Source organism: Rhea pennata, chromosome 1 (genome assembly GCF_028389875.1).
Source record: "Rhea pennata isolate bPtePen1 chromosome 1, bPtePen1.pri, whole genome shotgun sequence".
Classification (NCBI taxonomy): Eukaryota; Metazoa; Chordata; class Aves; order Rheiformes; family Rheidae; genus Rhea; species Rhea pennata.
In genome coordinates this window covers 95,643,345-95,764,448 of record NC_084663.1, presented here as the reverse complement: position 1 = coordinate 95,764,448, position 121,104 = coordinate 95,643,345, and the positions used below count along the sequence as shown (strand labels likewise).

General features: G+C 38.9%; 8 protein-coding genes and 1 long non-coding RNA gene across 16 annotated transcripts; 4 read left to right on the top strand and 5 right to left on the bottom strand.

The window, feature by feature from the left end:
- Positions 1-8,045: 8,045 nt before the first annotated feature.
- CEP97 (centrosomal protein 97) lies at positions 8,046-22,974 on the bottom strand. Its single transcript, XM_062596457.1, has 11 exons — positions 22,777-22,974; positions 20,381-20,523; positions 18,061-18,219; positions 17,512-17,613; positions 16,855-16,968; positions 15,827-15,993; positions 14,301-14,465; positions 12,469-12,602; positions 11,237-11,996; positions 10,472-10,547; positions 8,046-9,754 (listed from the first exon to the last, which is right to left on the bottom strand). The coding sequence occupies exons 1-11, from the start codon at positions 22,838-22,840 to the stop codon at positions 9,038-9,040; spliced, it is 2,601 nt and encodes an 866-aa protein (XP_062452441.1). The 5' UTR covers positions 22,841-22,974; the 3' UTR covers positions 8,046-9,037.
- A 127-nt stretch (positions 22,975-23,101) lies between these two features.
- On the top strand, positions 23,102-26,796 carry RPL24 (ribosomal protein L24). The gene is made up of 6 exons (XM_062596513.1): positions 23,102-23,193; positions 23,332-23,407; positions 24,374-24,484; positions 25,515-25,651; positions 26,032-26,095; positions 26,669-26,796. Exons 1-6 carry the CDS (start codon positions 23,189-23,191, stop codon positions 26,747-26,749), a joined length of 474 nt encoding a protein of 157 aa, XP_062452497.1. The 5' UTR covers positions 23,102-23,188; the 3' UTR covers positions 26,750-26,796.
- A 1,147-nt stretch (positions 26,797-27,943) lies between these two features.
- Positions 27,944-30,782, bottom strand: LOC134151728 (uncharacterized). Its single transcript, XR_009960898.1, has 3 exons — positions 30,545-30,782; positions 29,516-29,694; positions 27,944-29,382 (listed from the first exon to the last, which is right to left on the bottom strand). It is a non-coding gene; the product is annotated as an uncharacterized LOC134151728 (long non-coding RNA).
- On the top strand, positions 29,912-48,659 carry ZBTB11 (zinc finger and BTB domain containing 11). 2 transcript variants are annotated; one of them, XM_062596437.1, is made up of 11 exons: positions 29,912-30,833; positions 33,185-33,420; positions 34,080-34,311; positions 35,458-36,284; positions 38,659-38,838; positions 39,326-39,562; positions 39,979-40,123; positions 41,575-41,692; positions 44,150-44,308; positions 44,827-45,002; positions 46,389-48,659. In XM_062596437.1, the coding sequence occupies exons 1-11, from the start codon at positions 30,524-30,526 to the stop codon at positions 46,913-46,915; spliced, it is 3,147 nt and encodes a 1,048-aa protein (XP_062452421.1). In that variant the 5' UTR covers positions 29,912-30,523; the 3' UTR covers positions 46,916-48,659. The 2 variants fall into 2 exon arrangements, with proteins under 2 accessions (XP_062452421.1, XP_062452432.1); XM_062596448.1 differs by lacking the exon at positions 29,912-30,833 and adding an exon at positions 32,278-32,379 and having other exon boundaries at positions 46,389-48,657.
- Positions 48,660-54,510: 5,851 nt separating this feature from the next.
- Positions 54,511-64,118, bottom strand: PCNP (PEST proteolytic signal containing nuclear protein). 2 transcript variants are annotated; one of them, XM_062596491.1, is made up of 5 exons: positions 63,891-64,118; positions 60,126-60,294; positions 57,985-58,059; positions 57,273-57,328; positions 54,511-56,455 (listed from the first exon to the last, which is right to left on the bottom strand). In XM_062596491.1, the coding sequence occupies exons 1-5, from the start codon at positions 64,025-64,027 to the stop codon at positions 56,326-56,328; spliced, it is 567 nt and encodes a 188-aa protein (XP_062452475.1). In that variant the 5' UTR covers positions 64,028-64,118; the 3' UTR covers positions 54,511-56,325. The 2 variants fall into 2 exon arrangements, with proteins under 2 accessions (XP_062452475.1, XP_062452483.1); XM_062596499.1 differs by having other exon boundaries at positions 60,126-60,346; positions 63,891-63,986.
- Positions 64,119-66,104: 1,986 nt separating this feature from the next.
- Positions 66,105-69,683, bottom strand: TRMT10C (tRNA methyltransferase 10C, mitochondrial RNase P subunit). Of its 2 annotated transcripts, none has more exons than XM_062596481.1 (3): positions 69,603-69,683; positions 69,195-69,292; positions 66,105-67,650 (listed from the first exon to the last, which is right to left on the bottom strand). In XM_062596481.1, exon 3 carries the CDS (start codon positions 67,616-67,618, stop codon positions 66,374-66,376), a length of 1,245 nt encoding a protein of 414 aa, XP_062452465.1. In that variant the 5' UTR covers positions 67,619-67,650; positions 69,195-69,292; positions 69,603-69,683; the 3' UTR covers positions 66,105-66,373. The 2 variants fall into 2 exon arrangements, with proteins under 2 accessions (XP_062452465.1, XP_062452456.1); XM_062596472.1 differs by having other exon boundaries at positions 69,195-69,300; positions 69,603-69,672.
- An 87-nt stretch (positions 69,684-69,770) lies between these two features.
- TXNL4B (thioredoxin like 4B) lies at positions 69,771-74,349 on the top strand. Of its 3 annotated transcripts, XR_009960895.1 has the most exons (6): positions 69,772-69,956; positions 70,187-70,336; positions 70,670-70,821; positions 71,308-71,487; positions 73,358-73,448; positions 73,562-74,349. XR_009960895.1 is itself a non-coding variant. In XM_062596539.1 (5 exons), the coding sequence occupies exons 2-4, from the start codon at positions 70,205-70,207 to the stop codon at positions 71,471-71,473; spliced, it is 450 nt and encodes a 149-aa protein (XP_062452523.1). In that variant the 5' UTR covers positions 69,771-69,956; positions 70,187-70,204; the 3' UTR covers positions 71,474-71,487; positions 73,562-74,349. The 3 variants fall into 3 exon arrangements, 2 of the variants coding, with proteins under 2 accessions (XP_062452523.1, XP_062452509.1); XM_062596539.1 differs by lacking the exon at positions 73,358-73,448 and having other exon boundaries at positions 69,771-69,956; XM_062596525.1 differs by lacking the exon at positions 73,562-74,349 and having other exon boundaries at positions 73,358-73,546.
- On the bottom strand, positions 72,842-74,047 carry LOC134139249 (putative protein FAM172B). Its single transcript, XM_062573702.1, has one exon. It carries the CDS (start codon positions 74,045-74,047, stop codon positions 72,995-72,997), a length of 1,053 nt encoding a protein of 350 aa, XP_062429686.1. The 3' UTR covers positions 72,842-72,994.
- Positions 74,350-75,245: 896 nt separating the features above from the next.
- On the top strand, positions 75,246-120,736 carry SENP7 (SUMO specific peptidase 7). Of its 3 annotated transcripts, XM_062596409.1 has the most exons (24): positions 75,246-75,270; positions 76,635-76,681; positions 84,274-84,381; positions 86,777-86,871; positions 94,347-94,544; positions 96,234-96,431; positions 100,609-100,727; positions 101,556-101,713; positions 102,662-103,016; positions 103,616-103,773; positions 104,731-104,877; positions 105,229-105,262; positions 106,087-106,260; positions 107,394-107,656; positions 108,799-108,932; positions 110,222-110,338; positions 112,037-112,156; positions 114,380-114,472; positions 115,389-115,603; positions 115,929-115,972; positions 116,312-116,349; positions 116,604-116,672; positions 118,300-118,450; positions 120,021-120,736. In XM_062596409.1, the coding sequence occupies exons 2-24, from the start codon at positions 76,643-76,645 to the stop codon at positions 120,156-120,158; spliced, it is 3,165 nt and encodes a 1,054-aa protein (XP_062452393.1). In that variant the 5' UTR covers positions 75,246-75,270; positions 76,635-76,642; the 3' UTR covers positions 120,159-120,736. The 3 variants fall into 3 exon arrangements, with proteins under 3 accessions (XP_062452393.1, XP_062452401.1, XP_062452410.1); XM_062596417.1 differs by lacking the exon at positions 84,274-84,381; XM_062596426.1 differs by lacking the exon at positions 106,087-106,260.
- The last annotated feature ends 368 nt before the right edge of the window (positions 120,737-121,104 follow it).

Below are 121,104 nucleotides of genomic sequence, written 5' to 3'. Positions count from 1 at the left end.
GGAAACACGGCACTGATGACAAAAGTAGTGCTTTTTTTTTTTTTTTTTTTTTTTTCTCCCAGAGGAAAACTCTACCATCCTTCAGGGATGAGAAGGGAATCACGTTCCCCACACTCGCTTCATAAATTCTCAGGAAATTATCGCAGTCTTGATGAAGTTCTACTAAAAAAGCCTAACGTGTTTTCGTAATCTCTAACGTGGCAAGTTCCTGTGTATAAAGAATCCATAAACAAAGTGTTTGAACACCTGCCCCCCACAGAAGATAAAAGAAGGCTCAGAAATGTTGCACAGCCTCATCTGCCACACAGAGCGGAGTGACGGGCTGCAGATAACCTAGCGCTTTGTGGCAACTTCTCCTCTGTGCCTGTCTTAAATCAGCAATGCAGGGGCCTTGCTCCCCTAAACCCCCATCCTGCCATCCGTGGGAGAGCAGCGCTCCTGGGTGCCAGCTCTGCTCAGGGCCTCTGTGTCAGGAGCTCCCCAATGCAGCCCTAAACCCCAGCCCAGCCTCGCTGTCATTTCATCACATCCATCAAAGTGCAGTGACCTGGGGAAAGGCTACTTGTTTTTAATTTATTCGAACATCAATGGCTCTGGTGAGGTGCACATGACATGCCACACCTCGACTACATTCCAATTCAAAGCCAACAGAGAAGCTACCTTTTGGCACCGAACAGCCTTTGTACTTCCCTTCTGTACCAGCAAATCTACTGCTGATCCTCCCTCAGTCAACCACTCCCTATTTTCTGTTCCAGGAACATGCGGAAACACAGCTTCCCATTGCCCCAGGCAGTTTTGCTCCCCCTTGGGACTAACACAAGTCCTTCTCAGCCCTTCTCCACCACACAAGGGGTTTGGCCACAACCATTTCAGCCAAAGGCTGCCCAAGCATATACACAGAACTTAGCATCAACATTGCTAAACCAAAGAAGGGAGAGCATCAGGTAACTATGAATCTTGAATAGCAAGCAAGAAAGATACCTTATGTCCTGCTAGCAAAATGATAGCTACTTCAGATGCTTAAGACTCAGTGCATGTGAGTAAAGCTAGAGAAGCAAGGACCAAAGGGACAGCAATCTGCTGCAGAAATTGTGGAAATCAGGAACAAGCAGGCTGCAATGATGAGAAGACAAGTGAACAAACTCTACCCTGAAGCACTCAGCACTACAAGACAGCTGAGGATTGGATCTTGAAATACTCTGTCTCTGCTCTGACAGCACACACATTTGCATTAACTTCAAACTAAAGAGGCTGTAGGAACTAGTGATGGAAGAAGAGACAGTTCAGTCTGTAGAAGGTTCTCAGTATCTCCTGTTTTTCCTCAGGTCCCACAGTCTCTTCACACTCAAGAAGCAGATAACATCCTCAGCTCATTTTCCATACACTTCCTATACCAGAAAATATACTTCATGTTCTCAAGGAAAGGGAGAACTTCAGCTAGTATAACAAAAATGGACAAGAAAAGACATCAGGACGACTGCTACATCCCTCACAGTTAGACTACCATTCTCCACAACCTTACACTGTATCAGAATTGTTCTCCTGTAAATAGCTGTAGGTTCTTGTAATGGTGTATTATTTTCAATCCATTTGGAGGAGAATTTCAGCACAACACACAGAGATTTTAGTTGTTCCAGGGCATCACTTGGACTTCCCATTTTTCACAGACAAATCAAGGAGTTGTGGAAGTCTAAGCCTGTGACCCTTGTTTCACTTGGACATTCTGTACATTTTTTTTTGCCCTTTCCTTGGTCATTGTCATCTTGCATGTAAAGAAAGAGCTGGAAAATATGATCTTGGCAAGGCAGAAGGGGACAGACTTGAGCAGTGTCAAAGCCCTCATATTCACACATTTTGCCAGAAATAACAAAGGCTATACCTAAAACAACATCTAGCAACATTCAAGGAGTGTCCAGCTGGAACATGAGGCATAGTCATCCAGGGTGGCATGTTAACTCTGTTGGTCTTGACGCTCCTAGGCTAAGGAACACGTGAGATTGCTTGCAAGAGTTACAGGAGTCATCCACCTTGCCAGACCCAGCAGGAAGTGGTGACAAAGTATCCTCAGGGTCATGACTGAAAATACCTTGCATATAGGCAAAAACTGTGTCTAGCTATGGATAGAGAATAAGACTTTCATCACTGACACTGATAAAGTTAAGCAAGTCCGTATAGCAAGATCGGTTAAGATCTCTAAGTGCTGTCCTTCACAGGCCAAAGTAGTATTTCTTTCTACCTATACCCAAAGTGAATGCACTGCATCACAGCACATCCTTCATAAATGCAGTATTATGGCTTGAAATGTACTGAAGCAAAATATAGTTAGACATAGTGTTTTTCACTGTTAAAGCCATGTCAATAGCGAAATTAGTTCTCACACCGTAAGACCTGAGTGAAGGGAGGAAAAAAATACCTACTATCTGGTCATAAGTTCATACAGGATTAATAGGAATTTATCAAACCACACTGTCATAAACAAAGAAGAAAACTCAGCTTCTAGCAAGCATAAGTAATTTAGTTCATTAAATTCAGAGTAACTATATCCACTTGATCAAAATCGGGTCTGCTCACCACAGATATTTAACCGTGTATTTTCCAACTCTAGCTGAAGATTTGAATGTCAGATCCTACTACAAACATGAATCTAAAAGCAAGGACAAGAGTGACTTTCAGCTTGAGCACTTTAAGCATTAAGCATACTCTCCCTGTTACACATTTAAACATTTAAATTCAATAACGCAGCTTTAAAGTGTTAACTCTACTCCCAGAGAAAACAGCATTACTTGAATCTTGAAGAGAAGTGACTGTCCATTTCCATCTTTCACAGTATTTTTATAGAAATCTTGCTTGAAATTCCCAGCTAATTTCTTTGTTGTAATGAAGTAGAAAAACATAGCAAAGAATAAAAATCCCTGCTAATCTCTGTGTGAAGTAAGAGTTGAGCAAAAAAAGTTATTTTTGTTTTTTACCTTTGGGATGACTGTCTTGTAGTAGTAAAACATGATTTTTATACCTGACTGAGCAGCTAGACTGAACTGATTTGTCTGGTAAAATCCGAAAGAAGATTAAGTAATCTTTATTTAATCACATAGCAGGTATCTGACCACACGTAAGTACTAGAAAAGGGAAAAATGTAGTTTGCAATTCTATTTCTCTTGATAAGCCCATAGCCTTAATTCTTTTTCTACAAAGCTCTGTATGGAATGCTGCCACATCTTCTATTTTAAACATAACAGGGAAGTAACAACATGAAAAAGAGGGCCAGTGCCTGAAACAAAATGCTATCAGTCAAGAATCTCAATTCCAGGGTGTTACACTAATAAATTGGTGCATAACTTTAGAGTATCCTACTCAATCCGTCTCTAGCACTGAAAGAATGGGCCATCAGGTGCCTCAGCTGTACAAAGTCACAAATGTTAATCCTTACCTTCCATCGTTGTTTTGTATTTATAAACTGCATGTCTCCAAAAGAGTCTTCCAATTGTAAAACAATGACTATTAGCTAAGAGTCAGGATCAAGTACAAACTATCATTTTCAATAAATGTACAAATAATTTATTTAAAATTCAAAACTCAGAAGTACAAACAAAATAAACAATAAATTCAGAAGTGTAAACAATCATAGGAAATACATGAACTGTACCAGTTTAACCACCCACCATTCTTCAAAGAAAACAGAAGTAGAAAGACAAATCAAGGCCTAATTGTTCTTTTTTCAGATTCTAGTTTAGAGGTAGAATACTACTGTCAAAAACTCGATAAAATTTAGTTCAGTAGAATTTCACTACAAGTGAATTTGGCCCATGTATTTATAAATGTAATGAAGTTGTAAAAGAAGTTTCTTATCAAGAGCTCTTAATTTATACAATAAAATCTGACATGGCACTTTCCAAGAGGTAAAGCATCTTTCCTGATAAATACTGTTCTATGGTTTTCCAAGTAAAGGATCCTGTGCTTTTCTATTATCAGAACAAAGAGAGCATTTAAAAATAGACCCAAAAAGTCCTGACTATCAAGGCAGGCATCTAGAAAAAAGTGACTTTTTTTGCAATAACTTGTCCTGGAAAGCCACACTGGGAAAATAACCTGTAACTACAAAATAAGACTTTTTGAAATATTTTAGCAGAGCTTGATGTTCATTTATTTGGGTGGCACAGTCCTCAAGAAAAAAAAAAAAAAAAAAAAAAAAAAAAAAAAAAAAAGAAACCAAAAAAGTTACTATAACAAGGAAAAAAAAAGAGTCTTTTCCACTAGTTAAAAATAGGAAAACTGACCATTTTTACATTTTGTTGTCATTCAGCGAGTCTCCACTAAATGCTATGATTCTATCCTCTCAGGAAAAACCGTCATTCGTGAGAGACACACTATAACTTCAAGTCCAGTAAAATATACCCAAGTAGTCTCAGAGGAATGTATCTTTCATTTTTGCTCCTCAAACAACCTGCTACAATTAGAAATAAAACTTGGAATTCTTCAGACAATATATACAAATTCATAAAAATCAGGAACAACTTGCAAGCTCAATGACATACAACATTATTTCAGGGGGAAAAAACCCTCAAAACACAACCTGTTTTTTTTTTAATATATATAGACAGACTGGTTTGTAAGTGCATTATTTAAGTTGTTGCATGCATGCAGTAGAGTTTGGGGTTGTTTATTTAAGGAACTTAACTATAAATAAAACTCTTAGACTTCCACAGTTTAGTTTAACAAGGACTTCCACAAATATTTGCAGAAAGCTATTTGATTTTAGAAGCAACAAAATCAAATTTGCAGTCTTAATGCCTTCTTGGTCTGTGATAATAAGAACTCTTTTGAAGATGTAAATATGATAAAATCTCAATTTATACAGTCAGTTCATAAGCACACAACTAGGATCTGCTTCCTTTAAGGAAACAAAAGCAGACTTAGGCCAATGTTCTGTACCTTTTATAAATCCCGTCCTTCCAACACATGCTTACTTTGTTTATAAAATAGCACCATATGGCATAGTCACCATGGTAATATGTTAGGTTTGCTGCATCCATTGAGCAGCTAAATCTCCCAATCATTTAAATGACAGTTTTAGGCAGGAAGAATAGAGTTGTGACCATTGAACACACTTCATGGAAGAAAGCAGAAAAATAAATGTACCTATTTGCATTAATGAGGCATTTTCTTGGTTTTTTTTTCTTTTGAAAGGTTATCTAACATACAGAGGACTCACTGTCCTCCTCGTACCTTAAAAAAACAAAAAAAAAAAAAAAAAAAAAAAAAAGAAATTGAAATATAAAATGTTAACAGGCTTTCTTGCATGATAGTCTTCTATTTTTTTTTTCAAACTATTATCTCCACAATGTCTATCAAATTCTACATACAGAGAAACACGTAGAAAAACTGCATGCTTGATTACATGGAAGAGTGAGACATCTGTAAACCATAACACAATTGTGAGAAAAAAAAAAAAAGAACTACTAATCATAACAGAGTTGATATTATCATCAATAAAGGCTAAACCTAAAAGCAACAACAAAAAAAACGTAAATGCATCTCTCTCTTCCCCTTTGTCTCCTCCTTCAGAACGTATCAGAGCCATTTCTGCCACACACTAGCTCACAAAGCTCTGTGTGCGTGTGTGTGCGCACGCGCGTGCGTGTGTGTGCATGCCCACTATTTCACTCTGGACAAAAACCAGTTGTGCTGGCTTATCAGTTTAGATAGCCTGATCTCTCTATTTAAGCTTGACTAATTTTACTGAAGCAAATAAGGAAGCACTTAACTGTACTCATGGCAGAGCTGACAACTGTCTGACAAATAACCATAAACAGTAAGCACTTTCTTCTGTTGAATATAAAGCTCTGCAGAAGGGAAGTACTGAAGATGTATTTTGTAACAGGAAAGCTACAGGCATAGATTTTCATATATTAGGCCTTCTGATTCCTTTATGAAATTTCCAAAAGGAGTTGTGTATACACATCCAAGGAAAAACATTACCTACTTCAAGTCCTATTCAGACAAGCAAGAATAAACATTAAACCATAAATTAAACTATGATACTTCCATAAAGTGATTCTTTGAGAGTTCAGTGTGGACTGAAAGAAGTCATATTTTAAGCACACATCAAATTTAACTCTGTGTTTTTCTAATGTATACCCTCATTATCCCTTTCCCTGTATTTATTTTTAATGATTGAGACAAAAATATTTTGTGTATGTACAAACTAATTACTTTTAACCTTGTAAAAACTAATCCAAAACTTTCTGTATCATTTCTATATGCTATATTTAGGCAACTGATCTTCTACACATGCAAGATATATTTCACAACATCAGAAAATGATCTTTTGTATTTCAAAGCTTCCCAAAAGGTGATAGGATAAAGCTGAGTATATGTTGGCACACTTTTTTCTGTATCTTCACAAAATCAATTTTGGATATACCAAACTGCAAGTCAGAAAAGCCAACAGCTGATCCAGGCATTATTTAAAACAAGTCTTCATGCATTTATTTTTTTAAGCCCTATGAACAGAGAAAATGTCAAGAAGCTTCTCAGGCTTCCTTGAAAAATTACTTTTATCAAATTATCATCCTTTGACACTTCCAACATTGAAACTGTTTCTCCTCTAATTTTGCAGCAAAAGAGGTACAATGTAAAATAACAAAATATTTGTAGTGTCTCAGCATTTTCAGTAAGTGATAGTTTTTATCCAGATAGCAGTCCAATTTTTCCTAGTCTTACACATGCTAATCCAGCACTCTGCCACTAGAGAGAGAACTCATTGTTCCTTCTGCCCAACCGCTGCCTCCAGAGCCTGATTCAACAACTGTTGCAGACAGAAATAATTTCTCTCTCAAAAAAACAAAGAAAGGCTCTTTAAGGTGCTACATGAGATTATAATAGATAGACAGTCAAAGAGCCAAATCCTGTAAATTGCAGAGATTTCCAAGAGTGGCAAACTTAAATGAAAGTTGAGAACTTTGATCTCCTTCAGAGGACAACGGCACATCCACGAAGCCTACACACTTCTCAACACACGGTGTGGTGTGATTATATGGTGTGAAACCTTAATGCAACTGTACCATTTCCAATATCCAAGCTAATTTGGGTATCTACAGAGCACAACAAAATCAAACCCTAAGATGTAATTATGAATACTGTTATGCCACAAATACACTGTAAAGTAGGCTGGGTTTGAACGACAGCACATTAAAAATCTATCACCTTGGAGTTTTTTTTTTTTTTTTAATGCTCTTATCTGTGGTAACAACACTCAAATGCCAGCTTGACTACAGTAACAACTCTCCTGCAAAGTTAATCTCCTTGAACTTTCAGAGGAAATAAAGAAAAAGAGGATGACTACTGTATCTACAAAGGTAAGCTTATTCTTTCAAGGTGAACTTCACCACTGGGCAGAGAGAGAGCTGGTAGAAGTCCAATAGACCACTTACATTTTCAATGAAGTCTATTTCTGAGAATTTGTTATGCTGGCCTCATGCCAAACTCTTGAGTAGGGGTAAATTTCAGCTCAGAACCCAAAACAGACAGTAACCAAGGCTTTTACAAAAATTAAACAATTTTATATTGTAATATGGTCAGAAGAGTTGCTTTAAAAAAATACTAGTTGATTTCAATGACACAGTAGCACCAAAAGTTAAAATCTGTGGATTCAGAGACTTAGGATATGATCCTTCATATTTGCATTTCTATGAATTACACTCTTGACCTCAGAGCAACTAACACAAGCAAACTGTTGAGGCACTGATCTTTCATACCACAAAAATACAGCACTGAGGTTGTTACTTCTGTAGGTCAGCTGATTTTTGTTTTACTAATGTCCATCACCAATTCCCTTGTCACTTTTGTGGCATACTAAGACAACTGATCATTTTTAATTAAAAGAATATAGCAATGGCTAAGCAAAATACAAACCCTATTACTTGCCTAGAGCTTAAGTGGAAAGCATTGCCTGGGTAACTTGCACATTCACCAAAGGACAAGAAACACTGCTTTTTATCTGCATCTAATTAGAACATCAACTAGTGAACATATGGAAAAAAAAAACAATAAACCCAGCAGAAATGACAAGGAATAGTTTTAACTCATGACATTTAGTATTTATACCTGAAGACAGAAGGAGTTGTGATCCATCAAACACACTGATGTCTTAGAAGTCATGCAGATCCCAGTCCCAAGATGAGAGTGGCATCCTTCTGGAGGCCAATTACATGTCACCAAGTCTGCTAGTGTAACCCAGCACTGCAGTCCTGAAAAGCATGTTCCCAGCTCACAAGCTCTTTTGAAACTCTTTATTAAATAAAGTCTGTTACTGGTTCCACTTTGTGTCTTACCTGAGAAAGAACAAGAAAATTAAACCCCAGGGAAAACAAAGGCCAAAATTTGTTTGAAGTTCCTCAGGCTAGACTCCTTTAAGTCTGTTTCTGTGCCTCTAACTAACCTAATTGCTTGGCAGCAACCTGAGCTAAAGGACAAGTAGAAGTCACTGATTTGGAACACTGCCTTGAGAAAACCCATCTTTGAAACACTGACAAAATTACTCCTGTTAAAGTCAACAAAAGGTCTGAAAGAACTACTTTCATCTTTCTTCTCAGGTTGTATCCATACAAACACAGACTGTCTACACTGGCTCAGTTTCTTCCCACATTGTTTCCTTCTTTTCACAGCGTAAGAACTCAAGCCTGCTTTTTAGAAAAAAATTCAAAGATTCACTAACACAATCATTGAACTGAGTTTACAGCAAATATCCCCAAGATCTTCAGAATTTATTTCATGGAACCCAGTTATTAAGGTATCATTCAGATATGCAAAAATAAAGTGCATCATGACCACCACAAAGAGCTTTGCTGATTTGAGGTTAGCATAGTTAGTGTCAGTCTTCAGCAAGATCAGAAAACGCTAATTAAAACATAAATCGGTAACAAAAGTCTAAAATCCAAAACAGCACACACAAAAAAATGTAAATTTTGTATAAATGAGGAAACAAAAAGAAAAAAAAAGAATGAAATGGAATCCCTTGTCCTTCATAGGACTGCATTTATTATACAGCTATGCCAACATGCAGCATCTGAAATGAAGAATCACAGTCTGTTTGCTTCCCTTCTACTATTTCTGAATTCAGTTTGTAGCTTTCTGATGTCTGACCAATTTCACCTTGTGCAGGGGAAGGTGTACCCTGAGGGACATCTACAGAGACAGTATCATAAGAAAAATCTTGGTTTTCTGTTGAAATAGCAATCTGTTGGTCACTACCCTCTGTTCCACCATCACAATTTGTTCCATCATCAGCCTCTTCCAGCTGCTGAACAGATTTCAAATATTGTTGTAGAAGACTGTTGTCCTGCTCACTAGTAGAGCAATCTTTACTTTCCCCGTGTTCCCCCTGGCCATCCTCTACATCGGAAGGATAATCTGAAACAGAACTGCCACACTGTTTGACTGTTTCCATAGAAAGAGAACTTTCAGCTCTTTCTGTAAAACTCTTTTCAGAGCTACACAAGTCACTTGCAAGAGTTTGATCAGCTACAGATGAATGAAAACCAGAATCTGGGAACTGCAGTACAGATTTTTCCTGAGGAGCATCACTAGCTGGAATTAACCAAGCAGAACTAACATCTGTCGAGGTTTCTTGCTGAAGTGTGGATGATCGAAGAGATGGTTCAGAAGGACAAAAAGTATTGGCTGAAGGGACTCCAGGTTGCAAAGTAGCACCTAAATTTTGGGTCACTGAAAGCTGCCATTGTTGAAGGGATTTAACCTGTAAAGGACAGAGAGGATATCATTATATAACACAATATGAAAAGTACTTTGATTTCTGAAGGATTTTTTGTAATCAGCAACAAAGTTCTGGTATAAAATTTAAGATTAAGTGAACAATCAGAAAGTCTGTAATACCTTAAAGAAAGGAAAATACACTCTTCCCACTGTTAAATAACAGGTTTTAAAACAAATTAGGTGCCCAACAATGACACAAGTCTTCCAGTTCAAGTACATGAAGAAAAAAAGGAATCTGCTCTAAAAAAGGAAAAGATGCAGCATGTTTATGGAATAATCCTTGTTTAAGAAAGCAATCTGCCTGGGTTTTGGAAGAAGAGCTTGTTAAAAGATGTATTAATAACTTTTCTGCTTTAGAACCGAGTTGTCCACAGACAACACAGCTTGGCACTTTGTGGGCATCTAGCAATCATATTATTCCTCACAGATCTACTATGCTTATTTAGCTTTCCTTGCATTTTGTCCTTCTCATTCCAAGCTACATTTTAGCATTTAGCAACACCAACAGTTTATTGTGTTTACTGCTCTTTTTCTCCAGAATACTAATAAAGCAAACAATATGGCAGTTACATCCTAATAAGCTACCGAGGTTATCACTGAAAGGACAAACCATATTCATTGTCACCTCAGTATCTGCAGAATGAAATGTTTTCTGAATTCATCTGTAAGTACAAAAATTAAGAGGACTAAAGTTATTTACCTGGTTCCAAAGAAATCTGACTGCCTCCTCCTGTACAAGCCTTTGAATCTTGTCTTCCTCTCTTTCTTTTCTTAGTCTACAAAAACACATGTCCAAAGATATGCAGCTTAAGTAAGCAACATTTGGGTAATGAGACCAACAAGTCTACATAAAGAATACCTGCTCACATACAGCTCATTGATAGCGCAGAGCCAAACATTTCGCCACTACTGTAATTTGTCTTGTCATCAACATCCAATATTAACTAAATCCTCAACTGATATCTTATCAAGTTTCTCAATTTATAATGATCTCCAAATATGGATACATACGATCAAAAAACAGAACCAAGAATAGAATCACATTTTAAAATTGTATCATGCATGGCAGAGAGAATCCCTCTCATCAGAGACAGTAGAATAACTCTTAAAACTGAAATTTAATTTACAGGCTCTCTAATTTCCAGAAGACAAGTCAAAAAAAAAATAAGTTAAAAAGTCACACTTTACAACTGTTATTTTGATTACGCACTGAAATACCCAAGTCCTGGAACTAGAAGAATAGAAATATTTCTTCTAACTCAACTCATTCATAAAGGACACACTGAGAAGATGAGAAGTTATGTGCATGTTCATGCATATCTTACAGGAACTGATGCTCTGCTGTAACCACATTTTCATATTCCTAGTACTAGGAGCTACTGTGTGCAAGACCAGTTTAGACCTATTCTGAAAGACTGGTTATATTCATTTAGAGTTGAAAATACACAGCAAAACCTCAACTTACTTTTTTATTTCATCAGTTAAGCAAACGATGTGTTCCTGCATTCTGCTTAGTCGAATTTCATACCGTACTTCCTTGGCTCGAGGATGGTAGTTCCTTGTGTAGAATCCTCTCCAGCAGGCTTGCAGCTTTGTAGCTGCTTTAGTCATTCGTTGCAGCTCAGCTGCACCTTCATTAACACCAGCTAACAAATCAGAATTTTTTTCTGCCATCTGGTCAGAACAAAGAGTTCTAACTATTGACTCAGCATGTAGTGATGTGCTGGGGTGGTTACACAGAATGTGATCTTCACAGGATGCTGAACTGCTGCACCTATTAGCAGTCAGGTTAGCTGTTACCGGACCAGGAGACGACAACAACTTACTCTCTTTAATAGTCTCTTCAGTTTCCATACTTTCCGCTGTTTTGTTGAAGTGCTCTCGTGTAACCCAAAAAGCTTCTTCTTGCTTGTGAGTTTGTTCTTCTCTATTAATATCTTTCACAGATTCAATTACTGTATTGCCATCTTCCTCTAGGTCCAAACTGATTCCATGTAGTTTCAGGTCTCTAGTAGGGGACAGTGGAGACAATCCTGAAGCAACCGGCATAAACGTAGACTCTGAGGATAGAAGGCTGCTGTTTAGTTTATCCTCATCAGTCTGTATATCTTCAAGGCACAGCTCCTTGCGACAACTTCTTTCAAGAGGAAAAGTGTTCTTTACTGCATAGGAATGATCATCATTTGCACTTGGTCCAACCCAAGAATTCTTCTGAATGACAGGTTCTAGACAGGCAGGAAGCCATATTAAAAAAAATGGCATGGTATTTCAATAACATACCCTATTTTAATACACAGAGATTCATACTTGTTTTAAATAAGACTTAAAAAGCTAATAATTAGAATCTATGTAACAGTAGGGATAATAATTATTTATCACAGCCTTTCCAGAGAAATTACACTTTAATCAGATGCAACAGTCAAAGTAGCAACTTACTAGCTTACTGGCTTTCATTTATTGCCTAATGAATAATCTTGTTAGCATTTCAAGATATGAATAAGTGATATATTGTTAGAAAACAAAGTATTCCTTCAGTTCAAAATCTCCCCAAACTAATAACTAACTTTAAATAAATAAATATTAATAATAATTAATAAAGAGCTTTGTTTTGGAATTCTCTCCACAAGGTTAACTATCTTCAAAAAATATTTTGTTTACTTCCCCAAGTTAGAAAACAGGTCAATATTTGCATCTTACCACTTTCAAGAACTATCTGTGGTGGCTGGGCCGGAGTGCTGTGTTCACATGTAACTGTCAGTGCTTTGTTGGGAGCGGAAGATGTAGGCGGTCCTTCGTTTTGGTTTTGATGCATCAACTGCCTCTGGTGGAGCCTAAGCACAGAGTTCCAATAGATTTTGTATTTCTTTTAAACTTTTTTGACACAGAAGGCATCTAAAAGATACTACTTTTATTTGATCAAATCATTCCAAGAGGCTAGTTAGAGAGATCTCTACACCTACGACATACTAACAGGACCACTTACAAAATAGGGACTTGCATAACTTGGCTTCTTGCCACAGTTCTCAGGCATTTTAGGTTGCTCCTGTTCCCCTTCTTCTTGCTCCTTTCTCCTTCTTACAAGTACATGCATCAGAAAAGAAGAAGAATCTGGCATGCAATTCTGACTATAGACTGATAACTATAAAGTAGTTGTATGCACAAGCAAGGTATGCAGATATTTTAAGTGTCTGTTGTAGGATACACTATGCTTGTATGTATAGACGAGTTTGAGTAATGGAGGGAGAGTATTCTATATTTGAAAATAACTGAATCAAGGAAAGGGTGTCCCTGTTACTTGGGGGACAAAATTCTAATACTAATTGACAAAGAGAATATTACTGCAAGCATACAATCATCCTCTATAATCTGACAAAACATGGAGACAGTTTCAACTCAGATAAACTGAAAAATCACGCGGTAGATGTCAGAAAACCCAACTGCCTTAACAACGATAACTTTTTAAAAAGTCATAACTTGCAAGCCAACTTTCTGAATTCTTCCCAGGAGCATGATGTCAATGTCACAGCACTTAGTATAATAAGAACATAAACAGATGATAAAATTTCCATCTTTCTCCTTGAAATTGTCCCAACACTTTTTACAACTTCCCCCTAGATATCCACCCATGCTGACAATGCACGCAGCAACTTCCTCTTCTTCTAGATGCTCCCAAGGCCAGTCCTCTTGGATGAGATGCCAGTCTGCTGTAACCCCAACACTTCCATTGCCAAACTTTCTACCCAGACTATGCCACCTGTCTAGCTTGCTCCCTTGAGTTGAGTCTCCTGCCCTGACCTTTCTGCACAAAAGGTTGTCAATAGCGCTCCTGGAGAAAAAGGGTGCCTTTTAAGCATCTGTTTTTCAATCTCAATTAGTTCATCTTTTAATGGGAAGACAGTGCAGCACTATAACTCCCTTAATTTACTTGAGCAGACCTTAGCCAAACAGCCACTGCTGCCAGAACCAGTAGGCTCCACAGTGGCCTCTGCTAACAGAGGCCAGACATTTGGGACTTGTATAGAGCCTGCCAAGTGCATCATCAAGAACAGTATCTCTCAAAGGACAATCTTAACCGAAAACAAACAAAAGAACACACTAACACCACAAAAGTGGCTATTCATGCAGCATACCACAATGGTCTTAATTTACAGTAAGAACATAAGTTAATTTCAGGTATTTTTTTCAAGTTTTCCTCACTTTTTTTTGCATGGTATAAGTCTCAGTATGTTAGGTATTTTATTTTAAACATAGCCCTACCACAAATCCCTTTTCCTCTGATAGAGCACAGATTGAAAAATAAAGAATTTGCCTCTAGATGGCCCAGTAAGCAGCAAAATGTTCTCCGATGCTGTCTTGTTTCTCAGTCACCACCAGGCTACATCTTGTGACCTTGCTCTTTTCCCCATCTCCAGCCCTCAATGTTGCTTTAAATATTTAACAGGAAATGCTATTTTATCCAACACAAAATGATACATATAATTATGTTTCCAAGTAAGCTTTCTAACAATGGAGAAACAAAAAGTTCTCACCTTTGCTTACTCAAAATTTTTTCCAGTTTGGCATCCTCTTCAGTCTGAAGACCATATGTAGATATAAGAGGACAAACAGTAGCTAAGTACTGGACTAGCTGAACATGCTGTCCAGGCCGATATGATCTTCCTTTACCTTGACTGTAGAGCCATTCTGCCTTCAAACTGGCAAGGAGAAAAAGGATCATCATTAATACCTCTCACAAAAATCCTAACTTTCCTTTGATTACTCTTCTTCTCGTTGGCACCTAACAGCTAATCTACAACTCTAACCTAAACTTGGAACACGAGCAGTACCAAGAGGGTCTGTGATTTTCATTACCAGCACAGTGAGTAAAGGATTCTTCACACAAAGAGAGTTAAAAAAGAAAAGACCTCCGAGAAACACTGAGCAGCCTCTGCTTTATCTACATGTGTCTTTGAGCACTGAATACACATTTGTGTGAATGAATGTACCACAAAAACATTCACAGAAATGGAAAAGTTCATATATACATGCAGAACAGCCATAGAGAGCAAATCTTATACTGAGAGTATTCAATAACTAAAACCTGATTCTAAGTGAAATATTCTTCAGCTTGGGAACATTTAATATAACCCATCCGTAACTTAAGTGTTCAAAATGTGACCTAATACAGAAAACCCCAGAGAGAGAGCTATTTTTATATCTTGCTATTGAACTAATCAGAGAGCATTGGTCATAAACATTTTTTGTAGGTATCTTACAGGCAGGTGAGTTGTGAACTTTGTTAGATGGTGAAATAGAAACAGGAATTCTTTGTATTTAACCAAAAAGTTAAGTCTTTAATTTAACTTCTATTAATTGGGAAAATAGGGCAGTACATCTTGGACTCTGTTCATGTGTTGGACTAGAACGTGTTTATGCTGGATAATGTGGATATTTTCTGGAAAAATTTATATAGTTGGACTGTTTTAATGTCAAGAATTTTAAGACGACATCTGTACTGACATACATACACTGTAGTATATGTATGTCAGTACATACATATCACTGTAGTGATATAATGCTTTAGTAAGAAGTCATGTAAGCCAAATGAAATTTAACTAATTGATAAAGGACATCCCAGATCTAAAAACAGGCAAGCAAGTCAGATACTTTATCAGAGAGTACGTTTGAGCCTTCCCCAAAACAGTACTTTTAATATCTGCTGATTTTCCTCAATCTGAAGAGTCAGAGAGGTTGTAAGCTTGGAAGGGATAACAGACTGCTGATAACTTGATACCAATTTGTTAAAGTATTTCTTTGAGTCTAGTAATAAAATATCCTTTAACTTTATATTTCTGCTTAAACAAACTTGTATTTTTACAGAATAATTCCAGTGTAACAGATGAAAAAATCTCACAAAAGCAATAATGTTAATTGGGCTATATCTCATATGGGTATTAGCAAGACAAATACTATTTCATGTCATTTGCACGTTTCCATTTTTTATTATATAAAAACAGAACTTCAGTTTAGCCAAACTGCATTCAATACTTTTAAGGATTTAAAAACATAATGTTACCTTTCCTTCTGAGATATCACATATCCATCAAGAACTTTAAGGTTCAGACACCAGCTGACAATATATGGCCGATAGTCAAAGCCAGGGATCGAAGGTGTGGCCATCACACAAGGATTGTTCATAACAGACAATTGTTCCAATTGAGGAAGAGAAGCCAGGAAAGAAACCTGTAGAAAATGTAGTATCTTTGTTAACTGAAGAGAATGACTGAATGCTTACAGAACGTACCACATTTCTGCTGCTTATGGCTAAACATCCCACACAAAATAATATAATTACAAATACACTGAAAATCCCATTTGCCTGTTGAACATGAGTATTTTTAAAGGCGCAACTATCAACTATTGCTATTTTCCTATTAATTCTCCTGTAACTGCTACAGCCCTTGGAAAGTATTAGCTTCTCTTAAAATGTAGGTGTTGGCATGATGTATAGAAAACTGTAACATTTCTACTACTTCATACACTCACTACAGCAGGCATGGAGATGTTGACAAAACAAATGCACACCAAAAAGCTGAGAAACACTGCTCTATTCTAAAGAGAAAAATCTATCATAAAAATAAGATGTTCTTCCAGCATGCAAGCCTGACAATTTTGGCTACTACTTATTTAAAACACTAGCACCACTGCTTCCCAAAACCACAGCCAGAATATATGTTTCTCTTACGTGTTCTTGGTAAAGAGATAAAACAAGACATGAGCCCCAAAAGTTCAGCTGCAACAAGTGTATTTTAAACCTTTGTTCTAAGCAGATTAGCTGCTGCAGGGGCTGCCTGCAGCTTATCAGCTCAGTTTTCAGTCTCTAGGCAATCATGAAAAGTATTCTATGAATTTAATTTTCAGATTGTATTTCTGACATCTCTGAAGAATAATAAAAAAGAGTTCATTTCAAGGATAAGCATGGGTTATTTCAAAGAAGAAAGCCCATTTTACTTACACCCTTGCCACTTTTTACATTAAAAGAATTATCCAACTGTCTCCCTTCAGTCTACCTAAAGACAAGGCAACATATCTTCTACGCCTTACCTCATTTAAGTCTCTGATTTCATTTTCTGCCAAAGAAAAAACAGTCAGATTCTGAGGTAGGCAAACAGGGGCAGTACGAAGTGAGGTTATAATATTTCCATGCAGCAATAGAGTCTATAAAATAAGAATTTAATGATGAAATGTATGCCTGTTTGATTAATGTGCAGAATATACACCAAACAGAAGAATCATGGTGTCATCAAAACATTTTTTCTGCTTATTCCAGTGAGGAAAAATTCATTTTTATATTTTAAAGAAAAATTTTATTATCATAACATGTAGAATTAAAGTACATACAAAGTTACAAAACATAGATTTAGAAATATTTTTTCTATATGAATTAATGGTGAAAGAGTTATCATCATACGCTTTCTCTTGTCCTAAGTCATGGATCAGGACAACTGACAGCTAGGAATAAGATCTCACAATCTATATTGGTCAAAATCATAGTGACCACACATGAATCACTTTATCAGTTTCTGCATCTTGAAAACATAGGAAGGAATTCTTAATTCTTCCATGCAGAAGTTATGGTGATTAACTGAAAGTGCTTTAAGTGCTGGCATTTGAATAATTAATGCTTTTCCATGCAGCAATTTTCCAAGTAAATTTATTTTTGTAAAGAGTGCCACAAAAACAGATATAAATAGTATCTACCTTTAGAGATATAAGCTTGGAGAGATCTCCTAACTGAGATATGTTGTTGTCTGATAAATCAAGATGCTGAAGAGATAGACAGCAATTGATTTGTTCAATGGCCTATTTAAGAAAAAAGAGAGTCGATTACAGTAACTCTTGCTTAGTCATTAAACAGAAATAGGTATCAACATTTAGAAATCATTATAGAAGCTAAAAATACTGGACAAGTAATTCAAAAAACAAATGAATTTAACTGTATTTCTACATCGTTTGCTTTTAAAGAGACGACTTCTCTTCTATTTTGGGACAATTTTCCAATTCTCATTACATTTTGACATTAAATCACTTTTTTTTCCACCCTAGACAATTCTTGTCCTATACTTGTCCTATATTTCCTATACTAGCAGACACAAAGCTTTAATTTTTGTTCCCATTAGAAACAGAAAAAACCCTCAGATTTATTTGAAGTGGAACAGAATAAAACCTTGTAAAAATATTCTTCCCAGCATTCTCCAAATTTCCACCACGATATATTCTGGAAAAATGTAAAAAGGCTAAATACTTTACCTTCAGGTTATTTCCTGCCAAGTTCAGCCATTCCAGGTGCACCAGATCCTTCAGCCCTTCCACATACCCAATACTGTTATGAGGCAAATTTAACACCCGGAGCTTAGTCAGTTTTGCTACACCCATCATTCGTACCAAACGATTGTTGGCTACAGATAGCTGCAGATTGACACACAAACAAAAGAAACAGTTTCAACTATTAAGCTCTACAGACACAATGGTCCAGCTTCTATTTTTAGTGGCTAAAAATCCCCTCCAACAGAAATAGTTTCCATCTGTATTTTCAAATTTCATGCAAATAGTAACCGAGGCACAAGAAATGGCAAGAGCCAGGAAATGAGTTACTAATCAATGAAAGTTGTCTTCACAATTCATGCTGCAAACTTAGAGGAATCCTCCTAGCATTAGCTGACAAAAGAAAGAAAATTTATGAGGAATTGTTTCATATTAAGTAAGTTTTTTAATCGAATTGCCAAGTCATTTCTCAAATTGTTGTGTCATTTGTGAAGTCATACTTACTGTCAACCTGCCAGCATGGCAGAAGATGAAATACATTTTACATCAATCTCAGAAAACCAGTTAGCAGAACTCATTTTTTGCTAAGCGGTAACAGAATTGTAAAACACAAACTAGTTAAGGATGAACCTATAAGTCCTGACTTAGCAGACATTAGCACTAGCAATCAAGAATTCAGAAGAGGAAGTCTACAATAAATATACTGCTAGACATTAAACATGCAAACACTACACAATAAAATTATTATAACTGCTTTGTTTCAATCAATCCTGTGTATCAGTTATGCAAGTTTAAGCTTTTCCATTTATTTAATGTTATTTAAGAACATCTTCAGATTCATTCTATTGAACTTACTTGGAACTGCAAATGCACAGTAAGTCTAATAAAATTGATGGTGTATTTCAAATGCAGAACAGAGAACCTCAGAATTACTTTTTTGATGGCTAAACAAAAGTATAAACTAAAATTTAATAAGCTCCTACATTAACAGAATTATCAGGTTGCCCAGGGTGAAAAGAGAGAGGAGGGCTGGGTGGAAATTGCTACAAAACTCACTTCTCCTACCTCAGTTTAGCCTGGCTCTAGAAACTATTCAGGTAACTTCTTCATGTCTACCTAGAGGCACTTTCAGTGACAACTATTTGGATTTGTACAGCTTTGTCTCTGCTGGACTATACTCCGATTTTTGCAAGCATCATGAATATGCTTAATACTGCTACCATTACCAGCCTCATGAATTTCAATGGACTGTTGCTAGTATTGTCATTAAGTATAAGCACTAGCAACACGAGGGCTTTTATATTCAACAGGTTAACACAACGACACAGAACCCTCCTATTTCACATTTTTGTATCTGCTATTTGTATTTCATCCTATTCCAAAGGGCTTCTTTCCACCACTTTCTGTCAATTAAAATTAACATGCACCACATTCCAAGAGTTATCAAAAGGTACATTCTAGTAAGTGTGCATTTTTAAGTCTTTATGCTTATACACACACACATATACAGATATGTGCATACATTTACTTGATCATGGATTACATTGCCCAGATCTATCCTAAATCTAACATTTTAGGAATAACCTGAAAGTGGTATGAGAAAGCTTTTACAATGGCTTTTATAAAAAAGAATTTATTTCTTTTTTATAAACAGACAACAAAAACTTATTTGGAAAAACAGTAAAACAAAACCAAATTACATAGGAAGAGAAGAGGAAATTGAAGAGGATTAAGTTGCAAAGCATGCGAACACAGGAGGAAGCCAGACCCTGGTGAGAGGATACAGCACCACAGGTGGAGGTCCTCTTTCTAGAGTGACACTTTATGAAACATTTTAAGTCACTTAAACATTTGCAATTTGTCTTTCTGCAAATTACAGCTACTAATCCTCCTCTGTGAAGATTCAGAAACCCAAAGAGTATGTATCCACGTCTGCATATTTAGACTTAAACAAAGATGAAATTATGTCTAGCATTATAAAAATCAAGTATTCAAAAGCAAACAAGTGTCTGAATGAGGACTGTCAGTGGCTTTTTTAAGTATTCCTCTTCTCCCAACCCAGTAAGGATTTATTGAGCGTACTTTCGGTTACCTAGGTAACCAGGGAAACAACTTACACTACTGTCAACTGTAGGGATACACAGAAAACACAGCTTTCTATTTTAGTTAGCATTATTTATTTTTCTATGAAGACAGTAACTGCTAACTAATTTAAAAATACAAAATGCAGCCTTAAAGCAGAAACATTTTAATTGGCATCACAGTTGCATTATTTCATATCAAATTCAAGTCAAGTAACACTGACCTGCATCAGGTTCCTGCATTTTTCCAGGTGTTCCAATTTAATTATCTGGTTTTTATCCAGAATCAGAGTATGAGTATCAGGATCACAGGGTAAGGTTGGACCCAGTTTTTGCAACCCTTGACCCGACCAATTAACTACCAAGCCTTGGAAGAAAAAAAACAAAACAAAAAATCCTCAGCACTTCATATATGAGAACATGCATTGAAAATGCAAAGTAAGATAAAAAGATTTGTTTTAGAATGCCTACAGATAATTTATGTAGAAAGAAGTTCATTTGTATTAGTAAAACTGAAACAAATTCATTATTTCAGACCAAATATATAAGAATAACTGATAGAATTACTGAGTGATGTAGATTCCAGTCCCTGTTCCACTAAAGAAATCCAGTACAGCCTTGGCACATAAATAACAGCCAGAGTCTCTGAAGTGGGAAGAAGACCAAAATTTAAACATCTAAAGTGAAAGCTTCATAGACACCTAATTTTTTTTAATTTCTCAAAGTTTTCATGTTTTGAGCAGTTTGACCTCTATGTATCTGAATAGAGGCACTCTATCTCAATTCCTGCTCTGAGTAGGCAAAGTCAGAACATGCCCCGTACACATCTGTAAGATCACACTCCATGCACAATAGCAACCATATCTGTTAAAAAAAAAAAAAAAAAAGAGAGAGAAAGAGAGAGAGAGAGAAGGAGAAGGAGGTCTGGAAAAAGAGAGGAGGTCTGGAAAAGGAGCAGGTAGCATCCACTCCTTGGTTAGTTAGAACATGGGAAACCTGATGAGGATGCACACCTACAAATTTCACTTTCCTAGAGAGTGCCATTAAATGCTCTACCAAAACATTCAAAGATTAGGGCATTTAACTTGGAAATGTGAAATATCCATGTGACAGCTTGAAGAAAAACCTGAACATTAGCCTCCATATCATGAATGATAAAGAATATCATTCTGAATAAAAGCCTACAATTTCCTTTTTCCCTTTTCTCTGTCTCAGAGAAAAAAAAAAATATTACTTTGCTCCAGTTTTGACAGTGCCATCTAGGCAAGCTCAAATAGAAGGTTTCAGATCAAGTCTGACACATCTCTGTTACCACAATGTAGATGATTTAAGTTCATTTCTTATGTTGAATTTAAGTTTTGAATTCAAGTTCAACACACTCTCTTTAAAATTTTCTGCCAGCTATTTTAAGGCATGTCTCCTTTTAGCAGTTTGGCTGCTGCAAATCCTTATCTGATATATATAACTATTTTATTATGTAGAGAATGCATCTAATTCTGAGCCAGTGACTCCACTCCAAGACTTCAATGTCCAAATCCTTCAGTGCATATAGCCTCAGGATTTTGGTGCTTGTCTCTCCCAATTCCACTGGCAGGCTAAATGCTACATATTGCAGCAACATAGCTAGTGAGAAGTCAGAACAAAGAATCCATTCATACAGCCATGCTACAGCACAGGTAATGTTTGGGTGGAAGCAAATTATAAATATGCCTGCATATCTTTTAATCAGTGGAACAGACAGTAAAATGTTCCAGCCAAGAACTGTTAATATAGAGAGTTAAAAGAGTTGCCATCTATAGGGAACTTCAACCACTGGGTGCATATGATAATGCTATCTGAGAATAATTATTTCCGTTAAGTCTACCCTCTGCTCTGTATTTTGCACCCTTTCCCCGTAAACCATTCTCGTGTTTGTTTATTCCTTACTATCTGCTCAGTAGTCCTGCCTGCCTTTTAGAGCAGCCTATTTTAAGAACACTGATCTTGTACCCAGCACGGGTACTATATAGGAAGATTCTTACGGTGTGCATGTGTTGTTTAGTTATGCTAAGCATGGAGAGACGCATTTTTGGCACACCAATTTGTCAGGTTGGGATTACACTTTTTTCAAAAAGCATCTCTGGTGACCCGTTACATTTCATTGCTTCTCGAGTTCCCAACAACCCACCGAGCTCTGAAGGGCAGCACCGCCTAGGGAGCAGTACGAGCAGCAGCCACCACACTTCGCCTTTGCACGTTCAGGGAAAAAGTACCGCATGTTTCTCGCTTAAGAACAAAGCGTTCGGCTGCGGCCCCGGCTTCTCCCGGAGCCTTGGGGGCTTCGCAGCGAGCCCCTCGCTACCGCCGCCTCCCCGCCCTGCCCCGCCAGGGGAAGAGGTGCCCGCGGTCGACGCCCGCCGCAGGGGCTCTCGGGACTCGTAGTCCGAGCGCCGCGCTCCCCGCGCGCCCCGCCGCGAGCCGCCGCCCGCCCGCCGCACTACAGCTCCCAGAGTGCGCCGCGCGCCCCGCTCGCACAACGGCGCGCACCGGCCACCCGAGCAAAGCCCCTCCGCGCGCCCCGCGCCCGCTCCGTGGCGGCTGCCCAGCCCCGGCGAACCTCGCGCCTCCGCGCCTCCCTTACCCCCCGCATCTGGCGAGAGAGCCTCGGCCCTCGCTGCCGCCGCCGCTGCTCCTGGCGCCGCCATACTTCCCGCTTAGCGGCAACGACGCCAGGCAACCGGGCGCTGGACGCCGATTGGCTGCCTTGACCCGCGAGTAGAAAATTTTCTTTTTTTTTTTTTTTTAAGATGAGCGACGCGGCATGCGGGGCCGCCCGGCGCCGTCCCGGACAATTTTAGGCGAATATCACAGAAAAAGGAGAGGCGCCGAGCGTCCCTCGCCGGCGGCCCCGCCCCGCGGGAAGGAGGCGGCCGCGTGACGCGGGCGCGGCGGGCGCCTCCCGGCATGCCGCGCGCGCGCTTTAGAACGCCTTTTCCCATGATGCTCTCTTCCTCTTCGCCTCGGCTGCCGCCCGCCTCGTAGCTGCTGCCATCATGAAGTAAGGGCCGGGGCGGCTGCGTCCTGCCGCCGCCGCCGGGGCATCCGCCGCCATCGGCCGCGGGGGATGGACCCGGGGGGGCGGCGCCCTTTCCCGGGGCTGACCCGCGGTCCCCGCTAACCCTTCTTTCCCGCGCAGGGTCGAGCTGTGCAGCTTCAGCGGGTACAAGATCTACCCGGGCCACGGGCGCCGCTACGCCCGCACCGACGGCAAGGTGAGGGGCGCGGGGGGGGGTGGGTGCCGTGCCGTGCCGTGCCGGTCGGGCCTCTGCGTCGCTCCGCCTCAGTCGGCGGGCGGGCAGGCGCCACGGCCGTCCTGGGAGCCGGCCCGGCCCGGCCCGTGCGGGGCGCGAGGGGGCGCCGCGGAGAGGTAGCGCGGCTAGTGCCGGAACCGCGGGGGCGAGCAGCGACCCGCTGCGGTTTGCTGGATGCGGGTCCCTGGGATAAAGCAGTGAGCAGAGCCCTTCCGGGCCGCCCGGGTACTATATTGATAGCTGTGAAGACCTGATATTTCGATATCCAGTAGAGTCGTCTTGATGCAGAGACTATCCTGCAGACTGAGGGCTAAGTGGACTAACTGAAATTTCAGATGCTCTCCTGGGAACGTGTTTAAACTTTGATTTGAACTGTATAGCTTATAATAAATTGTTCTGCTTAGTGTTATTCTTAAACTGTAACAGTAACTAACAGGCTGAATTCCAAGGAGGACTTGGGTGCAGTATTGGTCTTCAGATGTTCCTTATTTGATTCAGTTACATATACAAGAACTGCACAGTTTAAGAACAGACACTTGATAAACATGATGTTAGATATGACTGTTCACAGTACCAGGACTACCGTGCACAATTGGAGGCAAGTAGTAATTTGAGCTTTTTCTCAAAAAAAAAAAAAAAAAAAAAAAAAGTTTCACTGTGCTGTGAAAAAATGACACATCAGGTATCATTTATTCTTTTCATTATAAAATGAAATGGCTTAATATTTCTGCACTTTCCATTAAAATGAATACTTCATTAAAATGAATGCTTTAAAATACAGAGTTGGCTGGGAAGAGTGCTGTGTGCTATAAAGAAATAAAAAAGTCAGTGATGAAGAACAATGAGTTAGTTACTTGATATGTGAATTTAAATTCTACAAATGCTTTTCATAAAAACAAAGCTTATATAAAATATTTCCTTTCTCAGGTTTTTCAGTTCTTGAATGCAAAATGTGAGTCTGCATTCCTTTCCAAGAGAAACCCCCGTCAAATTAATTGGACTGTTCTGTATAGGCGTAAACACAAGAAAGGACAGTCAGTAAGTATGCAGCAACCAACACTGCTCTAAAATATTCCCACTGAAAAATGTAGTCACTGGTCTGATTGGAATAGAGGTAACTTCAAGGTTTGCATGATCTATATTACTGACCAGTGTTCATTCTGGTTATGTTGCAAATGTGAGTGCCTTTATATGAGTCTATATGGTTACAGCCATATAGACTAAATATGAATATAAAGCAACAGTTCAACAGAAGTACTGCATCTGTATTACAGCAGCTTTTGAGGGCCCATTCAGAACCCCAGTAGGTTCAGTAGCTTTGAACACTTGTATTAATGGCATATGATTAAAAAAAAAACTACAAAAGATGAGTAATGCTGTTTAACTTGTGAAGTTCAATCGTTTGGACTTGTAAACTTAGAGTGGTGGTAGCACAGAGCATTGATTGTTAGATCATACTTTCAAGCAAATACTCTGGGAAGTAAAGGGTGAGGGAAGTGTTTGCATACCTTCTTGAAAAATTTGGGCTACAACTTAGTTGTAGAGCTTACCTATGTATTTTTCACTGTTCTTACCTGAATTTGCGTAATAAATGCACATCTAGAAAGGCTGTTATGTGTGTGCAAGTCAAAGCTTCTACCAGTTAAGAGAAAGAAAATTGATGTTTGATAATTTATACTACTGTCCAGCACTGTGATACCACTTAAAACAGGTGGGAAATACTGTATTCTCTTTGGAGGATTCTATCAAACCTGTCTTTTTCTCTTTTTCCCCTTTCCCCTTTTTCTGAGGGTTACACAAGGGTGAGCTTTGGCATTTCTTTCTGAAGTGTTTCTTTTTTTTTAAAATGTATTCTACAAAGGAAAGTACATTTTTCATTGGTAGCTAGTAGTTTGCTTTGGCAAATACAGAAATTAAAGTTACTTTCAAAGCGAGGTATAATATTGCTACTTCTGTATAGTTTTGTAATGGCTTCAATTTTAATGGCAACTTGTTCCTTTATTTGTCTTTAGCCTTTTGGTTGTGTCTTGTGATGCTAATTGTCTGTCTTCATCTTCTGCCACTTTAGGAAGAAATACAGAAGAAGCGCACACGCCGTGCTGTTAAGTTTCAAAGGGCTATTACTGGTGCATCTTTAGCTGAGATTATGGCTAAAAGAAATCAGAAGCCTGAAGTACGAAAGGCACAGAGAGAGCAGGCTATTAGGTAAGAAATTGGGTAACTGGAGCTATGTCAGGCATTTCAATGATTATAAATGCTTTTTCTAGAAGAACTTTAAACTCTAGATGAAGTTCATGTTTTAAAAGCTTTTGTTGGGTGGCTTTCTCTAGAGCAGCATACTTTGCCAACAAACGGTATCAGCAGAGGGGTTTCTCCCTCTCCCTTTGTGGAAATACTGCTTTTGTTGCACCTAGTTCTGTTGTCTTTGTAATAATCTTTCCAGAGGTACTGAATGCAGAGGATAAACCTGAAATGATGTGTTCCTTAACTGTGAAACCTCCCGAAAATCATATGAGACAAAAAAAAAAAAAAAAAAAAAAAAGTGCAGGCATGAATAATTTAATCTTTTTACCCTCAATTAACAGGGCTGCAAAAGAAGCCAAGAAGGCTAAACAGGCAACCAAGAAAACAGCTGTTTCTGCTGCAAAGGTAAGACAGAGTAGTTGAATAGAAATCATGAAGTGTCTGTTTGGAATATGCCATGTTGTAACAACAACCACTGTTGGAGTGCTTAACTGGAAGCTCCCATTTGCTTTTGGAAGAAGTATTTTTCTATCCCTTTTGATCTGGAAGCATGCTGAAAATTTTTGTACTAAAGTTAAATACGCATGAAAGCTGAATAGAATGAACTTCTCAGAGAATTGCTCTAAAAGCACTGCTTTACTAGAGGCCATTTGAGAGAGATTTGATAGCTAAAAGCTTGTGTAAGCAGATGTGACACCTCCAGCTAGCTAAGGACTTTGTAATAATACATTGATGAGAGCTAGGGTGTACTTACTACTTCTAACTTAGCAACAAGTAACAGTATGTTACTTGCCTTGTATGTGTTGGAGGTGTACAGTGATACGTGTGGTAACAATCTGCTAACATTATTCTGATATGATGTGAATATCTTAAGGTTCTTGACAGAAATTAGGTGATGTAATTAAGAGTGAAGTAGAGAGACTTTCAGGAATGCCATTAATTGCATCCCTTTACTCATATTTTAATGCTTCTTTACAGGCTCCCACAAAGGCAGCGCCTAAGCAGAAGATTGTGAAACCAGTGAAAGTTTCTGCTCCTCGTGTTGGTGGAAAGCGCTAATTTGCCAAACTGTTAGCTGTGCTGAATAAACACCTGACTAACTTTCATAGTTTGTACCATGTTCTGTTCAGCTGTGTGTGTGTGATGCTGAAGAGTTAATCTAAGAAATAACTATGTCTGCTTTCACAGACTGAAAAAGGAAACAGCTTCTTGCCATAAAATAATGGGGTTTCTCAGAGGATATGCTGTACCAGAAGACAGTAAGTCTTTAAATGGATGCAGTGACCCAGGTGGCAAGGAAGATCTAGCTGAGATACGAGGAACAGGTTTTGTTTGAAGGACAAAACAGCATGAATACTAACTTAGCTCTGTATCTATGTCCAGTGGCATTAAAAAAGTTCTAAGGCTCTGATGATTATTAATGTTACTCCTTCTGGAAATGTGAGGAACTATTACTGTACTAAATTTAGGTGACAATTCTTAATTTCTGAACCAGAAGCTTGACTACATAAATCTGTGACTGTTTGTTGGAATGCAGTGAATTGTTTCAGGATAAATCATTTAGTTTGCTTTATAGAACTCTTGACCTGAAAGGTGCATGAAGCAGCACCCTGTGTTTGCAAGTGACTTAGAAAAAAGTTAGTGCACTTAGATTATGGAATGCATGGCTGTGAGGTGTTGCAGAGGCAAAAAGTGAAATGGGTTCAGAAAAGGAATGCATGGTTTCATGTATCACATGACTGTTAAACACAAAGATTAAGATGCAACTCCTGTGTCAGTAGGTAACAAAACCATTGATTGTTGGAAGCCTTCATCAGGAAGAGGATAACTATAAAGGTCCTGTCTTGCACTCTTTCCCTAGGCATTTATTAAGCTAAGTGAGATGTTCAGCTCAGAAGGGCCATTTTTTTTTCTGGAAGTATGGTCTAATTAGCACCACTCAATACAACACTGATACTAGCCTCCATGTGGAGCTGACAGCAGGCATTTACTTCAAACCTGTTAAGGTTTGTATTTAACTTCTAGTATGCAAACACGGGTTCTTTTAGTAGCCTGCCTGATCTGGTAGGAAACTGCAATTTGTTAAATTCCTATGTAAAGTGCATCTCTTCCTAATATAGTTTTACTATGTAAGCAGTGTGCCAAATCATCTTTCAATTAGTTTTGATAGGCAGTAATAGTCTTGGCAAAGCAATGACTTTGACTTGCTGGCAGAATAGGAGGAAATCACCTCTATTTTCTGGATCAAGTTCTTCACAATTTATTGATGTCACCTTTTCATCTCACAATTGAAAATAGTATTTCAGATGGCAAATACCCCCTTCAGGGCTTTCACTACACTGAATTCAGCTGTTGCAGTTTTTGAAAAGTAAAATGGCTTACTGATTTGGCTTTTAATGCATCTGCCATCCTAGAACTGCTTTGAATGTTATCTTCGCTGTCAAAGGGCAGGAGGGAGGAAAGTCCTTTTTTGAATAGGGAGGGGAATGATTTAAAATGATGAAGGCTAAATACCCTGATGGAAGTCATCTATGCTGGTAAAACAACTAATCTCAAAGGAAAGCGTAAATACTCATTGTTTCGGTCTTTATTGGCATTGAGCAGCTGGTACACTGCATGTATGTTTGTGTGCTTTTCATTTTAATTGTTCCATATGAGTGTCCTCAGCTAAAAAGCGAGAACATTGTAAAATGTTTGAAAATCCACTAGCATTGTATTTAGCAACTGATTGTCAAATATGAGCAATTAGTAAGTCCATGTGCTTTTAAGTGTGCAGGCTTGGCTGCCTGGTTTTACTGCAGATGCAGAATGCTCTAAGGTATTCCCTGGTGTTTATTGATGAGTTCTGACTTAGGTAGTGAGACTGACTGAAAATCTAACAGCCTTTCAGAGAACAGCGCAGCCTGTAAAACAAGTGGAGTGATGCAGGGTGTTAACTTCACTGCATAGAACTCACTGTTACTCAGCTTGAACAGATTTACCCTAATGCAATGAAATTTAACAAATTCATAAATTAAAGATCAGGTGGCTGCCCAATGCAATTTAACTGATTCCCTATTAAATGTTTATCATTAAAAATGGAATAATCTTTCATAATCACAGAATAAGTCAAGGTGAAAAGGACTTCCAGAGGTCATCTAGTCTAGCCTCCAGCTCCAAGCAGCTCTAACTAGATGACATTGCTCATGCCTGTGTCCAGTCAAGTCTTGAACACAGAGATTTCACTGCCTCCAGTATTTAACCACCATCATGGCTTTTTTTAAAAACAGTAAAGCTGACTGGAATTTCCTGTTCCAACTTGTCTCTGTTGCCTCTCAATCTATCACTGTGCTTCTCTGTGAAGAATCTTTTTCTGTTTTCTTTACCCTCCAATGAGATAGCTGCAGACAGCAACAAGATCCACATAAAGCCTTCTGTTTTTAAAGCTGAACAAACCCTTGATGTGCTCATGACCCTTGATAATATGCACCCTCTCTTGACCATCTTCATGGCACTCTGCTGGGCTTGCTCCATCCAGGATGTCAATATCCTTCTTGGTTTTGGGGAGGAAGGGGCAAACTGGACAAAGTAGTTCAGTTACAGTCTTCCAAGTGCTAAATAGAGGGGAAGGATCACCGTTGTCTACCTCAAACCAATCCTGTAGCTCACAATGCAGCTGGTCTTCTGTTGTTCCATTGTACAGCTTTGTACAGCTGTGGGATTTGCATTTGTATTAAATGCGTAAAATTTAATCAAGTCAGAAGACAGATAAGAGAGAAACAGAAATCATTATTCAAACAGCTCCCCTTCCTTTACAAAAAAAAAAAAAAAAAAAAAAAAAAACACCTTGGAGTCTTTAGTCCCTCTTGAGCTCAAGATGCAACCTTGTGCCACCATCCCTGGATCATGCTGGTACAAACGCATCACCGATTTTGCTTCTCCTGACATGTACATTGGTATTAAAACATGAAATTCTACTTCAAATTTTCTCTTCGTTCTTACCTCCACCATTACATCTCCTGAGCCTGTTTCGAAAGGGAGGACGCTCGTTTTAGAGTGACTTACAGACCTATGTATTCAGAAGCGTCCCTCACGCTTTGCCAGGCTCTAAGATGGCCGCCGCACGGCCTTTCCTTTGCCCAGTTCCAAGATGGCCTACAGCACTCCCCCGCGCACACGCGGCTCGCGCTGCTCACGCCCTTCCCCGCCCCTCCCCTGCGCGCGGGCTTCTGACCTCACTTCCTCTTGTGCAGCAGCCATTTTGTCTTTCCGTTGCTGCTGCTGCCCGAGCTTCTTCCTCCCTCCCGCCGCCGCTGGCCGCGAAACTCCAGTTCCCCCCCGGGCCTGGCTCCTGCCGGACCCACCGCCTGCGGGCCGCGGTCTCCGCGATCCCCGCACCGGGGCGAGGGCCTGGCGGGGACTCGGGAGGCCGAGATCCGCCTGCTCTTGGCAGCGCATGCTCTTCCCGCTCCCTGCCCCGGCAGGCACCTCCGCAGCCCCGTGGACCCCGCGCTCCGGCAAGCGCCGGGGCGCCTCTCCCCCGGGCGCGCCGCATGTGACCGGCCCCGGCGGGCCCCGTCGCTCGTGGAGACGCTCCCCGGCGGCGTCCGCACCCACCTCCGCTCTGGGGGCGAGGGCTGATCCTCCTCCCCGCCGCCTGGCCTGAGAGAGCAGCGCGCGCAGCACCTTCCCCTTGCCCGGCGCGGGGAGAGCCCGGCTTGACCCGAAGGCGCGGGGAGGGGGGCGCGGCGGAGGCAGCCCCTTCCCCAGCGCGCCCGCGACCTCCCCCGCCGCCGGGGCCGGCTCCCCTACTCCCCCTTCTCCTCCTCCCGCCTGCCTGCCCATCGTCCCGCCATGTCCAGCGAGGAGAGCTACCTGGCCATCCTGCGCTACCTGACCAACGAGCGGGAGCCCTACGCGCCGGGCACGGAGGGCAACGCCAAGCGGAAGATCCGCAAGGCGGCCGCCTGCTACGTGGTGCGCGGCGGCACCCTCTACTACCAGCGGCGGCAGCGGGACCAGCAGCGCTTCGCCGAGCTCGAGGTGGTGCTGCAGGCCGAGCGCCGCGCCCGCCTCATCCGCGCCGCCCACCTGGCGCCCGACGGCGCCCACCGCACCCGCCTGCAGACCTGGCAGGGGCTCTCGCAGAAGTACTGGTGGCGAGGTGAGGGGCGCGCCGCCGTTACGGCCGTTACGGCCGTTGGGAGCCGCGTGCGCGCGCGCGCGTGCCGGAGGGGAGGGGGAAGAGGGAGGGGAGGGGGGGCGGCGGCGCGCGGGGGAGCCGCCCCGAGGGGGGCCGCTGCTTGCCGAGGGAAGGGGAGGGGAGGCCTTACGCCCTGCACCCCGAAACTGGCGGGCTGCGTACTGCCTGCCTCCGCGGGTCCCTTCTCCGGGCGTAAGGTCCGGCCGTGCTATTTGTCGGCAGCTTTTCTAGCGGCTTCTTAAACCTTCAGCGGCGTTTGCACGGCGCACAGGCTGAGGGTCCCAGGCCACTGCAGGCCGCTTAAGGCAGAGGTTTCTCCACTTTTAGGTTTCTGTGGAGCAGTAATCCATTCCACGTGCAACCTTCAACCTGGTAATGCCTTTTTTTTTTTTTTTTTCCTCTCCAGCTAACTTGCAGATTTTACTCCCCTTATAAGTAGCAGATCTGTCACTAATTGCTCACGTCCTTTGCCCTCACCCTTACGTTTTTCCCTTTACTCCAGTAAGAAGCCAAAAACACAGAACTAATCTTCTGTTGGAGCCTGGGTGATGTTGCAGCAGTTAGAAACAGGAGTGAATTAAGCATCAATGCTCCCCAGTCACAGCCCTCCTTAAGTTGAGCCAATAACTTGAAACCTGTCTCCCCTTTGGATCTGATGCTCTACTTACAGTATTATGTATCCATTAAACAAATTTGTGGCTTTTCAGGTGCCTGAGGACCAGTTTCTGTTGATACTGCTTGTCTTGTTCTTTTTTCTTTTTGGCTACCAGTCATCAAAATTGTCATTTCAGCTTTAGTTTTCCCTATCTTAGTGGTTTTGCTTTAGCTGCAGCCTATTTTTGCAGGCCAGATCTCATTGTTTTGAAGAGCTTTGGTGTGGAAAAGGGTTTGGTTGCTCAAAGTTGGTATATGTATTTTGGATTATGTTCTCCTTGCCTCCACCTGGGCTCTCATGATCTGCTCAATGTTAGGCTGCGCTAGCCTAACTGACATCCTTTGCTTCAAACTTCCTTAGCCAGTAGAGGACTTCAGTTTGCCTTCTCTTTGTCAGAATAAGACATTCTCTATTCTGTATTTTTTTTTAGCTATTAGTTCTCCTTATTTGCGTGACCTGTCTTCTCTTCTGCTTATGTCTCGTTTTTCCCTTATATTTCTACAGCACTGAGAATAATAGAATTTATTCTCTGCTTTAGATTCAAGTGTTTCATTTCTTTGCTACATGTCCTTGAGAACTCTGGTTTCCCCTACCATGACAGTCCCGTTCTGCTGCTAGTGGACAACAGCTTTGGCCTGGTCACTCTCCCTGCATGTTGTATCTGGCTACTCTGTAACTGGACTGCACTGTAGCCCAGTGGTCAAGAAGGGTATTGGATCGGTAGACGGGAGGCCATACAATATGGCCTCAGAACTACTCCTGGTTGTGGTTGGAATCAAGGAAATGTAAAAATGCTTCAAAGGGGCATGAGTGTTTCGGGTTGAAGTCTGCGATTTCTTGATCGTTATGGAGGTGTGTATAAAGTGATAGAGCATGTCATGTACTGGAAAGGTGCAAGCAGTGCAACCCTAACTCCATGTCAACTGAGTTCTTGAGCTGTGGTAGGTTTTTGAACTATCAAGGCAAAGCTGTCAGCATGTATACTTTCATGGTGTCCTAGTGAAATGAGTGAATTTGAGTCATACACTGAAAATGCTTTGGTGTCAAGAGACACCTAGGAGACCCTAGATTTAGGAACTGTTGAGTGCCTGAAATTATTTAGGTACACCTGTTAAAGTACTGTGGGAAAAGGAAGGGTTTTAATTTTCTAAATCAAAAGCAATTGACTTAAATCAATGTTAGTAATAGATACGAGTGTCACTGCATGTAACACAGTCACAATTTTGCAGCTGCCTTTATGTGAGCCTCCCAACTCCATCTTCAGTGAGGATGAGCTCTGAGCTCCACTTCCATGGAGCTAAATGCAAGATCAGTGTTACAGTTTGTGATATATTGGGATTCTTAAGACAAATGTGTAAATACGAATATATATTTTTAATATCCTTAAAATCTTTGCTTGATCTAATAATCTTAAATGTTTATATCTTGAATTAACTGTGGATTACAGTAAAAGTATTTGTGCACAATAGAATGACAGAGAGGCAGGATTAATAAAAAGATGTTAGAGAATGAAAATTGATAAAAGATGAATGACTTCATTTTTCTTAATAAGTTTATAATATGTTTTTGCAAGTCAATTACACATCTAGTTACATTTTTAAAGTAAATTGGATGAAAATTAGAAGCTTAATCAAGCTCTATTCATTTTTTTTCTTAGGTATTCTTAAGCAAGTTAAAGACTACATTAAAGAATGCAGTAAGTGCCAGGAAAAGCTAGATCGCTCTAGATCTTTGTCAGATCCCTCTGAAATGCTAGAGGAATTAGGATTGGATGCAAAGTCTCATGAAGACAGTAATGAAACAGATGAGGAATTGAGTAATACAGCATCAGTTCCAGCTGCATTCCCAAAGTCTGTGAAGAAGAAGCCAATAGCGAAGCATGAGCTTGTATTTGTAAGTAACATTGTTTATATCTGAATGTATTTGTTTGAGACACTTGTTAACACAGTCTTAGCAACATACTTGTACATTCTTACGATAATCTTGCAATAAGAAGATGGCATAAATTTTGGCAAATATAGGGTATGTAGAAACAGGTGATTGATATATATGACATGAAATTAATTATAGCATGTCAAAAATCACACCTCTATTTATGCATATAGTAGCCAAGGGAAAGTGAATTTCCAAAATGCTTGTAGCAATACATCACATACAAGATTCTCATGGAATTGGTATCTGACATTTAGTAAATAATGCCTATATTTGTCTAATCAATTCTTGATGATAGTAATAAGGAATCCATATGCATAAATACACTTCTCAATCTAGAAATTTTTTCAGTCTGAGGCACTGAAAAATACAATCAGAGAATTGTTTGAATATCTGTATCTTCCATTTTTTCCAGTTCTCTGCTTTAACTGTGTGTTAGAAGGGTGGAGGAGACTTAAAACATCTAAAGAAAGAACAATAGTAAAATTAACCATTTTATTAAGTTGACTTGAACTGATTTTATGATTGCAGAAAATAAACCTTTTCTATGTTTCAGTGTAAATGCCTTAAAAAGGCACTGTCTAAATGTAATGATGTTTTCACAATGTTGTTTACGACAGGTTGACAGTAAGGGCCTTGTGAAGCAGTCGTCTTCCAAACATTGTCTGTCAGTCTTAAACCAACTGAATCAGCAGAGGCTTTCCAATCAGTTCTGTGATGTGACCCTGCTGATTGAAGGAGAGGAGTACAAAGCTCACAAATCTGTCTTGGCAGCCAACAGCGAGTACTTCCGAGAGCTCTTCATTGAAAAAGGAGCTGTCTCTAGTCATGAAGCTGTAGTGGATCTGTCAGGTGAATTGTTGGGGTTCCAAAAATAGAAATTGTAATAGCCTGAGTAAGATTTACAGCATTTGATGCAGTTTCTTTTGAATGTTCAAGCAGATCAAACACTTTTATCTTGCTTTATTTTTTTTTCTTTTAATCTAGAAGAATTTATGTTGATTTTAATGTCAAAATGATCACTCTGGTTTTGTTCAATCTAATCTCCCGTATTGAACAGACTATGGGATTTTATCTCATAATTCCTGGGAAGATTTGGATTGATTTTTTTTTAGCTTGTTTAGGCTAAAAAATTTTATTTTTTCTTGTGTTAGTCACAGACATCAAAAAACAGGGAACATAATCAAATGCTTAAATAGATCAAGAAGCAATATTCACTAGCTTCTCTAAGAGCTGTTTTGCTAAGCAAATACCTAATTGTCTCTTATGTCTATAAAGCATTACTATAGATATTTCTGCTTTTTTTCCAACCCCTCTGGTATCTTAATGATAGGAAACACTCTTAAAATAAATGTTCCAAAAATAGGTTGTTAGTGATGGAGAGTCTTTTTCTTTGCTTCCTTACTAGTTGCCTACCTGTATCTGCCCTTGCTTGAACAACAGACATTCATGAACAATAGAATTCTGGCATGATACTCCAGAAGATCCCCAGAATTAAATATTAATGATCGGTGGACTCCTGGAAAATTATACCATGTGTTTATTTTTAAGCATTTGTATCTATATGTCTTTTTTCATTAACGAGTTTGTCTTATTTTTCTGCCACATCAGTTATTATTTAGGTCTTTACTACTTTTTGCAATGTAGCAAATCCAAAAAGACATTGGTTAAATTAGGGTTAACCTTCAAGACTATTGTGGCCCTCCTAGCATCTTGCAACAATCTTCCAGAGAATTCTAATGTGAAAATACCTCATTTGTACTTACTGAAAAAGTTGTCAGAGTTGGACTCAAAGTAGAAAATACAGCAGGAGGGTGCTTTTGCATAAATGATAATCGAGATCCAGTGCAGGGGCTTCAGTGATATTTGTAAGTGTGTTTCACTCTAATTTTCAGACTTAACTGTATCGAAGATGAACTGTTGTACCCAGCATGGAATATTTTGGTATCATTTGGGGTCATCTGTCCTTGTTCTAATATCTTGTTTTATTCCTGGCAGGATTTTGCAAGTCAAGTTTTCTCCCTCTATTGGAATTTGCTTATACATCAGAATTAACTTTTGATTTTTGTAGTATGGCAGAAGTGGCCATGCTTGCCCGACATCTCTTCATGTCAGAGGTCCTAGAAATCTGTGAAAATGTGCACAAACAGATGGAAGAGAAACAAATTACAGTGTACCAAAAGGGAGATATTCAAACAGTGGAGTCAACACAAAATTTAGCAGAGCAGACTGAAGTTGAGATGCAGCCTGTGGATGGTGCTGAGCAGCAGCCTGTGCCAGAAGAGCTGTCAGCCAGTGAAGTGGCAGCAGCTGTGAATGGTGCTCCTTCTGCTGAGCCAGAGGAGAAGGCAGCAGCACTCCAGGCTGACCTCCTGCCTCCAGAGCCTGCAGAAGCCACCACTGATGATCTTTTAAAGCCTGTGGAACAGTGTGATGCAACTGGAAATCATGTCAAAATGCAGCTGGTGGAGTGTGTGTCAAATAGCACGGTGTCTGTTATACAGGCTGAGCTGTCAGTTGTGGAAGCCATGGACACACCAAGTCAGGCAAAAACTGAGATGGATCAGAATGAAAGCAATACAGCAAATGCAGAGACTGCTTCTGAAGACTCCTCAGAAATACTTAAGCAAAATCATGGCAGGCAAAGCAAAGAACAGAACATTTCTGTTTTGCAGCTGGAAAATGTAGCTTCGAGCCAGGATGATACTTACAAAAGCAAGCTTCGCCAGCGTTCTGTTAGTGAAGGTGGATATATCAGATTGCATAAAGGAATTGAAAAAAAACTGCAAAATAGAAAGACGAATCCTAAATCTGCAATACAGCAGGTATCCTGTCTCTTTTTAGGCCTGTTGTGAATTAAATTGTCGCATATTCTGAGACCAATCTGAAAAGTCTGTTTTCTGTTTCCATACGAAATCTGGCATTTTTTTTTCTTTTATGAGAAATTAGGACTACTGAAAACCGAAATAAATCCTAAGATACGACAACTGCGTAAAATAAATTGATAACAGAATTCCTTCCAGCTTGGAGATCTTCAGAATGCTCAGTATTGTTAGTGTAGTTTGCATATCTTGGTAGCTTTATATGGTAGGACAGAAGGTGTATCTACTGCCTAAAATTCTTATGATTAGAGATTTTAATTCTTAGCTAATATGTAACCGTATCGCTAATAGGCAAATATATATTTGTCCATTACAGAAATGAGGCCCTACATTTGTTGAGACTGTTTCTCTGCTGAGATGTAGTCATAAACCACAATAATCCAGTCCTGCTGCACCCAGGTTGGGGTCAGTTTATTAAAAAAAAAAAAAAAAAAAAGTTCAAAGAGTGCTGATACTCAGAAGTCAAGCACTCAGAAATGGCAATAACTGAACAAGGTTTAATACATGCATTATGAAGCTGGCATCTTGCTCTTTCGCCTTCAAGAGTCCTGCCTCTATTATTGCTTAGGGATAGGTGGTATTCACTACATTTGAGCAGCAGTTCATTCATTCTTGTCACTTGGCACACTTTGCCTTATTCATTCCACATCCTCTAAATCATATGAAGAACTGTTAAGTTCTAGAGGTGTTCTGTGAAATGTTTCCATGCTAGAATGACCAGTTTCACACTCAATGCTTGATTTGTTATCTTTATAACACCCTTGTAAATCAAAGTTCTAGCATTAATCTCCTTACACAGATGGACAACTGAAGCCCAGACATTCACACAATCAAAATATCTGAGCACCCTGTTTATAATGATTGGAGAATGACAGGCTTTTGTTCTGTTTTGGGAGCAAGGGGATATCTTACCTTCAGGAACAACTCCTGTTAACTTATTTTGCATTTTGTAAATCCAAACCCTTGATAAGGGAGGAATACAGACAGTGGCTGCTCATGTAAAAAAAAATAGGCTAGATAATTGCTCAAAACTGAAATAAGGGATAGGTTTCTGCTTCCCTCAGCTTGTCTTCACTCGCTTCATAGCTTTTTGCATTTTTGCCTCATGTTTCTCTCCACCCTTCCGTGACACTGGATGTAATATAAGCATTGGGAGCAGGGAGATGCTTCTCCCTGGGTTCGCAGTTTTGATACTGCAAGAATAATGAGAAGGAAAAACAACATTAAAATATTTTGCTGACTTTTGAACTACAGTAATTGCAGTTGACATACAGACGTAGGGGGATGGAGCATGCTTTGTATGAATAGAATATTTTCTAAGCTTGTATTTATCATCTGCTGAGCAAAATGATTTTTGTGGCTTTACAATTTGGCCAAGTTTGTGTGAACACTCAGAGCAACAGCAAAGTTAAAAAAAAAAAAAAAAAAAAAAGAGAGAGAGAGAGAGAGAAAGAGAACTTGAAAATGTCAGCCCTGTGTCAAATTTCAGTTTGGTTGTATGAGATGTGGAAGGGCTAGCATGTTTTTGAAAGCTGTTAAATGCTTTTTGTGAGAGTGGGGAGGAGAAATGGGTGCAATGTACTTTTTCCCTTGGCTTATTCTCGGAAACATACAGGAAAAACACCTGATACAGGAAATTTCAGCATAATCACTTAAAATTTGGCCTTTAAAGAACTTGATGGCAAATTTCTACATAAGAAAATGGGGATTACCAGCTGCAGGTATCACTACCAATATTGCCTAACAAAAGGCATTAGTAAAACTGGAATGATCTTAACTGAGAACAACTTTGTTTAAATATTGTGGGTTTTTTAACATATTGTTAATATCTGAGTTTGTCCTTGCTGACTGCTAAGAGTGAATTAGGCTACTTGTTTTATCTATGACTTTTGAAGTGAAGCAAATACCAATCCTGAAAAGGGAAGTTGGAATGAAGGAAATGGTTGGAAGCATTTGATAGAAATTATGATTGGAAGAATGTGGGTTTTCTCTGTAACTATCCCTTAGCTCTCACTTAACCCGTTATTTGGGGCTGAAGAGTTAGCTGTCTCTGAACTGATGCATTGTTGTCTCTTATAATTGTATCCAGTTTATGGTTTTAAAACAGAACCATTTTTTTGCTGCTCTGAGATCTGCAGTTTGGCAATGAACTGAAGGGGCATAACTCTCTATCAATTGAGTAAACTGAACAAAATTAGGTAGTATGATAGTTACTCAAAACCATTAACCTTCAGTACTAATTTTCATAAAATGTATGAAATAGAGTGTAATAAAGTTCATTATAAAATTTATTCAAGTGTTACTTTTTCCAATTTAGGTTGCCATGAAACTGGTACAAAGAGGGAAAAAAATGAAACAGCCCAAAAGAGAGACGACAGAAAGTAATGAAGCAGAAGCTCAGCACAAATGCTCTGAGTGTGGAATGGTTTTCCAGCGGCGCTATGCACTTATAATGCACACATTGAAACATGAAAGAACTAAAGATTATAAATGCCCAGTAAGTTTTTGTCTGTCAGCCTCTCTCTTTCTGAAAATTCATTTATTAATTGCATCAGTAATTATTTTATTGCTTCTGTTAGTATATGCATTTATTTTTCTTACAGATTTCAGAGATGGATGTATAGCTGATCTGAATGGGGTGGGGGTAAAGGCGGTGTGGCCATGTGGCCTGACAGCCTCATGTGACATGGGAGCGCACATGCCGCTTAAGACAATGCTAGTGGTGGGCTTTGCTCTTAACCTCACGGGTAAATTTGCAACTGTATTTAGATTAGTCTGGAAGTTAGCCTTATTGGGAACTGATCAGTGGTTCTGTCAGTAGCTGTAAAGTTCAACACTTAATTATTAACCTGAGATATAATGCCTATTGGAGTCAGATTATAGACTTAGCAAATTATATTACGATACTAAAACCTTTGATTGCCTTTTTTGAAATAATTTTAAAGCATTAAATACTAAGTAAAGTTCTATATTTTCTTTCCTAGTTGTGTAAAAAAGAATTCCAGTATGGGGCCTCTCTACGAGCCCACCTTGTCCGACATACACGAAAGACTGAGGTGAATGCTACAGCTGCTAGCGTAGAAGAGACCGGCGTATCTTCAGTGAAAGGGAGAATTAAACGGGAATTTATATGTGATATATGTGGGAGAACGCTTCCTAAGCTCTATTCCCTCAGAATACATATGCTAAAACACACAGGAGTAAAACCACATGCATGCAAGGTAATGAGAAAAAGTCCTTTTACTCTGTATTCAAAAATATCAATGTTTTCCTGATATTCTGATAGTCTAGTAGTTACTCTATCTGAAACTTTAGGTTAGTGTAGGTCACTTCAGAGTGGGGAAAATTACTGTGGTATTTCTGATCAAAATTCTTGTAGATCAAGACTGAGAAAGAACTAGAGTAAAGGTGGATTATTAAGTTAATATTCCTACATCCACAAAATGTCTTGCCTTTTGTTACTTTTTTAAAAAAAAACAGTTTCACGACGAGTGAGAAATCACAGGCTTGATCATCCAGGTTCCCAGGAAATACAGGGGATTTTGTTGTGTTTAAAATTAAGCTAACATTTTTGCTTTGAAAACCTATTACATATTGGATTTTGTTTGTCTTATTCCACTGGATTTGGAATTTTTAGGTTTGTGGAAAGACTTTTACTTATAAGCATGGATTAAAAATGCACTTAGCTCTCCATGAAGTACAGAAACAATTCAAGTGTGACTTGTGTGAAAAGTCCTTTGTCACAAAAAGAAGTCTTCAGGAACATATGAGCATTCATACAGGTATGTGATGAGAAAGAAGAACCTTTTACCTTGGACTGTTTTTGTATGCTAGTGATCTTCAGCATTGTTTTTAGTTTCAAAGAAGCTGAAAAGTAATTTCTTCTTTCTCTCTTCTTGGCCAAACATTTGAGATAGGTGTAAATAGTCATTTTACCTTCCTTTTTGGTCTTGTTTTATCATAGCTTAAATATTTAAATATTCTGTGCAAGAACAGGGAGGAAACATGATTAATCTGTTCCTGTGTTTTTATTTACTTATTTATGCCTGTGTCAACCAAACAAGATAGAAAACAAGTTGGAATTGTCTGGAGCACTTAGAGCTTATCCTTTCAGAGGAAAATTTGCTAGGTTAAATCTCTTTAAGAATCTCATGTTGTTTTATTCTTGCTGTATTAATAAAGCTTTTGTAAAACAGAAAAACTAGTGTATAACTATATAGTTGTTCTAAATTACTTGAATAAAAGTTTTGGTTTTTGTTTTTAAACAAGAGATATACTTTATTTTTTATTCCTATTTCTAAATATCATCATGAGATATCCTGTGAAAGCTCTGAGTGTGTTCCATTCTCAGTGGACTCTGTATGATCTGGAAACTGTAAGAGTTTTCGATGACAGCTTTCTTCATTTCAAAGGAGTAGCATATCTTTTTCTTTCTTTGAAACTCTCATGGTAAGATGGCACTTTGAAAGCTATCCTTTTAAATGAGGAATACAGGTCTTGTATAAAACGTGTTTTATGAAAATAGAATATTGAAATTTTAGAAAAGTTGATATCTAGAAGCATCTTAGAATGTGAAAGATGACAATATAGTAATTTAATATGTACATAAACAACTTCTGCATATTACAGTATATTTTAATGTTTCTTGTTTCCTGAGTTGGCAGAATCAAAAATAAGAGTCGCTTTTTCTTGACACATTTGTTCCAGAAATAGAGGAATTTTTATTAATATTCATCACTCCTAAATCAATGGTTTGGAACTGAAAGTTTTTCTTCTAACATGCTGTTCCATGGATTGAAGGCCTAAATCATCCACAAATAATGCTGCATTGCTGGAGGAGCTCCATATTATATGAATATATATGAATGCAGGCAATCTTTTTCTTTTTTTTTTAATGCAAGAAGGCAGTTTTTTAGCCTATTGATTTTTTTCATGACTAATTTGTAGTTATGATGGTGTGCCCTGTGTTTGGAAACATTCAGTAAAGTCATTTACTCTCCCTCTGTGTTTTATTACATTGGTATATGTAAAATTATATATAAAACTATGTATGTTTCTTTATAGATAAACACTTCAAAATTCCATCTGTGTGTAGTTAAACCTACTTTTATTTGTAGCACTGCTCTGACAGCACTGCTCTTTGGATAACTTACGTGAGAGAAAAATACTCTTACAAAGCATTCCCAAGAGATGAAGGCCTGGCTTTGTGATACATTTTGTTTTGTTTTGCCAGGAGAATCCAAGTATCTCTGCTCCATCTGTGGAAAATCTTTCCATAGGGCATCAGGACTCAGTAAACACATAAAGAAACATCAGCCAAAGCCTGAAGTTCGTGGATATCAATGTACTCAGTAAGTTGTTTGTTGGTGTTTTGCTTTCATTTTTTGTCATTAATGAACTTCTAAAAATAGCTTGTTGCTGTAGCACAAGACTGTCCACTTGTCCAGAATAAAACTTTAAAAGCATTGAAGTCTAAAATGTGCTCTTTTAATTCATGCATTACAGCAGAAAAGCTTAATTTTTGATTGTCATCTAGTTCTGATTTTCATATAGTTTTCTAATGAGTGTGTTTGCACTTGTAGCTGTAATCAATAGCTACGTATGGCTTTAAACCTCCCTTGTAGGACAGGCAGAGAGTGTTAAGCTTGTCAGAGGAGAAGGGCTTTCAGCCTGTTCTTGTGCTCATTTACTGTGATGGTTAATTTCGGTTGCATGTGAAAACTTCCTATACAATCTACAATGTAATGTACTTGCATGTGCTGCAGTATACACTGTATTTAGCAAACAGCTCTGCAGGAACATCATAAATTAAGACTTGCTGACTATTGTAGTTACTAGATTATAGAAATTACAATCACATAAATATCTTTGCATTACTGAATGTAGTTTAACAGAAACTCTAATTGGAAAAGTGCATCTTTTAAGGTGTTAGCAAATCATTGATAATTTGCCCATGACCAAGCAGATTATAAGGAGAATCTTTCAATTAACTTGCAAAAGCAAAAATTCCCAAACAGCCAATGATGTCTCTGAAAAACTCTTTCTGGTATTAAATGGGGTTGTACGATTTATATGATGACCTGTATACAGCTTATGGTATTAATAAAAAACTACATCAGAAATACTTTTTAAAGCATCTGTAGTAGTGCTAATGTGTGTTGGTATAAGCAGTATTTTCTAACTGTAGAAAGCTCACTTCAGTTTTATCTGCAGTGTTTTAATTTAGTGTAAATGATAAAAATACAGCTCTCAAATACAAAAATGGAGCCAATAAAGTCTGATAGGGCCAGAATTGGTTAATGAACATTAGGAAAAGCAATTTTGGTTTTGAAGGAGGAATATATATATAAAAATGATTTTTATTCAAGGCAGTACAGTCATGGAGGCAACAGATCACCTTGACTGAGAAGATATTTTGATTCCCCAACTCCTTCAGAACAGACACAATGCTTATTTCTTCTACAGTGAAGATGTCTACTAAGAATATAATTCATGTTGTCACAAATGGTTTAGAAAGCTTCACTAAGGTATCAGCAGACTTCAGTTTTCTAGTTCATTGGCTTGGTTTGTAAAGCTCCCAGGCAGACTTGATTTTGAGGTTCTGACTCAGTTAAGCAAGGCTTAACATGAGTTCTTTTTCTAAAATGTAATTGGAAAATTTTCCAGGGAAGTAGATATTAGATTAAATTGCAGTAGCACATAAGAATGTCAGAAGATGATTTAAAAAAAAAAAAAAAAAAAAAAAAAAAAAAAACTTCAGAAATAGATACTTCTTTAGTGGTTTCCAAATATACAGTCCTTGAGAGCACCAATGCCAACTCTATTCAAGGCCCTTGAGGGTCTTTGTGATGCTTTTTAATGTGGGTCTGGAGACCTGGGACACTTGAGAACCCCATGTGAGCTGGAGCTGTCAGTTTTTTCTATACTAAAGGAAAAAGGTTGAGTGTTTGGTGGCTCAGGGACCATCACCTGTTTTCTTTTGTAGAAGTAAAGATGCTTTTTTTTTTTCCCTGCCTTTCCAGAATCCCCATTTATTGGGAAATGTAATCTTAAAGATTTGTTCTAGTATGGAAGCTTTTTTTTTTCTTTTCAGATTTCACTGTGGATTAGGAATTCTGATGTTGTCCAATTCTGAGATGTTGGTCAGCTGGAGAAGGTGACCCATCCACAGTGGTATATAGTGTTACATGAGGAAGAGAAGCAGATAATCAGGCAAAGCTGTCTCAAAAGCGGAATGTCTTGCTCTCAAAGAGAGAAAGCACTTGAGCAGAGTGGCCTCTGTAGTTTTCATATGAAGAGGAGTTAGTGATTTGTTAGTTAGTTAGTTTTATATAATCATACTATGGCAAGGTAAAGAAGACCTCTCAGGAATTTGCTAAGCCAAAGAATGAGCATTACCTTACTTTCAAGTGCTTTCTTTTAGGATCCTGATTTTGTTTCTTAATTTCTAGAAAACACACTTAAGCGTAACAAACTACAAATCACTGTTATCTTTGTGTTAGTATTTACCCCTCTATTGTTATGGGGGAAAAAAAGCCAGCTGTTAGTGCCTTTGTAAGTTCATGTAAGTTATACAGAAGACAAAACAAAAAATGTTTGGAGGTCTCGAAGTTATACTCCAGACCTTCAGATAAGCTGCTGTTTCAGAGAGGATTTGTGCTTTGTATTAGTGTTGATGACACTGTAGCTCTTACCTTCTTGAGGTCTTCTAGTTACTAATAAGAAAGAGGGTTTCTGTGCCTTTGAAATCAGGGCCATAAAGATCAATGCTTTTCTTATGTGGGATGCTGCAACCTTTACTCTTATAGGTGTGAAAAGAGTTTCTATGAAGCTCGAGATCTTCGGCAGCATATGAATAAACATTTAGGTGTGAAGCCATTTCAGTGCCAGTTCTGTGGGAAATGTTACAGTTGGAAGAAAGACTGGTATTCTCATGTAAAGTCTCATTCTGTCACGGACCCTTACAGGTAAGAGGAAATTCACTTAGCAGCTGAAAAGATACTGTATAGTGATACAGATTCTCAGCCCTAAACTAGCCAACAGGTAACTGCCTAGAAGAATCTATGATTAAAGTAGCAATTGTCTGACGTTGGCTGAGGTCTTGACTGCTTGATGGTGGATGGATGACTTCAAATAGTGTGGTCAAACTGGTAGCCTGCTGGCACATTTCTGGCAGTAATGCATATGAAGATGTTAAGAGGATAAATAGTCAAGTGAGAAATGCATTGTGAGCTCACTTCTCTAGAATGGTAAGTGGAAGCTTTGTAGATGTGAATAAGAGCAAACATGGCTTTTACAGCCCAACAATATTATTTCTAATTATGGAGCTACTTGCCACATGAGTCAGTACTGAACGGCTTTACTTAAAGAAACAGCATTCTCATTAAACTTTACCTCCTTTACTTAAAATGTATTTTAGTTTGAAAAGGGCTAAGTAAGCATATCATACTGGTTTCAAATAGGTTTCTTATTTAACACGTTCTAGGTGTAATATATGTGGCAAAGAATTTTATGAGAAAGCTTTGTACAGAAGACACGTAAAGAAAGCCACACATGGTAAAAAAGGAAGAGCAAAGCAGAATCTGGAACGAGTTTGTGAGCATTGTGGAAGAAAATTCACGCAGCTCCGGGAATACAGGAGACACATGAACAATCATGAAGGTATGTAGAAAGCAAGCAGTCACGACATCCCTGTAACCCCTTAAAAGCACTAGGGAGAGAAGGGGATTTGTGGCTTTTTTTGAGTCTATGTAGATCCTGTCATGCAAGCCACAGGGAGGGTCTTGTAGATTCTCCAGTTACAGTTTTATACGGTCCTGATGTGTTAATATGCTTCCAGTGATTTCCAGAAATGGCTGCTGGGATCTTTCTAAAACTGCAGGCATCCACAAGGATAGTGACAATCTGTCCTTTCCGGTACTTTAGTGGAAGAATCACTTTCTTAAGAAACTTCTATAAAAGTGATAAAAAGATACATATCTAGCAAAGCATTGTGTGTGGTAAAATGTTCACTGGGTTAGAAGACTAACAAAATAGTCTTCAAACAAAAGAATCATCTCAAACTCAGAAAAAGGATTGCTGGCTGGAAATACGGCTGCTTTTTGCTGTATAACAAGCAGTGAACTATATGATGTTTGGGGAAGATATGAAAACGTTTTAGAATAGAAAACTGATCAAGTATGTGCTTTTCTACAAGTATGATACTGATTTTGAGTATTTGATGGTTACAGCTCTGTTGGAAGGATGTATGAACTTTTATCTTGCAGCAAAAAACACTTTTCCCCAGCATGTCTCATTTTAAAGAGCTGTCAGGAGTAAACTTAATCGCTTTCTAATTACTGAAAGAGAGATTTTGTGTTTGTTTTCTTGAATAGAAAGTTCCTCTAATGGGTCCCTAGCCTACATCTATAACAACTGTTACAGAGCAAAAGCCAGTATTGCGATAGTGCTTGTTGCCACTGACATATCCCATTAAATATTAGAAACCACAGAACTCCTCAAAAGTTATAAGGGCGAGTAAGATTATACAAAGATATAATATTTAAGCATATGTGGTATGGAAGAGGAAGGAAAAAAAGCTGTGGATGGCATTGTAAGCTGTAAGAATAGAATAAGTTGATTTGGATGGGAGGTGAATACGAAGATTTACAGAAACAAAGTGTGACTAGGAAGGTAAGACAAATACTGTTAAGCAAAACATGGTTTCAGAAAGGCATAACAAGGAAAAAGTCATGAATTTTGTTAACTTGTAAGTACTTAAAATAGGCGAGAGACTGCATGAAATGAGATTTACAAGGAAAAATCTGTGGAAGGAAACAAGTTAGACCGGGCAGAGCACTTGTGGAAAGTCTTCCCATTTAATGTATTGCACTTGCATTATACGTAGCACAAAAAATGGTAAACAGGATCTTTCTGTTATATGGAAAAAGCTGTAATATTTCTTTTGTTCTTTTATACTGTTGTCTTTCCTGACATTTTGCATCATTGTTCATGCAGATCTAGAAATGCTGATGGTTGTCTTTTGCTTATTTTCCCTTTGGAAAACAGGTGTGAAGCCGTTTGAATGTCTAACTTGTGGGGTAGCCTGGGCCGACGCACGTTCACTGAAGCGTCACGTGAGGACACATACTGGAGAACGGCCGTATGTCTGTCCAGTGTGCAACGAAGCTTACATAGATGCCCGGACACTACGGAAGCATATGACCAAGTTTCATAGGGACTATGTACCTTGCAAAATTATGCTGGAAAAGGACACTCTTCAGTTTCATAACCAAGGGACACAGGTGGAGCATGCCATTAGTATTTTAACAGCAGACGTGCAGGAACAAGAAACTGAGATTAGCGTTGGTGGTGAGGAGATTGAGACTGTGGTAGTGACAGGGGAGACGCTTGAGGCAATCGAAGCAGTTGCAGCTACTGAGGAATGTACATCAGTGTCCACTCTTTCTGACCAAAGCATCATGCAGGTGGTGAATTATGTACTGGCACAACAGCAAGGACAGAAAATGGCTGAAGTTACACAAGCCATTGAAACTGTAGAAGTAGAAGTGGCCCATGTTACAGAGACAGAGTGAATATGGTGTAGGAGAGAGCAAGATGAGTGAGGTCTTAGAGCTAAGTATTAACTGGATATCTGAGGCTTACAGTGATACCAATTTTCAAACAGTTCATCATCTGTGCTGAATTTCTTGGTTACAAAATATTGCATCATGAATTACAGGGAAAAAATTAAGATGCTTCAGGTGGACCAAGGCTTTGAAGACTAGGATTTCTGCACTGGCTGTAACTGACTAGTTAAAAAAAAAAAAAAAAAAAAAAAAAGTCTGAAAAATAGTTTCCTGTGTCATGGAGTATCATGCTGTAAATTAAAAAAAAAAATGTATAAAGAGGCTGCACTAAAAATTAGAAATACACAGCTACTGGTAGCGAGTTTTTGTTTTTTGTGTGCATTTCATCATTTGTGAGCAAATTATGTGTTGGATTCTATCCTTCTACTCCCCAAGTCAACATAATGGCAGAATGCTTCATGCAGTGTGGACTTAATGTGATATACAGAAAATCTGAGGCTTTTGTCTTTGGGTAGATGCACCACACACAGTCAGTAAATCCTAGTTTTGCAGAACTCATTTAAATTCCAGGTCAGTAGGTGGCAGGTTCAGCAAAACCCTGTAGAATGTAATGGGCGAGGGTCCATGGAAGTCTGAGGAAGTGGTACTCTGAGCCAGACCGTGAATTTCAGTTTACTGAGGGACAGCCCACAGGGCTTATGTAAGTAAACTACTCATTAGTTGTAAGGAGCTTATACTTCATCCTTTGTGCACAACTACATTTAGTTCAGTGATGTTCAGTTGATGAAGCTATAGCCTGCTTTGTTGTACAGATCCAAAACAGGCACCATAATGATGGATGTAGAGTCCATCTAGTTTTGCATTAAATTTAATGTAGAAGCTTTCAAATTAAAAATGTAATTGTGCATTTATATATATATATTTCAATATAAATATATTGAAGACATCCAACTAGTTTTGATCAGATCCTAACTTATTATATTGTATCTTGTTGAAAGGGAACAGAGGAGCTCTAGTAAATCCCAAGTAGAACAGGCATCAGGATTGAGAACTAGAAAATCTTGGTATCAGGTAAGAATTAGATTTGTCTCAAAATCAGTAAAATCTGCAGAAGACCTTGTTACTGCAGCTGTATCAATACTTTCAAGGTAAGGTAGTTACCTGGCACATCATGCCACACTCAGTGATGGAAAAACTCTTACAGATTTTTCCGCCTAGTCCGTGTCAGTTAATACTTTGTTTGGGCCAAATTTAAACGCCTACGCTTTAGTACCACAAAAAGTGCACACTTCAGTCTGCAAGAGGTGTGGGGGTTTGCTTGTTTAAACAAGAAACATACATGCCAGGAGAATAATTTAATGCACTAACCACAGGAACAATCCTAAGTGTGTTCTGTAAGTTATTCTTAGTCTCTATAGTGTTATCATCAGATGCTTTCCAACTTTGACTGCAGCAGGATAGCCAGGGAGCCACAGGCCTGTAATCTTCAGGGTAAACTTTGTAAATAAAGTTACATGCATACAGCTGTGCAGTACTAGTGAAACAAATCCATCCAACAAAATGTTAAACAAAATCCATGACAAAGTAACTAGCTCATTTGAATTAGTATTTCTACCTTTCATCTTATTTAACTTTTGATTATCTGCCTACTAAGCTACTGAATGGACAGTTCTCTTTATATTTTGTAAGTATGTAGATAAGCCTTTTTTTTTTTTTTTTTTTTTTTTTTTTTTTTTTTTTTTTTTTTTTTTTTTTTTTTTTTTTTTTTTTTAAGCAATAGGTAGTTTGAGTTCCTGCCTTTGAATTAATGTGCGGACAACTGTTTCAAAGGTCATAGTCTTTTAACAAAGAAGTAGTGTCATTTATACATTCTGTAGCTCTTTCTTTACAATTGTATTCTTTTCTAACTATCAAACAGCAAAAATAAAATGAATACTTGAAAAAGAGAAATACTGCTAGCTGTAATTCTTGAGAGTTTTTTTTTACACAAGTATCTGGAGATAGCCATCCTGCTTAAGATTAAAAACCACAGGTAAATTAACAGTTGTTACTGCCATTATGATGGAAAAACATTTAATAGACTGCTAGGTAAACCTTAAATTTTACTCCAATGTTTGTATCTTAATAATAATTGTGCATTACTAAAATGAGGAAATGTTTAATAAAAATAGCTGTAAATAGTGTTAGAACATTATTTGTATATTTAATGTGTTACCTTGCAAAACAATATTCTCAGCACCTTAATTTAACCTTTGGTGCATTTATTTATTTGCCCAACATATGGAAGAAAAAGGAGAGAATCTGAATTTGAGAGCCTTGTTACCTGCTGTAAAAATGCTGTACCTGACCTTACAGCCTGGCACTCAAAAAACCCCTGCAAAAGATGATTTCATGAACAAAACTGGCAGGAATATCAAAGCTGAAGGCTTTGACGCTCCTTTTCTAACATACTGTGCCTTACTCTTACAGAATGGCATGAGGTAAGGGGGGGAGTGTCATTCTTAGTTTTGCTGTTCCTGTATTTGTGAAGTTGCCTTAAGGTTGTCTTTGTTTCTTAAACTATTAATTTAAGATGCTTGCTACCCTTCTGCAATCTGTTTGAAGTCAGACTGCAAATACGCAGCTGATATTATTTAATTAGATTTTTTTTTAATAAAGCTCATGGAAAGTGTCCATTTATAAAGTGAATTCCTGTACATAATAAATTTGATCTGTACATTCTGCTGTTTTTATTTAGTGTTAGTTGTATAAAGTTACAGACATTTCTGTCACTAAATAAACTGAGCTTTGCCATGAATTACTCTTGAGCAACTTTTTCTTTTTTTCAGGAAAAAGAAGTGTTACAGAACTACTTATTTCTTCTCAGCTTGCTGACATTCTACCTTTTATATGTAGGGGTGTGTGTGTGTGTGTGTGTGTGTGTATGTATATGGGGGAGAGAGATGGTTGGTCTGAATAGTACTAAGAACACATTTCTTACAATGTTTTGCTCAAGTTCCAAGGAACTAACTTGTGTGAGGAAATGGAAAACCACCATGGTCTTAATTTGTCAGAATACTGATACACTAGAGCGCACTTAACAAAATACTTGCATACAGCTATACTGAAACTCCTTTGGCTGCAAGACCAAGGTGTAGAGGAGCTTCTCATTATCCACTCGGAAGCTCCTGCCACCCAGCTGTAACCGTTTTAGCTGGCTTTGGATTGTGTGTGCCAAGACTTAAGGTTTCTTGCCCCTCTACGGCAAGTGCAGTCTGCACACACCACCAGGGCCCAGGAGCAAGTAGCGTACAGCACTTCGGCCTTGGCCTCTGCTCCGGGACAAATGTTTGAGCAGAGGTTGCTGCTTGGAAGTTGTCCTCCAACACGATTCCTGCTTAAGAAGGGGCTGCCTCCCGCCCTGGGAACTCCCTCCTGCACCTTTCCCTTAGGTGTCCGAGCAAACTTCAAGGCAAACCAACATTGCAGAAAGGCCAATTACATTACGCAGTTCATCTCAACTGCTAGGGGATTGCTTATGAGCATTTTAGCATATTAACTCTTCTGTGAACCCATGTAAGTAACTAAGCTAACTGCTAAGTGGAAGACACACAAAAACACAGTGGTTTGGAAAGGCTGTGTCCTGCAGGGCCACCATGGCCTACCACTGAGCAAATGCAACTACAGATGAAAAAAAAATGGCACAGAGTGATGGGTGGGTAACTGTCCACCCTCTGTTCTCACTTGAGCTAGTACCATGTTCTTCCTGGCTGTTAAATGAAGAATCACAAATACCTAAAGCATTCAAAATGTGTACATTTAATATGATGATACCCATTAGGGAGCCAGTTTTACAGCTGCTAGATACAATGCTGTGAGACCTAGCACCTATTAAGCAATTCCTTACTGAGACTTGTCCACATCAAAATTTACAGCTACTTTCTGCTACCTTTCTTACTACACAAGAAGGTCAGAGGCTCCAGGTCGTTTTCTTGCCATCCTCAGGCCCCAGGCAGTTGTGCAATATGTTTACAGGTCTAGTTTGATTTTCTTCAGCTAAGAGACTTTTCAGAAACTTCAGTAACATGTTAATCTGCCAGTATCAAAGTTGGTTTGTGCTGAGGTTAATATTCTTTTTGCCTGGCTTAGCTGACGTGCCCCTGCCTTGCAGATGGTAACATCAGTATTACCTTACTCAGTGCTATTAGATGTGCAGTAGCCCAAGCTTACGTCATCACAGACTTAAACTTTACATGTTAACAAGACTGTCTTAAACAAGCATCTGAGTAATAACAACAAAAGAAACATCTTAAGCTACATGCTAGTTCCACAATTATTCTTAACACTGCAGACTGATGTAGTCTGCTGCAATTGGTCTGCAATTCTATATAACAGGTTTGGGGGTCGTATGGATAGAGACCGTTACCACAGTTGCACTTCTTTCACAAACCAAGGGCAGAATTACCATTTTATGACAACCTACTGAGCATCAACTGACACTTCAAATGCAACTACTATGTTTACAGAGTATGGAAAGCTAGGGAGAATATTGATAATTGTGTTTTTATTATGGCTTGCATTACCTTTAGACTAATTCGCTTCTACTTCAAGGAGAGTATAAAGATACAATATGAAGATATCCCCACAGCTTATCAGCCAATATACATACTCATGCTGAGAGGAAGAACTCTCAAGCTCAATGTTTCCACGTGTTGTTAAGAAAAAAAAAAACAGAAAGTACTCAATTATTATATCTAAGAAATATCCAATTGCTGTTGATAACAGCTGTCTCTGTGGATGTCTAACTGGTAAAATAAAATAAGATAATAAAAATTCTCACTTTACACTTCAGATGAGAGAGGCTTAGGGAAAGCTTTGGACAGAGCTTGTGAACATTAGTACTGTTTGTGTCTCCCTGTACTACTACCCTCCAGTTCAACTGAGGCTCACTCCCAGTGACTAAGTAGTTGTGCATAGCCTGCGTCATGCAATATTTCTCAGGGTGCTCTTTTCCCCTCAGTACTATAGAAAATGTTTTTCTTTTTAAAGTACAACATTCTTACGCTTTTTGGTTTGAAACTTAAAACCTAACGAGTGGGAGCTAATGCGGCTCGTAAATGGACCAGCTTTTCTTTATACAGGCTTTAAAAGGCTGGCTCCTATTCCTGCTATGGAAAAATAGGCTTCAGGCGCATGACTTCAAGTTTCAGTAGAGCTCTTACTACAGACCTACGAACACAGAATCCCTGTATCCGTCTCTCAGGAAATCCAAGCCCAAGAACCAAATCCAAGAACTAAATCACAGAATGAGCAGAGGTTTTAAGACCTCATTATATGGACCTCTATCATATTAAAGAAGTTCATACTCTGTTTGCTATCCGTGACAATCACTGCCACTGTTTCCTACCTTACCTACACTAACGGACTAGACTGAATATATGTATCTTTACTGCAACAAGAACGCACAGTGGAGATGAAAGGTTTACTCTGGTAACTAAATCTCTTGCTAAATTTCCACCACTCCAGACTTTTCAACAGAAGTTGATGAACAGAAGTTTAGCAAGTTATGAAGTTATGCATAGTAGTTGCATGTTTTTTAATTACATGGATGATAACTCTTCATCATCCCTGAGTCAACTACCTCAAAATTATGAATCATATGCAGCTTTCCCAGTAAGCACTATATAGTTTTCAGCTGCCAATTGTATTTCTGTACCAAAATTACAAAACAGCAACACCAGGAGATCCAATTGCTAATAAAGCAAATTATGGACTGTCCAATTTCTGTGGCATTCAAGTGTCTCTTGGCACAGAATGGAAACTAGACAACTGTGGTCATTTTGAAATGTAACCTTCTCTTCCGGATCTGAGGGGCAAAACTTCTCATCATTCCATGATTTCTAGAGTATCAAAAAAAAAAAATCACTCTTTTTGCAGAAAACCTTCTAAGGCTACTAAACTAAGCAAATACAAAGCCTTCATGAAATTCTGTTGCTCCTCCAAACAGATTTGAATTATGTTCTTGCCTTACAGCAACCTAGACAGACTTGTAGTTAGGCCATTTCTTGTGATTTCTGATAGTATAGATCGCTGTTTTGGGAAGCAGAAACCACTATTTTCTCAGAAGGTGATAGTCTCTCCACAGTTAAAACTTTGATAAAATAGCACATGGAGTTCAACACAAGTCACATGAGTGACGCCAGGAGCTGCTCTGCAAATCACAGGTCTGACAGCTGCAGAGATTAAGCACAACAGACCTGAGTGCCACTGCTGACTGCTGTCAAGGCAGCCATAGCATGACATGATGGTTGCTTTTATCAAAGTTTACTGAGTACTGTGATGAAGTAGTCTATCACATAGGAGTAAACTCGTGAAGTTAAAATAGCACCATCAGTTATCTTATAGACTAGCTTGTTGGGTACTTCCTTCTGCTGATAAAATATAGGCTCACAGAATCTGGACAGTGTACCTCCCACGTTTTTAAAAGGGATGAAGTTAGATTATGGCTGTGCAGTCAGACGCATAAGGGTTTATGCCAACAGCGCTTGAAGCACTGCCACTCATAGTTGACTCTGCTACATTTTTTCATGTAGTTAGCAGGCTCAGCAACAATCCAACTGCAGGACGGCACAGAGAACACACTGGGTAACTTCCATCTTTACTTAATGTCTTCAATGTTTTGCAGGCTGCTTAAGTGCAAATTACAGATCTACTGCTAATCAAGGATAAGCCCACCCCAGATAAAACTACACAACATTTCTGCCACTGGTAGATATGTCTACCTTGTTATGTTAGGTAGTGAAGAGGTCTCAGCAAATTTCCTAGAGGTACTTAAGAGAGCTAAATCAGGTAGTTTAGCACAAGTTTTGGAAACCCTGAATATTTTTAAAAACAAAAACACAAAACAAAACGAACTGCTTCCCCCACTAAAAGCTATAAATCGTCATGCAAAGACCACTGTAACAGGAGCCCACAACTTCAAGTGAAGTCCTAGCTAGTACTTGCCCTGACAATGCTTTTCAGATCAGTTCTTTTCTACAACAGTGTCACTGGAACAACTCTAGACACCTTTGAAGCTACAAGGCCAAGCCTCTGAGGCACTCATTCCCCTGAGTGAGTTTAGGTAATCCCATTTAATTATCTTCCAAGTAGCACTGACACAGAAATTACAAATTCATACTTTGAGAGATGTGGGATCCCTGCAAGATCTAGAAGCTACTGGAGTCTCTCATAGGGTTTACGATTACACTATTAACCATGTGAGTAAGATAAAGGGATACAATTTTTGCTATCTGACTTGCATGGAAGGCATTTCCTAGTATGCCTGCTGTCATGCATAGCAATTTCTTTAAAAATTTTGAAGTACAGAGATTTCTGTTGAAATGAATGCCTATTTCACCCAGAGATATGGAAGACAGAATTAGCAAAAGGTGTAGTGAAAAAGACTAGTCCTCAAAGTCATCCTATCATTCTTACTCTGAAGTCTCTTTTTCGCTTTTTCCTAATACAAGCAACAGACAAGATATCAGATAACCAATAACAAACAATATAAAATGGCTGCACAGTATGAATTACCACTACCTGAAAGGGATTACTTTGAACAAATATAACCACACATGATAAAAATAAGTGAAAATCAGATGCTTCATTTTGCCTTGCCTGGCTCCAATAACATCAAAGTCAGTTTTGAAAATCCTGACGTTCAGTTTTGAAAGTGTTTATACAAATCAAAGATTTCTGCTATGCAAAAAAAAGTATATGTCTTTATGTTATGTTTATAACAAGGCTTTTAAAGAAAATAGTTACAGGTATTCAACTGCAGACTTCAAAAGAAAAAAGATTACACATACAATACAAAAATACAAAAAATACTTTTCAGAACTTACAAACTCAAAAGTCTAAGTGGTAAGAGCTTTCTTAAAATAAAAAAAAATTACACTTGAAGATGCACTTTCCTTTCCGCACTCACAGGTTCAGTTTTAGCATGAAGAAAGGTTTTAAAGGCAGAATGAAAGCAATTAACATGAAATTCTACAACCAATTCCAGTCTGAAATGAATTTAACTGTAGACACTATCAGGTACTTGAACGTTAAAATAAACTTCATTTCTTTTTTCCCTCCCCGTTATTTTTGTTAACTATATTTTACCAGCAGATCTGGTAAGAGTTTTACAAATATGAAATCCAACTTAGACTGAAATTCAGACAGCCTTTCTAAGTTCGAATTCTTACAGCACTGTTCTGCAGTACGAAAGCTAGGAAGTTAAACTGACCAGACTAATGTCATTGCTCAAAATTATTGCAAAAGGCAGAAAGGCAGGAAAAGGTCTAGCTTTATTTCTGAAGTTGACACTTATTAGAATTATTAGCACTACAAATAATAATAAAAAACCCCAACCTGATAGTGTCCATTGAAGCCACAGGCATCAAGGCATTTTGTTTTAAATGGCAAGAGAGGGAAAGTGCATCTTAGAGTTTTTATACTTAAGCTGTGAGTTACTGATTTTTTTTTGGTGTGGCTTTTATTTCTTTTAGGCATAGTAAAGAGAAGTATTTCAACCAAACGGGAAGCTTAATGTACATCATCTTGTCTTTTTGGTGGTGGCTTTTAAATATCAATTATTACTGCCTTTAGTATTAGTCTCTATTTAATTCACAAGGAAATGCTAACAAGCACTACTCAATGCTAATGACTTAAGAGGAACACACTGAAAATACCTTGTTTAGGTTTACCTTTGTAGTGACATATTCCTTACAGGTTGTATCTAATATACAGACAAGACCCATTTCCTACAGCGAAACAGGCCACAGAATGTTACACACGCTACATGAAGTTTTAAACAAAACTAGAGCTAAGTTACCAGAGCCACTCAGAGCAACGTAATTCCTAGCTTGCAGAGACTTAACAAAATATGACTGTAGGGAAAAAAATTCCAGGCTTTTAATATTTCTGTTGTTTAAGTCTATATTCAAACTAATAGTCCAGTAACACTTCTAGCACAAAACAATGCTCACTTGCTTTAACAATATTCTCAGGAGCCAACTGTTTCTCCTGTAGCGAAGAGGGAGCCAGAAGTGAGAATGCGAAAGCATTCAACATTAACCTGATTAAAGAGACAGTAACCTTTTTCATCCACCTTAATAATCACTGACAAAAAAAAATTTCAAAAAAAATCTTGAAGAGGTACCACTCCAATTTCTTTATTATCTGTAACCTTTTGAAACTAATCACATGGAACTACAAAATTAGCAAATGCCTTGAAATCTGTATACAAAACATAAATTACCTCTAATTTCAAACTCAGTTATTAGTGTACCACTCAAATCTTAAAAAAGCGGCTCCAAAGATAGTCTTATACCATTCTTAAAAAAGGAAACTGTTCCTTTAATGTTACACCCTCCCCACCCCCCAAACACCCAAATCTCAATGCACATCACTTAGTTATTTTCGTGGTCATGAACATTTCCAAGATGAGATTTTATATTTCGTTCCCATAGCTTCTGGTTGTCAGAAAAACCATGCTTTCCTTTATTGAAGGAATTTGGTCCTGCTGAGGTTGGTGTATCCCTGTGAAGAGTAAAACAAGATTTGAGAAAGTCAAATTAACTATAGTGCTTCATTCCACTGAACAATTTCAAATCTAACCTGCCACTAGGAACAAGCAACTACTGCATCTTCCTTTCTTTAAGTAAGGAAGTACATACATCAGGAGTCTTCACTACTGGTAACTATTACTGGCCACAGAACTGGCCCTTCTGCAGTACAACACAACAGAGTGACAAGACAGGGCAGCAGAAGAGGTGCAAGTGGCAGAAACTGTTGTTACCTGTAAAGTATCTGTCATAAGGACTAAAAAACTGGGGATCCAAATCAGTTATTGGGAAAAATGAAACAAAAAGCTGACCAGCAGTGAGCCTTCAGGGGACTGACTTTAATAGTAGTCTGTTATGATAAACATCTTTTGATAAACATCAAAATTCAATCCTCACTTAAGTGAGTTCTCCTTTAAAAATGCCCCCATGTATTTTATTTTTTAGGCCTACATTGTTTCAAAATCATATCAGTAAGAGAAACATACATTTGTTTCAAAAATAAATAAGCTATTCTATGCCTTTCTGAAAGAGGCAAGTCCAATCTTCATCATGCATGGAGGTTTAAAAATCTGAGCACACTATCCTACTTCAGGGCAATTTATAAAATGAGTACTAGAAAAATATAAAATTTAGCAACAAGCAGGAAGATTTCCAATTTTCTTCTTGAAAAAATAAGTAAACAGACATTTCTCTTCCTATATTTCTAAACCAACTGCAAGATCTGACCTGAGCTGGAGAAGATATTCTCATGTGCTCACCCTACTTCAAACCATAGTTAAAAGCTGACTCACCTTCCAATGTTCTTCATACGCATCTTGGCTTCTGGAGGCATTTCTTCTGGTTCACTCTACAGAGAGAAAAACAGTTTACAGCACAGCTAGTCACTATTCGTATGAATGTTCCAAAAAATTGACAAGATTAAAAATATGGAGTTCTGCCCTCCAGAAAAGCAAAGTGATTTAGGAAAAATACAAGTTCCAAAAGGTTATAAAAAGAAACAAATATAAGTTCCTTTGTTCATCTCTGTGATAAGAAGGAGCTGACAAAGTCTGGCTCAAGTGTAAAAACTCCGAAGCAGAGAAGCAGGGTATTTCATAGCCTTCAAGAAATATACTTGGCATATGGCAAGAATCCAGCAGTTTTTCTTGTTGGCCTGAATTGTCATGCAGTACTTGCAGTAACACAACCATAATATATTTAGCAAACCACGAGGAACATAACCTCTGTTCACCTCACCTTTATTAACCCCAGAGAAAGCAACCGTTAATTCAAATGAGATAGCCTATCTCATTTTCAGGGAAAAGTTATCATCCTGCTTAATGATTTCTTGAACCATCACAGACCTACAAAATTGTACATTTTTTAAAAGAACCACACGAGAGTTTTCTAACATGAAAGTCACTGCCATTTATGTAAAGAAGCTTAAAAGGCCCACTCTCTCAGCCTAACTCTACCTGCACCAATGATACTTAAAGCTGCAACAACCACCATCTTATTACTCACATCCTCATCTTCATTGAAAGCTGCTGCTACAGAAAGGGTTTTTGGAGCGAGGGTTGGAACAGGCTCTTTAGGCTTCTGAAAGAGACAAAATGCACAAGTAAAATCAGCCTGCTAACTTAAAAAGAAAACAATTACACTTAGTATTTTAGATAACTTGGTAAAACAAAGTCAAGTATCTTCACTGAAACCAAGGAGGTAACAACCGGTAAAAGTGTCTCTGTTTGAACCATGCAAAAAGAGGCTTCCCTCTAACGAAACAGGAAAACAGCCACCCATTTGTGCAAGATATTCTCTGAAAAGCTAGCCAAACCTCTCATGTTACAATTCCCCACAGGCAAGTCTTAATTTCCAGCACACTGCAAGGATGCACAGCTGCTAGTGCATGACACAAACAATTAAATCAGAACCCAAATAAGTTGTAGTATTCAAAATTTGGCTACCTCACTGTTTCCATTATTCTATTCTTACCTATCATCTCCAGGAAGCTGAATATGTTTATTTTCTTGTCTTAATAACTTAATAACTTTCTGGCTTAAAGCAATCCAATACTTTTCAACTAGCATCAACATATACCATGCTACTGAGTATATAAGTAATATAAAGCTCCTCTAACAAGTATTACCAGTATTACTTTGATTCCAGGAAATACCTTCCTCTGTTTAGAGTGTATCAAGCTATCAAACTCAAAGCTGTTGTGTTATATATAATACAACAAAGACAGTGGTCTAAGTTACAGACCATGAAAAGATAAAGTGTTAAGCCATCAACAACAGCTTGCTTCCACAATACCAACAATCACCTAATGCAATTATGGACAGTACTTCCTCCCTTTTAACTTTATTGGTAATTACTTTGCCAACATCCATAGCTTGGATGCTGATACCAGCAGAGTCCTTGCAGTCTACAACTATTCCTGACCCATAGGGTATAATGCCTCAGTATTGTGCCATTTTTAAAGCATCGACCCCACAGGAAAGTATAATATACTAAAAGCGTAAAAGTGACCAAGAAGAAACACGATGGGTTGTATCACTCTAAAACCTGGTGCTCTGTCAGTCACTCACTGAATTCAGTGAGCCAGAAATCCTAAGCCAAATTTACTGCCACTGGAAATAGCTTTCTGCATGAGAAATCTGAGCTTGCTGTGGCTCAGAAGACAGCTTTGTCAACTTTTCCAAAGTCTGACCTGACCTGATTGAATATATACCCTAAAATGCTGCCAGCCCATACCTCCTTCCCATCTGAGAATAAGAGCAGTCTTTTCATCTTCTGTAGATCTGTAAAATGCTGGCACTGCAAGCGCAAGTCCTTCAGGCTTACAGTTTGAAATGGATCCAGACAAGAATTTATAATGTATCAATCACAGTGGTGTGTGGCAAGTATAAATGAACTGTATTAAACAAAGAGGCAGCATCTTGCTTGCCCATGTTACTAGAGTTCTATTTTTGTAAATAAAAATATCAGATTCATATCAGAAAAAGCACAAGGATAACTTGCACTGGACAATACAGGTAGATCAGGATCCTTAAAAATCTATAGTATGAAGTCTCATTTCTTGCATATTATTTAAATATTCTTGTCAAAAAAAAATCCTTAATCAAGGCTCAGACACCAATAGCTTAAATGACTCTCCTTGGTTCTACTAAAGAACAGTAAAGACAGAAAGTCATAGGAGAGAAAAAAAAAATCCCTTCTCCATGCAAAAATAAAATCTTTGGAGTGGTAGATGACCTATAAGACCATGGAGGGGAGTACTTTCTCTCATGTAGCTTTAAGCATCCTAAGCAGCAAAGCTCCTAGAATTCATTTCAAAGTAGCCTGAACAGTTTAATAGGTCTTCTAATTTCCCTCAGGAAATTATTCCAGTCTATCAAATCTCATCACAAAATTCTCCTGCATGTTCAAAGACTATCTACATTTAACTTCAATCAACAGTCTTACGCATCCTCAGACAATTCATCTGGCATTAATCACTTTCAAATACTTACACATGCATGACTAGGTGACCCTGCAATCCCTTCTTAAACTTGATCCAAGTTGCCTATATTTAATTCAAGGCTTTACTTCTGCAAGGAAGCATCCCCAAAGTACTTCCCCTTTGCCTCACTTTCCTTAAGATTTAAAGCCCTCAGATAACTTACATTTGCTCCTAGTTTGATGGATATTGCGGATGCCTTCTTTGTTGTCTGACTGCCTATGGAAAATCCAAACTTGGACATTTTGGCAGGAGCAGGCTTTGCAGTGAAGTCTTCAGCTTCTTCATTAGCTGCTCGTTTCTCTGCGCTGCGACTCGAACTTTCCCCTCCATTACTGGAAGAAACAGTCTTAGTTTTCACAGGTTTTTCTGCCTCTTCTTCAGGTCCTGGTGAAGTCGAAACAACTTACCAAGATGAGCTATTTTTACTGAGCAGATTGATGGGAGCAGCAACCTCATAAAGCATTATACTTTGGGTGCAATAGGTAAGGTGCTTTTAGTGACAGCAGTTTCCATCAGTGTATATTTAGTGGACAGCAAAACACAAAGAGCAGAAGAAACTGCAAGTATTCCATTACTTGTAAAGAACTTCTTGTATATGAGCCAGGAAAAGCATCTTGAAGCACCATTTCTTTACTTAGTACAGAAGTCAAAGTTCATGTAGTAAATTACATGTAGACGACTACACCTTTTTAGGGTTTAAGTTGTAATAAATAAGCTTTCATACTTGGAATTCCAATTCCAAACCTAGAGTAGATAAATCTAATTTAAAATTAATTCTACTAAATTAAAAAAAAAAAAAAAAAGAAGAAGAAAGAAAGAAAAAGAAAATAAAAGAAGTCCATGCCAGTCTCTAGGCTTGTCTGGCACAATTCTAAAAGCAAAGAAGTGACTACAGTGAGGCCGTCTGTCACAATGATGTTTCAAGTCACTGCTTGTCCACATCTCATCTTTATTAAAACTCTGCTTGAGGAAGGAATCAGCACTAGAAAAACATATATACAGATATATATAGATAGATTTCACCTTTTCTGGTTTTGTATATAATCATGGAAAACACAGTAGCTGAACAATGATTCACACAGTAGAATACTGAAATCACATTTTTGTTTCCTGTACACATGGCTTGTTCAGCTACACCAACGGACAAAGGTGTCCTTGAAAAACTTATTCTGAACATAGTAATATATTTCAGCAAAAAATACATTTCTCTGCTGCTGCAATAAGCAAACTACTGCAGCAGCAAAAGAGGAGAGAGAAAAAAAAAGCACACACTGGGGAAGGGACAGGAAAGCGTCCATCCTATAAGTCGAAGAAAGACTGTAGCTATGACTAGACCCTCACAGGAGGTGGCAAATTCTCGCACATAGCAAATTCAGACCACTGGGGAAGGACATTCTTCACACTGCCCCCTAACAGCAAAAAGTACTTAAATAAGGGAGAGCAGTGAGGGAGAAGTCAGTCTGAACTTGGGGTTGCCAAAATGGTGGCTTTGGGGAAGCAAATAACATCAGGAGAAAGAAAAACTAGACAAACGGGGAAATCTGCAAGAGAAAAATAGAAAAGTTTGTTCCAATTTAGCTGTTTTTCCTCAATTGCCTTAATTTTCAATTTAAGTACACAACTGCTCCATATTGCTTTTCTTCAAGCATCCATTCGCAGGACACACACTCCCTGTCCATCATTTAGATATATTTTACTGCCATTTCCCAATCAGAAGCATTGTCTTTACAAGAAAATATATCCTTTTTATCTCACTCCGCTATCACTTTATTATCACTCCTTTTGTTTATGTATTTTGTTTATTGTTATCTTTATCGAGATAACAATATGCAATCTCATCAGAAATTGATGTTATTCACCATTGAGAATAGAGTAGATCACAAAAATAAAAATAATAAAAAAAATAAGAACTCTAACACTAGTCTGCACCACTAGAAGTTTGACACAGAAAGTACAGACATTAAAGTGACAAAAGACTGAAAAGAAACAAAGTGACCTTGGACATTACTTGCTGTCTTAGCCTTGCAGACTGCTGTTCAGAAAACTATGCTATAAGAAGCAGTTTACAGCTAGTCCACAAAATTACATTACAAAGAATATTCAGTAAGAGTTTTAAGCTAGGTACACTGTAGCCTAGAAGGCAATTTGATCTTAACTAGCTCAGAAAGTTTTGGAACCATATGTCTAAAAATCGGTTTCTCAGTAAGATACAATAATCCTGGCAGTTGAGATCTCAGGGCACACTAGTCTGATGCAGATTCTACAGCTAATGTTAGCTTGAAACTAATGACTCTATCCTACAGTTTACATCTGTGACTATAAATTCTAGAATAGTGCTAAGCAAAACACAAAGCCTATCACAATCCAGATGTGACTGTGTCAACTCCATATCTACCTGTTTTCTCACCCTTCTCAACAAAACATGAAATAGTATCTCTCCTATCATCAGTGTGCAACAAAGTGCTACTTGTGCTAGACTCCACTCAGGACAAGATGTGGGCTGCTAGAAGAAATATCTTCCTTACAGAAAGAAATACATATATAGAACATCCATTTGAGGACTGAATAGCTCAAAAATTTGAATAGGTCTCTCCAACCTCACCGTCCAATGCATATGCATTTTTTAAGCACTGAGCTTCTTTGTCACATCTTAGAGATCTTAAGGAAGGCTTGAAAACTCAGCCATCAAACGTTCTTTCCATGAATCACAGTAACAAAAAGCTGTGTTGCTTCACAGAAGGGTTATTTATGTGGATATCAACAAGCTATGAAAGTGGACAATGCCCACTACCTAGATGGTGTAAGTGATAAGGAAGACTGATGGGAAAGGATTTCTTTTCCTCATAAGACCGTGACCACTGAGAAAACAGTATCTCAGCTAAGTTAACTTTACTTAAAAAAAAGGAAAAACACTAATTTTAGCAAAAGCTAAAGACTCTAAACTGTTTTCAAAAATAATCAGTGAAGAACACTTCTTTATGAGGGCCAATGTAACATAATTCATTAAGATTGTGTTCCAGCACACCAGACAGTGTGCAAGACATTATGGATGACTGACATACTGATATGATCCAATTATTGTATTATCAAAAAGGGGGGCAAAAAACCCCATAGCATCAGAGCTGAGAAACTTCCTCAAATCAAGTATTTCTGTACATATTTTAATGATTATCAGAATAAACACTCACCATTGAGATTTAATCTAATTGGTTTAGAGGCTTAATTTAATCTTCCAACAGATCAAAGAAACATCCTCTATTTCTAGCTACACTTAAAAAGGGAATGGAAAGTTTTATCCATATAAGGACACTATTTTCTCAAATTTAAGTCTGAAAAGGAGGCTCAGAGAAAAATATATAGTCAGAAATTTCAGGAGAACTGAGGATAAATAACACACAAGAATACAGGAACAATTATGACTAAGTCATAATATAAACAATGTAAAACTAGTTTTAAACTAAACAGAGAACTTTCAAATTACTGTTAAGCACTTTGAGCTCGACACTTAAAATGGCACGTGAGCAATATTCACTGTATCAGTACTGGGAAAGGCACCATAATTGTTAAAGCTGATCTTAAAGATATTTTTATTATACCGCCGCCAGCGGCAGCACTCAAATTCCTCTCAATACACCGCAGAAGCACTCGCTCCATATGTTTTAGAGCAGGAGAAATAACGCGTTTCCTTAGATAAGGAGCTGCTGGGTTAAGAAGGCCCCTGCAAGGCCGAGGCTAATCTGAGGGCCCTGGGCCCAGGCCTCGGCCCCCGCCACCCCCTCAGGCCCGGCCGCCCCTCTCCCCTCTAAGGGGGCCGCGGCGCGGCACAGCCCAGCCAGGAATGGCCACCCCAGGCACCCGCCACCCCCTGGGAGCAAGGCCCCAGCCCTCCCCCCCCGCGACTACGCGGCGAGAGGCGCTGCGAGTTCACCTCCTCCGGGCTGCGGCCGCTTCGCCTTCGGCCCCTCCGCTCTGCCGTCCGCCATTTTCCCCCGCCTCCGCCTCCCGCGCCGCGCATGCGCGCCGCCCCGCCGCGGCTCTAACACCTCCGGCTCCTCCCCCAACCATAGAAGATAGCAGGGAGTGGGACTAGAGCGACCAGGCCTGGCCGGACTTCTACGGCACAGCAGGAATGACGAAGACGGAAGTCTTGCGTGCGCACGGGAAGCAGTGAGGAGTAGGGCACCAGCGCTTCGAGCGAAGCCGGGATGACGGACTTCCGGCCAGGCCCGAGAGCTCCGCCCCCAACCCCTGTCTGGCCAATCACGGCGCGAAGGGCGCGCGAGGCAGCAGCCGTTGTTCCCTGGGGGGTGGGAGGGGAAGGGGGGCGCGAAATCGCCCTGGGGCAATTTCGGGAGTCTCTTCCCCCCCCCTCCCCCCGGGCCGTCCGCAAACCCTCTGCACCTGCAACCTCACGTTTACATTAATTTAAAAAAATCCAAGAGGCGCAGTGCATAAGCCACGCATCTTAAGAGGAGCACAATAATGGCTTAAACCTGTTTATACGTTGGTACCAGTGTGCATATTGGACCCAACGAGGGCAAAAGGAAAGCGGGGGTCGTCTCTGCTCTTACACTACGGGCAGCAGTTCTTTTAGATTGCACCTCCACTCCGAGCATCTCTTAAACAGCAGCCTAATCTGCTGGAGTATGTCCTGTAAGTCTTGCGCGTCCTACAAAGCAACATTTAGTGAACGCCAACGTGCGCTGATCTCAAGTGCTAATGATTCAAAAATCAACTTTTATATTCCACTAACAGCAGCTCGTGCAGAAGATGGCGTGCCAGAAGATTCTTTTAATAAAAAGTAGTTCATGTATCAGGAGATGCTGTTTATCCGACACAATAACTGGAGGCACATCCCAACAGCGTATGGCACCATGTCTTCTACCCATCGTACAAGGAAAAATAAAAGTTGCTGCTTAAACATCTGTGGCTGTATATTTACAGATACAGGCTTAGTTATTGTAACTAATTGCTCGGAGTGGTTCACAGATACTTCCTAGATATTGAAAAAAAATCTTAATATTTGAAATACTACCCTAGAATGAAGCTTTTAGTACTACTCAGCAACGTGTATCTCACATCATGCAAACCTCATTCCAAATCAGATATTCGTCATAGCCAAATGTCACAGCAAGTGATTTGCAGGAGGTAAAATTTAATATTAAAAGTTGTGCAATATTGTGCAATATAACCCTTTCAAATAAGTGCTTGTAATATGGAATGTGATCACCTATGGAAAATGGATCACCATCAACCCCCAGTATACTTGGAGTCTACTCTTCTAAATTATATTGCAGCTCCTAGTTTTTTGACATTTCAAGAAAATACTACCGGCTTCCTAGCAATCACAGAGAACAGATTCTAAATGCTTCAAAGATGCAGGAGACACTATACACGTTCCATGCTTTTGCTCAGCATTGTATTTCTTTCTCATTTAAGAAAATATACTGATTTGAAGCAGCACAGTGATCAACTAGATTAAAAAAAAGACTCAATTGCCCATGGAGAAAACTACTGTCTAGGCCACAAAGAAATTTTCTCCTAGCACTACTAAGGGCAGTGAGTCATATTTAAGAAAATGCCCTTTGTAATTGTACAGTCTAAACACAGACTTTTATGGGTAGACTGATCACTAACTGTGAGAAATACTAAGAGGCCTTCTGCTCCTGTAAGTATTTACTAAGACTGTTTATCATTGGAAAACTTCAAGCATTTTGGGATATCTACACTATAAAGGAATTAAAACCACAGGCATTCAGGGATAAATGTTTTTCACAAGAGCACCTAAGAATCTTTGGCAGGGTCTAGAAAATTTGGAAAACTCCTTCCTATGGACCAGGAACCAATTTGTGCCAGATGGGACAATACCCAGAAACAAACCATACAACTCCCACACCTCCCTAAACTCATGCTTAGCAGGTTTAAAGGATTTTTTTTTTAAGACAGTGTGTCAAAAGTCAGTTCATCTACGTTCCAAAAGAAGACTCAAGAACTAACAGGCAAAGGTCTTCTACTTGATTTTAGCTAACCTTTTAGAGTAAGAATGTAGATTGCTTCAGTTTGTAAACTCAAAGCACAGAAATATTCCTTAAAGAAAAAGCTAATTTGTTATGGTTCAGTTACAATCACTTGCGTCCCAATATGAATCAATGGAACATATTCATACTTTAATGGTTCAATTTACAGATCATAACATCTCATTTTTTTTCTTATTTAATTTCAATAAATCTGAGAATAAGATCATATGCAAACAGCTGGAATACTAAGGTTATTAAAAAAAATCCCTAACAACAGACAGCAGTCCTTTCAAACTTGACTAACAAAAGCAGGTGAACACAACTCCCAAAATCTAGAGAAACTCAAGTACTAAAGAGCAGTTTCTCTCTAAAATTCCTTCTCTTCCCAATCACTCTACTTCTGTGTTAGCTTCTTAGAGTAATTCTTTGCAAATTGCTTTCGTACTTCTTCCTGTCTCTTTCCAAGTTTAAGTGTGTTCATCAGATTTAAGGTTTTTTTCAGTTCATGCACAGACCTACCTACAAAGCCACAATATTTCCTTTTTGGAACAAATTCCAGAGCCTTCTTCCAGTCTCCAGTATCTTTCAGTGTTAATAAAATATGCATCATTTGGTCCAATGTGAGATTTTTGCCTCCTGTATTCCAAAGCAAGTACTTTTCTAGTGGAAGGCTGGCAGTCTCCAGTCCCAAACGTTTTGCTTGTGCTAAAGAAACTCCTGTTCTTATGCTTTTGTCAACCATTGACCCAATGATATAGACTTTATCATGATCGAATGTCTTCATGACTTTGGGAGAATCAGCTGTCAGATAGACAATCTTGTTCTTTGGAAAAATATTTGTATAGCACTGGTCTGTCACAGTGATAAGTAATTTGTCCCATGCTTCTCTGTAAAACTTGATAAATTCCCTATGATACTGGCTGTTGTCTTTGAGGTTACAGAAGTGAATGTGAAATGGATCCACAGATTTTCTATTACAACTTTCACTGAGTACTATTTGTCTAACTGTATTTGCTACTTCTCTGGGTGACATATCATTTTCAAAAGACATGTCAAATACTAGAGGTTGGCCAAAGACCATAGACTGAGCAGCTCTCCAATTATGTGTTTTTTCTATAGCATTGGCCCACAAACAGATGAATGAATTCCTTTTGATCTCATCACTTTTTGAAGCTTTCTCCTGGGTTTCTAGCCTTCTTTCCTTTTTCTCCTCCATCTTTCTTTTGTCATTTTTCTTGTAAAGCTCTTTTAGATGCAAGTACTTTAAATACTTCTTTTTAGATGACTTGGAAGAACATTCCATGAAAGTTTTTAGCTGTTCTTCACTGATATTTTCAGGAACTGATCTGCCAGCCAGTCTCCACATCTCCACAGTCTCACGTGCAGCAGCCAAAGTGGAAAGCTCCTTATGCTCAGACACTGTCTCATTGGCAACTTGCAATCCAGATTTCATTACCTTCTTCCACTCATCTAAATCTAGCTTTTCAGAGGGATTGTGTGAAGTGCTCTCCTTCAAGCAAGGTGATAAAATCAGAGGTCTACAGAGTGGAAATAAATCCTTTTTCATCCTATGTTGCACAACAAAGGGGAAGGCAGAACACCCGACAAAGTTTTTCAGAAGCATATTTACAGACTGCATACTTAAGACATACGCTGTGTCCCAACACTTATCTGCAAAACAGCAGTAAGATAAGAGGAGGGGAAGGAAGAAACTGTCAGTGGTCATACGGAAAATACAGATTTTTCACCCATAGTAACACTAGCAAACAGTAAGTTACTTCTTCAGGAATATAAGAAGTTTGTGTTTCCACTGTTATTTTCCTACTGTTCATAAATAAAAACAATATAGGTGGCACTGCTGTGAATTGACAAAGTTAGCTCTGCTGCTTAAAACAGCTGTACTTACTGCAATTCAAAGTAAGGTCACGCAATCATTAACTGAAATAGATCTCAGAAAATATTTATCTGTATCATATGGCAAATAAGAACCTTTGCATCAGAAGCAGGCATAATACCACATGGAGGCCAAAAATATTTTTACATCCAGCAGTGCCTACCTGACTTACCTATGCTATGAAAACACACGAGATACTTTATCTTGTAATAGGCTTTCTGGAGTATTTTTACATCTCAGAAGATCACATTTTTGCTTTTATCATTATATTCTGGGAAGCTTCCTTGGCACTTACACACCACAGATCACTGGAACTAATGGAACTACCAATGCCACAGTTTGCTAAGCCAACACTACAGCCCTGGGAGGCACTCATGCCCCTTCAGCTCAGCTCCCCCAGCAGCACAAGCATTCACATGGTCACAGGATGAACAAAACCAGAGAACTGGTCTTTGGGATAGTTAGCCCAGGAAAAAAAATAGTTATCATTCAATCCAAATTAGTTTCCACTTAGATTCACTGGACACATCTAGGAAAGAAATGGATATGAGGAATAAACAACTAGCATAGAAAGAGACAATCTTTTTTGCTAAATCGTTCATGAAACTGATGCTAGCACACAAAGCTAAGTATATGGACTGCATAGTCCAATTAATTCCACTGCAATGCACTTGTATTTAAATGCAAGTGGTTTACAGAAAAAAAGAAAAATACTAAAGAATGTTTAACATTTTCCTTGCCCCACAGAAATCTACTTACATAAATCAAATCAGTTTCAGTGCTCAAGAAAACATGATTTGATCAAAACATAACAATTAGTTCTGGATTTTAAAAAAATTAACTCATTATCTCCCCAAGAATTTACCACCTGAAAATAATGTGATTTACAGAAGACTAAGTTGAATCCAGTTTTGCTGTTTATATATACCTGCCCAGATAGGGAGTCATAAAAAAGAGAAGCAGCACATTACTGGCATAACTGGCACGCTTTTTAAGATATTGCAATTTGTCAAATTGATGATCAGCATTTAATTCGTTACTGTTATTAAAACAGCTGAATGAAAGTACATAATTGCATGAATTTAAGACAAAACTCAAAATAGAAACGCTACCTCAGAGACATTCATAATTTTATCTTAAAGTGCTAAAGTTACTGGCAAAGTTTATAACCAAAAAATGTATATATTGCCCAGCTCGGGGAAATCAAGGGATCATTTTTTAATTAGCTCATATTAGCATGGCTCCAATTAAGACAGTATTTAACAGACAGATTTATGCCATCAGAATACCTGATGGCAGCTTTCTAATAAAACCAGTTTACCTTTCAAGTTGTCCAAAACGCAGCAGACACGCTACCACGTCATCACTGCTGTCATCACTGCAAGAATGACTTCAAAAACCTCTGTGCAACGCCCGCACCTGTGGAACTAAAGACAGCTCTGCGACACTAGCTCTTAGCCGGAGGCTCCCCGACAACGTTCCAGCCCCCCAAAAGGTGGAACCGAACCGTTACAACCCTCACGAGGACGCCGTGGCACCACCCCACGCGGCCTCCCGGGACAGAGCGCCACAGGCCCCGAAAGGGCGCTCCCAAGGTCAGCGGGAGCCGCCGGCAGCAAGGCAGCTGGGCGCCCCGAGCTCCCCGCGTCGGGGGCTCCCCGGCAGCAGGAGCCAGACGGCAAGGAGCGGCTCTCCTCACCGGCCGCCGCGGCGCGTTGCGGCCACCCACCTGCCTGCGCTCTGGCCCGCGTGCTCCGCCCTGCCCTGCTCCCCGCCTCCTTCCGCCCAGGAGCGGAAGCGGGACGGGCGGACACTTCTCAGCGACGCACATGACTGGCAGCACCCCGCTACAGAAGGAACCCGCCGCCGCCGCCGCCATCCCAAGGGGGCGGGGAGCGCATGCGCGGGGGACAGAGGCGGGCGGTCCTGGTGCGTAGTGAGCTTGCTGTCGTCGAGGCTCCGCGACTGCCGCGCGAAGGTTCCGACCTTCCCTTCGTCCCCCCCCGCACCCAGCACCCTCCCTGCGGGGCGCTCCCGGGGGCAGGGCCGAGCAAGCGGCACCGGTCTGCACCGGGGCCTCCAGGTGGGCAAGGGGCTGGGCTGCCTCGGGCGTGTCCCAGCGGGGAGCCTCTGGGCCCGGCGGAGGCTTGCGACGAGGCGCGGCCCTGCAGGGGGGCGGCCGTTGGCGGGAGCCGTCCCCGGGCACGGCGTCCTACTGGCGGGGTCTCTTGGAGGGGGGGGGGGGGGGTGTTTGGGGAAGCGATGCTAATTTTGATGTGGGTCCATCTAACTGTGAGATGCGGTTGGTCGCAGGAGCCGTGCTCTGTCAGGATGAGTTTTCTGCTGCCCCAGCTTACCTGTAAGAAGGAGGTGGATCAGGCAATAAAAAGCGTGGCGGAGAAGGTGCTGGTTCTTCGGTTTGGAAGAGATGAGGATCCTGTCTGTCTGCAGCTGGATGATATTGTAAGAGCTCCTTTCCCCCCCTAAATAAACTCTATTATTATACCTGTTGCATTGAAGAGAATGTCATATGTTGCTTTTGTGTAATACAGAATCTCATGATAAATGTATGGTGTTTGCATGGTGACAGTTAAGTGTAAAACGAAATAACAGGCTTCAGTATTATTGTAGGTGTACAGAGCGGTTCATGTAGTTTTCAACATGATATGGTAATTTGGTAATAATTTGCCTGCTTAAAATGATAAGACTTAAGGGAAACAGAGTTTTTAAGGCTTGCCACATTTTTTCCTCTTGTTTCTCAAGCCATTCGTCATCTGTCTCTCTCACTCTCTTCAGCTTGCAAAGACATCTCATGACCTAAGTAAAATGGCAGTCATTTACCTGGTGGATGTGAACAAGGTGCCGGTGTACACCCAGTATTTTGACATCAGTTATATTCCATCTACCGTCTTTTTCTTCAATGGACAACACATGAAAGTTGATTATGGGTACGTCATCCTACCTGATATCATCAATGATATCTGTAGTAATTATCGTCTATTTTGCCGGTAGTAATTAACAGTGTCTTTTTCTGTGGTACCTTGGGGGGGGGGGGGAGGAGGAAGGGTAACATCACTGCTAGTATCTGCACTCGTTCTGAGAACTGCACGGAAGGGTAGATGGCCATAAAACTAGCAGGTGTTCTGAAATACTCTTTGACTTTTCTTTTCATAAGTAGATGTCAGCTGCAAAATATGCTTGATTCTGCAAAAAAAAAGTACTGTGGTTAAAGTCTTAGACCTGACTCTGCATCTGGGGTTTTGGAGGTCAGGTAAAAGTATATCCCTAAGTATGCAATACCAGTGTGGTTCATGCCTTCAGAATGACCTTATCTGAATCTTCCAATTTATTTTACATCTTTTATTGTCCTAAGTGGTTTTGTTTTGGACATTTTAAAAATTATAATTCAAACTTTATCTTATGCTTATATTTAGGTCTCCAGATCATACTAAATTTGTAGGAAGCTTCAAAACAAAGCAAGACTTTATAGATCTGATTGAAGTGATTTACCGTGGTGCAATGCGTGGAAAGCTCATTGTGAGAAGTCCTATTGATCCCAATAATATTCCTAAATATGACCTTCTCTACCAAGGCATTTAATGGATTCGTCTGAGGTAAAGGATTGCTAAAATGGCAGATGTTCTAGATCCTATTTTTCTTCAAGCTTTTTAGCCACCTCTGACATCATGGGAAAGTTGAACATTTATACTGAAGGATCATATTGGTCTCCTTATGAAGACAGACATTCTGTCTCTTTAATACTTCTCTAATAAATAAAGCAACATGTTCATGCTTAGAATTGATGCAAGGAAGTGTTTTTGAGCAGCACACTGACCAGCAGTCACAAAATGGACAGGTTGCATGTATCCATAATGACAGCATCTCCAATGCAACTTTCTTAAGTGAAATCATTGAATAATCTATCAAGTGTCTATTTAGTACCATTTTTATTCAAGTGTAATAACAGTCAACCAATCATTATTTAAAAATTTATATTCAGAACATATTAAGTGACTGTTCCTTTCTAATGGAATTTCATACTTCTACCTGATATTGAACAAACAGATAGAAGCTTTTTTAAACAATATCGGAGTTGACTAAAACCTGCCATGAAATTAAAAACAAAAGAGAAGCTGTCATTCTCTGTCCTCTGGTACCCAATGTCACTTTTCAACAGATTTTTTTGACTGAAATGGGAACTGAAGCTGTAGTTAAATACAAGGTTCTGTCATCTTTCAAAGCTGTTTTTCAGACACTGAGTCCTTTTAATTCTCACAGGATTAAACTAGAAATTCATAATAGCCCTTTTGTTTATTTTTACTATAGAAGTTATTTAAGTTTCTGCTTGCATAAATTGCAGAACTTGCATATGAACATATAAAAGCTATCTCTATTTTCTCACTTCTAGCTAAAAACAGTTGAGAAAAGACAACAATGTCATTCTGGTGTATCCTAGGTTGCTACAGTATACTATTTCCATACCAATTCACTCTTGGAAAAAAAAATGCATGGTAATGTCAATGGCCTAGCTGGTTTTAAAATGGAATTATTGGCTCACTATATCATGTTTGCAACAAACTGTCTCTGACTGGCAAGAGGTATTGCTATGTAATTCCCTGAAGTATCTTTCAGCTTAAATGTTTCAAGGGGGTAGGTAGACATTCCACCTTTTGAACATTTCAAACATTAGACAGTATATAGTGAGGAGTAACCTTGCAGTAGGAAGAAGGATAATTCAAAACACTAGATCCTTTGCATGCTTTCTGTATTCCAGATTTGTTATTTTAATGAAAACTATTCATTTAATAAATCTGAGTTTTTGACCACAATTTAGTCTGATTGTAGAATACATATTTAAAAAGTAATGCAGATAAGAGTTGATATACCTTAACACCTTTATTTTGTACAACTTTAAATTTTACACATAGCTGAAGAGCTGTCGTTTAAAGCTTACTACTATGTTGCTCTTTCCTAATATTTATTTGTATTTGTTTCTCAAAAGCAAACCATCTTTAAACTTAAAAACATAAATCATTCTGCAGCAAGAGGAAGGTTCTTAGATGGCTGAAAGGAGTGGTCATGAAAGGAAGAGACCACCATGAGAAACACATCAGCATGTTTTTATTTATTATCTTTCTTCTTACTTGTGCTGCTTCTGGTTGCAATAGGTGAACGTGTAAATGCTATTACGGTCTTGGCTTTCAGTGCGCTTTTCAGGTATTTAAAGATGGCATGTAAGCAATAAGAAGGTGCTAAGCCATACTTTTCAGTTCCAGCAGAGACAGTAGGACAATTCACTTTCACAAGGGAACCCACAGGTTTATCTAGAGGCTTATTGTTTGATACCCATTCACGGCAGTATTTTTGTATCCATTCTTGTATATGTGGATCATTTCTAGTCTGGTGCTGTATATTGTGCATGGAGTCGATGAATGCCACAGAGTATACTTTATTCATTACTTCCCATTTTCTTTGCATGAGCAGATCAATGAAGACCAAACCACCATAGCCATGGGCAATGAAAGCCACATTCTCAGCTGCACTCTTTGAAATAAAATGATCCCAGACATACATGGTATGTTCCTCTGGGCTACTGCTGCACCTTTTGAGGATCATCCAAGGGGGCTCCATAGAAGATGATGATTCTTCCCTGGTAGAAATGCTTAACCTCTCCTTTTCTGTCTTCAGATCCATGACGTTGTCATTGGGATTCAGTACAATCACTCCCCCGTGGCTTTGAAGGGCCATTTTGATGAATGGTATTTGTGTTCCATGGTCCAAGCCCTCACTGATAATGGTCCTTTGCCCCCACTGTCCAGCGCGAAAGACTCCACGGTCTTGAAGGAGGACAGTTAGACTAGAGGTATTTGTTAGTGCTTTCTCACTCATGAAAAAGAAGCTTCTTGGTTCATCCTCTGCAGCATCAATAGGAATGTAGACTTTCTGCAGCATACAAACTCTTTCCAGGAGCTCATAAACATACTGGGTAAGCAAATGTCCCAACACTTGATAGCGTTTATGATTCCTCTCATGTGCATTTTTGTAATATTTGAAAACAAAGGACTCATTGGTGTCCAGATGCCGCAATTCTCCTTTTATATTGAAGTCGTAGTTCAGTTGTTCTTGATACTCTGAACCCTCTACTAGTTTCCTCAAGCTTAGTTCATGCTCCATTTGTAACCACTACAAATTAAGAGGATTTATGTCAATACAGTGCTAGTCCTTTGTACAACTGCATAAAGAAAATATATTAGAAGACAGATTTTAAAAAGGTGACAAAGTAGTCATAGACACAAACTATTTTTTGGTGGTCTGTAGTAAACCAGCTGTTTGTAAAGGCTGTCACACATTCTGATTGCTAAATTACAATAGCAATACATTAATACAGATCCTTCCAATTATTACTTTATCCCTCTCAGTGCTTGCCACATGGACGTAACAGAATGAATCACAGAATAAACCAGACACTGTTTGAAGCACTATTGCAATGTAAGTATTATTCTTTATGAGATTTGCCTTGTAAGAGTATTTCCTCTGTTCCAGCAAGGCCCAACTAACTGTATACTCTCCTGCAAAATTTGTCATTATCATAGATGCAAAAATCCTTGCCTCGGAGATTGTAGAAGAAAATAAACCTGAGTTATTTAGGCTTGATTATGTATTTTGTCTGGGGGTTTATCTATAAAATGTATTGGTTGCTGTCATAGGAGGCCATCTAAGACACTTCAGATAGTTCCAAATTACCAGTTACTGCTGTGACAGCTGAGGGTGTTGTGCTGCTGCATGCTGATTTAGATCAGGGCCTTAAGCTGAATTAGCAAAACATAATTGGCAAGATACACTTCAAACATCGTTTTGTTGGGTTATATATTCATTCTTTGAAGTAGTTCTCTTGGTTCCTTCCATGAGTCTTCCTTTTCTTTCCTGTGTTCCCTTGACGTTTTTTAGCCTCTGCTTCGACTATGATTTACAAAATTCACAAACTGACCGATTTTGTTACTACTCATTATTAAGACTCGGGGCAGCTTGGGCGACAGCACAAGGCCTCAGCACCTGTGCTATGACTTGCCCCGCTCCATTTACATTTTCTCCTGTAGCGGCTTCCCAATACCGAACTAAAACCGGGGCGGGGAGACCAAAGAAACCCCACGGGGAGGCGGCAGCTGTGGCGGCACCGCCCGCCGGGCGCGCCCGAGGGGGCCGCGAGCAGCCGCCGGGAGACGGTTGGGGCAGCGCGAGCGTTCGGAGCGCGCGGCGCCCGGCCGTTAGGGCCGTTACGCCGCGGGGCGGGGCGGGGCAGGGCGAGCCGGTAGGCGGTGCCCAGCCCGGAAGTAGCCGGGGGAGCTGCGCAGGCGGCGCTGGGGCCCGGGTAAACAACGGCGACAGGCGCAGTGGTGGTGAGTGCTGCGGGCTGGTGGCGGACGGGCCACTGCCCGCTCCCCCCGGGACTGGGCCCGGGCAGTGGACGCCTGCAGCCGCCTTCCCCCGGGATGAGGGAGGGGTTAGCAGCCGGTGGGGCTGCGGCTTTGCCTAAGGCAGCCTCCTTCCCGCGGCTGCCTCGGTGTCCCCCGCCGGGAGGGCGGCTCGCCCGCTGCCGCTCTGCCTTACCACGTCGGGAGCCCTCCGTCCTGTGCGCTCTCGGCGGCAGCTCCGGATCGCTGCTTTCCGCCTGCGCCCCAGGGGGGCTCCCGGAGCGGCGCTGCGCCTCTTAACTGTCAGGAGGGGCTGGACTGTGTTGGGGGGCGGGGAAGAGGAATAAAAGTGAAATAGAGACGGAGCGCCATGGTGCCCTGGCGGGGTCCTGTGTGGCTGGGCTGCGCGGCGCTCTCCGTGCGACTGGGGATATCGCAACTGAGCAAAGCTGGGGCGGGCGGTGGACACGGCCGGACGGGGAAGCGGGTGTCCCTTGAGAGGAGGCCGAGGGAAGAGCGTAGAAATGCCCGTTGAGCCTCGAGGTGTTTTGTGAGCGAGGATCCCCCCCTGTCCTCCCCTAGCCGGGGGGAGGCGGGCCGGCGAGGCCGGCGCTCTGCCGGGACAGCTGTCGGGGGGCCGCCGCTCGTCAGCTCTCCCGCTCTGCCGGCGCGTCTGTCAGTAATAGGTTGGCCTTTCCGCAGTGGTCCGTGGATGTTGTTCCTCTCCGCCCGCAACGGGAAACTGAGGCTGTGAGCTGGAGAGGAGGGAAAAAAAAAAGGCAAAAAAGTACAACGAAACTACTCACAGTTAAAATGGGTTATGATCAGTGCCGTCTTTTGAGACTTCGTGTTAGGTGTAAATTTTGAAGGTCTTACAAAGGAGGCAGACAGAGTTTTTGTAAAAAGAATAAGCCCCTGTGAATGCAGAAAGCTCTGAGGCTGTGTTCTTCCGGTGAGAAAGAAATTTATCTGTTAACAGGAACTCGTGATTTTTTTTTTTCTGTTTGGTGCTTCCCCCCCCCCTTTTTTGTATCAGAGCCTGAGTAACTTAGTTGCCTGCTTGCCAGAAGGTCAAATTAAGCAATAAGTGCCTTCACTAAGACACATTTTAGTGAAAATTATTTCTTTTTTTTAACAGTTCTGTCCAAACTAACAGTCCAGAGCCCTGCCCATACATGTTTCTCTTGTACTATGGCTGTCAGTGAGCTTTCTTTGTGTTAACGTACTCAGAAAGGATCTTCTTGTTCTTGATTAGTGCCTAATACTGTGGTCCTAATTCAATTTAGACAAAAAACACACATTGCTAAGATTATTTTATATCCTCTTTTTTTTTTTTTTTTTTTTGGTAGTGGAAATCATGGAAGGAAGAACTTCAGCATCTTCAGGACACATCAGTGTAAGTTTTTTTTTAAATTTATAGCAACATTTCTGTAAGAGTATGGCTATCCTAGGGTGTTCTAGTATATTTGTGTAACTAAATTTATTCTCCAGTGGTACAAATTAAACTTCATTGGTGCCTTCTTTCCTGAGAATCAGTTTATTCTAGTAGCAGGCTAGTTCCAATAGTAATGTCTGCTGAATATATTAATACAGGATAGACTTAACATTTGATTTCATACAGGTAGCTCATAGTAAAGGGTACATTAAACTATAAGCTAGAATCTGAAATATTAAGAATAATGCACAGGTAAATTTCACGTGTAGTTAGTATATAGTTCTATAATAAGGTCTTCAAGCTTTTGTCATAGTTCATTTTTAAAATCTTGTAACTGTAGCTTTTTCTTCAGTAGAACAGCTGCATAATTGTTGGCTATTTACAAAGATACGTTCAAAGACTCTTTATGCTAATGCTTATTCTTCCTAAAATACCCGTAGTAGTAGTTTCTAGCCATGGAAGCACTGATGGAAACAAAGATTGTAGGCACAGCAGCTGGTTTGATTGGGTAAGGTCTGAACCGTCTGATATTTCAGAAATAAGCTGTTACCGGAACCTTATTTACACATTCCCTCTGACCAGGTGGGAACCTGTAGGAATATGTTACTAGTTTAGGTAAGAAATCTGCTAAGTATATTTGCATATGTGTATGTTGATTTAGTTACTTTCCATTAGTGAAAAGCGAAACTGCATACATTGCACTTGCCATAAATAGGGTCCTCAACTGGTCATCTCTTGACTCTGTGTACCTTGACTTCAGCAAGGCTTTCAACACTGTCTCCCATAACATCCTCCTAGAGAAGCTCAGGAAGCGTGGGTTAGACGAGTGGACAGTGAGGTGGATTGAGAACTGGCTGAAAGGCAGAGCTCAGAGGGTCGTCATGAGTGGCGTGGAGTCTAGTTGGAGGCCTGTAGCTAGCGGTGTTCCCCAGGGCTCAGTCCTGGGTCCCATCCTGTTCAACTTACTCATCAGTGACCTTACTGATGATACCAAGCTGCAGGAAGTGGCTGATACACCTGAGGACTGTGGTGCCATTCAGAGAGACCTGGACAGGCTGGGCGGAGAGAAACCTGCTGAGGTTCAACAAGGGCAAGTGCAGGGTCCTGTACCTCGGGAGGAATAACCCCATGTACCAGTACAGGCTGGGGGCTGACCTTCTGGAGAGCATCTCTGCCGAGAAGGACCTGGCAGTGCTGGTGGATGACAGATTGACCATGAGCCAGCCTGCAATGCGCCCTTGTGGCCAAGAAGGCTAATGGTCTCCTGGGGTGCATTAGGAAGAGTGTTGCCAGCAGGTGGAGGGAGGTGATTCTGCCCCTCTACTCAGCCCTGGGAAGGCCTCATCTGGAGTACTGTGTCCAGTTGTGGGCTCCCCAGGACAAGAGGGACGTGGAGCTACTGGAGAGAGTGCAGCATAGGGCTACAAAGATGGCTGGGGGACTAGAGCATCTGCCCTATGAGGAACAGCTGCAAGAGCTGGGCCTGTTTAGCCTGGAGAAGAGAAGACTGAGGGGGGATCTTATCAATGTGTGTAAGTTATCTGAAAGGAGAATGTCAAGGGAATGGGGACAAACTTTCCAGTAGTGCCATGTGACAGGACAAGAGGCAATGGGCAGAAACTGAAGCACAGGAAGTTCCGCCTGAAGGTGAGGGGGAACTTCTTCCCTGTGAGAGTGATGGAGCACTGGCACAGGTTGCCCTGGGAGGTTGTGGAGTCTCCTTCTGTGGAGATATTCAAAGCCCACTTGGATGCAACCCTGTCTAACATGCTTTAGGTGACACTGCTGAGCAGGGGTGGGGTGGACTAGATGACCTCCAGAGATCTCTAGAGGTCCCTTCGAACCTTACCGGTTCTGTGACTCTGTGCTTTTTCCATAAGTTAACTGTAGGCATTGCAAATCAACACTTTCTTAATGATGTGAGCACTGGGAAGATATTATAAGGTGAGGTAGAAATTTTGCTGATAAGTATATCTTTTGTCTTTTATTCCCTTCTGTCTTCTTTATTTTGAGTCTGACCTTAGCTGCTGTTGGTGTTATTGGAGGATATCTGAACTACTGTCACATGAAATGCATATTACAATTTTAGGGAATTGGTTACCTGTTTTCAGGAAGCTCATAACATAATCCACCAGTTGGGCAGCAGGTTGAATTCTAAAGTAAGGAGCTGGTATCTGGCCATTAATGTGCAGATTGCAAGAATACATTCTAACTGAGAAAACAGATTTATAGGCTACTTCTCAAAAAAATCTCAGACCTTCTTCATTAAGAAAATGTTTATTTCAATCCTTAAATACTGGTTGAGGTACTTGTAAGTAGCTGCCTGTGGATAAGTAGATTGCGAAACATGCAAGAAAGTGAGCAGGAGATAGACAGGGCGTCCTCAGAGACAGTGCTGCTCCCGGAGTCCCAATCCCCTACAGCAGGGGAGTTGCTGGAGGACTCTGTGAAGAGTGAAGTAACACAGCACAGCATGGTCGAAGAAGGCTGGAAGCTAGTTGATTCTCAAACAAAAAGAAGAAAAGCCCCTAATCCTCCTGTAGACCTGGAGTTACAGTTGAAGAACAGGTTTAGTGCACTCCAGGATGAGGAGAACCCGGACCTGGCCTCAAAGGAAGCAACTGGGCTGCCTGAGCCTGTGCCTTGCGTCACCACTCGGAAGAGGCGACAAGTGGTTGTAGTGGGTGATTCCATGCTGAGGGGGACAGAGGTGCCTATCTGGCGACCTGACCCGTCCTCTAGAGAGGTTTACTGCCTGCTGGGGGCGAGGATACGAGATGTGTCTGAATGGTTGCCAAGGCTTGTCTGCTCATCAGACTACTACCCTCTGCTGCTCTTTCACGTGGGTGCTAACGATACAGAGAGAAAACTAGAGACGATCAGGGAAGACTTCAAGGCCTTGGGCACGGTGGTCAAGAGTGTGGGAGCCCAGGTGATCTTCCCATCGGTCCTGCCAATTAGGGGGAGGCATGGGAGGAGGAATAGGAAGATTTCCCAAATCAACAACTGGCTACGCCGTTGGTGTTGGCAAAAGGGTTTTGGATTCTATGACCATGGAACGTTGTTTGAAGACCAACAACTGATGGGGAGAGATGGGATTCACCTCACCAAGCAGGGCACGTTTGCGTTTGCAAACAGGTTGGCCAGCCTAGTAAAGAGGGCTTTAAACTAGGTAGGAGGGAAGAGGGGGTGTGTCATACAGACAGGGTAGACAACAAAACACAAGTTGGGTTGGGGGGCCTCCAACGGGTGCATGCAGCTGGGGATGTGCATTTGGGACATGGCTATGGGCAGCCCCTGTACACCCTTCCTGGGAAACCTGCAGGCATGACCACCTCTTTAAAATGCATGTATACCAATGCACGCAGCATGGGGGACAGAAGGAGCTGGAGATCTGTGTGCGATCGCAGGGCCATGATCTTGTTGCAGTCATGGAGACATGGTGGGATAGCTCACATGACTGGAATGCTGCCATGGATGGATATGTGCTTTTTAGGAGAGACAGGCCAGGAAGGCAACGTGGTGGAGTTGCTCTTTATGTGAGAGAGCAGCTGAAATGCATCGACCCCTGCCTAGGTGGGGAGGAGGAAGAGGCAGTTGAGAGCTTATGGGTAAAGATCAAAGGGCAGGCCAGCATGGGGGACGCTGTTGTGGGTGTCTACTACAGGCCACCTGACCAGGAAGAGAACGTTGATGAGGCCTTCTACAGACAGCTGGAAGTAGCCTCATGAGCACAAGCCCTGGTTCTCATGGGGGACTTCAACCACCCTGACATCCGCTGGAGGGACTACACAGCAAGGCTCAAACAGTCCAGGAGGCTCCTGCAATGCATTGATGATAACTTCTTGTGGCAAATGGTGGAGGAGCCTTCAAGGAAGGGTGTCTTGCTGGACCTTGTCCTTACCAACAGAGAGGGACTGGTTAGAGATGTGAAGGTTGGGGGCAGCCTTGGCTGCAGTGACCACGAGATGGTGGAGTTCAGGATCCTGCAGGAAAGAACTGAGGCAACAAGCAGGATTGCAACCCTGGACTTCAGGAGAGCAGACTTTGGGCTCTTCAGAGACCTAATTGGTGGAGTGTCATGGGTTAAGGTCCTAGAAGGAAGGGGGGTCCAGGAGAGCTGGCTAGTATTCAAACATCACTTCCTCCAAGCTCAAGAGCGGTGCATCCCATGAGTAAAATTGCAGCAAAAGGGGCAGGAGACCTGCATATGTGAGCAAGGAGCTCTTGGCCAAATTCAGACAGAAGAAGAAAGTACACAGAATGTGGAAGAGGGGACAAGCTACCTGGGAGAATTATAGTAATGCAGTCAGAGTATGTAGAGATGCTGCGAGGAAGGCTAAGGCCCAGTTGGAATTGAGTCTGGCAAGGGGTGTTAAAGACAACCGGAAGGGCTTCTTCAAATACATCAGCAGCAAGAGGAGGACTAGGGAAAATGTGGGCCCACTACCGAACGGGGCAGTGACAAGGGATACAGAGAAGGCAGAATTACTGAATGCCTTCTTTGCTTCAGTCTTCACTGCTGAGGGCAGATCTCATGAGTCTTGCAGCCTGGATGTGAGGGAGAAAGTCCAGAGAAGGGAAGACTTTCCTTTGGTTGAGGAGGATAGGATTAGAGACCTTCTGGGCAGGCTAGACATCCGCAAATCCATGGGCCCAGATGGGATGCACCCACGGGTACTGAGGGAGCTGGCAGATGTTGTTGCCAGGCCACTCTCCATCATCTTTGAAAGGTCTTGCAGAACTGGAGAGGTGCCTGAGGACTGGAAGAAAGCCAGTGTCACTCCAGTGTTTGAAAAGGGCAAGAAGGGGGACCCAGGAAACTATAAGCCGGTCAGCCTCACCTCCATCCCTGGAAAGGTGATGGAACAGCTCATTCTGGATGTCATCTCCAGACATATGGAGGAAAAGGAGGTGATCAGGAGTAGCCAGCATGGATTCACCAAGGGGAAATCCTGCTTAACCAATCTGATAGCCTCCTCTGATGGCATGACTGACTGGGTAGATGAGGGGAGAGCAGTGGATGTTGTGTACCTTGACTTCAGCAAGGCTTTCAACACTGTCTCCCATAACATCCTCCCAGAGAAGCTCAGGAAGTGTGGGTTAGACGAGTGGACAGTGAGGTGGATTGAGAACTGTCTGAAAGGCAGAGCTCAGAGGGTCGTCATGAGTGGCGTGGAGTCTAGTTGGAGGCCTGTAGCTAGCGGTGTTCCCCAGGGCTCCGTCCTGGGTCCCATCCTGTTCAACTTTTTCATCAGTGACCTGGATGAAGGGACAGAGTGCCTCCTCAGCAAGTTTGCTGATGCTACCAAGCTGGGAGGAGTGGCTGATCCAGCTGCCTTTCAAGAGACCTGGACAGGCTGGAGAGCTAGGCAGAGAGGAACCCTTCTGAGATTCAACAAGGGCAAGTGCAGGGTCCTGTACCTCGGGAGGAATAACCCCATGTACCAGTACAGGCTGGGGGCTGACCTTCTGGAGAGCATCTCTGCCGAGAAGGACCTGGCAGTGCTGGTGGATTACAAATTGACTCTGAGCCAGCAATGCGCCCTTGTGTCCAAGAAGGCTAATGGTCTCCTGGGGTGCATTAGGAAGAGTGTTGCCAGCAGGTGGAGGGAGGTGATTCTGCCCCTCTACTCAGCCCTGGTGAGGCCTCATCTGGAGTACTGCGTCCAGTTGTGGGCTCCCCAGTACAAGAGAGACATGGAGCTACTGGAGAGAGTGCAGCATAGGTCTACAAAGATGATCAGAGGGCTGGAGCATCTCTCTTATGAGGAACAGCTGCAAGAGCTGGGTCTGTTTAGCATGGGGAAGAGAAGAGTGAGGGAGGATCTTATCAATGTGTATAAATACCTGAAGGGAGGGTGTCAAGTGGATGGGGCCAAACTTTTCTGTTGTCCCATGTGACAGGACAAGAGGCAATGGGCAGAAACTGAAGCACAGGAAGTTCCGCCTGAAGGTGAGGGGGAACTTCTTCCCTGTGAGAGTGATGGAGCACTGGCACAGGTTGCCCAGAGAGGTTGTGGAGTCTCTTTCTCTGGAGATATTCTGGATGCAACCCTGTCTAACATGCTGTAGGTGACGCTGCTGAGTGAGGATATTGGACTAGATGATCTCCAGAGGTCCCTTCCAACCTTACTGATTCTATGATTCTATGATAATGTTTACATCCTTTAAAGTTTGAGGAAATTGTGATTAAAAGTATAGTTATTATTAGGGAGAATGACTGGTTATCAAAAACTGTTTGATGTGCTCTACAGAATTTTGGGCCTAAAAATGTATAAAAAATCCTCCAAATTTTTGTTTAAAAGAGATGTAAATGAAAAGTGAGAGCACTAGCAATGCAAACCATAGAATTGAAGGGAAATCTCCTTATGATACAGTATGCTTCAGTTACAGTCTGAAGCACTACTTACAGAGCTGTGAATGGTCTTTCTGTGTTTATTAAGTCTCTAGCCTCTCTGTTTTAGAGTTCTTATTTTTAATTTCATGTTACAAGATAGGGTTGCCTCTAGTAACATTCAACTTAACTTCAATAATATGCTTTACATCAGCCACCACATGTAGCAGCTTAGCTTGTTCCTGGCTGAGATAGACTTGATTGTCCAAGAGATGTTAAGTCCGTTACGGCCCGTCACGGGTAATTTCATTCTAATGTCGTATTTGCAGCATAAGGTTTTAATTCTCAAGATGTCTGAACAAATAGCAAACCTTGCGTTATTTATTTAGTTGAGATTATTTAACAGTTTTAGTTAACTTGATACAAAATGTCGCCCCTTTGCTCATCTTTATGGCCTTGTGGGAATTTAGTTTGACTGGATTTTGTTTTGAAAGTCTATAAATGAACATTATTTTCTACATATTTTTTCTGAATTGGAAAATTACTATGAATTACTAACTGTTTTTCAGTAATTTTGAAATACTGGTTGCATTTTGGCAATGGTTGTCAATGACAGCAGTTGATACTATTTTGAGTACATCAGTCTTTTGATGCTATTTATCGTATACCAAAATCCAGTCTTCTGATATTAATCATCATATACCAAAATCTTGATGCTATTGTAAGATTTAGTTGCTATTCATCCTCAAAATTCTTTCTTGAGAGAGAGAATAAATGCAGTGATTTCCCAGCCAGTTAGTTTTTGTTCTATCATTCTCTAAGCTGAGGTGTAGAGATTAAACTAGAGTGTAAGCAAATCGAAGGGAACTGAGAAAATTGTAAATGCCAACTCATGTCAGTGCCAGGACACAGCTGAAGGTGTTATGAAGTTAATGAAATAGGAAGGTTTTATTTGCTTGCTGTTTTGTTTTTTTGTTTCTTTCTTTTTAAGATAGTTGATCTGTTAAAACTAGCTCCCCAGTGCCTCAAGTGGTATTAGGTGTTTTTTAGGCCAAAGCTTCAGTGAGAATACATTTGAAGTCACCGGTCAGTGTTTCCCTTGCCGGTTCCTTATTTTGCATAATGTTTGAGGCAATTCTTTTCATGACAGTATGTCAACTCATGGCATTAGTGCATAATTTAGTTTTATCACATATGTAACATCCTCTATTTTCAGTACCATATGCCAAAGAAGAAGCCAAACACCAGGTCAGAGGATGTCCAAGTTCAGTCCCCTTTCACAAGGCTCCCAGGCTCCCACCATTGGGTCTACCCTTTAAAAGAGGTAAAGAGAAGTTCTTCAGTGCTTAGGAGCATGTTATATGTCTTGTTCTGTTTTAGAGACTGGATTTTTTTTTAATATTGAATGCTGCCTTGTATGACAAACACTTGATGCAGACTGATCTAGAAAGAGTCCGTGCATAGGTCTGAGATCTGCTTGCAAGCGTACAGTTACAGAAATAAAAGTCTTAGTGCCATATAGCCAAATAATGAAAAAGCAGAATTGGGCTTCAAAAGTAGTTTGATGGAAAGATTCCATTTTGTTAAAGGTAATCTCAAATCCTGAAATTATCTTGAAAATCATAAATTTAAAGGCAAACATACATGTAAGTTTTCAGTGCATTGTTTTTTGATTCCTGGTCTTCCAGGTTATATACAGATCATTTATCCAAACTGTTTCTGTTATGAGATAGTAGTCATTATTTGTATCTGAGAGCTGAAATTTTAAGGGAATATGTAAAATACTGTATGATTTTTGATTTAAAATTTTAGGTGTTAATATAGAAATGTCAGTATTAAGACTGAATGATTGTAAGTGTGCTTAGTCGCATATAAAAACAAATTTGTTAAGTAAATATGCTCAAAATTTAGTAAATGCGTTTTTTAAATGCCAGATTTTGGAAACATTGTGATACTATTGACTCCTTCAACTCGACATGGAGAGTTTGTTACTGATTTTCATGCTTTCAAAATCAAGATGCTGGACAAACAGGCTCCCCCACAGAAAAGCTGTAAAAGCCTAGTTAAACAGTTTAGGAATGCTTTTGACTTACAGTAGGGCTGGTAATGTGACCCAGTTCTCTTGGTAGATCCAATCTTTTGACCCTGCTGCAATACAAAGTCACTGTGTCATTATGTCCTTTATTGTTAATACTTAAGTGAGCAGAGCATACAATTGCAGTCAGGTTTTTGAAGTGAGAAATAATGCTTGCTGAGCTTGCCAGCGGCAGCCTCTTAGGCACAGCCATAAAGCACCAAAATAGAATCCTTTCCTCTCTTCTTCCCTCCCTGTATTTATGTGTGTTCATACATACATATGTATTTGTGTGTGTATATATATGTAAATAGTGGTTGGGCTGAGTGAATTTAAAAATGTGTTTTTCTGGTTATTTCCAATGTATTTTTGCATTTTCTGTCTCTTAATATTTTTCTTACCTATGTCTATATATTTCAGATTCTTCCCATGTGGTGGAGGATTTCTTTAACACAAGCTAGTCTTTTTTGTATTCTGTTTCATCTTGAAAAGAAAAGGTCATGAAGCATCATGATTAAAAGGCATATTATTATTTTATCCATACTTAGGAGAGAGGATCTGTTTATGTTGGCAGTGAATTTAGTGTTGCCGGACTTTGCTCTGTAATATATGAGAAATTCTGTGCAGCTTTCAGTGGTTGGGTCTTGCATGCTTGGAGACCAGTGCTGTGAGGGGAGCTAGATGATGTTTGGGGGAATGGACCTTGAAAGCAAATTTCTGCTGCCCACTGTTTTAATAATGAGGTCATTTCCTATCACAGAATCAGTCCCTATAATAGGAAAAACAATTATTTGCCACACACCTCTCAGACTTCTTCACTGAAGTAGCCATAATGCTTCGACCTGAATTTTTCAGATCACCTTTCATCCCACACTCAAGCAGAAATGAAGATAAGTTGATTTGTCTGCTTTCAGCCTGACTAGCCAAATTTTCAAAATTGCCTATGGTTTATTAGCTTTGCTATTAAAAAAAAAAAAAAAAAAAAAAAAAAAAAGGAGGGGGCGGGGGAGAGAGTAGGAGGAAGAAATGGCAGGGGGAGATAGATTCATGCAATTACAGAAATAACTATATGTTTTGGTGGAATTTCATTAAATTTAATTTGGAAAGAGCTGTACATTTTGATAAGGTAAAAAAACTGGGAAAAAAATGTCTTGCTGTGGTGGGTTTTGTGGTGCCGCTCAAGTATCAAGGTTTCAGATTCGTATTCCTGCTAGAAATTGTCTTCAAGTGGAGCTATATAGTTATACTATATACTGTACTATATAGTTATAGTATATATAGTATACAGAGATTTCTTAAAATAGGCAATATCTTGCATTTTTGTGATTATTGTAAAACAGGCCCAATATTTAAGTCCCTGTTTGGAATGCCCCCCCCCCCCCTTTAATTAGGGGAGTAGTCGAATTGCCTTTATTTTTGACTATGTTAGGAAGAAAGAGCAAATTCCCTTCAAGGGAAAGGCAGGATATGGATGCTCTAAACAAAGCATATTTTATAAAATTATTGTGTATATTCTTTGCTGCTCTATTTTATTTGAGCAATTGCATTGTTTCAGGGTGTCTCATTGTTCCATCTTTAAAGTATAATGTCTATCATGACATATTTTTGTCTGTTGGAACCTTCCTATTTTATTTATTTATTTCAGTGGAGATTAAGTGCCAGGAACAAAGAGTCTTCTACAAAAAGAAAAAGGCAAAGGGATTGTGACAGATGCAGCTGTAATGATGAAGAATCAATTGGGTAAGAAGTATCTCAAAATTAGTTTTTTTGTGTATGTATTACCTGAAGTTTCATGGTCTTTCTTGAAGACAAGTATTCATGATCTCCAGTTAATTATTTGGGTCATGCAGAGATGATTTTCAAGCTGTCAGATAGATCCCTGCCCCTTCAGTGAAGTGTGATTCAGTGATCTGATTGCATTTTGAATTATGAAGCAACCATAATTTTTACTTTGTTTCAACTCAACGCAAGACTGCAACACCAGATTGGGAATGCAACACTGGCTTTAGGAATTACTGCTTATTGAACTGTTTGGAATCTTGAAAGGAAGTCATTATTCCTTAAGTGCAAATTATCATTCTAGTACTTTATATTTTTTTTGGCAGATTTCAAGATCATCTTTTGTTATGCATGACATTTTTTTGCTCTGTAGCACATAGGCCTTACCAACTATTAAAAAATCGATATGATGATTAATAGAGGAAGGTAGTGACAAATTAGGTTTTTCACCTGTATATTAAACTCAAAACAGGTGTATGTAACTGTCTGATATACTGTTTCTTTATGCTCTCTTTCCAAGAGCAAATATCTTGATTCCTTTGAGATAAATAGCAAGTTGTTTAAAATCATCTTAATGTGAAGCTGTCAGCTAGATAATTGTTTATCTTAAGAACACACTGAAGTTGTAAGTACTATAGTTGACATATAAAAATGAAAATGTTTGTAGAATCAGATTCATTGACAGTAGCTAGGAAGTATGATGAAAGCATGATAGAATTCATTACATTTTTGTTAATGAACCAGCCATTATTACTTAACTGCTTTTATTTGCATGAATTGGAGTAAGAGTAAGCATTCTCTGCCCCATTCTGACTGAGATTTAGTTCAGTCATGAAGTAATTTGTTGTCAAGTGACATTTTCAGAAACACAGTGCACAGATAAAGAAACTGTTTACTGACAGCAGGTGATTTGGACACTGGTGAATTCAGTGTTTTTTTATGACATATGAAGAGTGATCGTTTAGCCCTGTCTTTATGTACAGTATGCTCCAAACTATTGCAGGGAAGATGTAAGCATTTCATAAGTTACGACTTTACCAGCACACTGGTGAGAAATGATTTAGCATGTAATAAGACAGCAAATATTAAGGTATTAAATCTGTACCTTTTTTTCTTTAAAAAAAGATGTCTGCAGAGACGAGATGGAGGGTTCACTATAAAATAAACTTTACTTACTATCTCCAGAAAAGTTCCTTCTAAGTGTGGCATTTAGGTACCACAGCATTTCTCAGTCAGTTTAAATTAACACATTGACTTTGCATAATGAGTAGAAAGAGCATATGGGTTCTAAAGGAGATGGTATTTGTTCACAGAATGGTTCAAGTTGGAAGAGACCTTTAAAGATCATCTAGTCCAACCCACTCAAGCAGGGTTCACTAGAGCAGGTCCAGACAGCTTTTGAATGTCTACAAGGATGGAGAATCCACAGCCTCTCTGGGGAACCAGTTCCAGGGATTTTTTTTTTCTTGTATTCAGGCAGAACTTCCTGTGTTTCAATTTGTTCCCATTGCCTCTTGTCCTGTCACTGGGCACCACTGAAAAGTCAGCTCCATCTTCTTTATACCCTCCCTTCAGATATATATTGATAAGATTCCTGCCCTGAGCCTTCTGTTCTCCAGGCTGGACAGTCTTGGCTCTCTCAGCCTCTCCCTGTATGAGAGTTGTTCCACTCCCTTAATCATCTCTGTGGTCTTTTGCTGGGCCCTCTCCAGTAGCTCCATGTTGTATTAGGGAGCCTGGAACTGGACCCAGCACTCCAGGCATGGCCTCACCAGGGCTGAGTAGATGGGAAGGATCACTTCCCTTGACCTGCTGGCAGTGCTTTTCTTAATGCAACCCAGGGTAACCATTGGCCTTCCTAGCCACGAGGGCGCATTAGTGGCTCATGATCAGCTTGTTTTCCACCAGGATCCCCAGGTCCTTCTCTGCAAAGCTCCTTTTCAGCAGATTGGCTTCCAGCATGTGCTGGTGCCTGGGATTATTCTTCCCCAAGCGCAGGACTTTGTATTTCCCATTGTTAAACTTCATGAGGTTCCTCTGCCCATTTTTCCAGCTTTTGTTAAGCAAAAATCTGAGAATTGGCAAAAGTCAGAAGGGAAAATATGAAGTGACATGCTGAGAATCTTAGAAGGCAGAAGTTTCTGTCTCTTCTACACAGTGGGGAATTTTTCATTTGTATTGATAAAAAGCAAATAATGATCTTAATGACAAACTCCTGGTTTTCTTAGCTGTTGTTTTAAAAGTAGAGCCTTTGCTATTGATAGGACCTAACTGATGTTACCCAAGAGGTATTTCCTGTTAAATATTTAGGGAGGCACATTTCGCCTTAATTTTAGTCAGAAAGGACAAACTCGATGTATTAGCACAGACCCACCTTCGCTTGTGGTTTTAACCAAGGATTTTGATTACAAAATGTGATAGTTGATTACTTCCATCAGTCCTACTGTGAAGTGACGATGGGGACTGGAAGCTGTGTTGCAAACGAAGACTGCTTTCACTTGAACATATGCACTGAGGGCCCTGTGAATGGCTGCTGCTGGACAATTCGTTCACAGTCCTAGATAGGGCTTTCAGAGCAGGTTGTTTCCCAGGTCCTGGTCAAGTGCTGCTCTTATCTGTTCTCCTATTTGTGTCATAAAACAGATTAAGACTGTCATTAAGTGTGAATAGTTCAACTTACTAGTGTCTTTACAAAAAGTTTCACATAGTATTTATGTAATTGATCAGTTAGTGTTTTGTATGCCATCTATGAAATTTCTTTTATTGTTGAGGAAGGGTATAACACTATTTCAAAGCTAGCTATCGCCACCTGGAAACAACTTAGAACAACTTCTCTTACCTCAGCTGTTTTACTCCTGGGTCATCCAAGAGGGATAGCACTACTTTGAAAATCAGGCTTCTGATCTTAGTCTGTCAAGTTTTCTTGGGTTGAGAGGAGTACTTAAATAAGATGTGTGTAATCCTGCCAGCTCAACATTGTAAACTTTAACTGAAATACATATCAAAGCTGAATGAAGTAGTGACCATGTGGTTGTCAGATTTTTGTGACAATTACAGGCAGGTTTTATTTGACACACCCACCTTGGTAGTAATAACTTCCTGGTCCAGCAAAGCAAGGAGGTTAGTAGAAATTTTCAGGTTTGCTGTTAAAACAGAGTTCTGCAGAACTAATGAAAGGGCATAGCCTTGAGAAGAAAGCCTCTGTTTATCCTCTTACTACTTCAAGTTAGTGCAGTCAATGAATGTGACTGAGAGTTTCCCATTAATGATAGTGTATCGTGTCATTCCTTTGGATCTCAAAAGGCCAAAGCCTGGGCTGTGCATGAAGCTCAAATAGATGAACACAAGAAGTCTGTCAGTGGCTTTATTCTGTACACCCAGGACAGGTAATCAGCTCTCATGTGGCCTGATGAGGCACCCTCATATGGTGTATGTCATCCCACCATTAAAAAAATGATTTTAAGAAATTCTGATCTGCAAGCAGGAGAATGCAGGCAGGAAGATGCTGGTAGGCAGTTATTATCAATGCACCCAAAGGGAGTCAGTAGCTTCCAGGTCTGAACTTGATCACACTCTAAGACAAATTTGAACAAATTGAAGCCAGTGGTTGTACGCTGGTGTGTACATAAATATAGTCTTTGAAAATGGAACTGGATCTAGCAGGTCTGATTATTGACTGAAGTAGAGGTTAAAGGATCAGACATTTTCCCCAAAGTCATCCAAACAGCTAATACCTTTCAGTTCTGCACTTTGTAAGGTAGGATAATACATTTTTGCCTGTAAAAAATAGTTTGAGATTAACCAGGAATAGTAGCTGACAGCATTTTCCTTGTTACATTTTTTTTCCCCCCGTTTCACCTTTAAGTAAGTATGTTTGATTTTTTTTTTTTTTTGTTTTTGTTTTTTTTATATTTTTTTGGACAAAAGATGGAGGAATAGAGGAGTAGCTTTAGAAACAAAAATTTTCTGCCTTGGTTTTCCTTTACCAAAATGCCTCCAGAGTTGCTTGCTGTGTCTGTCTGTTGCTTTTCTTTTCCTGCTTGTTATCAATTTTATCTTTTGAAATTTCTTTTGTATGACTTGCTTGGTTCTGTGGATGATTTAACAGGTAAATTAGGGATCTGTGCCCCAGTCCTGAAACTGATACACAGAGATACAGGCTGGCGTAAGTGTAGCTGTATTTCTTTGATCCAGTTTGCGCTTAGTCTTCATGACATGATTTTTTAGGAAATACCACTACTTGTCATTTGTTCTTTAGAAGGGGAAGCCACTGAAAGCTGCAAGCGCTATATTCAGAAAATCAGATCATAACCAGTTGTTTATGTTAATGTCTTCAGTGAAAAAAACAGTGTCATGTAGAAGTGATGCCTTAGGCCAGCCCTGGCAGCTTCATGGATAGCCAGACATACACCATTCTCTCCCATGTTGCTTGTTGGAGGTTCCTCTCCCTACAGCCAGGTTTCCAATGCAAAACCAGTTGCATGGATGGATGTGTACTGTAACTTGTAAGATGATTTTCACAGGTACTTTAGATATTTAAAGCCCATTTAAGACAAGGGAGGGGCAAAAATTACCAATTCTGGGGATATTATTAGAGGAAAAGTATCTATTCTAGTCTTCTATAGCTTTGATCTCTTCTGGGACCTCAGAAGGTAAAATGTCTTTCCAGTATAGTCCTTTAGCAACAGGACTTCTGAAGCAGGTTAGGTAAGATAAGGAGGAAATTCAAGCATAAGAGTAGATCTCTTAATTACATAAGATAAATTTGCACAATTAATTTGATAACTGTTACCTTGAAATTGCCTTTAACTGCCTTAGGAATTGTAAATTTTCCCAACAGTTTAATGGGTCTTTGCATAGTTGAATTTTGAAATATTAGCATTCATAAATGTATATATTCCTTATTTTAATATATTCAGTATTTTTGTATATGACATAGGTAGTTTACAATTGGACAAATAACAATTTATGTTTAGATCTGGTTATGATAAGTTCTTCTGACATGTTAAATCAGAGTTAGCCTATCAGCTCCAGGAGTTTGAGAAGCCCAGAGAATAGCTAGATCTTCTAGCCTGGGGAAGAATTCTGTTTAAAAAAAAAAAAAAAAAAAAAAAAAAAAAAGTTTTTTGCTTCCTATGCTGAATTGAGAATATGTTGCTATCTTGGTATATTCTCATTAAGCTGCTACAGTTGGAGTCTACCATGCTAGATGCTAATATTATTAAATTTCCCTTGTTTTGAGGAGACTGCAATGTTTAACCATTCCACAGAGATACCCAAATACTGTTTGCATTGTTTCCTTCCTCAGAGTTAGGACCATATAACCATGTGGCCTGGTTACTTTTTGTCTTGTGACCAATATTGACTTTCTAAGCTTTTCAGTAGTTTAAGCAAATCCTTTGCTAAAACTCCAATCCTTGGACCCTCAAAGTGTAGAATAGACCTTTTTAGGTCTATGGTATTTGAAGCAGATGCACAGGCTTTGTAATGCATTCCAAAAGCCACCATTTTTTGCTTGAGCAGTCAGAGAATATATGCAGGCCTGGATAAAATAATAAGTGTGTATCTACCTTTTTTTGTTTCTGCCTACACCGTTTTGGAGCTGCTATTTTGTTTAGGTCAGTCTTCTAGTGAGGCTGACAGAGACTGTCATTGTACGTATGACCTCACATTGCCATTGTAGAGTTGATCTCTTGTTTCAGAAACCCTAGACTGTATTAGACTGTATTTCCTGTAGCTAATCAGGAACCTTCCCTTACCAGACTAAATACTTATTTTTTCTTCCCCTGTCCAGATTCTTGTGTCAGAGTGCTGTGATTTATTTTTTTCCTTCAGAGCTTAAGGTTCCCTTTTTGAAACTCAGCATTAGCTCTTTATCACTTTTTTTCCCCTGGGAAACTTCTAAGACAAACCCGGAGAGTGGAGAAAAGTGACTTAACTCAAGCTTAAGTTTATTGTATTAATTGTATTAAATGTAGTTTACTACATTTAAGTTTATTGACTATGATCTAGAAAATGGATAGAAGAGCCCTCAGAGACAGCAGCTCATTGCATTCATGTTGTGGCATTCAGTGATGATCTAGTAAGACTGAGTAGCATTTGTAGCTTTAAAGATAGGTTCCCTAAGTTGTACATAGGAACCTTACTGTCTTTTCAGTTACCCAAGGTGAGAGAGACTCTTGTTAACGTGTTAAGTAACTAGGGAAAAGAAATCTCAACACGTAGCTATTGATGCAATAGTAAAATACCGGTATGTTTTGAAATGTCTTCCCTGAGTCCAACATCTTTAATTAGCAAAGCAGTTTTCAATCTTCTCTTTTGTTTCAAGCATAGATTTTCTTCACTGGTTTGCTTGGCAGACTTAAATCTGTTTACCACTAGGTGCTATGTAACCATGCTGTTGACCTGAATGCAGCATGTCAGTGGGACAGCTATGATTTCATAAAAGTTTTTGGCACAGTTGTCAACCCACTGAACAACAGCAGCCTTTTGCTTAAGAAATGTGGCTGTAGCATGTAACATCTATGTAAGTAGAAGGGGTTTTTTTCCAACTATAAAAGAAAGATTCTTGCTGTATAATGTGAACAGCTTGGTTTGTCATTTTAGACATGCCATAGAGAAAGCAATTTTTACCTTGTTAATCTTTTAAAACCGATGTCTGAGCCTGAACTTCAGTGTCCTCTTGGGACCAGTCCTTCTAGGAGGAGAAGTCCAATTCTCACTCATTTTGAAAATTAAATGAATCATTTAAGATGAATTCTGACAAATCATTGATGATATATACTGATTAGTAGCTAAAAGAAAATGTCCAAGTTACTGGCCGTATTACAGAATTGATTCTTTATGTTGAAAACTTCAGGATCTATCTAGCAGACTCAGCCTGGATGGGCAGCTTTTTAGTAACCTAATCCATGATTGTAAGTCTTTATTTCTGCTTGATTTTTCCAGAAAGATCATATTTTAAATTGTGATATGGGAACCACTGAATGTTTCTGGTTCTAAAGTAAGATGCCACAATAGGAGCACTTGTTTTCATACCCTGAAAATGCTCAACTGTATGTTTTCAGAATAGTTTGTCAGGTGATAGTGATGTCACTTCCAATATTTTTCAATAACAAGGATGCAGCAAAATTTCTGTGCCTCTGCGCTGAAGTTGGCTGCTTCAAAATCATGCGTGGATGTGATAATTATTGGTGGCAGAATAAAAATCCTGAAAGGCTATCCTAATTGAGAGAAAATGCAGTTCTGATACATCCTCTCTAAAGAGAACTGCTTTGTAAATTGTCAGGGAAGTGAACTTAATTTTCTTGAAGCTGTTAAGTGTGATACAGGAACAATAAACCCTTAAGGAAGGGTTTAAATAAGTTTTATTGAATTCATGTGATTTAACAAGATCTCAGCACCCTATTATTAATTTATTATTATATATATGGCAGGCAACCCAAAGTTATCTTGACGAATGTCCTGAGGACGAAAATAGGACGAAAATATGCACAGGCGCAACCTAAAACTGCTGCTAATTTTTCTGATGCTGACAAGCTGCAGTCAGATCAACTACCTTCATCATCTGTTGCCTGCCTAAAGATATGGCAAATTTTAAATCCTACTCTCCAAAGCCTTTTTCTATCCAAAAGGTATGTTATTCAATGCTCTTTTCTTTGTGTCACTAAAAGAAATAATTTTTCTTGCAGTTGTTTTTCGTGAGAAACTGTTCTTGGTTGTACCACAGTTGTCTTGTCTTATTCATGAACGTTATTCTCATTCTTATGTCATCTGACTTTGTTGGATTCCTTTGCACATGGTTCCTTTTGCTAGTGATTGAAAGAGATGGTGGCAGACACATTGTAATGGAATTTCTGATCAGCTGGTTTCTACATGGTCCTGTGTTGACAAGAGCAGTTTGTTCTCATTCAGCCACTGGATTCTGACAATGCTTTTTTTTTTCTTGTGATGAGTACATTTGCAGTTAACTGCCCACTTTTCTCTGACAAAGTATCAAAGTATATATTCACTGTTAAGGTCTCTGACTACTCACAAAAAGATGAGAGGAGGCATAAAGGATCAGAAGAAAGGCTGGGCCTATCAAGCCTAGTATCTTCTCCTCTCCTACTTCCTGTCAGGCAGTGGTCAGCTGGAGATGCCTAGGGAACAGTATAAGAAACAGGACATGATTAGAGTAAATGATTTTTTTTTTGCTAATGTTTCCTCCCAGCTTCTGACAATAAACAGTTTAGGGGATTTCTGTTGCTGGAGTCCAAAGTTACTGTATCCAGAGTGCTGTTCTCTTCTCTATCAGGCTTGCCTTCTAAGCCATAGCCTCACTGCTGATCAGCTGCATATCTCTGCAACTGCTTGTCCCTGAGGTAGCCTCTTGATAAAAAGAAAATCTCAGTGCAACAGGAGATCCAGATTCTCCCAGACATTACACAGTCTATAATGGAGTGTGCTTCATGGATGAATGCAGACAACAGAGAAGATATACAGCGGACATCCAGAGGACAGCATTATTCCAAACACATTCAAGAAAGGCCATGGCTTACATAGTAATCCAAAATGAATTGCAAAGGAAATAGTAGAATTTAAATCCCCATTTGCGAAAGAGGGAAATAAGTCAAAGGCTACACAGCAAACTGGCTGCAGTTGCATTGTATCAAATGTGTTGTGCTGCTCCTGCACATCACTGTTCAAGTAGTTACATCTTCATGTTTTGTTTAGCTTATTTTTAATGCTTGTCCTTTGTAACGCTTGCAGATGTTCTTCTGGGCCTTGCAATTACTGTGTTGCAGAATGCCAGCTAGAAAATGAGGGGTGAAGAAACAAAATCTACTGCTAAATTTTTGTGTGTGTTCTGCTTTCTACCTGTTGACTAAGTGCTTGAGGAAATCCAATATGTTTTCCTGGAGGCTTTTTGTTCATAGGAAAATCAAGATTTTCTTACTCCATAATTCTGAGAAATATATATAGGTATTACATGAAAACTATTTAGCAATAAGGATTTACCAGTTGCTAAATAGTGTTAACATGATGTGTTAGTGGCAATGTGGTGTGAATAGTATCTGGTTATGGTGAAATGATGCATCAAGTCTTACACAAACTCTTTCCCCGATTTCTTACTACTTTTTGTATTTATCTGTTTGCCTTGGATTTCAAGTTCCTTTGTGGAGGATTTTGTTCTATGTCTCTGAAAAACAGAGGGGAAAAAAGTGATACTATTTAATGATGTTGAGGATTATCAAGACACTAAGATAACACAGTTTTAATTAGAAGTTTCTTTTTCTAGATTTGAGTGCAGTATTTATGATTTATTGTTATATGTATGGCAGGCAACCCAAAGTTATCTTGACGAATGTCCTGAGGACGAGAATTGGAAGAAAATACATAAAGAGAAATATAATAATTGATGCTAATTTATCAGATGCTGACAAGTTACAATCAGGTCAACCACCCTCATCGTCTGTTGCCAGCCTACAGACATGTCAAATATTAAGTCCTCCTCATGAAAGTTCTTTTCTGTCCAAAAGGTATGTTGTTCACTGCTGATTTTGCCAGTCTTCCTGAAATAACATGACTTCACAATGGAAAACAATTTCACTGGAACAGTTTTTAGGACACTGTCCTGAAGCAGAAGTTGAATTTCCTGAGTGCAAACTAATATTTTGCTGCAAATAGCTGTTTTAACGTTGCATTTATTCTGATTTTTGCTGTACCTGATGTTACTATGCTACTGTCCTTTCCTAGAAGGATGCCATTTCCAACAAAACAATGTTTTTGGTCTGCATAAGTGGCTGTATTTCAAAAATATTTCAGTTGGTTTTGTGTCTAGAACCAAAGTCTTGCTTTCCTGTTGCTGTTATGTTTTCTAGCATGGTTTCAAGTAATTTCTTTAAAAAATTTCTCCAAATTGCATATATGTTATCATTCATTTCTTTTTCATTAATCCATCACTGGTTGCAAGTGCATCAACAAAGTGCTATTGTTTGAGAGATTGTTTTCTCACTGCCTAGAAGCTATTTTCCCTCTTTTCTTCTTGTATTTACCTTGACTGAGCATCATAACAGTACTTGACATGCAAAATGAGTAGAAATGAGTGGTTAGAATTATATAATACTTGTCTCAGTCTAAGATGGCAGTTGAATTCAGAGTAACCTTTTTTTTTTTTTTTTTGTCTTGTGTGTCTTTCTCTTTGCTTAAAACTAAAGTATCCACAGGGACAAATAGCATGAAATTTTAGAGGAGGAAATATGATGAGAAAAGTAAAGAAGAATAGTTTGTGAGGGCAGGAATGATCAGCAGTTTCCAGGTTAAAGAAATCATAAATCTTTAGAAGAGTAAGTCATATTGCTCATTATGATACATGAGCATCTTAGAGATCCTGAATTATTGAAGATTGCTGTCATTTTTCTGTTGGGGGTCTCTGTTATTGCTTAAATTGATCTGACAAAGCTGCATTTTAAAATGAGGGATTTAGAACAGTTTATTAGATTGTCTCTTAAGTCACTTTAAAACTACTGCATGTATTTTAATAAGCAGTAGACTAAGTCTTTTTTGACTACAAAATCTTTTAAGATCTGTAATATATAGTATCCTAGTTTTCCACTCAGTATTGTTTTGAATGATGGCAATGCCTGTATTCAAAACTCCATATTTTCTTCTTTTTGTATGTAGCTCTCTAAATCTCAGGAAACATCTTGCATATGTTTTCAGTCTAATACCTTAATGGCAGCTGTTGAGTATTATGCTAAGCAACAGTAGTTTAGACTCTTTAGTACTGAAATAGCTAATGCTGTATAGAGATTTCTTCTGTGTAAACACCCAAAGAGAATAATGCCTAATGACTAAAAGCATTAAGGACATAGAGGGGAATCCACACCTTTTACATGAGCATGGAACTAGCTCTATATTAACCAAGGTTAAATAAAGTCTGTATTTTCTCTAGTTCTGTGTGTCTTTCTGAGTCAAAAAGGCCTGAGTCAGTGTTCCAGTAGCTGGTGTACTCAGCTCGCTTTAGTCTTGGGATTGTTCATTGCATGAAGGATTAGTTTTCTATTTCTGTGATGTACTTTTCTAGTGTTTTCAGTAAAAATGTTAGACCTTTTCGATAAAGCTAGTTATTAGCAGAAACCAGCATGAAGAGCTTTTTTTAATTCCCCACCTCCACCCTGCCATAGTGACCAGCATATTAATGCAAGTTCTGACAGATAACACATAGGAAGTGGAGAACTTAAGAAGTATTCTTAAAAAAAAAAAAAAAAAAAAAAAAAAAAAAAAAAAACTTGTTTGGATCTTAATCATCTCCCTGTAGCTAATGTCTGTGCATAGGATATTCTTGCCGCAGCCTCTGCTGGGGTCTTTTCTTCTGGTGCAGAGTAAAGGTTTCTCTCTCCCCCCCGCATTGTGTGTGTATACAAGCGTATGCACACACATGTGTACATACACACACAGCCATACTGAGATTCCTTTGTGTTACCAGGGTAGTTGGTGTGCAGAATCTGTTTTACTGAAAATCATACCTGTTTTGTACTATGGAAATCTCAGGTTAGTCAAAGAACTGTGAGTGATAAGATCAGGGTGGTGTCAAGTTAACCTCCCTCTATCAGCTAAAGCTTCCTACAAGTTCTCTGTCTCCTTTCTTTCTGTGAATGTTACAGAATTGATGGGTTTTGCATTCTTTGTTCACTGCAACCCAATGTAAAATGCATTTACTTAAATCACACTGACCTATCAATATGATGAATATTAAGTTCATCTTAAACATGAAGAAACAGAGTTGTGTAGAAGTGTGCTTCATAGTTATCATGGTTGTTGAGAACACTTCAGTATATACTTCTTAATTTCTTAGGTTATGCATCTGCTTATAAAGTGGTGCATTTTAAGCTGAGTTAGCATCTATGAAGATTAGAAATAAGAATAAAACATGTAGAATTTGTGTATAGACTATGTTCAGCATGTAGCTGAAACATTCCTATTGAAATTTTTCCTATTTCATGTTAAAATGTCTGGATTGCAGTGTTGATGTTAAATGCTAAGAAGCACTTAATGGTTTTGTGTGTTCTTTTTAAAACAGATCAATATAGTTGTTATTCATGCAGATATATTTAAATAAAGATATACATATAGATAACTTCCAAAACCCTAGAGTGAGGTTGTTCCAGAGCTAGAGCTGTTCTAGAAGGCCCTATCTTGTTCAGTGCACACTGTGTACAATGCTTATTGAATGTCTTTTCTTTATATGGCTTCATGCATTATTCATTGTGAACTGAGAAAGAATTATTAATTTCTTTGTATTGTTTATATAGTGTTCATTACTGTAGTATCTGAGCACTTTGGAAATCTTTATTCTATTTATATCTTCACAATTTTCCAAAAGAACAGTGATGCTTCAGTTTACAGATATGGCACTGAAGAACAGGCATCTGTTTAGAAAGTGTCCAGTAGTTTTGGACATCTAATTAGAGATGCCAAGAGTCTTCTTTCCCATGGTTGGTGGCGTTCTTTACAAGTTCAAGCTCAACCATCAGTGATTTAAGTCATTGTAGTCATTACCTTGCATTTTGCAAATTGGACTGCAAGATTGTAAGCTGGCCTCATATAAAATGATGAAATCAAAATCGCTTTGGATTAAGTGAAGTGACAAAAGGAGGAATGGAAAAGATTTTTCCAGAGCAGTGTCAAAGTATTTTATCCATGAAATCTTCCTTTATTTTTTTTGCTTGCTTTGAACTCCCGCAGCAAATGAGGTTGGCATCATGCAGGTCAGTTTTATTTTTTGACAATATAAGCCTGATAAATTCTAAGAAGTCTTATGTATTGAATGTAATTAAGTTCCCGTGAGAAAATATTGTGACCGTGTAATTAAATATGGTATCATAATGCATACATTTGAAACCAAAGTACATTATATAGACTTTTGTCAGCTGTAACTAACCTTTAGAGAAACTGAAAGTATATGTGCGTACAAGGTCAGACCTTAAATGTGATGATATCATACTGTTCAGTCTATCAGGACCTCTTGGAATATTAAGTTTTTTCTTCTGTTACAAAAAAATAGGAAAGAAAAAATTTCTAGCATGTCCTCCCTTTTAGAATGAACCTGCCAGCTCAGCTGAGAGCCTGTGGTTTTCCTAGCTTTCCTTACTGTAATCTTTTTTTCCTCTTCTGTCTCTTGTGTCCCTGGTTACATGGTTGTTATTTGTTAAGGATTTTTTTGTTTGTTTGTTTCATTCCTCTTCAAGTTAGTGTTTCAGGCTCCTTTGAGCAGGAAATCTCTTTTCAAATCTTTTCTTGTAGCAGGAACTTATAGAGTGGACTCTATTAGCAGTTTAAATTTTAAATACATTGCCTCAATCCCATGACATTCATGACAAAGGCAAGGATAGAATCAACTAACTGTTCTTCTTGTTACCCATTCTTTTTGCATTTATGCTTTACAGCAAAATAATATTTCAGTGTTTGATGTCAAGCATGTATTGTACATCTTTCAGAAGCATTTATTTTGTTAATAACATCAGAGTATCTAGCTGAGTATTTTCCTAATGTGAGCTGAGTTAGTCTGCATTTCATTTGTCAAGCTTCACGTGCTTATGAGAGGCGCAGAAGTTTGTGGTCTAACTGACTCGTGTTTCTGTTTTTTTTTTTTTTTTTTTTTCATTCAATATTCTTTCAAAATAAAAGATAAGTCATAGTTAATATTCTTTACAGGAGTGAGCATTGCCTGAGAAAGACAGACGACGCCCAGTGTAAATTGATCGAAACCTCTAAGGAATCAGAAAGCAATAATCTTGTCTTCGCTTTTAGAAAATGTGAGCTGCAGAAGAAAGGTTTGTAGTGAGCAATAATCTAGGATTTCACTATAAATGTTTGGAGCATTTGGAAATACTTAACTCTAAAATAAGAAGATCAAGGAAATAGGGTAATAGAAGGTGTTGCAGACAGGATATATGTTTCTGCAAAATACAGTATTTACAGATATGGTAAAATATATTGCATAATTAACATAACTGAAGTTGTGTTTTTAAGTAGCAAAAAAGCCATGATGATTTGGATATACAAACAAAAGGAGATTGAAAGAAGCCTCATTGTACCATTATTATAATGCTGACTGTATACAGAGTCTTTTATAATCAAGAATGGAATGTATTAGAAGGCTCAAATGGTTTGGGATTCCTACTAAAATGTTCATACTATATACAACAATATTTTTACTCTCTTCTGAAAAGTAATGAGCTCTATGCTGACTCTCTAGGGGTGAATGCACCCTTCTTTCTAACACTATTTAGCAATATTTTAAGATTAAAACAGGACGTGGAGAATTTTCATCCAGCAGAATCTTCAAGATGATTTGTAGAATATAGAATGCTAGTTATTACTTGGAAGGGAGGTATGAATTTGGTTCTACTCCTATATTAGTTATTTTTGCCATAGTTATTTTTATCTAATTATTTTAGGGAATTTATTCTGACAAGCAAACACAATTTTTAAAAGGGAAGAACTTTCTTGTGGAAGCTGACTGCTTGAATGCATTTTAAGACAGAACAGATACAGATACAAAGAAATACAAAGATTTTTCAAGGATAATCCATTAAATCACTTTCCTCATTTTCTCTTTGTTTTTTATTTTTTTTTTTTTTTTTTACATTTTGACATAGAAAACAAGAGCTATGTTGAAGTGGATAAGAGGAGCAAAAACATGAACAGTACTTCTCTTAGTTGGAAGGGATCAGACTCCTTTGAGTCTAAGAAAAGGAAAAGAAGATTTAGCGATGATTGTAATGCACGCATTCCAGAAATATTGCTTCTATCATCTGTAAGTTATCCTTAATTTTAATGTGTATGTATATAGACATGCACACTCTTGCTTCAGCAGCAGTAGCAACATCCAAAATACGGGAATTGTAACTAGGTCATCTAGGGATACCTTTATACCTGTTGAGGCAAAGGAGTACAGTGATGAATTGGGAAGTGTGTGTGCTTTTTTTCCACTACATCAGAACATGCTTGTTGTAGCTGAAAGGCAGAGGGAGATGAATGACAGTGTTTCCTTCAGTGAGTAGTATGGAACAAAACTATTTGGGAAATACGTCATCAGGCCACTGAAGTAAAGTTTCTTTCAGAGATGATTTGAAATTGATTAGGGATGTTCAAACAAAATTTATAAAATATACATGAGGGTATTGAAATCTTGAAGGTGGTAGCTTACTCCCTCCTGTTCAGTCTGTCATTCTATCTCCGAAAGTTTTATTCTGATCAGTCACTAAGATTTTTTGGGGGAAGAAAAAAAGGTTAAGAGAATTAGTCAAGTATAAGTTGTGATTTATATTCAGGCTATTCAAGAATTTTAATATGATAAAGGTATATCTGTTAGCTTGTTTTTAAAAACCCACTGGTATAGGTAGGTACAGAGTCCTGTCACCTGGTTGACAAAGCAATACATTTGCAAAGTAATGAACATTGCTAGTTCTTGGTCTTTTGTTGTCAGACTATAAGAGGGTTGCTAAAAGATCAGATACAGTTTCTTGTTCAGTTTGAAGAGGGAATATAGTATGCTTTTAAAAGGCTCTTCCTCTTACCTTTATATAATAACCTTTGAGATAAAGGGGGAGGAATTACCCTGACGTGAGCTCTAAAGTACAGCTGCATTAAGCAGTAATTATTTTATCTAGCATGTTACAAAGTCCCAATGTTCACTGATCGGAACTATCATAGGAAGGTCAAGAAATAAACATGTACCCAGTTTCTGATTCCTGTTTTCTAGAAAGAGCAAAGATTGAGTTCAACTCAGTCTCCTGGCTGCAGAAACCTCTGTGAGGATGAGCAAGGTCACAGGTCTAGCCTAGTGCGGGACTGTATTCCGCAGCTGTTAGAGGCACACTGTGAAGATGCTTCCACCCACGTCCATTTGAGGTCTGCTTACAACTGCGCAGAGGTACTTGGCTCAGAGTCTCCTCCTAGGAACTTATTGGAGAAGCAGCTTCCTACCACTGGTGAGGACACGATTTCACCAAGAGTCAGTACCATCAGGAAGTTAACGGTGGACACGTCGCAGTATCTGAGCAAGTTGCGGAACAGAATCTGCAGGGGTAATCGGCCACTTGTTTCAGTTGAGCCAAGTATGTACTGTATCTGTGGTGTTGGCAGTTACCACTGATATGCCTAGATCTTGGGAAAACTTGTATATGACTAGTCAGTATATATATCTCATCTGGAGAAAAATATTTTGTTTTCATATGGAACAAAAGATTGAGGACAAAAAACATAATGTTTGTAATGCATTGTGCAAGTTAGAGAACAGTGCTCACTATGATGTACTGGAGTGTGGAGGGTCCTGTACTTAAGAAACAGCGTGGACAGCAGGATTTTCTAATTCTAGTCTGTATTCTACAGCTTATTTTGTGACTATGGAAATGCAAGTTTGTATTTTTAAAGATGTTGAGAGAAATATAAACTTTCTTTGTTGAAGCAGGTATTCTTATCTAAATAAAATTTTGAGAACCTTGGGTGAGAAGTGCTGGTAAAGTTACAAAGCAGTGCTTCTTGTTATATACGCTTGCGTTCACACCAACTCTGTCTGGGTGGGGCAGTGTGCTTTGATGTTACATACTAAAGGAGAGAATATTCTTTACTCTTTTGAAATTTACAATGTGCAAAATATTCTTAAACTTGCATCTTGTAGTGTATATATATAAAAATATTTTTTTCACCTCTTCAGTTGTCCTTTCCAGTGATGATGAGGATGGCTCTTCTGAACCAAAATCCGCAGAGCCACTGCAGGATAACATCACTGATAATAAAGAAACAGACCAAGAGTCTGATTTGCCTTTCTCAAAAATGCTAATGGAAGACAAGATGGAAAGTCACACAGAGCAGGTAGTCCAATTTTGGGCTGTGTGTTATGCCAATCTGTTTATTTGTACAGTGCATGTTAGGACATGAGAAAAGTGAGCAGGTATGATTAGTGCTAGCAACAAGCGGTAGCTGTAGTAATTTATTTCATTGATCAAATTCTGGACAGTTTTCAGAGAAAATTTCTGGATGTGATATTTGAATGGTTCTATAACATACCATGCAATTCATATTTCAAAAACTTTTGGAAATATTTGATATTACAAAACAGGAAAGATTAAATAGTAGCCTGCACTAGAAGTGAATATGATGGAGGTATTTCTCTGAAAATGTTTCTCCCCCCCTCCCCACAATTTTGGGCTATTTATTGTAGTTTGAGTCAATAGTTTCTTTTTGTCATCCAGTTTTCTATTGTGCATAAAGAAGTTTAAGAATCTTTGTGGATAGTAGAAGGGATAGAGTAAAGTTGTTCCCTTTCCTTTATGACTACCACTGGAATTTGAATCTAAAACTCTCTGTAAAGATCATTGCCCCTTTTGGACTTTGCGAGCCTTGTGCTGCTGTATTTGACCTGGATTTTGGGTTTCTCTAATTTTGAAACAAGTCAGAAGAGCCGCTGCTGCCTCTTCTCCCAGATGCATCACTCTGAGCGTAGGCATTGTATTGGATCGATCCTGTATCTTTGATATCAAAAGAGAGATTTTGGTGGTTTTGCTGTGAGTTTTCACTTGGGTTTAGATTGGTGAAGAGAACAGGTTATGTCTTGGCAGTGTGAAATTCAGACTTGGAGCAAGTTACTGTTCAGCCCTTGAAGGTTGTCAGTAATGATAATGATAACCTAAGCTTTTAATACAGAAATTTTACATGGAAGTTAGGTATGAGAGTAAATTCTTACAAGCTTAAAGAGAAAATTTGTAAGATTACAGGAGGGAAATACTTCATTCCAAGCCCTGTAACAAATATTCCTTTTTTATTTTACAGCTTTTAATGGAGTCAGTTGAAGATACATGTCCTGTCATCTTACCTTCTGGTGGCACACCTAGTGAACAGATGAACCCAGCACTGGAGATTGGATTTACTAGTCTATACATTGGGAGATTTAAGTGGTCATCAACAGGTCATGCTAAGGTAAGTTGCAGTATTATGATGCTATTTTTAGAATATTTAAAAATGAGTTTTTAGAGCAGTTCTCATGCAGTAATGAAAAAATTTCATAGAGATCTCCTAAATGTGCCAAAATCATTTGAAGGATGATTTGAGATATTTTTAAAATCAGTGTTTTTAAGTGGAACATGAGAATTTTACCTTGGAAAAAATGACTTCATTTTTTGTGCTTAGTATATTAAGGTAGGAGAAAACTCTCTTCTCAATAAAGATGACGATCTTCAGCCAAAGTGCCGATAGTATATATTTATTAGATAAATAAATAGTGTTTATTAAACACACTATTGTACTATTATTGTTTTAATTTTATTTCAGTTTACAACCAAGTATATTATGATCCCATTTCAAGGTAAGATAATTTTCTTTCTTTATCTTTCTCTTAACTTTTAATCTTGCAAATACTGTATGAAAATATTTTGTATATGTTTTGGTTTTAAATATTTTATATCCTTATTTGCTTTTACAAAGACATTGAAGCCTCTCTGAAATATATAAATTTATCAATAAATAAAACTTGATGTCTAGTATGTAAGTATTGATAACTTAGCAGTTCCTTACACTTTTCAGATGAACTTGTTTTAGGGGCCTTACTCTTGCGATTCTGCATATTTAAGTGACAAATTGTGGTAAATATGACCATTCATGTTTCTGAGGTGAAACATCAGTCTTTTGAGAACGGAAATTTAGGCCCTCTGGTATGTTAAATGTGTGAGTTGCCTAAGCCAAGAGGAACATAACTCTATAGGTTTGCATTCAATCGATTTTCCAAAGGTAGTGTGTGATAACTGACAGGAAAAAGTTTGGGAGTAGTTCTGAATTGACGAATTGATGGAAAGAAAATAGGAGTTCGTGACTTGGAATTAATCTTTTGTGTATTTGTAGGTATTAACTGAGATTATTCTGAGCAAAAGTGTAATTTTTGAATTTATGGAGAATTATGCATTTAGATGTTTAGCTTTTGGTGTTACAATTTGGTAACTCTGTGTTATATAGTTTGGAAAGAGTGATTTAAATGCTAAATTCTAAATCTATTTGGTGTAGTGGCAGGAATAAAATCTGCAAGAATAGTTTTAATATACTTTGATCATATGCACTGTAGTAATTATGTAGTATGCCTTTATAATTATCTATGGCTGTGTAAGTTGTGGTTATTTTAAATCCTGTTTTCTACAGTGGCTCTTAATAAGAATATTAAGCTGACAGTTGATACTCTGGATCTGAGGAGGTTTGGTCTGTGGAGAAGTGACGGTGGCTGTTCTTCAAGGACAATCATTTTCCTTTGGTTGTCTGCAGATTATGTAGAAAATATTGAAACCCAATTAGGAAAGTCTATTTTCAGCAAGCCATGTGAGTAATCACTCTTCTAAAGCATGAATAAAAGGTGTAGTATATGGGGTTATTTTATGAGTATTTTATACTCACACTTCTGAATATTGAGGAAGACTATACCTTTTTAAAGATAAAAGTTGATCAGTTTTGCTTTTCCAAAATGCCTCTCTTTACTTGTGTTTGGAAGACAAGTGGTTCAAAACCACTGCTACTTAGTAAGAAAGACTTTTGAACTGTGTTACATTGTGATCTGTATGTGGAGGTCTTTTTAAACTAGGCTTGTATGTAAAGTTGCACTCTCTTAAAAATAAACAGGATGTTTTAAGTTTCCTTACTTTTGAGGTAGTGTATGTGCTAGAAGAATGGCTTGGAAGATAATTGCTGATTTTTAATCTTTGACAAGACTGTACCAGACCAATGCAATATTATTAGAGAAAATTTCCCCTAGCAGCTAAATGGGATATTTAGTCTGTAGGGTCTTGTGGACTGGATTTACTTGTTTTTCTGCAGTGAAGCTCTGTAAGAACTGAGTGTAACTTTTACTCAAGTTCAAGTATTCAAAGATTGGCACAATCCCACAATATTTTTACATTAGCAAAATGATTACGAAATGATATCTACTGCAGTTATGATATCAGAGTTGCCTTTGTGAAATTTAACAGTTCTTTTACTCTATACAGTCACCACCTCTGGGGAAAAAAATACAGTTAATGTTAACTTTGCCTAAGGAGCTTGAGTTGTTTAAAGAATTGACTGAATTCAGAAAGACTGAATTACATGTTAGCAGTGAGTTACCTGTACATTTCTAGATCTAGGTTTATCAAAATTACCAGTGGCATTTGTAGACAAATATCCCAGTGAAAAGAGTGGAAGCTGAGTCTGCAGCTGCAGCACTCTCTTTTATCTTAGGTTTATTTACCTTGATTACATTCCTGTTCTAATAGAAACCTTCAGAAGTTACTATTAAATTTGTGTGGATGAATGTTTTATACCTTTTGAATATGCATAGTAATGCAAATCTTTTCACTTCTATGTAGAGACTTGTTGAAACAAATCAGAATGGTAGTTTTATAGTTTGATATGGAAACTGTTGACGCAGTTCTGCTTTGCCTTTTTAATGTGCTAATATTTTCCTTTCTTTCATTTTCCAGCCAAATCTAGTGAATTTATTTTTCTTGAACTGTCCCAACCACTCACAGAGTGGGAAGAAGTTAGACTGACTGAATTAATTACAAATGTGAGCAAGAAGAATAGAGCACCAGATCTCTCTGAGTTTTTGTCTTTGAGGCAAGCTGTACCTTTGTTTAAGGATCTTTCTGCTGAAGAGAGCTCTTTTATGAGTTACAGTCAGGATCTACTAAAGCAATGTATACCGAAAGAGAATACCTCAAGTGCGCATGAGCCTGCATTTCAGGTTAGTGAGTAGTTGTTGCTTGACTTACTACCATCTGTTGGCATTCACAAATTCCAGTAAATTTTAGATCAGCCAATTGCCAAGAATAAATTCTTTCTTTATCCACAGCTTAAAAAAAATCAATAACATTTGTGATTTATCCCTCATAATGGGGCAAGACTTACCAGTAAAGTGCTAGATTGTGCCCACAGAAAGATAGTACAGACGTCATCAGCACTGGTAATTGGCAAATAATGAAGCTTTTGGTTGACTCATAGTTGCGTATGCCTAAAGCTACAGGAATTCACATTCCTCGTGGTGTCTCCAGGATGGCAAGATGAGAGTTAATGAATGTAGGAGTGATGGCAGTGATGGGCCCATTTTTCACCTGAGCTATAAGTAAACTGGGTGCAGCAGAGTGGAGGCAGTAGTGTGTATAGGGGGAGCAGTGCACCTTACTCATTCCAAATACTTCTAGATTTTTCTAGTGAGGGCTCTGCAGCTTGAAATACCTAAATGATTTCCAAGGATGCTAAGGAGATGAGGCTGTGCATGTTAATGTGCTAGTACATGTCCATTTGAGGAATAAATGTCTGAACACAACCTCATGCTGTTGTCATTTCAAAGCGTATATGTTTGTTCCAGTCAGTAGCAAGCACAGAAACGACAGATCAGTCTGGGTATGAAACTGGGAGCTTAAAAGTTGAGTTGCTTTCTTCCAATTCAAATCTGTATTATTTTTAGAGAAATTCTTGAGAGCTAGATTTTCAAACCTACCATGCGCACCCATTCCTAGTAAGACAGTCTCATACCTGTCTCCATGCTTTCAGGTCCTGTTTCTCAGCCAAAAGTAATTCTGCCTCACTTGGTTGAATAATGCTTCTAAACTGTTTTAGAGAGAGGCTATGAACAAACGAAGACCTACAAGTATTTTAAAAGGACTATATATATTTCTTTTTTTTTTCTGAGCAGTGGCACATAAGTCTAAATGCTGTTACTTTAACGTTTACACTTCTGCTCTCCAGCAAGATTCTTCAGTGATGCAGTGTAGTCATGCGGGCTTCGGGCTTGTGGGATTTTGTTTGGTTGGTTGGTTGGTTTTGTGATTTGTTTTATATATCTAATTGTGTGGTCCTTTTTATTATTTGTTTTTTCATTGGTAGGAATCAAAACCAAAAGTGGCCAGGCCTAGTTATGCCCTTGCAAATAGGCAGAACAGTGGTTGCTATTCCATTTCTCTGTCCTCTCCACTGAACGAAGAATGGAAAGAAGTAAGAGAAACTGAAGCAGTTAAAAAGTATGTATCTTTCACTTAATGAGAAGATGAAAATAAAGCAAACTGAATAAACAAATTGCTGGAGTAAAAGTCCTGTCTTAATTACCATTTTCTGGTTGAAAGTGTTGGGTGAAAGATGCTATATAAATATAAAAGATCACTGAATATGTATGTGGTCATTCCTGTTTCAGTCTTACCAGGTGAGAGAGGATCAGTGTGTCACAGGATGACAATTTCACAGAAATTAGTGAATACCTGAACTTTGACTACAGATGCGCTCATATCATGGACACATCAATGGGAGGGCAGAGCCTCTGTGAATGTCCGCCTAAGTGCCTATTGAAGCAAAACTAGTGCTAACTTAGGCTGAGCCATTGTTTTTTCCTCTAAACAATATTTTTTTCACCATTTTGTCACATTTGATCTATTTATAACTGCAGTTACAAATACACTGTAGTTAACACCTTGATTAAGAAATATTTTAGAAAAAGAAAAAACACATGAATGTGTAATGCAGCAAGAAACTAGAGTACAGCTAGTATTGTGCCTTGATTCTGTCTGTACAAATCTGTTATTCCTCATACTTTTCAGTGTGACAAACAGTAGTGAAATGCCTTGCTCTTAAGAACTATTGCAGTATGCTGTCACTGTTTTTACTGGCAGTGTTAACAGTTGTTTTTGGTTCTGCTTAAGAGATTTTCTACAACAGCAAAAGTGCTCGGTTCATGGTTCTGATTAAGTATTATGGATGGATGTTAGTCTAGACTTTTTCTAGTATGTTGTAAGTGCTAGTGTTAGGTGTAACTTGGGCATTTACAAAACACTTTGGGCCTGTGCTGCATGGTGCATAAACCCAGATTTCTTGCTTGGAGATGTGGGAGCCCTCATTGGAGTCTTAATTGATAGGACATCACTACTCATTCATTGAGAATCTGTCCTGTAGTATTTCTTCCTGTTTTATATGGCCATTTATCGTTTTTTTTTTTTTTTTTTTTTTTAATCAAAAGAAGATGAAGGTAAAAAAAAATAATTTCCTTTCCGAAAGTTTTTGCAAAATTTCAGGGAGGCGGGAGGTCATATTTCTTATGTAAACACTCTTACTATTGGAAAAAGAAATGATAACCATATTTCTTATGTAAACACTCTTACTATTGGAAAAAGAAATGATAACAGACTTCTGAGTTACTCAACAGTTTTGAGAACTACCTCTTCAATAGGTTTTCTGGAAAATCTTTTAGTTGTGGAACAGATATACTAAGAATATATAAAATACAGTTTGCCATTGTTATAACATGATCTGTGTTTCCTAGTTTGATTGTTTATCCACCTCCACCTGCTAAAGGAGGCCTGGGAGTCACAAGAGAAGATCTAGAGTGCTTAGAGTATGGAGAATTTCTCAATGATGTCATCATAGATTTCTATCTTAAGTAAGTATTTGGAGATTTAATTGTCCTCTTCTTTCAGAGGCTTGATGTGATCTTGAATGTAACTGTAGACGTTGGTCATTAAATGTGATACAACAGTTTTAAAAATAATGATATAATGAAGTTCTAAGTTTGAATTTTTTAAGCTTTTGATTATTTCTAGTAGTTTCACTTATTCCAATTTCATTTTCTTGTTGCGCCTCTAATAGGCTGCAATGTACTCCAGACAAAGTAGAATAATTACTGTTCCTGCCTAAGAAGTAAATGTACTTTAATTGCAACCATTACAGTCCTTGCACTAAATGTGAAATCCTTAGTGTCATACAAATAATATAGCTAGGACAGTGAGAGATTTTTTTTTTTTTTTGAAGGCATAAGGCAATAAGAGTCCAAATTATATGGCTTTTCAGTAGTTGTTAGATGTCTGATTCCTCTTTGAGGATCACTACAGCTGAGGGAGGAAAAAATAACTCTTGGGACCTCAGAATGGAAAGTGCAAAGCAGTTTTAAGGAGGCAGCTGAACAAAGTAGAGCTCTGTACAGAGTAGATCATTACTAGATTTGCATGAAACAGAGCATCCTCAGCTATTCTGTGCAAGAGTTCAGGAATCCTTCTAATGTACAGCTGCTACAGAGAAGAACACAGCTAATGTTTCTTGAGGAAGTTGTGTTTGCTTTACCTACTTCACACTAGCCTACTAGAGTTGCTTGTAAAGTAAGTTTTGCAAAACCAGCATTGTGGGGCTACTATTCTCTAAGGTCAAGATTTATTTTCTGTGTGCTGACTTAGGAAGAATTCTGGCACTGTGGAAAGTTGGCTACAAGAATTCCATTTCATTTGGTTCAAGCATGCAGTAACTGGGAGCAATAACAAGCCAGTTAAAACAGCTTATCTAGAGGAGTGGAAAATGGTATGGCTTTACAGCAAAGCCCTTTTTATTCTGCTGTAAACTAGAAATAAATTATGCAGTGCAGTTCCCTCTCTAGCTATAGCTTCATCTTAACAAGAAGATTTGAATAAAGGAATTTAATGTAATCATTGCAGAACCTCTCTGCCTTTTAAAATGTTAGACTGCTTCCCACATTCTCAGTGTCCATCATGTTGCAAGCTGTGTTGCGTGAGTTCCCAGGTGAAGCTGAAGGCACCTTGAGTAGGGTGATTAAAACTTTGAGAACTTTGGCAGTCTGGGATTGTTGAACAGACACATAAGCTGATGTTTATGGTAAAATGATCAAAAGTAAAATCATAAATCTCTAGAGTGTCTCTTCTAGCTTTCATATGCATAACCTAAAGAAGTAAAAGGGGCAATTTATACTACTGACCTGTTCCATGCTTTTTGTATACTCAGTATTATAACACTGCATGAGCTTATACTTGGCCAGATTTTCAAATTTATCTTAATTGCGAGGGTTAGAAACGTAACTGTAAAAATAAATGAAAGCATTAATAGTGAAGCACAAATCTGAGATAAAGGGTAAGGTGACTGTGTTCTTAGTATTTATTTGGTATTTACATACTGTGATGATGTCCATCCAGCAGTACATTTAAAATACTGTAGATAGAAAAGCTTGACATGGTCAGCAGCTGTGAAGGCAACTGATCGTAAACATAACCTGTGGATGATGAATCAGAAAATAATTATGTTTCTTTTGTATTAGGAATGGTAGTTTCTAGAACAGATTTTTTTTTTCCTTTGGTAGATACCTCTTGTTGGAGAAAGCTCCAAAACATCTTGCTGACCGTACACACATTTTTAGCAGTTTCTTCTATAAGTGCCTGACCAGAACAGAAAAAAACTCTGAGGGGGATCCCAAAGTTACGTAAGTTTGCTTCAGATGCCATAACGACCAGAACTAAAGAATCTGTTACTGCTATTTAGAAGTTCTGTAGATTGTATCCTAATCAGCACATAAAATAATCAATTGGTATTTTCCAAAAGGGTGATTAAATGTTGTAACTCACAATTTAAGTATAATGGTATTTTTTTTCATTAAAGCTTACGTGTAATTGATCCTGGCTGTTAATAAAAGGGTCATCACCTTTCTTCAGCTTTATCTGAATCTTTACTTCAAACTTTTATTTATGTATTTTGATCTCTCTCTCTCTCTTTCTCTTTCCTTTTTCCCCAAATTCAAGTGTTGTCTAAAGCATGCTTTATTTAAAGTCTTTTAAAAAGTGTTTTTAGATTTACCACATCTTTCATGTTACATATCAATAAGTTATTGTTCATGTTTTTAGCAAGAAAATTTGCCTACGCATCAAGTTTACATATATGAGTTTTTTTATACTCTATTACACAGAAATTGAAAAGTTTCACAGACAATATTATTAGGAGCTTATGATCCTAGTATTACTTCATGCTTGCAGCCAAGACAGTATAAAAGGTAGGATTATCCCTAGCTCATACTCGGTTCCTTCTAAATACTGATGTTTGAGTGGAACTTTCTTACCACTTTAGTTACCTGCCAGCTGCTTTCAATCTATTATCGTTGCTCAGCTTAGTGAAGTTTTTCCTGTTTGTCAGAAGTGATTTTGTCTTTTATTCATGAAATATCCAGGTTTTGCGTTCTTTCAGGGCCGCCTGCACATGTGCTATCTCATTTCTGTGTTACAGTTGAACATTTTGGGGCAAAAGTTAAAGAAAAATGCAACTTCTGTGATATTTTTAAAGAAGCCTCAAAAATCAAGGAGCTAAGCTTAAGAGAAAGTGTCTTCCATCAGTTTTTGTGTCTGTCTTCTGACCATGAATGTTCTGAGGTGGAGGCACCATTATCCTTAAGAATGCTGTTGTGCCTTAATCTGATTCCTCTTGCAAGGTTGGACTGTACTTAATCTCTTCATGGAAGAAGAATGTCACTCTTTATGCGTCATATTTCAAGGACTGTAGCTGCTGCAGATCAGGAGATAGCTTTGGAAATTCTAGTTTTGTTTAGGGTTAGATACTTACCTGGTGAATAGAGTTTTTTGAAGTGTGGATCGTGGAAATACAGGCTTTGTATTGTCATAAATGAAATTAATCTCTACTGATGTAGGCTACTTAACTTGAAGTCCCTTTACTTGCTTTTCTCTACACAGATAAGCTAGTGAATTAAGTTTTGTTGTGCTCATTTCATAGATGCTTTTCTAGGTTGTAACAGTGTCTTCTACTGTTATGTTTTCTGTACTTCTAGAATCACACAGTAGAAGAAATTTACAGCAAGTCTCTTCACACTGCCACTGAAGAGCCCTGCAGCAGTTTGCTTTTCCATTCTGTACCCCTTTTCTCCCATTCCTCCCATATTCAAGTAACATGTCTTGGTTAGAGATCAGGTTTTAATTAGAATGGCAAAAGAGAGTGTTTCCTGATTAGAGTGAATTTTGCTGTTGGTTGACATTGGAGCAAACTTTGTAAACCACTGGTTTCCATTTAATCTTGTGCAAAATAAGAAAGCTAGGAAATCTAAATTTTTCCTCAGATTTTTTAGTCTCCTATAATCCTGTTCTCATGCTTTATGTCTATGGGACTGGAAAGGGAATGTGATCCAGCAGTTAAAACTCCCAAACTGGAGAAAATCTATCTTTTAGTTTTGACTTTGCTATAGGTGTGTTGCCTGACTATGCAAGGCATTTGGCTTTTTCATACAAAAAAGTAAGTTTGCTTAGGCAGGCATTCAAAAGTGGTATCTGAAAGTTGGATATTTGGAAGTTGATATAGATCCGTGTTTACACTGACAGATATTTTGGTGGGTTTTTCTACCTTTACTGTAGTCTGATATCCTGGCTAAATAATTTCAACAAATTCTTCCTGACTTTGAAATCTATGGATAATTTATCCAAAAGAGCTCAAGGTGGTTCAGATAATGCAAACATTTAAGTCAGTCCACTTGGCTTGCAAGCCACTTGGGCTTAATTTGCTGCTGGTTTATTTTCTCTCTGTTGGGAAATTTCATGAATAAATGAAAAATGCATTGAGGGATTGGGAAAATACAGGATTACTAGTCCATTTACCTTAGTTTAACCAAAAAGAACAAATCCAACCAGTAATTATCATTTGATTTCTACAGAGCGGCTCAGAGAAGACACAAAAGAGTAAGAACATGGACTCGTCATATAAATATCTTCAGTAAAGATTATATCTTTGTGCCTGTGAATGAGGAGTAAGTCTATGTAATTTTAGACAGATTTTCTGATACTTAATTTTTAAATATTCTGGCTGAATGTTCTGATAATTTAAAGATTTATAGCTGTACACATGAATCAATAAATAAACATATTAGAAATAAACATATTGGATATGGAAGAAGAAGCAGTAATGAGGAGGAGAATGAGTAATTTTTAAACCTCTTCAAAAATTGCATTTTGTAAGTACAGTTGTTTCCAATAAGCTTTATATTTCTTTTCCTTAGTTGTACTGAAAATTGTTTTTATATATTTCAAAACAATTTATATGTGTCAGTATGATGGTTCTTGTGCACTTAAGTAATGTTTCTGTGAAGAAATACCAGCAATGCATAGTGTTAGTGTTTTTTTTTTTTTTTTTTTTTTTTTTTTTTAAAAAAAAAAGGCTGGAGTAGTACTTCCCCTGTCTATGCCTAATCCTAGCTGAATAACTGCCGTGCACGTGGAAGCTCCAGCAAAACTGAATAGTTATTGAGAGTTACATATGCAAAGGAGCTGCAGACAGAGATTGGGTGTGAGACATGGTATACCCTCAGCTATATTCAAAACTGGGATCATTGTCAATAGTTTGTTTTTTTTAATTTACTTTATTTTTTACTTTAATTTTTTAATTGTGGGGTAGGTGGTGAGACAGTGATAAATTGCTGTAGTGGGTTTGTTTTGTTTCTTTAAAAAACCTGATACTTACCTTTGCAATTACACCAAGTAAAATGCAAAGTACAAATGAGTGGGAGGATTTGTATGAGTTGCTATGAAGGAACATGGTAATGACCACAGTGGTTACATACCACAAAACAGTTGTCCATGAGCTCTCAGTGCTATAAAACTTTTCATATGCTTTTTGGAACCGAATGTTACAGTTTTGATATTTCCCCCTCCCCCACTGCTGGGCAGGTCTCATTGGTACATTGCAGTTATCTGTTTTCCGTGGCTAGAAGAAGCTGTGTATGAGGAATGTCTCCATCAGACTTCATTATATCACCAGCTTCAAGAATCTCCACTTCAGTCAGAGAAGGACAGTCAGAGCACTAGAACCAGTTCAGTGTTGGCCTTTCCTAGTAACTGCAAGGATGAAGAAATGGATGCAAACAGGAGTTTATTCTCAAAAGGTAGATAATTTATAAGAAATTACATCAGGTCGTATACAGTTCTGATAGTGCCTTAATCCTTTAAGGAGAAATGTGATGTCTTAGAAAATATCCTGAAATGAAAGATTAGCGTAACATGTTTTTGTCTTTCCATGCATAGTAAAGACTGCGTTCTTGCTTTCTGCAACTCTTTGGAAATTAATGGAAGGATATGTAAAATCAGTGGCTCAGATCCTATCACAATGTATGGACTATCTTATTTTGAGTACTAATAATCATGAACTTGAAAATAGTTAGAAAATTCTTAAATTCTTAAGACTTTCTATATTTTTTTCTTTTGTTATAGGTGGCAACCATGTTGCTGAGGTTCTGCACTCAGATATTTCTGAAGTAAGTACTTTTTCTGAACTGATGGAGGAGACCTGTATTACTCTCCTTTCTAAGGCTTCAAGACTTGAACAAATTACTTTGCATTATCTTTTCTGCAGCAGCTGTTGATGTTTGTGCAGCTTGCAGCATGTGCAAGGCAGTTTGAGTTAGGCTGAAGTCTTTCTTTGCTTACCTATGTTGCCTATGCTATGGTTTCACTTTTTTCTTTAATTTCATATCAATTTCTCCATTTCTGAAATAGGAGCAAGACTTTCTTTACCTTTAAATCTGTGAAGACATTTGGATTTTTACTTGTTGTAGTTTTTTTAAAAAGGTTATTTTTAATTTCTCTCTTCCTAGAACTCTCCTAGTAACTCCAGAAAGCAAATTTGTAAAAGGTAAGTTTCAGTTTTCATACTAACATTGTATTATTAAAGTGTTTATACTAAGAAATCCTGCAGTTATTGAGCTGGTTATTTATCATATCTGGCTTGTTATGAAGTCACAACTGTAGGGGCTTGTCCATTTTTTTTTCACATATATTCAGCTATTAATGCTCTTGTGAAGCTGGATTCAAACAAAATCTTCTCTTAAGTAGTACTAACAATGAAAGATTCAAGGGCAATTCTTTGTTTTTTTTTGTTGTTTACAGGCCTTGTATACTCATCTTAGATTCCTTGAAAGCTGGCTCTGTGCAGAATACAGTTCAGGTTTTGAGAGAGTAAGTAACTGCCGTTCTCCTTTATTAGAAAGGGTTGCTGTTTGTCAGATTTTAATGTTCAAATTAATTTTCTATATAAAGGTGTGCTTTTCTATTCCTAAAAGAAAACCTACAAACAGCTACAAAAAAACCCAGCAGTATGGAGATTTGGATGACAACATTGTTTTTCTTCTGCAGCTTAAATGTAATGTAAAAATTGAAAAGTAGATGTCTTTTTAAAATTGAAAAAAAGTTGAAAAGTAGATTGCGAGTTTTCTAGAGTCTTTTGTTTGTTTTTTTTATCCCCTCCAGTTCAGTAGTGAAGGTGTTTTTAGGAGCATATCATAGAATCATAGAATGGTAAGGTTGGAAGGGACCTCTGGAGATCATCTAGTCCAACCCTCAGCGTAGCCTGTATGGGGATTGAACCCACAACCTTGGCATTAGCAACACCACACAATCAAATGAGTCTTTAAAAAAAATAATTTGAAATTTAAATGATTAGTTTTCCAAAGTGTTGACTTCAGTATCCTGATGTAGCTGATAGAATTTCTGCATTGAATCTGTTCCTACATACGTGCAAAAGCATAGTATCTAAACAGAAGCCATCTAAAAGTTTGATGTGTCAATATAGTTATATGGAAGTGTTACGATGTGTTTAGAAAAGTGAGAATAAGAATGTATTTACAGTTTTTATGTGGTAAGTATTTAAGTATTGGGAGAATGTCTTCAAACTTTCAGTACTTGAACACACTGCTAATGACTTCTGTCAAAAACTTTTTACAAAGTTGATAGTACTAAACATTGAAGCTAAAATTAGCTATTCCTTTTGTCTCTTGTCATGTTCACTTCACTGAAAGGAACAAAAATCCAGATTGTGCAAAAGTAAATTCATTGTAATACTGTGTTATGAGTGGATGATAACTGGTGAATTTTTTGATACCATCTTTTCCCTAAACAGAGAAGTCTCCAAGCTTTTGCTTTAGAAAAGCTGACCCTTATCCCTTCAATCATATGTTCAAAATCAGTGGCCACTTTAGAAAGCTGGATCAGTGAGGTTTATTGAAGCAAGAAAACAGTAGAAAAGCCTGATACCAGATAAGTCATATGATCGAAGTGATCTCTAAGGTTGTAAGTTGTTACCTACCTTTTACACTAGTAGGCTGCAAAGGCTATGCTATGTGATCATAACTGAAATTGCTCATAAGATGAATTCTAATAATTGCTTTACAGTTCATTCAGGGTAAAAAGCACTGCTGGCTTTCTCAAGATGAACCCGGGAAAAAATCTGTGTGATAGTCATGAAGGATTGCTTCAGTTCCTCCTTTAGCTCAGTTTCAGAGTGTCCTAACAGCTTGAAGAAACTCAGTGTCATGACTTTTTAACTTTTTAAATGAAAACATATATCTTTCCTGTGTACATTATATGTTAGAGGTGCATCTTGATGTAATAAAAATTTGGAATTTTGGATATTGGAAATTGTGTAATTTCCTTATATGAATTTCTTTGACAGTTTCTGTGAAGAAAGTTGGTTAAGGCTGTTACAGCATTGTGACCAGTTCCAGAACGATATTGAGTAATACCACCAAAATGCACTGAGCTTGGGAGTTATTTCTGAAGTATTTAATCTATTTGCTTTCCTTTATAGGTACCTGGAAGCAGAATGGGAAGCTAAACGAAAAACACACCGGGAATTCAGTAAATCAACAATGATTGACTTCTGTCCCAGAGTGCCTAAACAAGATAACAGCAGTGATTGTGGTGTATATTTGCTGCAATATGTGGAAAGCTTCTTCCAGGTACAAATGGAAATTTCCCCCTCCACCTCCCACAAAAAAACCCACCCAAAACAACCCCAAACCAGACAGAAAAGCCTTTGATGCTCAGCCTCTGTAACTATCAAAGCCTTTTGAGAAAGAGCAGATAAAATCTATTCTTCGTATAGTGGCAGGGGTCTTTGTGCCTGGAACACAGGCAGTTTCTGCTCTGCATTCCCTAGGCAGACATTTCTGGCCTTGTGGTTTAATGATGCTTTACAGTGATGTATTGAAGGCTCTTAACTGTATAGGTGTATTTGAAACCCATGTAGTTTATACATTTCTGGCCTACAGTTGGTACAAAGGGACCTTTTCCATGCAGGCCATCTCTTCTTGTAGCTACTAAAAGTGTGCTTAGCTTGTCCATTGGCCTTTGTATGGTTTTGTCTGTGCAAGCAGCAGCCTCTGCAAGGAGAGGGAGGGGGAGATCCTTCAAAGGGAATGCACAGGGCTGAGGGAATCTGTTTCCTTCCTGTCCAGCACATCAGCACATTGCCTTAAACATCTGTAGCTGCTGGGTTTCAGACATTTAGTGTCTCCCCAATTCTCCTTCACCCTGATTAGTGCTCTTGCACTGCCCTTGGCTTTTTGCCTGATGCTCATACATGTCCACACTCTGAGTCCTTTGCATGGAAAGGCTTGTGTGGGGCCTTGGCCAATTGACAGATTTTTCTTCTATAGTAGGAAAAAAGGATTGAGCTCTTGTGTAGGTGAAAGATGCAATTATTTACCAATGCTTCTGAAATGACCGTTTCCTAACATGGTCATATTGTTTGCAGAAGCAAGGGCTGAATGTGGTAGATGTAGTTTGTTCTAAGCATACGCAGTGCTCATAGACTACAGATCATGGTGTGATTTCTCATTTTGCTTTTTCCACATGCCATATACTCCTTCATTTGTGGAAAGGAGAAGGTGGAATGTAAGCATTGCAAAAGAATGAAGAGAGAAAGAGGGGGAAAAAATGGACTTAGGCAACTGAGATGTTGTATAGTCTTATTGACAGAATTGGCAAGGTGTCTTGGCCATTTCGTCTGCTGTCCTGTATTGTCCTGAATTGCCCCCCTCTCGTTTCCTGATGAACTTTGTGGGAATGTTCTTGCTTCTTTGCTCTCTTCTTTCAGACAGACCAACTCATAACATAAAAAAAGCAGTTCCTGAGGCCACAAAACCTCTTATGCTCAATTGCTATAAGCCCAGTCCTTCTTTATATTATCAGCATACCTTTGTGCTTCGTGTCCAAAGTGTATCTGTCCCATTATGTAGCAGGATTGTGTCTAACTGTGCTTTGAATGTATCCTTATCCTGATGTGTCTCTCAGGGAAATGACAGCTTCTCTTGTATTTATCATGAGTAATTCATGGTAAGTGTGTATATATATCTATATATACATGTGATTACCATGAAGGAAGTGGATTTGACTTTGCAGCCTATCACTGTTGTCTCATAGTGACTTGGTCTCAGCAATAATTGGGGAAGTGGGGGGGGCTGACATTTTTTTGGAAGATTGCTTTAGGAAATGCATACTGTAAATATTCTTTTTTTCTGTCACCAGAATCCCATAAATAACTTCGAACAGCCAATGCATCTGGAGAAGTGGTTTCCTCGTCAGGTGATCAGAAGCAAACGAGAAGAAATTCGAGATCTGATCTTGCAATTGTACTTTCAACAGCATAGTGGCAGCAGCAGCTAATAAATCTGCTCAGCCAGACCTGGCAAAGACATTGCTGTTTATAGTAACTGGAACTCTACTTAGCAGCATTTGGGCTCTTTCTGCCTTATAAAGGTTAAAAAAACAAGAAGTATTTTGTTCGTTTATTGTACTTTTTATTTAAAGATTTTTTTTCATTTGGATTTTGTAGTCCTAGAATGCAGTGATGGGGAAAAAGGAAAAGACTGTAGATAAAAGTGTAAATATGTAAGTTAAAGCTAGTTCATGTTTGTTGTCAGTTGAACTTTTACTTGGAATATGGAAGCTACATTCAGATGTGTGCCACAAAGATGTAAAAATATTTTGATCTTATGGAGCCTGTTCCTTACAATTCTGTATAAACATAACTTAGAGTTGAATGAGCATGTAGAAGTCAGGCCTGAAGAAAGGATTTTGACCCTATGCTATGACTTTTTCTACTTTACAGTTCACATAAAATGAATACTATGTATTGTTTTAATTTAAGGATATAATATTGACTCTCTTCAGAGATTTTTTTGTTTGTTTCTGTTTATATACAGAAATAGTCTGCATTTGTCAGAATATTCTGCTGAGATTTGAGGCTGCTAGATTTTGTGGTTTTTTTTTTTTTTTTTTTTTTTTTTTCCTCCTCCCTAGCATTTTCATCTTAATTTATTTTCCTGGGAATTGAAACCATTTGCTTCAGAGTGAATTTTGAAACCTTTTAAGCTCAAAAGTGGTCTCTTTCCTATATTTTCAATGATTTTTTTTTTCTTAAACAGATTTTAGAAAAAAAACTTGCTCTCAAAGTGTGTGCCAATATAATACATATAGGCAGTAGATTTTTAATCCTAGATACATTATTTTGAGGAGCTGTACCTCTGAGCCTTATGGCATCATTTGCATTTAAAAAGCAAGCAGGCTGTGGTTTAGCAAATTTATTTGATATTTTACTGAAAAGTAAGCA

Coding starts and splice junctions, on each gene's coding strand:
- PCNP (XM_062596491.1), bottom strand. CDS start 64,027: ATGGTTGGGGGAGGAGCCGGAGGTGTTAGAGCCGCGGCGGGGCGGCGC. Junction 60,295..63,890: donor GCGGCCGCAGCCCGGAGGAG/GTGAACTCGCAG, acceptor TGTTTCTTCCAG/TAATGGAGGGGAAAGTTCGA. Junction 57,329..57,984: donor CTTTCAATGAAGATGAGGAT/GTGAGTAATAAG, acceptor TTCTCTCTGTAG/AGTGAACCAGAAGAAATGCC.
- SENP7 (XM_062596409.1), top strand. CDS start 76,643: ATGGAAGGAAGAACTTCAGCATCTTCAGGACACATCAGT. Junction 108,933..110,221: donor GAAACTGAAGCAGTTAAAAA/GTATGTATCTTT, acceptor TGTGTTTCCTAG/TTTGATTGTTTATCCACCTC. Junction 110,339..112,036: donor ATCATAGATTTCTATCTTAA/GTAAGTATTTGG, acceptor TTCCTTTGGTAG/ATACCTCTTGTTGGAGAAAG.
- CEP97 (XM_062596457.1), bottom strand. CDS start 22,840: ATGGCGGCGCCAGGAGCAGCGGCGGCGGCAGCGAGGGCCGAGGCTCTC. Junction 14,466..15,826: donor GTGATATCTCAGAAGGAAAG/GTAACATTATGT, acceptor TCTCCTTGCCAG/TTTGAAGGCAGAATGGCTCT. Junction 9,755..10,471: donor TCAGATTTCTTTGGAACCAG/GTAAATAACTTT, acceptor TGTCCTTTACAG/GTTAAATCCCTTCAACAATG.
- TRMT10C (XM_062596481.1), bottom strand. CDS start 67,618: ATGCAGTCTGTAAATATGCTTCTGAAAAACTTTGTCGGGTGTTCTGCC.
- TXNL4B (XM_062596539.1), top strand. CDS start 70,205: ATGAGTTTTCTGCTGCCCCAGCTTACCTGTAAGAAGGAGGTGGATCAG. Junction 70,337..70,669: donor GTCTGCAGCTGGATGATATT/GTAAGAGCTCCT, acceptor CACTCTCTTCAG/CTTGCAAAGACATCTCATGA. Junction 70,822..71,307: donor CACATGAAAGTTGATTATGG/GTACGTCATCCT, acceptor GCTTATATTTAG/GTCTCCAGATCATACTAAAT.
- LOC134139249 (XM_062573702.1), bottom strand. CDS start 74,047: ATGGAGCATGAACTAAGCTTGAGGAAACTAGTAGAGGGTTCAGAGTAT.
- ZBTB11 (XM_062596437.1), top strand. CDS start 30,524: ATGTCCAGCGAGGAGAGCTACCTGGCCATCCTGCGCTACCTGACCAAC. Junction 34,312..35,457: donor AGCTGTAGTGGATCTGTCAG/GTGAATTGTTGG, acceptor TATTCCTGGCAG/GATTTTGCAAGTCAAGTTTT. Junction 40,124..41,574: donor ACATATGAGCATTCATACAG/GTATGTGATGAG, acceptor TTGTTTTGCCAG/GAGAATCCAAGTATCTCTGC.
- RPL24 (XM_062596513.1), top strand. Junction 24,485..25,514: donor AACACAAGAAAGGACAGTCA/GTAAGTATGCAG, acceptor CTGCCACTTTAG/GAAGAAATACAGAAGAAGCG. Junction 25,652..26,031: donor CAGAGAGAGCAGGCTATTAG/GTAAGAAATTGG, acceptor CTCAATTAACAG/GGCTGCAAAAGAAGCCAAGA.